The sequence below is a fragment of the Xyrauchen texanus genome, chromosome 16 (assembly GCF_025860055.1).
Source record: "Xyrauchen texanus isolate HMW12.3.18 chromosome 16, RBS_HiC_50CHRs, whole genome shotgun sequence".
Lineage (NCBI taxonomy): Eukaryota > Metazoa > Chordata > Actinopteri > Cypriniformes > Catostomidae > Xyrauchen > Xyrauchen texanus.
Genome location: NC_068291.1, coordinates 36349862 through 36470556, shown reverse-complemented (window position 1 = coordinate 36470556; position 120695 = coordinate 36349862). Strand labels below are relative to the sequence as shown.

Below are 120695 nucleotides of genomic sequence, written 5' to 3'. Positions count from 1 at the left end.
ATTGTTGTCCTCTGCGCGCACACACAAACACACACACACACACACACACACACACACACACACACACACACACACACACACACACACACACACACATAAACACACACACACACACTCACTCAACATACAAAGAAAGATACAAATATTCTATTCTTCAGCATAATACTGAGATATGTGGCAACTTGATGAACTCTACTACTTCAGCTGGCACAGACATATTCTGAACAACTGTCAGTCCTATTCTTTTGAGAAATAGGATAAGACTGTGCCACCTTAGTGGGTTCAGGAGGATAAGTCCAAATGTCAGAGTATCACCATAGAGAAGTCACAACAACAGCGGGGGATTTGATGCCAGCACACTGAAATGTCCCTTTGGAGTCATCATTCAACTTACAGTGGATTTGGAGGGCTATTTTTACCAGCTTTAGTTATGTTGCTGAAAAAGCGTGTTGCTGTTTTACTAATATGGGTGGCAAAATTCAGTAGGCTATTTTTAAATAAAGTATATAAATAAACACTAAGTATATCGGCTGAGATTGTCTTTGGGAGAAACGGCAACAAAAATACATCTTGTAAGAAACCTTTTTTACATTAAAACCTGTTTAAGTCAAAAGTCTCTAGTTTTATCTGATTTTCCATTTTTTAAATGCCAACGATCGCAAAACGGCATGCTGTTAAACAAAGTGACCATGTACGTGGACTATAGGCTCATTTTCCTTAAAATATCCTATATTCACTGTGCATTATCACATTGAGAATCAATGGATGCATCCAAAAGCTGAAAAATGTTACTTTCAGAGACTGTAGACAGAGTTAGGATGAAAATAAGGTGCATTTCAAAATGTTCTGAGACCAGTGTTCTCCAGACAGCACACTGGAGGTTAAGTCATTCACTAATTAGGGAGCAAGGGAGCATCCAATGGTTTTCCTGTGCAGCTAAGTGCATTCACTCTTAAAATTGGGTAAGAAGTTTAGTTCAGGCTGCAGATGGTGTTTGGACCACTCAAAATGTTTTGCAGACATGGGAAAATGGTAATCAGTACATTGATTCAGAATTTATAATGTATAATGTTATTTTATCATAGTTGGCAGTGATCAGATGCTGGCCTTTACTAATGCTATTTATGCTACTTTATGCTATTTCTGTCTCAACATGAATAAACAATTTGATTTAAAAAAAAAATCACAACTTAGCCCCACTGTCCACATATGTGAACATCAATTTTTAGGAAAACTATTTGGTTTAAAATGTTTTTGTTTTTGTTTTTTTGGTTTTTTGTTTATTAGGTGTCACTAGTTACAAATCAAAAAGATGAAAATGAATCTTAAACATGATTGTATATATATATATATATATATAAAATGAATATATGTGTGTGTGTAAAATTGTTATATATTTAAATGATAAATTGTAATATAAATATATAATATATATATATATATATATATATATATATATATATATATATTATACAGTTAATATATTACAAATATATAATATGGAAATATGAAATATATATTTAAAAGAAAGCTTAAGAATTTAAAACTTATAACAAAGGTATGTAAAATTAAGAAAGATTTATGATTCTGTGCTACTTCTAAGTCACTATACTGAAATGGACTCAAATTTGACACTGACTGTGTTAATTCCTTTGTACAAAATGATCAGATTTTCTTGTTTACACTGAAGCACACAAGATGATCTTTAGAACCTTCTTAAATCATGCTGGATAACATGGATCATCAGGGTTTGGACAAAAGGGTTTGTATTCCAAATAAAAAGACATTTTTAAATTCATGTTTTTTTCTCAAATTGTTATGATGATGATGATGACAATAATGTGTAATAAAAATGTTTTCATTTAATGAGAAAATATGCAAAACAGAAGCATTTTCACTGGTGTCAAACTTATTTTTCTCAGAATGAAGAAGGTAACTGTAAGGTAATGTTCTGCAAATGTCATTTTATTTGATCTCTTTTAGTTTTACTAACAGACATCTAAAGTAAATCATTTGGCAAATAACAATCTTTTGGCAATTTACATTGCAATGAACCCTTACAATGCTATTCACCCTCACATTCCTTTGCACAATAATGGCTCATTTTGCATTCGAGTACATAATGCATAGAGGAGACATTATACTCCATGCCGGCGTCTGTACGACCAGCCTACATGTATGAGTCAGCAGGGGCTCTGAGTCAGACACCACTAACACACTCATAATGCAATGGCTGTTTTAAATGGAACCAAGAGCTCACAGCAAACAATTGTGCACATGAAATAAAGAGAGAGAGGCAGCAAAACAATACAAGTCAGTAATTATGGTCCATAAGGAAATAAGCAATCTCTGATTCACTTTTTACATCATGAAATCATAAACATGTCTTTCTTATTTCACAGTTCAAATTTTTTTTAATTAGACAACATCTTAAATGAAAATGACATCCTCATTAACTTACCCTCATGTCATTCCAAACCGTAAGGAGATGTTAGGAACTGAATGCTAGGGACTGACAGCCTCAGTCGCCATTCACTTTCATTGACTGTGAAAAAAGAAGTGAGGTAATGGAAGTGAATCACGATTGAGTCTGTCGGTATCTAACAGTCTGCCAAACATCTCCTATTGTGTTCCACGGAAGAAATAAAGTCATACACGTTTGGAACAACATGGAGATGAGTAAATGATGACAGAATTTTCATTTTTGGGTGAGATATTCCTTTACATGTGTTTCCAACTCAGTCTGAAACTGTCACCAGCTCAGAAATTCACACGCTTGTGCATGAGCGAAACTTTCAGCTGAAGTTCTCCTTGACAACAGTCCAACAGTATCAAAAGGATTAACACTAATCCTAAAAATTATATTAATAAGAAATTAATTTTCATTGTGGAAAATGCCTAAAGGACGGAAAACGGCATCTGCATAACAATGTCATATTTGTCTTCAGTAGCAGACGCCTCCTCTTTTCTTTTTTTGTGCAAAGGCTTATTTTATTCATGTAATTTCAGTGCATTCATCCTCATGTAAGAGATCATCAAACATTACAGCTATTTACAATACATAAAGAGCATTCAAGGCAAACTGATTATCTTCAAACAAACATTAATCTGAGATGTGTAATGCAGCTTGTATGACCACACATCTTCTTTCTTAATTCATATAAAGAGTCCGGCTCATCAAACAGTGTTTGAACATTTGAGTAATATACAGACAATATGGATAAACAACATTGTTATATAGCATTTTATATAACTGATGGTCCCTGATGGCAGATAAATACAAAAGTTAAAAACTGTCAATGATGATCACCGGTGGATTTTAAGACCACGTGAAATCGCTTGACAAGTGCAGTTTTCTTTCCCATGTTGATGTATTTCCTATTAAAAAGGAAGTTTGGCCAGGACATATCGAAAAGCTCCTCCCCGATTTTGTTTAAATAGCCAATTGAACAATTATTACTGCTTGCTATAGAGCTGTTCAGTCATGCTTACTCTAATTGCTAATTGGCCATGCAGTTCCCTTGGGAATTTCCCAATATTTTTTTATTTTTAAAATAGTCATTGTTTTAATCCTTTATTATCAACTTCAAAATTTACTTATGATGTATTACTGGGTGTAATTTATGTTGTAGAACAAAATCTTGTTTTACTCATAAGTTAAAAAAAAAGAAGAAAAAGAAAAAAAGAAAGTTGATTGTGGCAACATTTTTGCTAAATTACATTACGTGGTTAATTACACGTAACGCAGCAGTTCTGAGGTGAAATGTAAAAGCAAGTTAGAATTTCTCCCAAACAAATGAGGTTTCTAAGGTTAATGCTCTATCGAGTTTTAAATCAAAACCTACATTCCTACCCTCAACCACAAACTTAAATAATGGTGTCAGAAAAAGAAAATGTGATATAAAAACACAATTGCCGAAGCAACCACGTCATTTTGTGGTGCTTTTAAGACTCTTTTGGCTCATGTGTTGACCTTGAATCTCATCAGGACTCATCCAGTACAATTTGTGCTTGAATAAACTTGTAAATGTGCTTTGTTCTGTAATGCAAATGATAAATGTATCACCTTACAGGTCATGCACCATAGTAAGTGTTTAAATGTCATTAGATTGCATTGTATTGAGAAACAGGCAAAACAGTGTTTATGTACTGATAATCTTCCCTTTCACTTATGATTTTTGTCATTTTTGTTGTAGCACCTCTAGTGTTAATTTCACCAGAAAATTGCTGCGATACGTACAAGGAGCCATGTAAAAATAATTTTGCAAAAATTAAGGTATAGTGATGTGTTTCTATTAGGCTAGGATGAGAAAAAATATATATTATTTGGGGAACCCATGGCTCAAAAATGGTCTTAAGACTTGAGACTAGAAAGATTGTACATTTAAAATGTATAGCCTATTCATACTATAAGATAATATTGCCAACTGTTGGAGTAGACAAGCATATAAATAGCCTCAAAGCAAAATGATATTGACTAAAAGCAACAAAACTCCAATTCTGAATTCAAATTTCAACTGTTCAAATGTACAGTAGGACAGACACCACAACATCAACCCACAATTGTATGTGTAATTCACGCATCAAACCAGCAGGAATTGGGTCTGAAACCTTTACATACAAAAAGCTATCTCCATATATCATCAGTTAATGTATATATGTCAAAACAAAGAGTATCAGCATTGGGAAGCAAACATTGCAAAGACTGCCATCAAAAAACTAAACATGCTCTATCCCTTAGTGATCAATTAAGGAGTTCTCCACTAAAACCTCATCTAATATCAGATTGATTAGGTTTATGTTAGCACATCAAAAACAGTCTTGCACCGTGAAAGGAAGGCTAATCTGAGAAATGCATTGGTGTGAATCCCAGAGCAAAAGATCAGAGAGAAGCATCTCTTTTGAGAAAGAAACCTTTGGCAGCAAACATCTAAACTGGAGCATTCATTTCTAACTGAGACAAGATGGCAAGTTTTCCTTCCAACACCAGATTGTGTCTAAACTGAAAAAGTCAGTCATTATGCCTCTCACATTATGATTTCATTTTTCTCAAACTGTACATCTGAGCGTGATTTTCTGTACACCTTCAAAATATGGTACCACCCACTCAAGTCTGTATGTACAGTACATCAGCCTCTTACTCTCAAATCAACATTTCACTGTTAAACAAAGGAAATGTAACATTTAAATATTTCAAAAACAGCTTCACAGTACTTTGACACATATCCAAGCCATGTAAGTTAATTAACAGTGATATTATCAGCAGTTATACAGTACAGTAAAACATTATTATCAGCAATGACACTCCTTACATGTTTGTTTTCCAGTAACAGTGTTGCACTACATTGATCACTGTGGTCAAATATAACACGGTAAAATATGAGTGCATCAATGGTCGCGCATAACAACATCCATACAAAACCATAGAAATGGAAGGCAGGTTTCCTCAAAATACGTACTTAAACACATTACATTTACAGCACATGGACATTTTGCACAACATAAGTTCTGTAAACACTGCATAGATGACTCTATCACTAACATGTACACAACATTGATATAAATAAAGCATAAATATCTCAGTTTCAGAAAAGTGTTCTGTTCTCACTAAATAAACATACTTCCTGGATGTGTACTTACAGTAGGTGGATGAGAAAGCTTTGAACCTTGGAATTGAGTTTTAAATTCATTTTGGTCAAAACTAGCTTTTCAAATAAATGCATAAAATAAAAAGCCGAAATAATAAACTATAAAATACATGATTTGCATCCAGATTAATAAAATGGATGAACAAAACCGAACTCCAAATTAACCTAAATTAACAGCATTTTTTGGGATGTTGTACAAAAATCTGTAATGCCAACAGCAGACCCTTATTTGAACTAAGTTACATAAAGTTCTTATTGTCAAGCAACTTTTTTTTAGCTGGTCCAGATGTTTGTGTGTGGATTAACCCCAATACCACTTGTCAAGCTTGTTAATTGACTTGTACTCATTGTGCCTTCTCACGTAATCACAAGCAAGACATGTATGCTCAGCCCAGAAGTAAGCCTTTTTCACCTTGAAGTGTTTATGCCAGTCAAAGTACTTCAGGTAAAGCTCCTCATTTTTGTCAAGGAACAGCAGGTAATCAGCCAGTTCCTTTGGAGAGGGGAAATCATCAACATGAACGAAAGCATTTCCCTGCACGAAGTTCTGATAGTTCTCCCTTGGTGGGCCGAGCACCACTGGTACCGTACCAACAGAGAGCGGATTGTACAATTTCTCTGTAATATAGTCCTTGTGGATAGAGTTCTCAAATGCCAGGTAGAACTTACAGCTTGCGATTGTCGGGAAATAGTCTTGGTCAGAAATGTACTCGCCAAACGCTTGCCCATATGCATGAACCTCAATGTGTTTGTACAGTTCGTTGTAGTATTTCACTCGTACGTGATCCGGGTTCCAATTGCTGACAATCCAACAAATTAGCTTATTCTTGCTTGGCGGCACAAAGTCCTCCTCTCTTTGGGCAGCGACAATCAATCCATAAGGCACCTCTATATCAGCATCCTGCCGATAGTTAAGAGTTAAATTAAACAGGTTTTCAATACCAGCTAACTGAGATGAATGTGACGGTGACTCAAAGTTCATCCAGATCCATCTCTGCAGCATAGGACGATACACAGGTGGCATGTTGGACAGGTCACTAGTGATGTCCCTGTGATGTATGACGACGGCATCAGATTTGTTGTAAAGGTTTCGATCAGCGGTGATGAAGCAGCCATCGATGCTGAACAAAGAGCTGCAGACATTCAGGTCGTAGGTCTCCCCAAAAGGCCAAAGCCAGACTAGAATTGTGGTCTGGTTTTGGTCACTTCTGTTGGTAAGGAGGCTTTTCACTCGCACTGTGGATGTTTCGGACTCAATGGGGCTGGACAACCAGCTTGAAGATGGCTTGATGTACATTAAAAACAGAGTCACAAAGCATCCTAGTAAAAAGGTACCGAGCAGGAGGGGTCGCAGGATTCTATGAGTTGGTGAAGATGGCATACTCTGGCCTTGACAGAGAAAATTGAAAGCAGAAAATTCAAATCTATTTTATGCACTTTAAATATATGTTAAAATCACGTTTGAAAAGACACTTTTCAAAATTAGCAAACGGTAAACATAAAATGAGACTCATGAAGTCGCAAACTTATTTCTTCTGCAGAACACAAACTAAGATATTTTGTCAATGGGGTCCAAACATTCAAACTCCAAAATGACATAAAAGCAGCATAAAGGTAATCCATATGACATGATTGGTATAATCCATGTCTTCTGAAGCTATTCATTATTTACTATATACTATTTATTATTTTTTTTTTGGGTACATCATTTAGATTTTCTAGAGTTAATCCTCAACCTTTTGGCGACCGCAGTACATTTTAAAAGCATCCCAAAAAACTAATCTCACAACTTGCATCTGCCTTTTTTAAAATACCACGACAGGGCATTTTAAAATCGTAAACCTGGCAACACTGTGACTGGTTTTTGTACAGCACCCTACTTGTATGCCAAGCGGTCATTGGCGGATTTTGGCATAGCCTTAGGCAGCCTCCCAGGGCGGCATCTTGCCGGGGCCAGCATGGGGCGTTTGCCGGGGGAGGCATGGACCCCCAAAATGTTGTTGGTGGTGACCCCTGGGGGGGGGTTTGCCCAGGGTGCCACACAATGAATGACGTTTCTCACCCAAAGTGATCGTATTACTTTAGAAAACATGGATTAAACCAGCCTTTATGTCCTTTTTGGACCCCATTGACTTATATTGTATGGATAAAAACACTTAATACTTTCATTACAATATCTTTAAAATAGCTATCCCTTTAATTGGTAATGCAGTGAATAATATTAATCATTCACCTGATAGATTTGCTGAAATCCAGAGGGTAAAATGCTTGTATGTAGCAGGTTCTTCTTTTAATTACCAGAAGAACTTCAGCCTTAAAATCATAGGTCTTCTCATTAAGGTCCCAGGGAGAAAAGAGATTGGATAGATCACTTAAAAGGTGAAATCAAATATCAGTTTCATATCAAGCATTGTAAATGTTGAATGGGACTGTATCCTCAAAAATAATAGTTTAACTCCTAACAATCTGGATCATTACATAGAACACTCAGACTCTCACTTTTATACAATACCACAAGCTATGCATGAGGACACTGCCATCTTCAGGATATCAGGAAATGATAGACTCTTAAGTCACATGGTAAGATGTTAATATTATGCAATTTGTTTGGTTCAAGAAACTTTTGATTCCCTGTATTTGTACCCAGAATAGATCTTTTAGGGTCCATTTTAACCCTACACTCTTAAAGAAGAATAATAATAATAATAACAATTTGCACTCTAATCTCTTTTGTCTCATACTTTATTAATACAACTGAAAATGTGTAATGCAGCACTTTTCATGTTTCTGTCTCCTTAAGATTAATTGCTTACATTGTATCCTTCCTCATTTTGAAATTTTGGATAAAAGTGTCTGATAAAGGAATAAATGTTTAAATGTTAAAATTTTTGGTTGCCTAAAGCTTTTTCTATGGAAACAGAATGTTTGTTCCCTAACCATTTTCCTAACCTCTAAATTGTGGTAACATATCTGCAACCCTGCTGCAACCTTAGAGCAAAGTAGCTCAGTAAGTACAGTAAATTGAATATAATACAGCAAACAGCATTGAAAACTTCTACTTATTTCAATTAACCCTACCTGACAACTGTCCAGACTTCCAGTATATACAGCGTATAATTGGCCAATCGTGCATCTATATGTTTTTTTATTAATGCTGCAGTTATCAGTTTTTAATAAAAAATAACTATGCATGGGGGATCTGGTTTTCAGAGCATCAAGCGCCCCTAGAGGAATTAAACCTTCTGTCTTGACACAGTCAGCGGCTGACAACATGTGCAATTTCGGTCTGTAGGTCTGTTAACCACAAAACATTTGTATGAATTTAGAAAACATGAAATATATCATATGAGTCATATGTGGAGTCAGTGAAGATGGGCCCCCGTGGTCCCATCCCAGCACTGCATATTTTGTATATCTTCTGTATTTAAAACACCTGTTTCAACTTCTTCGTCTGATGATTAGAGTGCATTTTGACTGCAACTGTATAAACACATACATTTTTGGTGGGGTTGGGGGAATACTGAATGGTCAAGTTCTATACATTAGGCTACGTTTGGGTCTCGCTTTGCTGTATTAAGCATGCCATTAATGCATTTTGTATAAAGGATTTACATTTTCAGTGCTGGTATGCATGAGATATGACCTCTATGTCAACTCTGCAGTTTCCATTTGCCATTAATCCATGTGTATAACGTAAGTGCTGTTTTAAAGGTTTATCAGTGCATGCCTCAGTCATCATATGTGAGAAATAGATTATAAACCTATGTTTATGTCTCAAAATTGAGTTGTTATTCAATTAAACACTAGGCATAACCAAAACAAACCGTAATATGTTATATTTATTGCAGATGTATGCAACATTTTCTTGAGATTTAGGCTATAATTTAGTAGTTTAAAAGGTCCTGATGGTTGTGTAAAGGTCCTGTAATTAGCAACTACAAATTGTTTAACATTCCATGTCCTCTGTCCGCTAGACTTGAATGAAATGTATTCACTGGAAACAAACAGATATATCTACACATACATTTTTGGATAACAATAAACATTTTGCATGTGATGCATGATCCTATGAATGTAAACAGATAACAGAGGAACACAGTTGCATGTTTGTGCCTCACTCAGAGTCTTTTATTAAGACATTTTGTTTTAAATGTATTGTGATGTATTTGGGACACTCAGGGTTGTGTGCTTGTTGGCTACAGTGTTCAGGTCTAATAAATCAATGAGGCAAACTATGACTGCAAATCTTTTTCCTATAGTCTATTTGGATAAATTTGTGTAGTTTAATGTATACAATTGAATGTCTATCCCAATGGTTATATGGTGTCAATAGCCTTTATTTATAATTATACTATAATATAATTATTTTATTATAAAAAATTATAACAATTAATTGGATCTAAGTAATTTCATGCAAGGTAAGATTCGCTTTCAACAGTGATGCTGAGCCTGAAGGTCATCTTAAAATGCACTGTTACGTCTTACATGTTATTCCTTGAGATTTGCGGTGAAATATGAAATGGTCCCTCTGATATATCTAGACTGCTTTTTCTATATTAAGCAGAACCGCATTATAGCTACCCAAAAAGGACACACGAAGCATCCCGCTGAGAATTCATGTCCCCGCGCTCATGCCATGTTTAATTATTATAACTCAAAAAAATACCCATGAGATGAATGAAAAAATGACGGTGCGTGCAGCTCGCGTATGACATTTCCATGCATGCCTTGAAAAATTTAAATACAAAATACAGGTAACCTTTCTTCGGTTTCAGTAAATAATTTCGCTCACCTCTCCATAAGCAATCATTCTCGAGGGAAAGCCACATGTTCTTCATTTATTTACCCGCAGACATCCCACACACCTCACGTATATCTGCATGTTGCCGAAACATGTCCGATGGTGATAATATTTGATAAACAATTCGCCAGGAATAGGATGCACCTGAACCCATCGCCTTCGCCTATGCATTAATGCATGTTGCAAGTGTCTGCAAAAATGACCGACATAAATATGCGCGTGAAAGTCTAAACATGAAAGCGTCTATGGGTGAGAAATAGCGAGTATGAGCAAGAGCATCGCTGGAAAGACGCCATGTAACGCACACACGCGCGCGCTACGTTACCTTTCCAGTGTCACTGCGGGTAACGCATGGACACACACACACACACAGAGAGAAGAAGAGAACGAGAGAGATTGTGTGTGTGTGTGTGTGTGTGTGTGTGTGTGTGTGTGTGTGTGTGTGTGTGTGTGTGTGTGTGTGTGTGTGTGAGCGTGTATTTATCACTTTGTGGGGACCAAATGTCCCAATAAGGATAGTTAAACCCGAATTTTTTGACCTTGTGGGGACATTTTGTCGGTCCCCATGAGGAAAACAGCTTATAAATCATACTAAATTATGTTTTTTGAAAATGTAAAAATGCAGAAAGTTTTCTGTGAGGGTTAGGTTTAGGGGTAGAGTTAGGTTTAGGGGATATAATATAAAGTTTGTACAGCATAAAAACCATTATGTCTATGGAAAGTCCCCATAAAACATGGAAACACTACGTGTGTGTGTGTGTGTGTGTGTGTGTGTGTGTGTGTGTGTGTGTGTGTGTGTGTGTGTGTGTTTGGGTCGTCTACGAAGGCATTTTTTTAGGTCAAGGGTTATTATGCTATTAATGTGGTTTATGAGGACATTTCTAGTGTCCCCATAATTCTTAAAAAAAAAAAAAAAAAAAACATAGTTTATGGGATAGAAACTATAGTTCATACAGTATTAAAATCATTATGTCTATGGCGAGTCCTCATAAGCAAAGCCTTAAGCACCAAGCATTTTCATCAAGACCGGGGCTATAGTTGTCACAATGGAACTGGGCGTGACAAATTCGGCGGCAAACGCTTCATCCCCGCCAGTGAGACGCACCTATAGCCGACAGCTTGGGGATGGCGGCAAAACGAAGCCGTGCGGACATTTTTTGCTATCTGGGTTGGAATTAAATTCATATTCCAGGTTCAATACAAGTTATGCGCCTGTAAACCAGCTAAAATCTGGGTTCCAGTGAAGCACTTACAATGGAAGTAAATTATAGTGGAAGTTATAGCCAATTTTACAACTTCGTTAAAATGACGATGTAGGCCTAATGTCAGACTCTTAAAACGACTGTAAAAATAACGATTTAAACACCTTTAGGGCCTACAGCTCAAATAATACACGAGTTTTAACAGAAGAATTAATGCAAGTGCTTCACATTTCTGCCTTTAAAACCTTCAAAAAATTGGCACCATTCACTTCCATTGTAAGTGGATCACTGGAACATCTATTGTTTTCTTCTTTTTTTTTTTTTTTTTTGAGGGACGAGTCGAAATAATTCGTAATAATCAACATTATCCCACAATTGCTGTTGAGTGTGCTTAACTCGTACCTGGAATATCCATTTATATAGCATATTATAGGCTTTAAAAGGTCAAATTTAAACACTAAAACATGAAATGTTAAATCTAACTTAGGCCTATAAAATAATTATAATAATTGGCCATCAATGTTGGAATTGATTGTATACTTTTACAATTATATACCCTATATTAAAAAAAACGTGACAACTTACCACAACCTGAAATGTTTAAAAAAATAAATAATATATATATATAAATCAGTTTAACATTTTTGGTTCAAACCTACAGATTTAACAGATGAATCTTGCCTGAATGTACATCAGTGTTGTTGTATTGTTTCCCAGTTTAACCAATAGCTATAGCCAAAATTGTATTATACTGACACTTAATTTGGAAAATATAATTCACAAAATGTTTCTACATTAGGACAGTTTTGAGATAGGTGCATAAAACTGTAACACCCCTTATGTCTTCCCTGTGTGTGACAACTTACCCAGGTCTCACCTAGGTGTATGAGATGTATAGAAACAAACCACATATTTATAAAAAAAACAACAACAACAACAAATATTTCAGCTTAATCATTTAATGTTAAAAAAAGAATTGAATAATTCCCATTAATTAATAAATAACAAAATAAATTAATTCTTTCATTGTGGTGCAAGGTCAGACCACAGGCAATATTTTTAATTTATAGCATCTTGGCAGAATTTCTATGAAAGCAAGTTTGATGAGTCAAATTTACAGACAGTGGTTAGAAGGCATGTAGTTAAATCAAAAGTACAAATTCACTGCTCCTTTAGGAGTAACAATTTACTCCAGCCATTTCTTCTGCTCCTCACTGAATCTTCTAGCCCACTTCTGCGTTATCTCTAAATAAGCAGTAGGCTTATGAGGAAGGTAGTCAAGGTATGTCATTTTACCCCATGTCTTGGGGACAGCCTTTTCAATTTGTGTTCCTTCATGCCATTCGTTAAATGAAGTTATAGAGATGATCTGTGGCCTCGCTTCCACTGCTGCATTAAAGGCAGTCTCGTAATATTTTCCGTTAATGCGATTCCTTGTATTCTTGGAGTTCCAAGGCCTAATGCTAGTGTCGATGTAACCTGGCCCAACACTTGGTATGAAAACCAAATCATTGTAATCGCAGAAGGTTTTAATGGTTCTCCAGTTGTGATGTGAGGAACCATAGGTAAAGCCATTGGTTGCAAAGTACGTGTAAAGTCCATCAAAGCCAGCAGTCAGAATGTCCTTCTTATGCTTATCATCCACGAGAAGTGCAATGAAGATGCCATCATATGATGTGTCCCTGATGGTGTATTTGCCATCCGACTTCAGCAACTGTGCCCAGACTTCAGGGCTTTGTAAGTAGGAGTCATATATATAGTACAATGGAAGAAACTTGCCCGTGTTTGTTTTGTATCTGTAAAAAGCAGGATGGTTTCCATACCTGTGAAGTACAATGTATTCATTTAAATTTAAAACATACTAAAACACAATCAAGTGTCATATTTGTGCATTTGTTGATGACGTGAGCAGACATACAGTTGAAGTCAGAAGTTTACCTTAACCAAATACATTTAAACTCAGTTTCTCACAATTCCTGACATTTAATCGTAGAAAACCTTCCCAGTTATTAAGTCAGTTACTTTATTTTAAGAATGTAAAATGTCAGAATAATAGAGAAAATTATTTATTTCAGCTTTTATTTCTTTCATCACATTCCCAGTGAGTCAGAAGTTGACATACACTTTGTTAGTATTTGGTAGCATTGCCTTTAAATGGTTTAACTTGGGTCAAACATCCAGTCCCACCTGCAGCAAAGGACCCCCACAACATGATGCTGCCACCCTATGCTTCACAGTTGGGATGGTGTTCTTCGGCTTGCAAGCCTCACCCTTTTTCCTCCAAACATAACGATGGTCATTATGGCCAAACAGTTCATCAGACTAGAGGACATTTCTCTTTGTTCCCATGTGCACCTGCAAACTGTAGTCTGGCTTTTTATGGCAGTTTTGGAGTAGTGGCTTCTTCCTTGCTGAGCAGCCTTTCAGGTTATGTCGATATAGGACTTGTTTTACTGTAAAAAAAATTGAGTTAAAAGTCACAGGGAACTCCTGAAAAGAGGCTGAGAAAATACGTGCTTGTGACAGGGTGGAGGGCGTTTCCGGATCGGGATTTTACACACCGGTCCCTTATCAGGCTAATCAAACCTCCGAGAGGGATAAAGGCCGACTGCGAATGGTGGTGCGACAAAGAGAGAGAGACAACGTTTGCGGGCAGATGCCCGGCTGCCTGGAAGCAGAGGAACGGCAGCCGACCGCGAGGGGACAAGGGACTCCTAACCAACCACCTGGAGTGGTCAGGGCCGCCAACCGCCTGGAGCGGGAGAACTGCTGCCAGGGGCGGGGGAGACCCCTTCTGTTCCCTGAGAAAGCAGGCGGGGCGTTCCGTCCGCCAGGGGGCTGGAGGACTGCCTCCGATCCGCTCGGGGAGGCGTGGCTGTCATCCGTTAGAGGAGTGGCCAAGGACCAAGCTACGGTGTATCGCAGAACCAGCTAATATGTTTTTTTCTCTCTCTCTCTCTCCCACTGCCATTCCATGTTGGCCTTTTCCCTCTCTTTTAAATTTTACAGTTTTTTTTTTGTTGGGGGGTACTGCACTGTTACAGGGTGTACCCCCCTTTTCCATTATTGTTTCCCTTACCTTGTCCACTCCCAGATTCAGGAAGGCGGGGATGACCTGCCGGCAGACAGGGCTTAAGGCACACCCTCCCCCAGGGAAGGGGGGGGGGGTGTACATCATGCTGGGGGCTACCCGGCCTGAGAGAACGAGGGAGGAATGTGACAGTGCGGAGGGCGGGGCCGGGTCATGATTTTACACACCCGGTCCCTTATCAGGCTAATCAAGCCTCCGAGAGGGATAAAGGCCGACTGCAGATGGTGGTGTGTGAGAGAGAGAAAACATTTACATGCAGCCGTTCATCCTGTGTGTGTGTTTGTGTCTTTTGGTTTTAGTTTTTCATTAAACTATTATTTATTTTGTCAAGCCGGTTCTCGCCTCCTCCTTTCCATTGAACTGCTTTACAGGTAGAAATACGAGTGCTCGCAGGATGCTGGATTTGCTCAAGTTTTATGAGGTTTGTTTATTACATATGTTTAAATGAGGTATCCGCATATTTGCAGACAGTATATGATATTAGTTTTTTGACAATTGCCTTTTTATCATTAGACAAGCAGTTCAAAGTTAAAGGGAGCTGTTGAGGAGGAGAGGAGAGTGAAACATGCGAGCACTTTAACATTATGAACTCAGATGCGTCTGTCACAGCTTTGATATGCGGACCGTGTAAATGAAACTGTGTTGCACACTGTAGTAGCAACATGACACACAAAAAAAAATAGGACTGCTCATTTTTATGTTACAGGTGCTTCACATGGAAGCAGGCGATTCTCTGTACCCTCGTTTCCTTAATAAACAAATCGACCAAACAGGAAAATGTATCATCCGATGCAGATAATTGAAAAATTCAAATATCGCCTGATTTAGTGGCCTCTGCGATATCTCAGTTGACCACTATAAATAAACCATTGATTTTTCATATCGCCATTTTAATGCTAATTACCGATATGCCGATGGATTTCATTTGTTCAAAAATTGGCAATTAAATATTGGCAGCATAGGTGCATCCCTACTTTACAACTAACTTTTCATATGATTAAAATGCTATTATTGATATTAGTGGACAATGATGTTTAGCATTTTAAACAAGTAAAAATTGTCACAAAAAAAAAAAAACATGTAGCTTCATAGTGCTGATAATTTAGACTACAGAGTCGCAAAGAATGTAATATAAGTCTCAGGTGTCCCCAGAATGTGTCTGAAGTTCAGCTCAAAATACCCCACGGATCATTTATTATACCATCTTTTTGGGTGGAATCAAAAACATGCTGTTTTCATGTGTGTCACTTTAAATGCAAATGAGCTGCTGCTCCCCGCCCCCGACATAGCTGTGGTCTCCTTAAATACAATCAGAGACAATGGAAAATTTAGCTGCATTAGCCATGGAATCAGCTAACAAGCACATTAGGAAAGGCAATTTGCAAACATTCACAAAATATAAAGTGCGATACTTAAATATTCAGGATATAAAGCTGGAACACGAACAGTTGGTACTGATCCATGAAAAAATAAATGAATCCTGCTTTATATTGACACTGATTCACAAAGCAGTCCGGTGTAAAATGATCTGCACAAACATACACAATTTTTTTTGTAAGTTTTGGAGCACATTTCCTTCAAAAACAAACCTTGTACATGAAGACTCTGCTTTTACAGCCAACAGAGCACTTATGATGCTTACGAAGCTGAGACATTATTCTTCTCACTGTATCTGCTCCAGAGCGGGAAGAAATGGCGGACTTTGTGTAGATCATTCAGGGGAGAATCTATGTTAATAGGGTGGAGTCTATTGTGGGCGAGGCCTGCTCTAACATGACATCAACGAAAACCATTCATTTTGACACATTGTTTTTGATTAATAGAAATATAAGAAAGAGGATTGGGTGGACTTTTAACATTGTAGGGTGGTTGTGTACACACTGCTGACTCACATTTATGTACAAACACTATGTAAAAGTTAATTTTTTATTTTCCATCTGAAATGCTCATATTAGTAGTTTCTCTTTGAGACCGAAACCAGAAAAACAGTCCAGCTGCAAATAGAATTATCAACGCGCTGCCCAGTTGATAGTCAGGAAAACTGTGAATAGCAAGAGCAGGATGATATACATCATACTTACCGCTCCACAATATATTTAATATTTTCATGCATATTTGCATCATCTCGTCCTTTGTATGGCTCAATGTGAAAAACAACCTGTGAGGGACACAAAATGGATTAGATTATCTGAGACAAAAGCCAAAGGCTATGAATTTCAAACCTCCATCTGTAACTACAACACCTTCAATTTATATTTGTCAGCAGCATCCAAAATCAAAGGCACCAAGGCATCAATCACTTCACCATTGTCATCCTTCATACTAGGTGGATACCAAGAAATTGCAAGCACACCTGAAATGACCAAGAATAAGCATAGCATGTATTCAGTAGACAGTTTCTACCTACAAGTTATCATGCATCTTCATATGACAATGCACCTATAGACTTGATACTGCTCACTAAATCTGTATCTTCCGTATATTATATTGATATTAGTGGTGTAGTGAAGCCATTATCTGTATCTGTTACTAGGGGTGTGCAATATACAGGTGAAACTCGAAAAATTAGAATATCGTGCAAAAGTTCATTAATTTCAGTAATTCAACTTAAAAGGTGAAACTAATATATTATATAGACTCATTACAAGCAAAGCAAGATATTTCAAGCCTTGATTTGATATAATTTTGATGATTATGGCTTACAGCTTATGAAAACCCCAAATTCAGAATCTCAGAAAATTAGAATATTACATGAAATCAATAAAAAAAGGATTTTAAATACAGAAATGTCGGCCCTCTGAAAAGTATAATCATGCATATGTACTCAGTACTTGGTTTGGGCCCCTTTTGCATTAATTACTGCCTCAATGCGGCGTGGCATGGATGCTATCAGCCTGTGGCACTGCTGAGGTGTTATGGAAGACCAAGATGCTTCAATAGCGGCCTTCAGCTCTTCTGCACTGTTTGGTCTCATGTCTCTCATCTTTCTCTTAGCAATGCCCCATAGATTCTCTATGGGGTTCAGGTCAGGCGAGTTTGCTGGCCAATCAAGCACAGTAATACCATGGTTATTGAACCAGGTTTTGGTACTTTTGGCAGTGTGGGCAGGTGCCAAGTCCTGCTGGAAAATGAAGTCAGCATCTCCATAAAGCTTGTCTGCTGAAGGAAGCATGAAGTGCTCTAAAATGTCCCGGTAGACGGCTCCGTTGACTCTGGACTTAATAAAGCACAGTGGACCAACACCAGCCGATGACATGGCTCCCCAAACCAACACAGACTGTGGAAACTTCACACTGGACTTCAAGCATCTTGGATTGTGTGCCTCTCCATTCTTCCTCCAGACTCTGGGACCTTGGTTTCCAAATGAGATGCAAAATTTGCTCTCATCAGAAAAGAGGACTTTGGACCACTGAGCAACAGACCAGTTCTTTTTTCTTTAGCCCAGGTAAGACGCTTCTGACGTTGTTTGTTGTTCAGGAGCGGCTTGACAAGAGGAATACGACATTTGAAGCCTCAGTCCACTCCTTGTGAAGCTCCCCACACATTTGAATGGCCTTTTCCTGACAATCCTCTCCAGGCTACGGTCATCCCTGCTGCTTGTGCACCTTTTTCTTCCACACTTTTCCCTTCCACTTAACTTTCTATTAATGTGCTTTGATACAGCACTTTGAGAACATCCAACTTCTTTTGCAATTACCTTTTGAGGCTTTTCCTCCTTGTGGAGGGTGTCAGTGATGGTTTTCTGCACAACTGTCAGGTCAGCAGTCTTCCCCATGATTGTGAATTCAACTGAACCAGACTGAGAGACCATTTAAAGGCTCAGGAACCCTTTGCAGGTGTTTAGCTGATTAGAGTGTGACACTTTGAGCTACAATACTGAACCTTTTCACAATATTCTAATTTTCTGAGATTCTGAATTTGGGGTTTTCATAAGCTGTAAGCCATAATCATCAAAATTATATCAAATAAAGGCTTGAAATATCTTACTTTGCTTGTAATGAGTCTATATAATATATTAGTTTCACCTTTTAAGTTGAATTACTGAAATTAATGAACTTTTGCACGATATTCTAATTTTTCGAGTTTCACCTGTATATAGTCTACGATAATATCGCAATTGTTGTTTTAACAATATGCGAAATCATATTATCAAGTATGTCAGTCATTTTCAAAAATCACAAATTCACTGCGTGTAGTATAGTAATATATACGTAATATATATATGTAATATAAAGGTAGTATATACTACTGCACATACGCATTCTGATCGTGATGTTTCACATTAGATTGTGGTGCGTATGACAGAAGTTAAAAATGAGCGAAGAAACGGTGAGAGGAGAAGGTCAAACATCAACAACCTTGCAACCCACGCTAGATTAAATTGCTAGACATGGTTCGTGATCAATAGCATAGAGGTGGTTTGGTTTCGAAAGGTTAGATGCTAGTCAAAGCACACAAAAAAAAAAATCGGTTACAGTCGAAAGCAGCTCGACGACCAACCTGTTTCACCATCTGTGAACTACCCACTGCACTGAATATGAGAAATATGAAAAGCTTTGCGAGTCAACTGAACACAACACGCCTGCAGCTGACAGGGTAAAAGAAAAAGGAAAAAAAACACACTCAACAACTTTGGCAGAATCTTTTAACAAAAAAGTTCCTTACGACAAAAAAGCGACAGATGGCAATATATAACAAACGCTGTCACCAATTACATCGCAAAAGACATGGTGCCAAGAGGTTGAGAGATGTTTTTTAACAACTTTTGAAGACGTTAGACCCAAGATACACACTGCCTGGCTTATTTTTTTTGTATCTTTGACTTTACACAAGGGTGTAATTTTTTTTTTCTTGTGCTGTGTTGGAAAGAATTTTGCATTTGGTGACTTTTTGCATGTATGCTCAATTCACCTTACAACAGAGCAGTGTTTTGTATTGCTCTTACTTGAATACTTCAGTTTAAAATAATAAAGATCTCTTTTCCTTCAATATATTGTTTCGAATAATAATATAAAAAATCAAAACATATTAATAGCATGTTATGCTATTAATATGTTGTACGAGGGAACTAGTACAATATAAGACTTCTACAAAAAAATGTAAGGATGCAAAATATCGTCTGCTTATCCTTATCGGCAAAATCCCAGAAAATATCGAGATATAATTTGTCAATACCGCACACCCCTACACATCCCTAATTGATATACTGTATCTACACTTTGTGTCTGTGTTGACTTTATGTAATTATTCTGAACGGAGCAATTATAGTAAGTAAACATAATATCTGTTGTTGGGAAACTTCTCACCAACAGCAGCTGATCGCAGTTGTTGCATGTGTTCTTCCAAAACAGAGGGGTCTCTAGAACTGTATGGTCCCAAGGCAGGGTAGAAGTTTGCTCCGATGTCTTCAGGTGGCTGGTGTCTTCCTGTAGGATAATCTGATGCAACTTTAGGGTCCCAGTGTGGCAACAGTGGATGATCCCAGTGTACATACTTTCCATCAAATTGAGGGTTTCCATACCATGCATAGTAAAATGCATGCACATTGTAGATAGGCTCAGGTAAATCTTGCATTTTGTCCTCCAGGCTGCCAGCTTTCTGTGCAGATAGCTTCTTTGTTATCATCTGTGCTGCCATAGTGGATTCAGCAACCTTGTTGCCTTTTTCCATTTCTCTAGGAGGTGGAATAAGTCTTAACGCAAACTGACTGCCAAAACTGTTATCTTCAGGGCTCAGAGACTTTAGAATAATTGTTATAATAAATACAACCAGGGCTAAAGCGAGCAGCGCACAACAAAATTTCCGTCTGAACCGTGCCATTACCCCAAAAGTTGGATAAAGTTCATTCCACTAAAGGGAGCACAGCCAATGATGGGACAAAAGTGTTAATTCAAACCATCAGGTTCAAGCTTCATCTTTGGACTTTTCCTGGAATACACCATTTCTAGCTGTAAAACAAATACAAAACATCATGTTGAAACATAACTCACAATCTGTAGTTAGGTAGAGGATTCTGTCTTAAAAAGGTAGCACAACTAGCTTTTAATATACAAATCATTAACTTTACGACCTATGGTCATTTCTTATCCAATGGGACAAACTGTATAATAAAGGAATATTATGGGTTCAATACAATTTAACGTCCACAAATTGGCTCCATACACTTCCATTTAAGTGCCTCACTGGAATACAGATTTTTGCTTTTTTTTTTTTTTTTTAAGAAGAGAAATAAATTGTGGTAATCAACACTATGCCACAAATGCTGTCAATTGAGTTTAACTTGCATTGAACCTGGAACATTCCCTTAACTGCAAGGACAGTAAACCAAAACAACTAGGTGTACAATGACAATAAGGTAGGAGGCAATTTTTGTTTTAGATCCATTAATTCATAGGTCATTACATTGACATGAACCTACAGCTTTTGTGAAAACCATAACATTGAACATCATACTGTACATCGATTAGCCACAACATTAAAATCACCTGCTTAATATTGTGTAGCTCCCCCTCGTGCCGCCAAAACAGCGCCAACCTGCATCTCAGAATAGCATTCTGAGATGTTATTCTTCTCACCACAATCATACAGAGTGGTTATCTGAGTTACCGTAGACTCTTGTCAGTTTGAACCAGTCTGTCCATTCTCTGTAGACCTCTCTCATCAACAAGGCATTTCCGTACACAAAACTGCCGCTCACTGGATGCTTTTTGTTATTGGCACCATTCAGAGTTAATTCTAGACTGTTGTGCATCTCCCAGGAGATCAGCAGTTACAAAAATACTCAAACCAGCCCATCTGGCACCAACAATAATGCCACGCTCCAAATCAATGAGATCACATTTTCCCCATTCTGATGGTTGATGTGAACATTAATTGATGATCCTGACCCATATCTGCATGATTTTATGCACTAATGCTGCCACGGATTGGCTGATTTAATAAAAGCATGGATGTTTGTTGGTGTCAGACGGTCTGGTTTGAGTATTTCTGTTACTGCTGATCTCCTGGGATTTTCATGCACAACAGTCTAGAATTTACTCAGAATGGTGCCAAAAACAAAAAGCATCCAGTGGGCGGCAGTTCTGTGGACGAAAATGCCTTGTCTATGAGAGAGGTCAACAGAGAATGGACAGATTGGTTCGAAACTGACAAAGTCTACAGTAACTCAGATAACCACTCTGTACAATTGTGGTGAGAAGAATATAATCTCAGAATGTTATCCTGAGATGCGGTTTGGCGCTGTTTTGGCGGCACGAGGGAGACCTACACAATATTAGGCAGGTGGTTTAAATGTTGTGGCTGATTGGTGTATATGGTAAACGTGCAAGGACCTTCCTGAATTTAGATGAGTGGAACCCATGGAAAAAAATTACATGACAAGTTTTCCATAAAAATCCACATATTATGGTCAGAACATAATTGTTAAGTATAAGAACCAAAACCGCAAACACGAAACACCATTGGCCACATAATAGCATTAAAAGAGATACATGAGTTAGCTAATACAAATGCTTCAGTCAAGTGACTTAGTCTTACTGAACTTCTACAATGACAACATCATACCTCTGCTGAGAGACATCATGTAATGGAAGACGCGTTTTCTTTACGTATGAGCAGAGTTGCATTTAACACACATTTAACGTTGGACATAAAATGTCACGCTGCAGGACTAACGCGGAAGTGTCAGCGCACAGCAGTTTCTACTCTGCTGTTTATTTTGCAATTGTAGAATCAGTGAGTTTGGCTGCCATCTATTGGACGGGAGGCGAAATCACAAATCCTCCTACTTCGAATGCTTAGAATCCTAGAATCCTTTATTTTGGTCACACATTATACACACAGTTTTTTGCATATATATATATACAGTGAAATGTATTAGTTTTCACATATCCCAGCTAAGCTGGGGTCAGAGTGCAGGGTCAGCCATGATACGGCGCCCCTGGAGCAGATAGGGTTAAGGGCCTTGCTCAAGGGCCCAACAGTGGTATCTTGGTGGTGCTGGGGCTTGAACCCCCGACCTTCTGGTCAGTAAACCTGAGCCTCAACCACTGAGCCACCACTGCCCATTTCAGCTCAGCCCACTTATTCTGATTTACAGAAAAATATATACACTATCAGTATTTGCACTTAGGTGTATTTTGTATGTAAAATGATTGCAGAATAACAGCGCATGCAAAATAAAAACAGTGTTGGATGGTTGTGATTTATTTATTTATTTATTCATTTTTACAAGAAAAAAGGGTTGGCTTCATATATTTTAGCTTAGGTATTTATTTTATTTAAAATGCTATTCCAAAACGCATTGCATTCTCAATCGCAGCCATAAGAGGGCATTGTTCGCATTGACATTAAGAGGGTTGAGAGAGTAAAATCGACATTAAAAAGTCGACATTAAGCATAGCACAGTCAGTGATGTTCAATTAATGTTGTCAATGACGTTCAATTATTTAAATAAATGCATAAAGTAATATGTATGCTAGAATATTAACCACTTTAGATAAGGCTGCTGCTAGCCTGCCTTACACATGTATGTGCATGAACAAACATTTTATTATAAATAAATAAATAAATAACTCTATAACTCAAAATAACTCTATATTCAATAGGCTACAGTTCTACATATTAAGATGAGCATAGACAATAAATATACATCTATTTGTTCAAAACTCATGAACCTGAAGTCAGAAAATTAACTTTATTAAAATTATTTAAATCAAAATAGGAAAAAGTATTTTTCCTTATTTTGACAAATGACTCTGCTTCATAAATGACAATCAGTCTCTTGTGTTTGATATTACTTAAATGGCTCAACCTAAGCTGGAAAGCTTTCTTTACCAAAGTGAAACATGCATTCTGTGATAGGTTCCAGGGATGCTTTGTGAAGTAGATGCAGAACCAAGGAATTTGTGAGGTTTTCATATACTGCCAAAAAGACGGCTTTGATGTCAATGCCACTCTACGCCTTTGAGAATCAGTCACAGTTATTTTTAAATCTAACAGTGAAATTTTGGCTCGTTTGGATTGAAATCAAAGAAGAAGCAAGAGCTGTCTGCTTCAACCTGATAATTCAAATGATTGCTTGCCAGCTCCTTTGGGGTACAGTCAAATTAAGTGCTGCTTTGCTTACTCTAATATAGGCTGTCCTTGCAAATGTACATACCACAAATTAAAAGCATGATTCTCTGATTTATCCAGATGTTTTCTGATTTAATACATTAATAATTAATTTTGATAGCACTCCAAGAATTACAATTCTCTGTCACAAAATAATGTTACATTTTTAGGATTAAAACTATGAAAAATAAAGAAATACAAAAAATAAAAATAAAAAATACAATAAAATTATAAGAAACTTTAGACAGAAATCACGGTTTCACACTAATCAAAGACAATTTTGGAATTTTCCAGCCACTTTTAAAGAAATATTTCAGGTTCAATAAAGTTAAGCTCAACTGACAGCATTTGTGGCATAATATTAATTATCACAAAACATTATTTTGACTTGCATCTTTTTTCTTTAAAAAATAAAGAAGCAAAAATCTTCTTCCAATTAATAAACATTAAAATACTGTTCCAAAAGTATAGCCTCATGACATAAACAATATGCATGTTAACATTATTTAATTGTGATAAAATCACTTACTAACCTCTCCTGTGTAAAGTTATATCCAATTTTACAACTTTGTTCCCATGACAACAAAACCTAAAACCCTAAAATAACGTAAAAGGGACCATTTAAACAACTTTACAGCTCATATAATACAGTTGTATCCGAAGAATTAATGTAAGTGCTTTTAGAAAATTATAAGCTTCAAATTTCTGCCTTTAAACCTTCCAACAATTGGCCCCATTCACTTCCATTGTAAGTGCCTCACTGTAACATCTATTTTTGCTTTTTTTTTTTTTTTTTTTTTAAAGAAAAGGAGGGACGAGTCTAATTATTATTATTATTTGTAATCCGTATTATGCCACAAATGCAGTCGAGTGAGCATAACTTGTATTGAACCCGAATATTCCTTTAAATTTAGCTTAATTTAGCTATTAGAAAAATTCTGATTAGTTACTATTTATAGATAGCTCCAATGATTAAAAAAAAATACAAATAAATAAAAAAAACATATTGTATTAAAATAATACATAAAGTACATATATAGGCATACACATAATTTTTTTTTATTATTAATCAGTAGGCTATTTAGTGCCATTTGTTTAAAAAATAAAAATGCATGAAAATCATAGCATTACATTACTATCCGTAGTAAGTGACACTTCCGAAGGTGATTAATTTACAGATTGAAGAAACACTGAATGGCTTGGATTTTTTTTTCTTTTTCTTTAATATGGGTGCATCGCATGACATCATCGCCCCAATGTCAACAATGTAGCAATTTAGAGGAGGCGCGTGCTGGAAATGCCACAATCAGCAAAGAGCAATGCAAAAGCACGCGGTCTCGAATGTAACTCAGCATAGTCTGCGCGCGATTCCTCCGGTTAGAAAAAATATAATACAAATGAATAACCGCGCACGCTCCTACAGCTGTTAAAGAGGGTCTAACAAAGCGTGGAGAAATAGACCATGTGAAGGCGTCTTACAAAATATCTTCGTGCAGGAACAAGTGAAAGTTTAGGTGAGTGGCAAAGCCGCCTTTGGCACTTTTAGTACTGTTTATTTATGTTTTTGGCTGAGCGTCTTGTCTGTCAGAGTAAGTTGATTATGGGCTATGCCTTGAATGAAAGAGGCGATGTCTCAGCAGAACTGAGAAAGCTTACGTCACGCTTTTGGATCCACTGTCTGCACTGACATTTTTAGGTCTTGAAGTTCGTGCGCATTCAGTCTCTAGTGCATGGCAGGTACAATTATGTGTTGAACCAGATGCACTCAGACTGAGACAATGGGGAACGATGATTCAGCATACTAACATTTAATGCACTATTGCATAATATCTATCTATCTATCTATCTATCTATCTATCTATCTATCTATCTATCTATCTATCAAAAGTAAACAATTAGTGCTTATAAGGTAAATAAAAAAAATAGGATGATGTTGATCAGCAAGACTATAATTTAAGCATGATTTTATGTTATTTTGTGTATGCTCATCTATCCATCCATCCATCCATCTAATTAATCTGCACTTGTCTAATAGGCTAAATGTAAAAGTAGACTGATGTTGACAGTTCCAAAACCATTCAATTGTCAATTCGCTGTTTCTTTCATTAGAGGTGTGAAGACTTTGGAGATACAAAGCTGTGAAGTTATAAACTAGTCTGAAAGTAAATAAAGAAATTATACACTCTGAACTTTATAATTGTCACCCAAATTTTTTTACATTTGGATTTTAAGTCTTTCACAGTTCTTTTAAACATATAAGGATGGAGGATGTTTAAACATTAATGACTAATAAGAGGAATTGCATGTTGTAATGAAAGAAGTGTGATAGGGCATTGGTTGGTGGCTTTTTGGATCTTTACTGCCAGCCTGCCAAAACAAGGTTTTAGTTAACCTTGTGGTTGTTGTAGGAAGTTGCTTTATCTTATTATTATATTTTGAACTGGACTCATTTAAAAAACGTAGCACCCTTCAGCAGAAATATCTCCTTTATTTGACATAAGACCAATTATTGCATCTTGTTTAATCTATATATTAAGCTTTACTGTTTATCAAACAAATCATCACACCACATAGACCAAGATTTTATGTGTTTTTGATTAGCGGAGAGCATATATAATATGGTTAATATGGGTGAATGAGGTGTTTGTGGTTAACATCCTGTGAGATGTTCACTGGTATTTTGTGGTGCAGCACATAGAGGTGTTGCTCATTTCCTGTTTTCCTTTTACAGGAAATTTTAATCAGATTCTTGAAATATTCCAATTTTTAATGGATAGATTTAGCACATTTACCTTTGAAGTTGATTTGCAGAGCTCTTTTCTTTGACACTTTGCAGTGTCTTATAGATCTTTATTTAGAGCTGTGACATTAGTGTGGTGATATAGTGTGAAATTATGGACTTTATGTGTTAATGAGCTTCAGCTTCACTGCAGACTTTTATTACTTATATACAATCAATTTTCACTTTATTAGAAACACTATGGTTCCAATAAGGTGCCAGAAGTGGTCTTCTGCTGTTTCAGCAGAGGTCTGAGAACCCAGCAGATTTTTTTCAAGTAGGACTTCAGGTTTGGGTTTGTAATGGACGAGTTAGGGCCGTTCACAACAAATGTGTTACATGCATGTCTGTTCTTTTTTCTATTGTTTTAACATATGCTGGACGAGTGTCTTTGACATTTGCACCGTGTCTCACATTTTCTTCAGCATCTTGCGCAGGACCGGCATATTTTAAACGCCATGTCAAGTTCAGCTGGGCAGTTTGAGTGATTATGGCAAGAAGTAGGGCACTTGGTTTTCTTGGAGTGTTGTCTGGGATAAGCAGTGGAGTGGGACAACTGCGTCAGAATTTATGTAATTAATTAATTAATTAATATGTTGAATCTTTTTTTTTTTTTCCGTCGGCAGAGCCATTAACCAGGAAAATTAAAAACGGCACTCTGTGTCAAAAATGTGGCTGACCTCTGCTGTTGTGCATGAAAATAGCAAGAGATCAACAGTTATAGAAATACAATCGTGCCATGGTTGAAATCACAGAGGTCACATGTTTTTCTCCATTCTGATGGTTGATGTGAACATTAACTGAAGCTCCTGACCCATATCTGCTTGATTTTATGCATTGCACTGCTGCCACACGATTGGCTGATTAGATAATCATATGAATAAGTAGGTGTACAGGTGTTCCTAATGAAGACATAAGTGCTCTCATGTTTTTATGGCAATAATGGCTTCAGACTTTTTAGGGATCTTGATCTTATATCCATATTTGTGCTCTTTTTTTCCAGACTGATTTTATCCCCAAAAATCTTTACACTACTGTACAAAGGCAAAATGCAGTAACTAATTTTGGCAAAATTGAGCTATGACCGAAATCAGGTCTATTGGACTATGATCTGTCCTGTAATGGATGGTTATGTTTAGATTTATGTACATATCATATCAGTACATTTAGCTAGACACTCTTGGCGTAGTTACTGTGTTTTGCCGTTGCAGGGCAGATAACAAAGACACATAACAAAGGCCAGTGCCAAATCAATGTAAAGTATTCACTATAGACTGCAGAAATGGCTTCTTAAGTTCTTAGTCATGTAACGGGTTTGTTTTCAGATGAAAGTACCTGTGTTACATCTGTGTGTTTTGTCAGATGTTGTGGTTTTGTTGCTTATCATCAGTTGAGAAACATTAATTCTTTGTCTTCTGCTTGCGTTTGCAACATCAAAATGTTTCTTCATTGGCTAGTAAATAAGGCTTCTGTAATAGTTCGATAGAGCAAGCAAACAGAGTTCTGGTTCTGTGTCATGAAATTATTGAGTCACCATATATTTGACCTTTAGTGTTCAACAGTGGAAGCCAAGCATCGCTATTACTTCAGTATTTCTCATATTTAGGGTTAGATAATTGAACAAACCTCTAAAACTAAGTATTGCAGTTCTGAGCATAATTCGTCCCACAGCATTTATACTAAAGATATGAATGATACCACAAAAAATACAAACTTTTGCGCATAACCAAATCTGTCAACCTCCAAAAACCTCTCACATTTTTATTGTACATAACTGTACATTAACCAAATTTGGCTAACTGTATGTTGTTGTATGGTTAGCAGTGAACCACAATATCATTAACCCTCTGTATAACACATACATTGTATTTAAAGTGGTTCACAGCCATTAATAAAGTATTGAGTCATGTTATGAGAAGACTTATGCCTTTAATGCCCAGAGATAGGCCAAAGAACTAGGGTGAGAGCGGCAGAAATGGACCTGGCCACAGCTGCCATTTATTAACTGTATGGACTCAATGAACCTATTAAGTACTGATTCACTTCCTGCTGAACAGCTAGAGTGCTGTTAGTCTGAAAGATCGGCTCTGAGGGCATAAAGGTACAGCCGTGAGAGAGGAAATGACACAATCCAAGAAAATACAGACACTGCTAATAGGACCATTAAGGGAATAGTTCACCCAAAAATGACAATTCTGTCATTATTTACTCATCCCCATATTGTTCTAAACCAGAATGCTTTGATTTTGTTCAGTGGAATATAACATTTTATGGTGTTGTTGCCTTTTTTGGCAACAACAATATGTGTTAATGTACACATTTTGTTCTTTTTTAAAAGTTGAAAAGTTAAGTGTTTGGTATGACATAAGGCAGAGTAAATAATGACAGTATTTTAACTTAATTTGGGATTTATAATTTTTTATTAGATTATAGATTACCCATATTTCTGGCTTTGTTTTTTGGATAAACCTTTTCGAAAGACATGCATCATGTAGATTAATGCATTATTTGACAGGGCCAAATTTTTCTAAGACAGGTCTATATCTTGCAGTGTATTTTAAGCAGTTTGTGCATATCTCAGCCATTGCAGCTTCAACCACCAAATCCAAATGTGTAGCCTCAAGATATATTCCATCTGAAATAGTACACGAGAATCGCCAGCTACACCCCCATCACGTGTCTATTATTCCTTTGAATATAAGTGTTATGATGCTTACCACTGCGCTTTTTCGATCTCTAATCTTCCGCTTTCAACGGACAGATGAAAGTTAACTCTTTGACCCTTATCTTCTATTTGAAGTAGGTCATCAGCTGACTTAAGTAAAATTGACACAGTCAAATCAGCAGGTGAATATAAATGCAGGAAACCAGCTGTGTAGTAAGCAGTAAACACACTGGGGTTTCGGTATGACATGTGGGTTGCACTTAGTCTGATATTGGCCTTCTATACTGAAAGAGAGAAATTGTTGGGTCATACTTTCTATCACAGAGGTGGCTATCTGTACAGCATCTTTTAGTTGGGTTAAAGGTATGCATCTCTAAGGTATGTGCCTTAAGCTCAGCACTATGTATGACCATGAAGTTTTGATATTTTTGTACAAGCAAGCCTATTAATCTACGTGCAAGCCAAAGTGCTAATGGGCTGGAATAAGAATTTGGTACTGTAAATTGGCTGTCTGTGACTGTATTGTCACCTGCGCTGCTCCGGACCACAATGTATGTTCTCTATCAGCCTCTCTTGAGACTGTTGGCTCTCTTCCTGTTGCCCGTGTCTTACCTGCTTGAAATATGCTTTGGTTTTCTCCCATTTGTCATTGTTTTGTAATGTACATTGTACGTATGTTTTCTGTTTAATTTCTGTACAGCGTCCATGAGCTTTGGAATGGTGCTATACAAAAAAAATGTAGTCAAGATCTACTGAGACAAATCATGGCTAGTATGTAAAGTGAATGATAGCTCTTTGATATTAGGGCTGAGTATTGATACAGATTTCCCAATTCGATTCCGATTCACAAGCTTTTGATTTCAATTGGATATCGATTCATATATGTGCATTTCTGTTATAAATTCTCTCTCAGATATTAGACAAAACCTTTTAGATATAGTTTTACAAATAATATTTTATCATTAGTTTTTCATCAAATTGGTCACAGTTTAGCTTTTGAAAATTGCTCAAATTCAGTCAATTCCATCAGTTAATTTGAAATGACATATATTGTGTTGCATTTATACAGTGTATTCAGAAAGTATTAAGACCCCTTCATTCTTTTTACATTTTGTTATGTTGCAGCCTTGTGAAAAAAATAATTTTAAGCATTTTAGCATATCAGTCTACACTCCATACCCCAAAATGACAAAGCAAAACCAGATTTTTGCAAATGTATTAAAAAGAAAATCTGAAATATCAAATTGACATAAGTATTCATCATTGAGATGTTTCTACACTTTGATTGGAGTCCACCTGAGGCAAATTCAATTGATTGTACATGATTTGGAAAGGCACACACCTGTCTATATAAGGTCTCACAGCTGAAAATACATATCGGAGCAAAAACCAAGCCATGAGATCAAAGAAACTGCCTGCAGAGTTCAGAGACAGGATTGTGTCAAGGCACAGATCTGGGGAAGGCTACACGTTTTTTTGGCTGTATTAAAGGTCCCCAAGAACATATTGGCCTCTATAATTCTTAAACAGAAGAAGTTTGTACAATCAGGACTCTTCCTAGAGCTGGCCACCCAGCCAAACTGAGCAATTGGGGGAGAAAGGCCTAGGTAAGAGAGATGACCAAGAATCCGATGGTCACTCTGTTTGAGCTCCAGAGATCATGTGTGGAGATGGTTGAAATTTGCAGAAGGACAACCACTTCAACACTCCACCGATCTGGGCTTTATGGCAGATTTGCCTCTTGAACTGTTTGACCTCAATTCCATGCGAAATGGAGGAAACCAGGCACCGCTCATCACCTGCGCAATACCATCCCAACGGTGAAGCATGGTGGTGGTAGCATCATGCTGTGGGGTGTTTATCAGTGACAGGTACTGGTGGACTGGTCAGGGTTGAAGGAAAACTGAAAATACAGAGATATCCATAGTGAAAACCTGGTCCAAAGTGCTCAGGACCTCAGACCGGGCCGAAGGTTCACCTTCCAACAGGGCAATGACCCTAAGCACACAGCCAAGACAATGCAAGAGTGACTTAGGGACAACTCTGTGAATGTCCTTGATTGGCCCAGCCAGAGGCCAGACTTGAACCCAATCGAACATCTCTGAAGAGACCTGTAAATGGCTGTCCACTGACAGTCCGTGTCCAACCTGACAGAGCTTGAGAGGATTGTTGGAAACTTCTAAGAGATGACCAGGAGACTTGGGTAAAGCAGGATTCTTTATTGTAGAAGATCACGAGGCATCAGTCTACAGGTCAGAAAGTGCTGTCTTGTGTGGCAGAAATCAAGTCTGATTTAGGGAGGCATACATTGTATTTTATAGGCATTCTGTGGGCAGTCCTTATCCATATTAGCCTTACACACAGGGGTGAAACAATGTACCCCTGAATGTAAACTCAAATAGACCTAATCTAGATAATTATCATCAAATGGTTTCCAGCATGCTTAATCTAGATAAATAGGATCACCAAAGGTCTTGTTGCCAACCTGGTCCCGAGAACTAAAGACAAGTCAACATTCATGCACAGTTTGATTCTTATCAAGAATTAACTATGAAGCAGGCATCATTTATCTTTGCCAATCCTAAATGCTAGATTGTATATTACTGTAGTTTTATTTCATGTGATGTACTGTGAAAGACTGTTGACCACCTGATCTTATAGTCACACCTAAATTTACAATCCCACAGGATCTGCAGAGAAGAGTGGCTGAAAATCCCATAATCCAGGTGTGCAAAGCTTGTCGCATCATACCCAAAAAACTTGAGGCTTTAATTGCTAAGAAAAGGTGCTTCAACTAAGAATTAAGATAAGGGTCTGAATACTTATGTCAATGTGATTTTTTTTCTTAAATGTTTTTTTTAATACATTTCCAACGTAATCAAAAATCTGTTTCTTGCTTTGTCATTATGGAGTGGACGGTATGCAGTGGAGGGTTGGAGTGGAGAGAATGGAGTGTAGATTAATGTGAAAAAATAATAATTTTAAAGCATTTTAGCATAAGGCAGCAACATAACAAACTGTGAAAAAAACTTGGGTCTGAATACTTTCTGAATTTATTGTATATTTGTTACATATTTATTGTTTACATGCATAATTTGTACTATCTTCATGTATTTACATTGATATGTAGAACATGTGCTTAATCGTTACTGTCTCTTTAAGACTAGTGGCATCAGCTAGTAAGTGCATATAAAAAACATGTGTGTGGTTTCTTTAGCACATCCATGTGTGATTAGAATACAATATTTCTTTTGTTGTTGTTTTTAATCATTAAATGACTGTAAAAAAAACAGGAAGGGTATTAAAAGAGACATTATTCAATGACAGATCCGTGGATCTCATCTTTGGACACCTAGAACGTGATAAACCAAACTTTTACTTTTAATTGTGTATTTCAGTGCTGCTGGAGCACTTTGTGACAAATCATCATCCAGGACCGCACTGCAGTTTTCCATTTTATGAATTATAATTTAATCTTAAATGTCCTAGATATCTCTGGATCATATTTGTGTTACCTCCTTCTGGTGCCTCCAGTGAATGTTTGTTTACAGAAATCTCTTTTCATTGTCTGACTAAAAGTGAGTGGTTGAGTTGTACTCAGATAGAAAATGATTACCTCAGAGGAGACGTGATGTCTTTGGCTCTGCTGAAATAAGAGAGGAGCTGGTGATATCATAGAAAATTGAGTGACCGGAAAGAAAGATCATTCCCAGTGGATTACAATACCTTTGCTTATTTGGGGAACGATCAATTTAAATGAAAACACTGAACTTTATCTCAACTTCAGGGTGGTGATCTGTCATTGTAAAATAGTTTTTCTTAGTTTTACCAACATAATCAGGAGTGTTAATGCTTGTGAATCCTTATACTGCTAGCTGACTTGCCACTTAAACTTTGTTTAAACCCTAAGAAAATTGGCCCCGTTCACTTCCATTGTAAGTACCTCACTGTAATCTCGGTTTTTGTTGTTCCAAACCTGTATGACTTTTTTTCCATGAACACAAAAGTAGGCAGATTATTAGCATCCTCACCATTCTCTTTAATTTTATGGAAAAAAAATATGCAATGAAAGTGAATGGTGATTGACACTAGCATATTTCCTAACATTTCCTTTTATGTTTCATGGAAGAAAAAAAAGTAATGCAGTTTTGAACAACATGATGGTGAGTAAATGAGGACAGAATTTTAAGTTTTGGGTGAAATATCCCTATTTCACAATTGCACTAAAACACCAAAGCATTAAAAAAATATGTTATTTTTTTTTTAATTGCATGTTTCTCACTCAAAGCTAACAAATGGCTTCAGAAGACTTGGAATATAGGGCATAAGTCATATGGACTACATTTACAGTACTTAAATAATGTTTTATGTCGTTTTGTGGAGCTGCACAGCTGTAGTCACCATGAATTGTCATTCAGTGCGTCGAAAATACCTACATAAACATTTAAAAAAATTATCCTTTTTTTGTTCCGAATTATCCTTTTTTTGTTCCGAATAACAGCATAGGAGTTTAAGCATGAGTAAATAATGACAGAATTTTTATTTTTGGGTGAACTATTCAAGAACATTGCCAAATAAGGGCAACCCTTTCTGCCTTGTCAGATCATTCGACATTAGTACAGAATAAAGAGATTACATGAGCTCTAATCTCAGAAATAAATCTTTTGTTGCTGGTCAAGCCTGTTTGAGTCTTGTTTTTTGAACATTCTTCAAAAGTTAGCTGTCCCAACATGTTTTTACATGTCCAGGTTGAGTCGTTTAGATTTAAAAGTCATTTTTAATGCATGTTTGTATTCTTAATCAAATAGTCCATAAGTAGAGTATGATGACGTTTTAAAATGTGCTCAAGCGTTTCAACTTTTGCTTTTTTGTTTCACATGTTTCAAAATCAGTTAAGGGGATCTCAGAAAATTGACAAGTTTTTCAGTGATTCCTAGTTCATTATGTTAATAATTTAATCTGAGATGTTTGAACATGCTGTACGTGTGTGATATTTATTTGAAATTCATGGTATGAATTGTGATTTCTTTCACTGTTGTTTGAACCCCAGACTCCCATGCTGGTCTCAATTACCATCTGTATGAGGATGTCCAGACCTTGATCATGCCGACACCACATTTACACTGACAGTGGCCAACGTGAAGTTGCAACACAACAAAACTAGAACATTCCCGTTATAATCAATGTAGTTGAACTTTAATGGTGCTCTTGCTCTGTAGGCAACTTTGCTGATTCTAGTTTTAGTGTGTTTTAGTATGGGTCTTATATTCTTGTAGCTCAATTGGTAAAGCATGGCACTACATTTACATTTATGCATTTGGCAGACGCTTTTATCCAAAGCAACTTACAGAGCACTTATTACAGGGACAATCCCCCCGGAGCAACCTGGAGTTAAGTGCCTTGCTCAAGGACACAATGGTGGTGGCCGTGGGGATCAAACCGGCGACCTTCTGATTAACAGTTTAGTGCTTTAGACCACTACACCACCACCACTCCATGCACTAGTAGCAACGCCAATGTCTTGGGGTTGATTACAGGGGAACGCATGGGAATATTTTAATAAAATGTATGTACTGTAAATCACTTTGGATAAAAGCATGTGCTAAATGTGAAAATCTATATGTACTTTTATTTAATGAAAAAGAAGTGTTTTGGCTATAATACGATATATTTGACTTTTATTCTAATCAATCAACCAACAAATATAATTTTCAAATCAATAAAATACAGGCATCAAATTTTTATTTAAGAAAGGAAATATCTGTGAACAAATTTAGTTACTAATTCCATATTTTTCAAGTGACTGATATATGCCAATTGCCTGTAAAACACTTCTCTTGTCTTGTTCCAAACCCCAATGTTTTCTTTCTTGCATGTTACACAAGTTATTTTCATTTTAAAAATCATGGTTAGATTCATGTTTGGGTACGGGGTTAAAAATCATTGTTTATTGGTTCATTTAAAAGCTGTATAAAAGGGTATAACCGAACTCTTGTTCCGATGTTGGATTCCAGTAGAATGGCCCCTGAAGGTTTCAGCGATGTTCTGTCTTTTCTGAGCGTTGAAGCAAAAACACTTGTTATTAATTTTGCACTTTATCAATTGGCTCTACAATTTAAGCTCTAATTGATTTCTGATCATTCTTTTCATTTTATCTTTTTAAGTTACTGACTTTGAATCCTCCTAACTTTCATTATCCTTTCATTCGGGTCCTGATTGTCATATGCCGGCCGATTAATTACATAGATTTCATGGACACAAAATCGCCAGTTCAGTTCATGGTCAGTGATTGTAGGGTTTACTAATATCATCTGATTTGGCCACCTACTGCTTGCTCATAACCAGATGATATTTTTATTTAGTCACGTTTCATACAACTTGCTAAGACGGTCATAAGCAGTGACTGGTAGACTTACAACTTTCTCCTATTCATAGGCTCCAGTAATGATCATTATCCTGGACATAAGTTTGCGGGAACAAATGGCATTCCTCGAATCTACCGGTGATAAATGATTTCAGAGGAATACAGAATAAATCAAAGCAACAATTTATTTGCCAGATAGGATTTAAAACGTACATTACAAAATCAACCAAAGCCCATTTACATTTATGCATTTGGCAGACGCTTTCATCCAAAGCGACTTACAGTGCAGTTATTACAGGGACAATCCCCCCGGAGCAACCTGGAGTTAAGGGCCTTTCTCAAGTGCCCAACAGTGGCATTTTGGTGGTGCTGGGGCTTGAACCCCCGACCTTCTGGTCAGTAACCCTGAGCCTCAACCACTGAGCCACCACTGTCCCACAATTTCACACATGATCAGAATAAACAAACATTAGAGAAGTCAAAGAAACATTCCTGGCAATTGAAAATGACATGCAGCGATAGGCGTGGGATATCTGATTACAGACTCTCCGAGCTCCTTTGCCATCTCTCCTTGGCATTTTCCCGGTGGCCCGATGCACTATGGGGCCGATCAGAGGCAGATTGGCCTTCGGGAGAACCGAGCGGGTCGGTGAGTCGGCCGCGAAACGTGCTGAATGGGCCGAGATAAACTGAAATGAGCTGCCGAACGGACCACAAAACGGCACAGAGAGAGATCCCTGTGAGAGATGTTCTATCAGGGGCATGCCCCTCCCAAACAGTATTTTACTAAGTTCTTAAATCTTACTTGTGATTTGACTTTGCTGAAAGGGAATAAGACCATTTCACCAGCTGCACTGAGACCTTTTAAATGATACCTAATATGTATGAGGTGAGGTATGTAAGAGGGGGGCAGATGTGAGTGAGATTTGCATTTATGGTCCTTCCTCAGTAGGGTGTGTTGTCTCAGGTGGAGATGCTCTTCTGTGTGAGCGTTTTATGACGTTGTTCAGTTCTTTGACTTTCACCGGAAATGGCGCCTTTTGGGCATAGACATCCTAGAGCCAGTCTTACAAAGCCGTTTGTTTTTGGACAAGCCACATTTCGTACTGTTATTATGAACTGTCATTAGAGCGGTTTAAGACATGAAACAAAGACCAAAAGGTAATGTGTGAAAAAACTTTCTGCTTTGCAAAACTGTTTTAGCTTTTTTTATTTGTATTGCAAATTTTTTTTAGGATCAATTACCAATTTGCTTTAAAATCAATAGTCTAAAATACGAATAATGTTTTTTCTCTTGTTTCGCTCATGAACATCTGCTGATTGTATTATATGCTGTTTGAACTGAAGTATGTTTATCAACCACACTGTGAGCTTCTGTGTGTATTTATAGAGTGTTTCTGTGTCATGGATGCCTTTGCCCATATTATAGGGAGTTATGAGTCACTTCTCACTCCAGTCTTGGAAATCAAGATTCATTCATGCTATGTTTTAGCTGGCATGGATCCTCTGGCATGGATTCGTCCCCTATCTTTGCAATGGAAAGCCTGCTTAGGAGTACCCTGTATGACTGTAAGAGATACTTCAGCTTTTTAGCTAGAACAGAATTAAGCTAACACCTTATTGCCTTTTAGAGAATAAATGTACTTTGCCCAACATTAAAACAAAACATTTGAAATGTGAATTGTGTTTAGGATTTAGTTTTTCCAATTTCTTCTGCAACTTGGAGTGGTGGTGGCGTAGTGGGCTAAAGCACATAACTGGTAATCAAAAGGTTGCTGGTTTGTCCCCGCAGCCACCACCATTGTATCCTTGAGCAAGGCACTTAAATCCAGGTTGCTCCGGGGGAATTGTCCCTGTAATAAATGCACTGTAAGTCGCTTTGGATAAAAGTGTCTGCCAAATGCGTAAATGGAAATGTAGAAAAAAAAAATTTGCAAATGTGAATGTATATAGTGATAAATATCGGTATCAAATTATATGAAAAATATCGTTGGCCATATCCCCCAGCCCTACAATGGCGTGTGATTGGGGCGTGACTTTCTGTTTTTTGGCCAATGGCAGGTTACTTTAGCAAACAATCATTATGTGGGCTTAACATTGTTATTCTACAGACTGAGATTAGATTAGACTGAGATTTAGGGATTCAAAATCCCTAAACCAAGACCAAAATTTGTGAATGAAGCTCGTCCTAGAGCATTCAACATATCTTAAATCTATCTTTCTTTCATTCAAACTTCGGACCAGGCTTTGTAAAGCCAACATCAAACTCTAACAATCTAGTTATTTTTGCGCTTACATTTGGTAATGATTGTGACTCAAAATTACACATTACAGCTTTAATTCAATTAAATAATGTAATGGACTTCTCAACTACAGGTTCCATTGGGAACTTAAGCAGATCAGATGTGAACACGATCATTAATGCATTGTGGAAGATTTCCCACGAAGTACCACAAAAATAGCTTTCATTTTCAAAGAGATCCATTCTCCATTTAAACTTCATTTGTTCACATCATTTACACTAGATTGTGAACATGACAGTGACCCACTGTACTAACCTTACTTTGAACATAATAGTTCATTGTTGAAACTAAAGATGTCATTGTTGAATTTCCTGCTGGAAAATCCCCCCAAGATGAGCTCCTATGTGAGGTGTGTTGCCTATTTCTGTTGGGTTCTGTGTGGTTTTCACTTCTAACCTGCTGGTTTAAAAGCAACAACCAGCAGGCAGCACTGGATTACTGCTCAAGCAACCTACCACATCCTTCAACAAAAAAAGATGAGATCATGGAATTTGCAAATTGCAGCTATAGTTAGCCTATATATTTCATCAGGATATGTTAATTCGATGTCTTTTCATCAAACAAATTCATGTGTAATTCAATGAGGTGCCTCCAAAGGTAAGATTTAGCATTATTTTGGGGTGGCAAAGTGGTTAAAGATCTAGGCTGGTAATTGAAAGGTTAAAACCATTAGCTTTTACATCTCACCTTAGTTGTTTATAAAAGACAATGCTCTCTTTATTATTCACAGAAAGGTTTTTAGTGTTTGGAACTAAAAGAATAGCCACTCTAATCAGGTCAGGATCAAATTAGGCCAGGCTTCTCTTGGTGGTCATAACAGCCATATTACCCCCTGAAGTGAGGATGCCTTGAATTACATGTACCTTCTTTAATTAAATGGGGTCACCATGTTTGTGCCGTGTAATCAATTATTTAATGTTTATCCATGAGGGATTTAATGGACAATAATTATTATTTTTTTAAGTTTAATTGCAAATACAGCAAAGCACATTAATTTCATTTTTAATGAACTGTAGTGCTAATAAACCTCAATTCTTTGTGTATAATAAATTGAGTTTGACAATTATCACACGATAATCTGATTTTGGTTTGTTTGCTATAGTGTAAACGTGCTAATTATTGCATCTCGATATCAAGCCATATTGTTGTTTGCTGTGATCTAGGTCAGGAAATTAGGGGCTTCATAAATTAGAGAGACTGCAGGGCTGGTCAACACAGTGGACATTTAAAAAATGCTCTAATTATAATTCCATTCAGTTCTGGAGGACTAGAAACAAAGTAGGCTAGTTCTGTAATACAGATCACAATGGTCTGTTTCCACTGTAGCTGATTAAACCTAGTTTTATACATACTGTAAATAATTTTTCAATGGATGACTATCCTATCTATCATTTAGTCTTAATCTATTACTCTTTTTCAGCGTTAATCCCAACACAATTAATTATTAAATGTTTGTTGTTGTAGGGTTTTACGATTTGGCCATATCCACAACATTAAAGTGATATTCTGGGTTCAATTTAAATTAAGCTCTAATGATAGCATTTTTAGTATAATGTTGATGACCAAAACAAGAACAATTATTTTGACTCGTCTCTCTATTTTGACTAGGTTACAGTGAGCTACTTACAATTGAAATAATTCAATTTATGTGAACAATTTTTGGAGGGTTTAAAGACAGATATATAAAAGCACTTACATTAATTCTTCTGTTAAAACTCATGTATTATTTGAGCTGTAAAGTTGTTTAAATCATAATTTTCACAGTTGTTTTAGTGTTTGTTGACATTATACCGTTATGGCTATAAGTGGGCTATAATTGGCTATAAGTTTACACAGAAAGGTTAGTAATTGTTTTTATTAGACTAAAATTATGTTTGCACACATATGATTTATGTCTTATGGCTATACTTTTGAAACTGTGAGTATTTTAATGTTTACGGATTAGCCCCATTCATTTCCATTGTAAGTGCCTTACTGTAACTGCCATTTTTGCTTTTTTTTTAAGAAAAAGAGGGAAAAGTCATAACAAATTTTTGTGGTAATCAATATTTGCCACAAATACTGTTGATTGAGCTTAACTTGACAACTCCTCAACAATGATGCACTTCTCTACTAGACTAAGTTCTCTACTAGAATGTGTAACTCACTTTGTGAATACTTTGTTGGCAAATCAACATGCTACAATTAAAGCAATATCCTAAACAGTCTCTAAAACACAAATGAATAACCATCTCTTAAGTATGAAGAATTCACAGTACACTAACTTCTGAAAAGTAACTAATATGTTATGCTATTTTTTAGGAGCTCGGGTTATTACAACAAAAACAATGTTTATTTTGTTTGTATTGATGAATGTTTTATATTTTTGGTACATATTTAAATGAATGAATGTTTATACATTTTTAAACAGGTTTTAAATTTAGTTGAAGTTTGGTCTGTTATGTTTTGACATGTCTTTGTTATTTTGCACAAAACTAAAATGTTTTCATCATCTAAAATTAGATGCCATTTCAGTCAGACTGAAATTGATTAAAATACATTAAATATTGACTAAATTCAAAGTCAAAAGACAAAAATCAACTGAAACAAAAAATGAACACTGCTTTTGATGTCTTATTGTACTGTGCCACATTGAAATTACACATAGCTCCATTGTAAAACTGCTCATCTGTATAATAGTCATGGTTATCTGGTATGGTTATGCATCACAGTGTTGTTGTTGATGATGAAATATCATGTAATTCCTTGTGTTTATTTGCATGCTATTTTTTTTCCTTCTCAGAGCAGCATCTCTTAATGAATTGACATGGTGGTGATATCTCATTAGCGTGGGTAGAGCATGCCGATGACGGCTGCTATCAAACATTTCTATGTCAGTGTAAGAGTGTGTGTTAGAGAGTTAATCTTTATTGGGAAATGTGTAAATGATTCACAAGCTGATGCGGAGATTACCAAGGCCAAGATGCTGAAGATGTGTGAAAGAGAGTAATTACAACTCAGTGGCTCATTTTCAGTATGCTTGTTCAAAATAATTGGAATATCCGCTTTGGTAGTTCCTTCTTTCAGCTTATTAATGCCTTTAGAATTGAACAAATGAAAGTATGATATCAGAATTTGTAGAATATATGTCCAGAATCAAGAACAGAATAGTTATGCTCATTAGTTAACAAACCACTTGAAGATTATGCTAGATGTTTACCATTTAAAAAATAAGATGATTATGAATTTGTATAAGTATGATCCTAATGAAGATATTTGACATAACTGTAATTTCTAGAAGACAAAATGATAACTATGTCATAACTGTCCTTATTTTTAAGATAATTGATCTGACATTCTTAAGAAATGCATGTAATTTGTGTCTTTGAAACTCTACTAGTTGCCTCTTGTTGTTTTGGAAATCCTCAAATCAAATTGCTAATTGTCAGCCCACTTTTGTAGCTGACACATGCTACTAATTAGCCATCAACTCAATGTGAGACATCTGTGCAGTTGCATTGACAACTATGATTTAATGCACTTGTGTTGTTCTATTAGTGGTTTCTATAAAGGTGTTAAATTCTAGATATACCAGCAAACTCTATGATATAAAAGGACTTTGGTTAATGAGTAGTTCTGCATTGTTTATGATCAGCTGTGGGTAACTGTACTCACCTTTCTTTATGTGATGTGATCAGGGGATTGAATTGTTAGATTGGTTCATTAAACCCCAGCATGTTTTATGGGCTTCGAACATCAAAGGGGTGAATTCGCCAAACAGCGTCCCCTTTTTTGGTCATGGTATTTCAGTGCAAAAACCTGCATCTTATTCACTATCCACCCGAAATCCAGTTCATCCAGGGGCTAAATGCTCTAAAATAGCTCTGTGCTGTATCTTAAATAACTCCTTTTCATTTTTGTCTGCTTGAAGTTCAATATAATAGGCCTGCTACAGATCGCATGAACAGTGAATTTCTGCGATGGCATTAGTAACTGAAAACGTGCTTGCTTTTTAATGATGCTGTTTCTATACACCTATGTGTCAGTGTCCAAGTCCAATATTACATAAAGTACTTACAAATATGAATAAATGCACCTTTAATGCTGTTTCTCAAGAAAGATAATCATAAATTATGATGAAAGCCAAAATATTAAATGCTATGGGTTAATACCAGATTTCAGGTAAGAGCAATAGTCCATGTCATGGATGCTGACCTACTGCTGCTCCATTTTTAAATGGATCTTGTATGTTTGCTTTGTCTCCAGGCTCTGAGCAAGAAATGTCTACAGAAGAGAAGCCTGAAGCTCCAATGTATGTGTATGAGTCGACGGTGCATTGTGCCAACATCCTTCTGTGCCTGAATGAACAGCGGAAGCAGGACGTCCTGTGTGATGTGACTGTGTTGGTGGAAGGGAGGGAGATCCGTGCTCACAGGGCAGTGCTGGCAGCCTGTAGCCAGTATTTCTCCCTGCTCCTCAGAGGCCAGATAGAACATGAGCCGGTCATCAGCCTGCCACAGAAGGTGAGTGTCCTCATGTGGCGGTGCTACATATTCTTCATACTGTACATTAACTCCCTGGATAGATAAACCTGACCTACAAGGGATAAGTGATTGAGTATTCAGAACAGGGCCACCATCAGGATTTATGGATAGGGGGACAACATTTTCCAAATTGGGGGGGGGTTAACTGTGTGGAGTGCTTTTACGTGCTCATTGCCAACCTGGATTCCAAAAAACTAATATTCTAATAAAGAACGTTGTCTTACTCTTAATGATTTTTGTTTTTTTACTAAATAATTGCTAAAAATATATATATCTTTTTAAATAATAAAAAACAACAATTCTAGAGTAGCAACAATAATGTTCACAACAGCAAAGTCACTATATAAACTCAATATCTCACTGGAAACAAATCTAAAATGTCAATAAAATAATTGTATCCAATGGCTGTGAAGTAAGCAGGGAATGCAAGAGGGTGTGTTTGATGTCAATCAAACTGCGCACACGTGGGTCAAGTGCAGGTGGACCTGTCACTGTCTTTGCTGCCTAATAGGGGTGTAACGGTATGATAACCGTCACAAAACTGTATTACGGTTTCACAGTATTTAGGTGCATTGATAATATTAAAAGCAGTTCAATATTTGGTTATAAAATAGGCTATTTCTGATAAACACATGTAAATATTTCGGTTATAACCAATTCTTGAACTTTATTTAGGATTTCTTCAACTTTAATCCTTTAACGTTTGTTCTTGAACATCAGGACACTCTCTTAATCCGACAAGGTAAAAAAAAGAAAAACATGTACAGTAGTCAGATGATTATAACTAAAAATATTTTGTTATTGTTATTTTATTATTTATTAAACTGAATTGTAATCATTTGTAATGATTATTGCCCAAGTTATCACTTCAAATATGCATTTGCATGCATTTAGTAATTTGTTGCATTTGTGATTTAGTTTAATTCTACAAAACCTACTGAAAATATATTATTCATGTGCAGATTATTTATTGCCATTCTGTCCAATACTGACAATTTCTGCCACAGTTTCACTGAACACCAAAAAGCCATGCATTTTGTAAACCCTATTTAGTACAATGTTTTATAAATAAAACATATTATTAGTATTATAAAAACACATTGGCCTGCTGTTGCACTGCACTTAGGCAAAATAAAAGTTGACACATCGAAAAGTTGAACGAGGGTTTTAATCCGTTTGCTGCATTTGTGAATGTGACAGAAAGCATAAACATTACTTTAGCATAACTAGTCATTAAAAATCCATGTAAAACTACATTGAATCTTGTGTTTTTATGAAACGGGCTATAATTTATTATCCTTTGTACTGTATTTCCACATGCATTCATCTCCTCAAATTCATGGTGCTTAAGGTTTGAAGTGTTTCCCGCCTGAGCCGATCATTTTTGCAGCAAACTTTACAGACTGGGTAGCCATCAACACTGATGGTGCTTAGATAGCCAAGTAATCCCAGACAGCAGAAATAAAGGTTCGCACGGATGTCTGTCTGTATACAGGTGAAACTCGAAAAATTAGAATATCGTGCAAAAGTTCATTAATTTCAGTAATTCAACTTAAAAGGTGAAACTAATATTATATAGACTCATTACAAGCAAAGTAAGATATTTCAAGCCTTTATTTGATATAATTTTGATGATTATGGCTTACAGCTTATGAAAACCCCAAATTCAGAATCTCAGAAAATTAGAATATTGTGAAAAGGTTCAGTATTGTAGGCTCAAAGTGTCACACTCTAATCAGCTAAACACCTGCAAAGGGTTCCTGAGCCTTTAAATGGTCTCTCAGTCTGGTTCAGTTGAATTCACAATCATGGGGAAGACTGCTGACCTGACAGTTGTGCAGAAAACCATCACTGACACCCTCCACAAGGAGGGAAAGCCTCAAAAGGTAATTGCAAAAGAAGTTGGATGTTCTCAAAGTGCTGTATCAAAGCACATTAATAGAAAGTTAAGTGGAAGGGAAAAGTGTGGAAGAAAAAGGTGCACAAGCAGCAGGGATGACCGTAGCCTGGAGAGGATTGTCAGGAAAAGGCCATTCAAATGTGTGGGGAGCTTCACAAGGAGTGGACTGAGGCTGGAGTTACTGCATCATGAGCCACCACACACAGACGGGTCCTGGACATGGGCTTCAAATGTCAAACGTCTTACCTGGGCTAAAGAAAAAAGAACTGGTCTGTTGCTCAGTGGTCCAAAGTCCTCTTTTCTGATGAGAGCAAATTTTGCATCTCATTTGGAAACCAAGGTCCCAGAGTCTGGAGGAAGAATGGAGAGGCACACAATCCAAGATGCTTGAAGTCCAGTGTGAAGTTTCCACAGTCTGTGTTGGTTTGGGGAGCCATGTCATCTGCTGGTGTTGGTCCACTGTGCTTTATTAAGTCCAGAGTCAACGCAGCCGTCTACCGGGATATTTTAGAGCACTTCATGCTTCCTTCAGCAGACAAGCTTTATGGAGATGCTGACTTCATTTTCCAGCAGGACTTGGCACCTGCCCACACTGCCAAAAGTACCAAAACCTGGTTCAATAACCATGGTATTACTGTGCTTGATTGGCCAGCAAACTCGCCTGACCTGAACCCCATAGAGAATCTATGGGGCATTGCCAAGAGAAAGATGAGAGACATGAGACCAAACAATGCAGAAGAGCTGAAGGCTGCTATTGAAGCATCTCGGTCTTCCATAACACCTCAGCAGTGCCACAGGCTGATAGCATCCATGCCACGCCGCATTGAGGCAGTAATTAATGCAAAGGGGGCCCAAACCAAGTACTGAGTACATATGCATGATTATACTTTTCAGAGGGCCGACATTTCTGTATTTAAAATCCTTTTTTTTATTGATTTCATGTAATATTCTAATTTTCTGAGATTCTGAATTTGGGGTTTTCATAATCTGTAAGCCATAATCATCAAAATTATATCAAATAAAGGCTTGAAATATCTTACTTTGCTTGTAATGAGTCTATATAATATATTAGTTTCACCTTTTAAGTTGAATTACTGAAATTAATGAACTTTTGCACGATATTCAAATTTTTCGAGTTTCACCTGTATGTTGCGCTCGTGCTGGACTTTTGATGTGCTCGAGATGTGCTCGTGACACCTTTAAAATTGAGTGACAGTCAAATGCAACACGAGGAAGGCGCAATTTAAAGATTTATTTTATCTAGCCAAGTTTATATGATGATGTGTAAATGTCGCATATTCTGTCTTAATTAAACTGGTTAAGATTTTACAAAAGTTCGTGCAATAACTTAATGCAATACCGTCAATGAGAATATTTCAACGGTATAATAATAAAACCAAGGTATTATTGTGAAACCTTGAAGTAGTTAAATACCTACTGCCTACATGGCAGGAAAATTGAGATGTAAATTTTTTTTAATTTGATAGTTGGTGAGGCATTTTGAATCTGTAGTCAGTCATCGCTTTACATTAGCTGCACAATGGACCTCGTGTGTGTGTTCCGCACATTTGATTGGCCAGGTGTTTCGACCGAACCATTTTCACAATAACAGTGGGGGGATGGGGATCAGAATCCGATGACAATGTCAAATGAGTTTTAATGATAACAATTAATGTATTTATCATGTAAATACATATACATTCTATTTTCGGTGATATATGTCAGTAAGAAAATGATAGTTACAAAACTTTTGCTTGATTGATTAAAAAGGCATTTTGTGCAGTACTTTGCAGTCCGATGAACCCTTTTCACATTTCCCAGTTTGGTACATGGAAGTAAACAACAGTGTGCTAAACCTCTATTGAGGTACATGACAGACCACTGCAAATGTTATGTATGAGTTCCCAATTGCTCCAACAGCAAAATAAAAAATCCACTATTACATTTCCACGAATTTCCAAGCGGTGGATTATGGTATTCAGAAGAGCGAAATGTGCCAAATTTACTCGCTCAACAGCTGGATATGAAACCCTGTCAGTGTTATCTTATATCAGTTACTAATGCCACAGTAATACAAAGTATATTGTTTTGAATTTACACTAAATACTAATACAAATACATTTAAATATGAATATGCTCAGTAAATATAATGTAAAAATGTTGCTAGATATTCGCTGCTAAATAAAGCAGAAGTCATCATCACAAGCTGTGAAAGGGTCCATTGATTATAGTCACTCATGGTGAAGAATACTGAAAAAACATGGAGACGCCCATCTGACGTTGGCATATGTACATTGACCAACCATTCATAAATATCGCATTTGGAACTCTCTTCATCTCCCCACAACCCTCCAACCATCTTAAACCCTGCTCACTACTGTAGATGTTGGCATTGGCCATTGAAAACCCATATTTGTCTTCCACTACTGCTGTATTACACCAGCAACCAGGAGCTGACTAGAGTAGACACAATTAATTTGATGGCTACAAAAATGAGGCTGTATGTTTCATTAGCTAAACGATTGGCACACAAGTACACAACAGTATAATATATTAAATGGCTGTTACATCTTAGACCTAGTCCACAATAATACGTTTTCATTTGAAAACGCATCTTTTTCTCTCTGTTTTGGCCTTCCGTCCACACTGAGATGGCGTTTTTGTCTGCGAAAAATGAGCTTTTTGAATACGCACTCCAAAGTGGATAAATTTGAAAATGCCGTTTTCACGTTGTAGTGTGGATTGTGAAAACGGATACTTTGGAAAATTATGATGCATTTTTAGTCATTTGATCTATCCAACCAAAACAATCAAGATGGCAGCCTGTGTTATAGTGACGCTGTTATACCTGATACTCACTTTGATTAAAAAAAAAAAAATTCACTTTGTACAACCTTCACATTGCATTCCTTCAAAGGCAAACGGAAGCTTGGAATTGGTGCCCGGTGACGGAACACAAGGACAATTACGTTTCAGACCGTACATGCAGCGGGATTTTCAGCATGCGCAGTAACACGATTTAAGCATTTTCATACGTTTCAGTGGGGACGAGCAACTTTTGGAAAACGATTGAAAACGTTAGTGTGGACGGAGAGTGTTTTGAAATAGAAATGCCATTTTCAAATGGATCCGGATTAATGTAGATGTAGCCTTAACCCACACTGCCTCATTTTTGTTTACATCAAATAAATATGGCCTCCTCTTTGGCTATACCATGTTTATGGTCTGTAACAACCCTGAGTTATGTTAATAGAAAATGAAAATCCCTTGTAATATTGAAAATTACTTTGTAAAACTAAACACTTAAAACTAAATATCTAAATACAGTATGTATGTTTTAGAACTATTGCATACCACTAACAAGCTGGAGCTGAGTAGCTATATCATACAGTATACTTCATTGTACTGGACCTTTCTTTCATTGATCCCTGAATGGAATTTTATAAGAAATGGATAGATTGATAGAGAAGCCATAGAGAGAAAGTATTGTTGGTGAAACATGTTCATCTTCTGCTGCTTAGAGCTGGTATAATGGCTTGTATTGTCTTTGCCAGGAGTCTTTTATGAGTTCCCTTTTAGAACTTCACTATGAAAGCTGCAGGAAGTATCATTTATTCATGGTTGATTTTATATGTTGCGGTAACTCTATAGGTGCTTTGTGATCTCAAAGCACAAACCTATCATAGAATATCCCAGATACATCTAAAGGACCACATTTGTCTTTGCTTGTATTTCAATTACCGTTCATCTTCTAAACGCATCATGTCGAATTGTAGTCTGTAATGACCGAGAAATGGGGTTCATATCTCATTCTCTCCTCAGAGGCATGCTGAGTTGATTCCCTATTGCTTTAAAGTGTTGTGTGTGTGTGTGTGTGTGTGTGTGTGTGTGTGTGTGTGTGTGTGTGTGTGTGTGTGTGTGTGTGTGTGTGTGTGTGTGTGTGTGTGTGTGCACGTGCGTGTGTGCGCGTGTGTGTGTGTGTGTGCTCATACATCCCTGCCTGCTGCCCTCAATAGGATCACTGGTTATAATAATAAAGGTGACACATATGGCGCTTGACTTCCATAAAGACATGCTTCTGCAGGCGGCAGCTGCTGATGGCAGCCGAAAATAGATCCACAGAATGCTCAGCATTTCCCCCCCTAGCTTTTCTATTTATTAGCAGCTCTGGGAGGACTGGCTGACTGGGGGGGCAGTATGACTTTCTATTTTTAAGATGATGTTCTTGATTTGGCTGCGCTGCCTCAAGCATTCATGGATACCTGTGAGAGTGATTGACTGATTGAAAGTGATGAGATGGACGGTTTATTTTAGTTCCATACACACTGTGTTCCTCTTCTTATAATTTCCCCAACACAGAGCTTATAAGCCCCTGAGCTCAATCACTTTTTTTTTTTGTTGCAAAGATGTAGCAATTATTTCTTACTTTTATCAGCTGATTTGCAGATACGAAGATTGTACAACAGTCATTTGTGATCTCGAAACTGCCACTTTGCACCAAATTTCTGCATTTAAAGGTGACCTATCACGGAAAAAAATATTTTCTTATGCTTTTGAAATAAGAGTTTCATCTACTACAGTTGTCGATGGTCATTTATGTCAACTACACTTCAAAACTGAGTCCTTCAGAGAATGTCATGATGTTGATGTTACTACTAAGATCGTGTTAACATATGACTGCTCATGTTTTCTCAGTGACTATTTACTATTCAGCAACTTTAGTCTAACCGTATGAACAATGTGAATTACACCAATAGTTTTCACTTGCAAAGAGTTATCTGATCATAACAGAGGTCATTTATATTAAGCTGTCTGTACAGTAGCAAAACACCCTTTTAATTCTGAGGATCATAGAGAGTGTAGGAAATGTAAAACTGTTTCAGTGCAATAAACTTTGACTAAAAATATAAGTGGACTTCATGTGAAAAATTATACTATAGAGAGCATGGCCCCTTTAATTTGATTAAAAAAACAAGTCATATTTATTATATTTTTGCCTTTGTTTTGTTTTCTTTCTATAGATCACAGAGAGCGGCTTTGCCCCACTGTTGCAGTTTGCCTACACAGCCAAACTGTTACTCAACAGGGACAACATCCAGGAAGTCATGCACTGTGCAGAATTCCTAGGCGTGTATAACCTGGAAGACTCCTGCTTCCGCTTTCTACAGGCCCAGATGAAAAGTGAGGTTGACGGCATGCACAACAGCCAGAACCCCTCATCACCACATGCACTGGGCCAGAACCATCACAGAACAAAGACGGCAAACAGGCGACCAAATTATTCCAAACCACCACTGTTTGAATCAGGGCTGCACTCTCGCAAACTCAGCTCTTCCAAGGACAGAGAGCAATTCCATGTCCCCAACAATTTGCATGAATCAGACCAAGCTCCTTCCTTTGACTTCCCTCATTATCCCAAATATAGAAATTGCCATCAGGTTTATGCCAAGCACAATGTAACCTCCTCGCCAAATAGCAGTATCTTAAGCTTACACGGCTCGATGCAAGTCACCAGTGGTGATGCCCAGGGCCTGCATCTCTCCAAGGTGAAAACAGAACCAGTCGGTGGGGAGGAATGTTTACCACTGGACCTGTCTGAGGTGGAAATGGATGGTCTGGTCAGGGGTCAAGGGGCTGACATGGAAATGGACATGGAAATGGAGTTAGATGGCCGGCAGCTAAGTTCAACACCCACTGAACTGCCTCCAATTAAATGTTTACCTGTGTGCCTGCGCTCCCTTGTTAAAAAGGAAGTAACAACTTTAAATCAGTGTCTTACCTCTGATGTGCAACTTGCCAACAGAACCTCTCATATTCAAAACATTCAAGTTGCTCAGGGTGACTTTCAAAATAACTATCAGGATTTTGTAGGGGGACTTGATGTGACTTCCTCAAAGAAGGTTCAGAAATTAACAGATGGAGTGTCCTTCAAGTCCATGTACTTTGAAAGGATCTTTTCAACACAAGTTGAGCAGGAGAGTGACCGAAGGAGTGTAATCTTTTCCTCTCGGGCCTCCAACCATCTGACATCACCAGTTCATTCCTACCCTGGTGAGATCTCTCTGGGGCAGGAGATCCCGGAAGACCTATGGACAGGTTCCAGTCAGTCATTCACCTGTTCCCAAACACGATCCCCTACTTCTGTCTCTCAAGAGCCTCCATTGTCCTACCGCTGTCGCCCAAAGAGCAGCTGTCCAGTGCCCATTAAAATGTGCCCCCAGTCCGCTCACACTGAGAGTCACATCAGAAATTCTAGTTCTTGCTCTTCCTACTCTTATGCTGAGGATGGCAGCGGTGGTTCTCCATCCAGCCTTCCCCAGTTTGAACTCTCTACCTCTCCTTGTTCAACTATGGCGCGATGTCTTGCTCTCGAACACCAGGAGCACAGCTTGTCGGGGCCACCAAAGATTAAGTACGAGAAGTCGTATGACACTAATTACAGTGATGAGTCTGGATCCTTCTCAGATGGAGATAGTGAATCATGTGCTACCAAAGAGCGCAGGCAAGAGGTTGGTTTACAGTTTATTCCACGCTTGAAAACAATTCCAGCTATACATTGATAGAAAAACAAGAATATGCTCTTTATCCCAAATAAATTAGAGTTGAAATTAAAACTTTTGTCGAAGCCGTGGTGCAGTGGTTAGTGCACATGTTTGTGAGATCTCGAATCATGGTGCTGTCATTAGGGTGCACATTTAAATCCTATTCCTGATCTCAATCTACCTCAACTTTATTGTTGCTAACCACCAGGGCTTTAAATTCAAGGGCCCTGGGACAAAAACAATTTGTGACTAATGTCTAGGCTATAAAATAAGTGCCTTTTCCACCATTGGGCTAAAGATTCTCCTTGCAAAATCATGCATTTCCATACTGATCCGGGCTCGTCGACACTGTTTCAGTTTCATTTTCCACTGTTGTGCTGCAAAATCATGATTGGAATGGACTAAGCAAGTGACCAATCATGAGGCTGCACATACTATAGGTTTTCCACCAGAGTCAATTAGCTAAAGATTCTGAGAAATCTCAGCAGGGAGCAATTTGTAATCATACTTTACCAAACCTTGCTCAAGTGGAAATGCTATTGGAACCATTACTCACCGTGCACAGAACCATTCAGCCCAAAGGTGGAAAAAAAGCACTTACAGAGGACCTTTGTGCCCCTCCATAAATCACTGGGCATGGGACAATTTTACCAGTCCAAATGTGCTATCTCATTAAGCAGAGGGTGACCAGATTCCTGCTTATGGAAAACGGGACAGCCCCTTCCCAGCAAAATGAAATTGATGTATCCTTACCTTGGCACAGATCAATGCAAATTAGAGGATGCATCCACATCTGTATCTGTTTTCACCTTGTACCTTTCGCTGGCAGCAATTTTTTACAGTTTGCACTTGTCTTTCAAGAGTTTATCATAAAATCTCTCAGACACGGCCGTCTTTTTCACATTCCACTCAGTAATGCGACAAGTGACAAAGTTTTTCACGCAAGCCGCCTCATCAAAGAGCGTGGTTTCATCAATCAAACTTAGAGCAGGGATTCTGGAGTAGAAGTAGGATGCTCTGAATGTCTTTCCACTCTGGGATGTCTCTCAGTAGGGCCCACTCAAGTTTTTCTGTGTTCTCCAATGAGCGGCTCCAATTTTGGAGGTAATCCACAGATTCTGAATAGGGCTGAGAGATATGTCTTAAAATTATACCTTGTTACACGAAACAGGACCAACTAGGCAGAGAGAGTGAGGTAAGTTACTTCACACCAAACAACAATCTAGCAAAGATACTGACAACACGAAGGGATTAAGTAGGGAGTGAATCAGCGGAGAACCAGGTGCTGCAAGCACACTAATCAGTGGCATGATCAGCGTTCCCCTGGGAACAATCAGTTTTCCCATGGAACCACTGATCATGCATGACGGCAGTGCCTGCGAAATATGAGGAAGAGAAATAACTCACTGGAGCCGTGGCAATTACATTATATTAAATTATTACCGTGGGACACGGCATGTTGATTATTATAATATAATGCTGAATTATTATTCTTATTCTGATTATTAGATTTGCTTTATGCAAAAATAATATATTTCTGTCCTGTTTACTTTACACTGAAATTGCTGTCATATTTACTTCAACTTCACAAGGAGCTTTTATTGTGACAAAAGGCGATGTGTATTTGACAGTTTACAATGTGCTGTATTTCCTGAAACGCAGTAATATCCTCCTTATCTGTTATTCTGTGCCACGTTTGTAGATTTGTCTAATAACTTGTAACTGTTACTATTGTTTGGAATTGCGCGAATGCTTGAACTTGCATTACTGTGATTTCACAATGCACGTGAACTGATCTGAGAGCGTCGTCATGCACGTGCACACAGATCAACGTGTCACTGGTATGTTCTGACCATGTTTATCTGTCTTTAAATTACAGCATTTTGTGGATTAATAATACAATTTGACCAACTTGCCATTTTTATGTTATTTTGTTTAATTGTGCAGCCCTGAAGGATAGTGAAACTAGTCTACTGATGCGCTCTTTATGAAACATAATAGCGAAATGAAAGCACATTAAAGTCATCGCAATATTCACAATATTGGTAAATTTTACATCGTCAGCAAAATTATCTTGATTATATAGTTAATATTCGATATATCGCCCAGCCCTAATGCTGAATAAACATTTCTGACTGCACAAAATAAATCATCCGCTCGCATGTCACCAGTTTCAAGCAGGGCATCCAACTGATTTTTAATATCAGATGGTATGAATGATTCCTCCAGCCTGGCCTGCAAGACGTTTCTCAGGTCATGAATGTGTAAAGCTATGGCCATGCACAACAGAATGACAAGCAAAAAGTCCTTCAATGGCATGCACCTTGTCAGATTCTGAAATTTGCTTCACCAAAAGAAAATCGATAACCATTGGTTGTGGCACACTTGCTTTTAGTAGCATCCACATGCTCTGGCTGTGAAATGTAAACTCTTTTTGAAGATCCTCATTAAATGTACATACACGCTTCCTTGACATTTTTCCAGCCGCAATTTCATCTGTGTGCTCTTTCAAACTGACTCTTCAATCAGTTCACTACCTGGATGTCTATTGTTAGGTGATTGTGATTGAAAGTTTAATCCAATCATGTACTTCAAATAACTTCAAATTGGGATTTATTGGTTTTACAAGCCTACCTTTGATTAGAACACTTACGTTACTGAGAAAGCTGCATAGGCAATAGAGAAATTTTAGAAGAGGGGAAAAAAGGGACAAAACACGATAAGTCTGGACACTATAAATAGCGATTGAATACGGGACTGTCCTGGGTAAACCAGGACGCCTGGCCACCCTAATTAAACAGCAAAATGCCCATGAATACGTTTTGTTGGCCATGAATTTGTATTTAATCCTGTTCATCTTTAATAAAAACATTCTTACATTATTTGATACCCGAGCTTCATATATTGAAAATCAAGCTGCAAGAACTTGGCAAACACTGTAGGGTTACCATGGCAATAAGCATTGAGCTGTTCTTTTTCCTTAGGTCTTATTGACATTATTGTACCTCCTCCTGGCAAGACTGTACACATTGCCATTTTAAAAATCTGTGTTTGATAATTTGCTGTCTCATTTAGTCCTTTGATTTTCTGATGACCCAGTTGAGAGGTATTATTATTCTTGTTGTTGTGTCAGTACATGAAATAAACAGTAATATAATTTTCTGGGGAGTTTCAGAAAGAGTTTTGAAGTGCATAAAAAGCCAAGTATTTTCAAAGCAGCATTATGAAACCGATAACTTCAAGTTCTACAATATGATTGTATGAACATTCCAAGACATTGTAAAATAGCCGATGCACACTTGGGACTGCACATCATTGAATTCACTAATAATGCGGCAAAGTGCTCCTTTTCTTGGAAACCATGAAAAGCACACATTTAGGCTAACTACACCAATCAGCCACTGCGTTAAAACCACCTGCCTAATATTTTGTAGGTCCCCCACATGCCGCCAAAACAGTGCCAACCTGCATCTCAAAATAGCATTCTTAGAAGCTATTCTTCTAACCACAATTGTACAGTGTGGTTATCTGAGTTACCATAGACTTTGTCAGTTTGAACCAATCTGGCCATTCTCTGTAGACCTCTCTCATCAACAAGGCATTTCCATCCACAGAACTGCTGTGTGTGAAAATCCCAGGAGATCAGCAGTTACAGAAATACTCAAATCAGACCGTCTGGCACCAACAATTGTGCCACGGTCCAAATCGCTGAGATCACATTTTTCCCCATTCTGATGGTTGATATGAACATTAACTGAAGCACCCGATCCATTTCTGCATGATTTTATGCACTGCACTGCTGCCACACGATTGGCTGATTAGATAATCGCATGGATGATTGTTGGTGCCAGGTGGGCTGGTTTAAGTATTTCTGTTGATCTCCTGGGATTTTCATGCACAACAGTCTCAAGAATTAACAAAGAATGGTGCCAAAAACCAAAAAACATTCTGTGAGCAGTAGTTCTATGGATGAAAATGCCTTGTTGATGAGAGAGGTCAACAAAGAATGGACAGACTGGTTCGAACTGACAAAGTCTATGGTAACAACTCAGATCAAGTTTACAGAACGTGATGAAACAAGTTTAAGTTTAGTCAAAAGTAGTCAAACGAGAATCACCTATGTCATCTCAGATAATTTATCTCAGATACCCGCACTGTACAATTGTGGTGAGAAGAATAGCATCTCAGAATAGCATTCTGAGATGTGGGTTGGTGCTGTTTTGGTGGCACGAGGGGGATTTACACAATATTTGGTGGGTAGTTTTAATGTTGTGGCTTATCAATGTATGTCTTACTGTAAGAATTGTTTATTCTGATTATTATAAAAAATTAACAAAATTTTTATTGAACATCGTTGATTTTTTTTTCTCATGTTACATTTGCAGCTGTTTTATACTCTACTTTTATATGTGCACTCCTTAACCATGGTAAAATCACAGTAACACTGTACAGTTGAAGTCAGAAGTTTACATACACCTTAGCCAAATACATTTAAACTCAGTTTTTCACAATTCCTGACATTTAATCGTAGAAAACATTCCCTGTCTTGGGTCAGTTAGGATCACTACTTTATTTTAAGAGAGTGAAATGTCAGAATAATAGTAGAGAGAATTATTTATTTCAGCTTTTATTACTTTAATCACATTCCTAGTGGGTCAGAAGTTTACATACACTTTGTTAGTATTTGGTAGCATTGCTTTTAAATTGTTTAACTTGGATCAAACATTTTGGGTAGCCTTCCACAAGCTTCTCACAATAAGTTAGGATCACTACTACAGGACTCAAGATAGCGCCAAGCATGGCTGCTGCGTTGCGAGCTCCAACACAACACTGCAGTTTATTGTTTGTTTTGTTTACAGTTTTTAGTTTTTTGTCTTGGATGTTGTCTGCCTTATTGTATACGACAGACAAATGCTTTTGGACATTGGTTCTGCAATTACACACCGAAAACTGGACTTCAAATTCCTCAATGCCGACCTGCTGTTTACAAACACGCCAGCGGAGCCCTTTGTCTGGGCTGCCCGGCCGCGGAAATGCAGATGGAAAAGGGGAAAATGAGCCGCCGTACTCATCAGAGTAAGACGTCGTACAAATCGACCCCCGCTACCCAGTATACTACTGGCAAATGTTCAGTCTCTGGACAACAAGCTCTGCAAGCTAAGAGCACGGATCTCTTTCCAACGAGAGACGAGGAATTGCTGCACTATCTGCCTTACAGAAACCTGGATGTCTGCGGAGATTCCAGACTCGGCCTTCGAACCCACGGGGTTCTCCATGCACCGAGCAGACAGAGCAAAAGACCTCTCTGGTAAAAGCAGAGGTGGTGGTGTATGTTTTATGATCAACAAATAATGGTGTGATCAGAGGAACGTACATTTTATCAAGTCTTTCTGCTCTTCTAATCTGGAATATCTCATGCTTCTTTGTCAACCATTCTGGCTACTGAGGGAATTCACAGCGGTCATTATCACAGCTGTGTACATCCCCCCCCACAAGCCGACACAGACCGGGCACTCTAGGAACTGTATGGGAGCATAAGTGAGCATGAAACCTGTGTCAGTTCACTCTTCCGTTCTGCTTCTGCCCGCTTTCAGGCAGAAACTGAAACAGGAAGCACCCACCCTCAGAACGATCCAGTGCTGGTCGGACCAATCAGACCGTTTTGATCACGAGGACCGGGAGATGTTCCGGTCCGCCTCTGATGACGACATCGAGGTTTAGGCTGATAGCATAACGTGTTTGATCAGTAAGTGCATAGAGGATGTTGTTCCGACCAAAACAATACGGATCTACCCCAACCAGAAACCATGGGTTAATGGCGATGTTCGCGTGGCATTTAAATGCGCGGACCTCCGCTTTTAATTCCGGGAACAAGCCAGTTATGCCCTCCGTAACTCTATCAGAGCAGCCAAACGCCAGTACAGGCACAAAATTGAAGGACAGTTCAACACCGCCGACTCTAGAAGTATGTGGCAGGGAATTAACATCATCACGGACTACAAAAGGAATAAAAACACCACCGTGAACACCGCTGCCTCTCTCCCGGATGAGCTTAATACATTTTATGCTCGTTTTGAGGACAATAACACCACCCTCGCAGAGAGAGCACTTGCAGGCCGATGCTACAGAGGATGGTCCACTCTCCGTCTCTGTTGTGGATGTAAACCGATCCTTCCAACGGGTGAACATCCGTAAAGCCACGGGTCCAGATGGCATTCCGGGCCGCGTCATCAGAGCGTGTGCGAACCAACTGGCTGGTGTTTTTACGGACATTTTCAGCCTGTCCCTCTCCCTGTCTGTAGTCCCCTCATGCTTCAAAATGTCCACCATTGTGCCTGTACAAAAGCAATCAAAAATCGCTTGTTTAAATGACTGGCATCCTGTTGCTCTGACCCCCATCATCAGCAAATGCTTTGAGAGGTTGATCAGAGATCACATCTGCTCTGTGCTGCCCACCTCTCTGGACCCATTGCAGTTTGCCTACTGCAACAACAGCTCCACTGATGATGCCATTGCATCTACACAACACACTGCTCTCTCCCACCTGGAAAAAAGGAACACATATGTGAGAATGCTGTTTGTAGACTACAGATTAGCATTCAACCCCATAGTACCCTCCAAGCTTGATGTGAAACTCCGGGCTCTGGGCTTAAACAGCTCACTGTGCAGCTGGATCCTGGACTTCCTGTCAGGCAGACGTCAGGTGGTTAGAATGGGCAGCAACATCTCCTCGACGGTGGTTGGTCTGATCACTAACAATGATGAAACAGCCTACAGAGAGGAGGTCCACACTCTGACACGCTGGTGTCAGGAGCACAACCTCTCTCTTAACGTCAGTAAAACCAAGGAGCTTGTAGTGGACTTCAGGAGAAAAGACGGAGAACACAGCCCCATCACCATTAATGGAGCACCGGTGGAGAGAGTCAGCAGCTTCAAGTTCCTCTGTGTCCACATTATTGAGGAACTCACATGGTCCGTCCACACTGAGGCCGTTGTGAAGAAGGCTCACCAGCGCCTCTTCTTCCTGAGACGGCTGAGGAAGTTTGGAATGAACCACCACATCCTCACACGGTTCTACACCAGTAATGTAGAGAGCATCCTGACTGGCTGCATCACCGCCTGGTACAGTGATGCCACCACATCCTCACACGGTTCTACACCAGTAATGTAGAGAGCATCCTGACTGGCTGCATCACCGCCTGGCACTGCCCACAACCGCAAAGCCCTGCAAAGTGTGTTGCGAACTGCCAGACACATTATTGGAGGTGAGCTTCCATCCCTCCAGGACATATACAGTATCTCACAAAAGTAAGTGCACCCCTCACATTTTTGTAAATATTTGATTAAATCTTTTCATGTGACAACACTGAAGAAATGACACTTTGCTACAGTGTAAACTTCATGCCCAAGAGGGTTAAAGCAGTGCTGGAAAATAATGGTGGCCACACAAAATATTGACACTTTGGGCCCAATTTGGACATTATCACTTAGGGGTGTACTAACTTTTGTTGCCAGCAGTTTAGACATTAATGTCTGTGTGTTGAGTTATTTTGAGGGACAGCAAATTTACACTGTTATACAAGCTGTACACTCACTACTTTACATTGTAGCAAAGTGTCATTTCTTCAGTGTTGCCACATGAAAAGATATAATCAAATATTTACAAAAATGTGAAGGGTTTACTCACTTTTGTGAGATACTGTATAACAGGCAGTGTGTGAAAACAACTTGGAGGATCATCAGAGACTCCAGCCACCCAAGTCATGTGCTGCTCTCACTGCTACCATCAGGCAGGCGGTATCGCTGCATCAGGACCCGCACCAGCCGACTACATGACAGCTTCTTCCCCCAAGAAGAACACTTGATCTCTCACTATCAATAATCAGCACTGCACTTTATTAAGCTTATATCTCACGCTGGACTGTCATAATTATATTCTCCACAATACAACTACTGTATATATATATTTTTTTTTTATATACTCTTTATTTTATTTTATTTTATTTTTATTATATGTGTATTATATATTGTGTGTATTGTTTACTGTACATTGTATATTATTATTGTGTTGTGTAAGTATGTGTATATTTTATATGTAAATTGTGTTGTGTAAATATGTTGTTTATTGTAATTGTTATATGTCTCGTCACTGTCATGACTGCTATGTTGCTCGGAACTGCACACAAGAATTTCACCTACTGTTGCACTTGTGTACATGGTAGTGTGACAATAAAGTGATTTGATTTGATTTTGATTTGAAGTTGCTGGAATTTTGGGCCATTCCTTCAGACTGAACTGGTGTAACTGAGCCAGGTTTGAAGACTTCCTTGCTCGCACAAGCTTTTTCAGTTCTACCCACACAATTTCTATTGGATTGAGGTCAGGGACTTTGTGATGGCCACTCCAATACCTTGACTTTGTTGTCCTTAAGCCATTTTTCCACAACTTTGGAGGTATGTTTGGGGTCATTGTCCATTTGAAAGACCCATTTCTGGCCAAGCTTTAACTTCATGGCTGATGTCTTGAGATGTTGCTTCAATATATACACATCATTTTCTTTCCTCATGATGCCATGTATTTTATGAAGTGCACCAGTCCCTCCTGCAGCAAAGAATGGTGATCTTCAGCTTGCAAGCCACACAGTTTTTCCTCCAAACATAAGGATTTTTTTGTGGATAAGCCAAACAGTTAAATTTTTGTTTCATCAGACCAGAGGAAATTTCTCCAAAAAACAAGATATTTTTCCCAATGTGCACAATGCACATGTAAACTGTATTCTGGCTAATTTTATGGCGGTTTTGGAGCAATTGCTTCTTCCTTGCTGAGCAGCCTTTCAGGTTATTTCGACATAGGACTCGTTTTACTGTGGATATAGATACTTGTCTACATGTTTCCTCCAGAATCTTCACAAGGTCCTTTGCTGTTGTTCTGGGATTGATTTGCACTAAACTCACACTCATCTCTAGACTGAATGCATCTCATTCCCGAGCAGTTTGATGGCTTCGTGGTCTCATGGTGTTTATACTTGCATATTATTGTTTGTACAGATGAACGTGGTACCTTCAGGCATTTGGAAATTGCTCCCATGGATGAACCAGACTTGTGGAGGTCCACAATGTTTTTTCTGAGATCTTTGCTCATTTCTTTTGATTTTCCTATGATATCAAGCATAAAGAGTTTGAAAGTAGGCCTTATAATACATCAAGAGTTACACCTCCAATTCAGTACACCTCTAATCAGAAGCTAATTGTCATCATTTTCTGGAATGCTGCTTAAAGCTGCTTAAAGGCACAGTTAACTTAGTGTATGTAAACTTCTTACCCACTGGAATTGTGATATAGTCATTAAAAGTGAAACAATCTGTCTGTAAACTATTTTTGGAAAAATGACTTGTGTCATGCACAAAGTATATGTCCAAAACGACTTGCCAAAACTATAGTTTGTTAAAGGTGCAGTATGTAAGATTCAGAAACCCTTGTTATTAATGATACCTGTGGCCATTAAGTGAACTGCAGCCAGCTACCTGTTGCTTGTACTTGCATTTGTGCACACACTCCATATGGACGCAAGCGAGCATCGACCAAAACAATGACGTAGCATTCACTGGAATCATGCTGATAGATGAGGTAGCATAATTAAAATTACACAGTTATGATTGTTTTACTACAAACTTTGAGACTCTCCAGTGCTGGAACAGGGCTAAAACAAAGTGTGGATATAGGTCTGACTATGCGAGACTGTAGTTTGAAGTAATCCCTTTTCTTTGCACGATACATTGACTGCATTTATACGATAGCCTATGTTGGCGTTAGCTAGCTTTATCAATAGCTGTTAGCTAAATGTGGTTGATGATGACAGTAGCGGTTTATAAAATAGACTGTACATTTATAAATATGTTGACACAGTTCAATATTGAGCCTTCACAACTGTCATTTTGATATATCGATGCACTATTGTTTTATAATAATAGAATGTATATATTTTCTGTATAACCAAGTTACGTTTTACTAATGAATGGAGCTCTTTGCAATATCTTATAAATTGTCTAGCATTCATTTCACGTGTTATTGTAGTTTATCTAGCTGAATAATTACAGATTAACATTGTATATGACAGTTCCTGTGCAGGCAAGATCAAGTTAGTTACATTTACACCGATCAGTCCTTATGGCACTATATTTCACATGCTTTGCAGTTATGTAAGCTTACCTGTCCAATAAGAAGAACGGCAATTCAGGGTTGGTTTTGATCCCCAAAACCGAATGAAGGTCCCTCCAGGAATCAAATGCCCTGCCTATGTTCACTCTAGTTTTAGCTCAACCTCGATCACATTCCCACCTAGCAAGACAGGATTCAGAAGATAAAATCATTTGTTTGTTTTTTTTGTTGTTTTTTTGGCTTACTCCGAGTTTGTTTAAGAGTCAGTGTTGTACTGGGAGCCGGATGTTTGCTGGATTCCATCTCTAAGATAACGTTACCTAGTGTTGCAGTTTGTTGTCACGGTTGAATAGCAGAAGAGAAGTGCTGAGGCAAGACTCTCAAGAGAGTACATAAAGGTTAAATTCTTTGGATTTTCCCGACAAAAGCGGCCCGCTCCCTTTGCATGAAAATCAGTCTACAGGCTTTAATAGGCAACCTAGAAAGTCCAGGAATGACTAATTATTTAAGTTGAGTTACAAGCCATTCACACATTGGCAAAAAAAGGTGAATGATACATGAAAATTGTTAATATGAAATCGGTGCAGTGGTTAAAAAATGAGTTTTAATGACTTCAACCTTAGAGTATGTAAACTTCTGACTTGAACTATATATACATTCTAGAGTACAAAAAAAAAATATATATATGATGCCTCAAAAAGGCAATGCCTTATACTGTCTCTGTTACCATACTCATGTATTTAAGGTTCTTCATAAAATTCCATGGTATTAACATGGTACCATGTCCAAATAAAACATGATAATACCATAGTAATTTGTGGTGCTTTTGGTTTTGGTTCAAACTAAATATAAAATTCAGAATTCCAATGTAGTGTAGCATTCTCCACTGAAACACTTTCAGCAGTTGTCTTTATTCAGTCCTTCACTGTGAGTTAAAAGCTCCCAGCTGCAGTTTCCCAGACAGAGAAATGGGGCAGCGGCCCCCAGGCTCCCATCTGATGATGAGCTGCTTCACCTCACTGGCTAACAGATGAGCCCTACTTCACATTATGAGCGCCTTCTCCCAGAAACGACCTGACTGCAGAGAGGAGAAAACGTGTATGTGCCGCTGGAAGCCAGCCTAATCTGTCATTCTAGCCTTATTACAGAGCTCGCTGTTGTAGAGTGGTTAAGAATAGACATCCATTTTACACAGATTGAGCCGTGACACAAGGTCACAGCAGAGAGAGGGAGTATTCATCACCGTGATCACTATATGATGGAGTGAAAAAAGCCATGGACTAAATCGGCATGGCTTTAAGTCAAGTTTCATTGCTGTCATTGCACTGACTACAGTAATTATTTGCTAAATGTAATTTGTCTTGTGCACATTTTGTGTAATTAATTTGCATTTATTCTTTCTAAGATGTGCTGTGATTTGCTGAAAAATCTTTTCACAATATAATCTGAAACTTTTTGCAAAAGCTAATTATAAGTGTAAATCACCAAAATCCTGACAATATAGCATTTCTAATAATGTGTAAGTGCAGAAACTGTTGTGAGAGCATGGTTACCTGACGACTGTTTTCGATTCCATGGCTTAGAGTAACCTGAATGCATCTGAATGAAATTTTTAATGAATGATGTCGTAACATGTGTGTCTGATTTTAATATCATATACAGTGCCTTTCATATGAAATCTGAAAATATGCAAATATACACAACAAAGAAAAGGCAGATATACACTTTTTCATAATATCTGAACAATTATAATTCAATAAGCAATGTTGTTTTATTCATTTGTTCATTCATTCATAAAAAAAAACGTCTTGTTGATCATTTAACTCATGTGTACCTAAAGATATTCTGATCATATTTTTAGTCTTAAAATATTTTTATATAAAATTTTATATTTTATAAAAGTGGAGAGACAAGAAATTAGTGTGGAGGGTGGGATTCAAGCCCATGTCCACAGATCACTGCAGTTGCAACATGTATAAAACACATATACTAACCACTCTGCCACAGCTCAGACTTGTTATATCAGTTTATTATCATAACTGATTCATCAGTTCAGAGTTTTATCATTAGGATTGACATTAGCTTTTTATTGTAAGCACTATGAACAGGGCAGTGTCATCTAGTGGTAAACCATTGCATTATTTTCAGTGATTTGCCAAATAGATTTTTTTTCACTTTGCTTGATCATTTTTCCAAATATGTTGAATGTGCCTTCCTTATTTATTTATTAATTTATATTATTATTATTATTATTTGCATATATTGCAATGGATTGTATGTAACTCGTAAACATGTAATGTATGTTAAAATGTGCTGTATATTTGCAGGTGAAGCTGCCTTTCTCAGTGGATCAGATCATAAAGCTTCCACGGAACGACTTTCAGCTGATGATAAAGATGCATAAACTAACCTCTGATCAGCTAGACTTCATCCACGACATGCGACGGCGCACTAAAAACCGCATCGCAGCTCAGCGCTGCCGAAAAAGAAAGCTGGACTGCATTCAAAGCCTTGAGTGTGAGATTCACAAACTGGTAGGCTGTGTTTGACTGCATATTCTGTCAGATGTAAAAAGTGCCATTACTTAGGTGATTCTTCATCTAGGGTCTCTTTAGACTACATTTGAATAAAATTAAACTTCTTGAAAGTGCGTTTCCTAATGTTCTGGAATCTTGATCTGATTTTGGCCTTGATCAACCTTCAAGTGAAGTTTATTAAAATGTGTTTTTATTCGTTAAGCTGTTAACAAAATGTTTTAAATAGAATTATAGCACTTGCGTTCTGTTCTATTTGTTGCACTGCTTCTAGCTTTCTTTCATTTTTTGGGTTTGAAAGGCCCGTTCTAGAACTTAGAAAAAGTTATTACTCAATAATACATTATAGAGCTCTTACATTCTACCCTTTAAAACTAGAATAAAAAAAGGCTTTTTTTTATCATCCCAGATGACAGAATTATTATTATTTTATGTATATATATGGTTTTGTTTTTGTCTCATTCACTATTTTTTTTTTTTTTTTTATGTGTGTGTTTTCTGTTGAAATAGGTCTGTGAACGACAGAAGCTCCTAACTGAACGAAATCAGTTGAAGGCCTGTATGGGAGAGCTCTGGGAAAACTTCTCGATTCTGTCTCAGGAGGTCTGTAGGGAGGAACAACGGAGTCCAGGCCAGACTCAATCTCAGTATCATCTACATCCAGACCCTGTTTCGTTCAGTTCAACCAGTACAGACCTTAGAATCTCTCCCAGTCCCACCAGTACAGACGTCACTCTCACCTCGCATGGCAGCATGGTGTCATCCCAATACTTCTCTGACTGCCAGGCCATGGCTGAGTTGCCAAGCCCACACCTAAGAGTGACCAGAGAAGCTGTGCTGCCCCAGGACAGTCTCACCTCGTTGAGGTCAGATCCCTTGCTCCAGACAGCCAACTCGAGTGTGACTATTGATTTCTGCCAGGAAATGACTGAGAAATGCACGACAGAAGAGCAACCCAAGAGGAACTGAATACATCAACCTGGATTTGTATATTTAATGAGATTGTTCACCCGTAATGAATATTTTGTCATCATTTACTTATCTTCATGTTGTTCTAAACATATAATTTTCTTTCCTAACCTCAGTCACCATTCACTTTTTTGTAAAGAAAAAAGAGGACTGAGGCTGGCATTCTGCATATCCTTTTGTGATGCACGGAAGACTGAAAGTCATGTTTGGATGAACATTAGCGTGAGAAGTTAAATTTTGGGTGAAATATCTCTTTAATAAACAGCAATATTGGTTAAAATTTTGTTTTTAAATGTAAAAACTTTTTCATCTAAGTTTTGTTCGTTTCTATAGGGGGCTGCCTGTTGTCAGGTTTATGATGTATTATACATGTCTGATGTATGGATGTGTTCTAAAACATACTGTATAGAATGCAAATGTTGTAGTCTATTTCTAAAATCATGTACCTTCCATCCATATGTATGGTACCTGGTTTTCAGATCTCAGGAATTGCACTTTTTTAATTGTTTATTGGCAACTTCAAATCAAGCAATGTACTCAAATGTGATTTTTGTGTGTTTCTGTACCTGTGCTGCACTATTTTATATTTTGCATACAAGCATTTGTTATGTAGGCCTACACCAAGAGAAAGAATTTTGATTGAGACATTTGCATATGATAGCAAATAGATGTTCTTCTGAATTAAGTTTTTTTTTTTAAAGGTGCAATATGTAAAATTTGTCATGTAATTTTTTTATAATTATTATTTTTTTTTGCCAATGTGTGAACTTCTTGTAACGAAACTTTAAAAGTTAGCCCTTTGCAGACTTCCTAGGTTGCCTCTAAAGCCTGTAGACTGATTTTCATGCGAACTGAGTGGGTTGTTTTTGCCGGGAAAATCCAAAGGATGTGACGTTTATGCGCGCTCCCGAGAGCCTTGCCTCAGACAGTATCTTCTCTTCCACTATTCAACAGTGACAACAAACTGCAACATTAGGTAACGTTATCTTAGAGATGGAATTCAGGAAACGACTCTCAGCACAACACCAACACAAACTCAGAGTAAGAAAAAAAATGTAATAATTATATACTAAATACCATCTGGCTAAGCGGGAACGTGGTCGAGTGTAAACTAGTGTGATATTCGGCAGGGCATTTGATTCCCGGAGGGACCCTCGTTTGGTTTTGGAGATCAAAACCGGCCCTGAATTGCTGTTCTTCTTATTGGGCAGGTAAGCTTACATAACTGCAAAGCATGTGCAATATAGTCCCATAAGGATTGATCTGTGTAATTTTAGCTAACTTGATCTTGCCTGCTAACGCTGGCAAGCTACCTTGATTCATAACTTCAAAATAATGTCAATGATCTTCTCTTTATACTAAACTGTAATTATTCAGCAAGGTAAACTACAATATCACGTGAAATGAATGCTAGACAATGTACAAGATATTGCAAAAAGCTCCATTCATTAGTATAACGTAACTTGGTTATACAGAAAATATATACATTCTATTATTATAAAACAATAGTGCATCGATATATCAAAATGACAGTTGTGAAGGCTCAATATTGAATTGTGTCAACATATTTATAAATGTACAGTCTATTTTATAAACCGCTACTGTCATAATCAACCACATTTATCTAACAGCTATTGATAAAGCTAGCTAACGCCAACATAGGCTATCGTATAAATGCAGTCAATGTATCATGCAAAGAAAAGGGATTACTTCAAACTACTGTCTCGCATAGTCAGACCTATATCCACACTTTGTTTTAGCCCTGTTCCAGCACTGGAGAGTCAAATATATTATACAGTCTCAAAGTTTGTAGTAACACAATCATAACTGTAATTTTAATTGTACTACCTCATCTGTCAGCATGATGTCAGTGAATCGCATCTCTGCATGTTACCTCATTGTTTTGGTCCATGCTCGCTTGCGTCCATATGGAGTGTGTGCACAAGCGCGAGTTGCAGTTCAATTAATGGCCACAGGTATCATTAATAACAAGGGTTTCTGAATCTTACATACTGCACCTTTAATTGCATTCTTTTTAATTTTTTTCTAATAACAATTTGAAATTCCCAATGTGCACTTAGTCCTCGTGATGGTGTAGTGATACGCCATCCAAGTACAACTCGACTCACGCTACACTGAAAATGAACCATATTATAGTGATCACGAGGACGTTGCCCCATGTGACTCTACCCTCCCTAGCAACCGGGCCAATTTGATTGCTTAGGAGACCTGGCTGGAGTCACTCAGCACGCTTTAAATTGCAATCTAAATAATAATACTTACAGGGAAAGTACACCCAAAAATGAAAATTCTCTCATTGTTTACTCACCCTCATGCCATCCCAGATTTTGACTAGGAGGAGTGTGTGGCCTTACCATGATGATGCACGCCCAGTGCTGAATTGTCATAATCAGCTTGGAGGGAGATAAAGACGAGCAGGGAGTGTAAGTTTGAGAGAGCGAGAGACACACGCGGCCGCTCTGTGTTTGTGTGTTTAATGTTGTTAAAATTTATGTTGACTGCTCAGGCAGTTCCCACCTCCTCCTTGCCCATCCTTTACAGGTTACATTGGTGCTGAAACCCAGGAAGGAGGAGGGATGCGCTGTCATCCGACTGCCATCTGCCAGGAAGCGGAGGAGCTGCGGCCAAGGGACAGAGGAGTCACTGCCAGGATTTGGAGGAACCCCTGCCGTCCGCCTGGCTGGGGACCAGCGGCTCCAGAGATACGGGGAAGACCTACCGGCAGAAGGACAGCCAGAAGGAAAACACTTGCCCTCCAGGAAGGGAGGGGAGGGGAGTACTTCATGCCGGTAGTTTACCCAGCCTGAAACGGGCGGTGGAGGAGAGTGACGAGGAGGGACACATGGTCTGGCTTTGGAGGAAGACCACACTGTCCTGGAGGAGACGTTCCATCCTCTAGGAGTCAGAGGACTCGCTGCCATCTGCTAGGGGAGGAGCGGCTGTTGTCCGCCAGAGGGCGGAGGAGTGGCTGAGGACCAGGCGATGGCGTCTCCAGGGACCGGCGAGTGAGTTTTTCTCTCTCTTGCTGTCTCTCCCCTCGCTCTTTCCCTCTCCAAGGGACCCAGAGAGGTGGGGAAGACCTGCCAGCAGAAGTACGGCCGGAAGAGCAGCACGTGATGCCGGAAGTCTCCCCGGCCTAAATCGGGCGGCGGAGGTGTGTGACGAGGAGGGTGTGGTTGGGCCGTTACGACGTAATGAATTGTCGTAATCAGCTGGGACCCCCTCCCAGCTGATTATAAATAAAAATAAAGACAAACCGGGAGCGCCAGTTCAAGAGGGAGAGAAAGACACATGCGGCCACTCTCTGTGTGTGTGTGTGTGTGTGTGTGTGTGTGTGTGTGTGTGTGTGTGTGTGTGTGCGCATGCGTCTGTCGGTTTTATGTTGTTTTATTTTATTTATGTCATTAAAGTTTACATTAATTGCTCAGGTGGTTCCCACCTCCTCCTTGCCCATCCTTTAGCCATTACACTGATGTTTATTACTTTTTTCTACTGAACACTAAAGATTTTTAGATGAATATTTTAGCTCTGTGGGTACAATGCAAGTGAATGGGTCCAACATTTTGAAGCTCCAAAATGCACATAAAGCCAGCATAAAAGTAATCCATATCTTCAGAAGCGATATTATAGGTGTGGGTTAGAAACAGATCAATATTTAAGTCCTTTTTTCAATAAATTCTCCTCCCTGCCCAGTAGGTGGTGATATGCATGAAGAATGTAAATTGCCAAAAACAAAAGGAGAAGAATGTGAAAGTTGAGATTTATAGTAAAAATAGGACTCATATTTATCAGTTTCTCACCCCAACCTATCATATTGCTTCTAAAGACATGGATGAAACCACGGAAGTCTGATGAATTACTTTTATGCTGTCTTTATGTCCTTTCGGAGATTAAACATTTTGGTACCTAATCACTTGCATTGTGAGGACCCACAGAGCTGAAATATTCTTCTAAAAATCTTTGTTCAGCAGAAGAAATGAATATATATCTTGGATGGCATTAGGGCATGGCATGAGTAAATGATGAGAGAATTTTCATTTTGAGTGAAATATTTCTTTAATAATTTGTAATCTTTATATTCTGGCAGAAACTGCCTGTCAGAAAAGTGAAAAAATATAGCCTGTCTGAACATCTGATCTCCTGGGAATTTGTAATGATTGTATTAGATCATCAATCATAAAACACTATTATTGTCCTCTCAAATATTTTGTGATGAAGCACCATTAGATGCTATAGCAATTTTTTTTTTTTTTTTTTTAAGCTTAGATTCCAGACAGTTCAAATGGATCATCAGGGATTTATGTTTATATAAAACTCTCCAAAAGCACTTGTTAAATTTAAACTGTTAAATTAAAATTTTGGCAGCTCACATTTTGAACTTTTAGAAGAGCCACTACTGATGAACCTCATGTCATCGTGTGCCCTTCTGTAATTACTACAGTGATTAACAATTCATTATAATGTGAAAAGCAGATTTTTACCATTTCAGATGGTTAAAGACAAGTGTTAAGTGTATCATTTTAAACTGTAAAATGTACAGGTTGTTCTGTAAAGTTGTTTACATTTTTACTGTATTTATTACATAATTATTCTGACAACCACAGCAACCAGATTTTTTTACAGTGTAGAAAATGTAAGAATTTGTTCATTTGTTTTAGTTTTGTTTGTTTTTTCTTTCATGATTTCTGTCATGCCTTTGTTAAATGATGCACCACAATTGTGATATGAAGTAAGGGTGAATATGATAATTTACCATTATTGAGTTTACATACTGAAGGGAGAGTTTGGAAATTCACAGATCTACCTGTAAATTCGATATACCTCTCGCCTCGGACAAGGTCTGCAGAACTGGTTTACAACCTTTTTAAAATACATTTTATAATAATTTATTTTATGTAGATTTTGTATGTATTGAACATATAATGTTTCTGTTTATAGTTATTTGTGGATTCTTTGAAAATTATTGTTTATTCTTTCTTATTTGTTATCAAATCTTTAAAAGTTGTGAACCTTAATGTTCATTATCTTATCAAATTGTATTTGTAAAGTTCTTGAGTACACATTGAATTTGTCTACTAGGGTATTGAATAAATTGCCAAGCATGTTTTATGCATATTTAATGTGTTTTGCATCATGTGCTCTGTGGATTATAAAGTGTATTGTCCAGAATTAAAGCACAAACACACTTGGAAAAAAGACAAATTTATTTTCTTCAGCTTGCATCATATTTTATGGATGTAAGCTAAATTATTTTAAAAGTTTTATTTTTTTTGCCAGCTGGCTGTAGGTCTGAAGCTCTTAGAAATATATGTCCTGTGGTTTCCATAATTAATAATGGAAAAGCTGTACATCATACTTTACTGGTAAATTAAGGTGCTTATAATAAAAAACAAACAGTGTAAAACAGCACTAATAATTCCATAATAAAGCTGCATTAAAACCAGTGCTTTCCAAACAGAGCAGATCAGAGTTATACTCTTTGTCGCTGATATCTCCATTCATTTCTGCTCATGAACGGCCTGTTACATTCCTGTTGTCCTTCCTGTCCTTATCCCTTTCACTTTTTCATGATGGAAGAGATATCCAAGAACACACTCTGTAAAAAGGCAAATGTTTCCATTCAAAAAACAAATTTGTACTCCCATAATACATTTATTCCCAATATTGCTGTAGAATTTATGCATATATATATATATATATATATATATATATATATATATATATATATATATATATATATATATATATGTATATATATAAATGTCATATATGCTATTATATAATTTAAATAAATTATATATAATACATTTATTTAACATTTTCTATTTACATATTCATCAGTGCGCCATTAACAATAACACACCTGATTCCATTTATAAAGAGGGAGTATTTACTGTATTTGTCCTAATAGAATTTACTTTTGGACATACAAATGTTTGCTAAATGTTATAGACATATATTGCCTCTTTATATGGTATACTCACATATATTACTAAAGTAACAAAGACAAGTTATCAAGAATCTACAAGTATATGTCAGGAGATCGAAAGGACACAAATTACTATAAAAATGACATGTACAAAAATGACCTATTGTATTATTATATCACAAATTTATACCAATAATATTTATTATTCAAAGAAGAATTGTTGTATACATATCAGTAAGGAATTATGTTTTGTGTCATATATTCTTCAAATTACACTTACATTATATATATATGTATATATATATATATATATATATATATATATATATATATATATATATATATATATATATATATACATATCTTGTTATACTTCGAGAAAGGTCAATATGTCAATCAATACAAATGCTGATCATGCATAATTCAAAAACATGGGCATAGTTCAACAATCACCCGATATTTAAAAATGTCTACACATATTTGTAAAAATTTTTAATATTCCACGATTCAAATCATAAGCATGTACAAATAGAGATGCGCCATAATAATCCTATAGAAAACAGCTGAGGGACACATCTTCATTCATTCCCAAGGGATGTAAAGATTTTAAGTGAAATCCATCGTGATTCTTTCTGTAGGAGTATCCGTTCTATATTCAAACATGGGGAGGAAAAAAAAAATGGATTCATCCAATTGCACATCACTCTTATTATATGACGTGAAAGTGTACGCTTTAACTAAAACATCTCTAATATTTTTAGATCTATAATGTGCAGAGTGGAGGATCCTGAAAAAATTGGAACAAATAGGATTGCGCTTTAAAACATACCAATGTGTTTTGATTATTTCTTTCATTTCTTGGTTGTTTCTCGAGAACGTATGCAGAACGTATATAGAACGTATATAAAACGGATACTCCTACTGAAAGAATCCCGATGGATATTTCACTTAAAATCTTTACATCCCTTGGGAATGAATGAGGATGTGTCCCTCAGCTGTTTTCTATAGGATTATTATGGCGCATCTCTATTTGCACATGCTTATGTTTTAAATCATGGTATATTTGCAAATATAATATGTACAAATTACGTTTAGAAATACATGTAGAAATGTTTGAATATCGGGTGATTGTTGTACTATGCCCATGTTTTGGAATTATGCATGATCAGCATTTGTATTGACATAATTTACATTTCTTGAAGTATAATGTATGTATGACACAAAATACAGAGGTGGGTAGAAACACTACATTTACTTGAATGACTTTTGAAAAAAAAATTTTTTAGAGTAGGTACATTTACTCTCACTCAAGTAAATTTCTAATTTTTTTTTTTTTACTTTTACTTCTTTACAATGGGTGGTGTTCCTGTCGTTACAATACTGGGTTTAATTTTAATTAATGTGTAAATTATTGAGAGATTATTGAATGAGACTTTAAGGAGAGCGGAAGTTCACACAGAGGCATGCGCTGTTGCTGAGCTGCTGTCTCATTTACATTTTTTTATTTTTTTATGCATTTGGCAGACGCTTTTATGCAAAGCAACTTACAGTGCACTTAATACAGGGACAATCCCCCCAGAGCTACCTGGAGTTAAGTGCCTTGCTCAAGGACACAATGGTGGTGGCCATGGGGATCGAACCAGCGACCTTCTGATTAACAGTTATGTGCTTTAGTCCACTACACCACCATCGCTCCTCACAATCACAGCTGCCGCATCAAGCTCTTCAAAGTGAAACTTTCTTCGCTCCTCACAGTGAAAAAAAAAAGTATAGTTTTGTCATGTACTGCCTTCATTTAACACCAAGACAAGCTGATATTTCAAGATTAAAAGCACAGCTCCAATTTAAGGCAGCACGCTGAGGTAAATTTTGGCTCTAATCCTAACACAGGTTTTTCTATGTAATGAGATGGTCATTTTCAGGGTGATAATGTAACTGGGCTCTTATGACATAATTTTTTAAGAGGACATTTTTAAATCAGTGCTGCAATATATCAGTGCCCTTTGTCCTGCATATTTACTCATTTATCCCGTGCCCTCGAGGGGGTACTAGAAACTATTGCAGCTACTTCAAAGGCCGATTAATGTATAAATCTATATAAACATCCAAGTGTAAATCACTGCCATTCGTGTGATCGATGACTGGAGCGCGAACAGACAGTATTTGGACTCTTATGGATTACTTTTATGCTGCCTTTATGTGCTTTTTGGAGTATCAAAAGTTTGGCCTACGGAGCTAAATTATTCTTTTAAAAATCTTAATTTGTGTTCTGCATAGTTATACAGAAGTCATACACATCTGGGATGGAATGAGGGTGAGGAAATGATGAGAGGATTTTCATTTCAATGAGAGGATTTTCATTTTTGGGTAAACTGTCTCTTTAAAGTGATAGCTCAGCCATAATTTAATATTATGTCATAACTTCCCTACCCTCATGCTGTTCCAAAGCAGTGTGATGCTTTGTATTATGTGGAACACAAAATATGTTAGACAGAATGTTAGGGAATGACAGTCTCAGTCACCATTAATTTTCAAAATATGGAGAGAAAAAAAAACACATTCACTGAAACTAAATAGTGACTCAGGCAAACACTCTGTCTAAAATCTCCTTATTGTGTTGCATGGAAGAGAGAAAGTCCTGCGGGTTTGGAACAGCATGATGGTGAATGATGACAGAATTTCCATTAATAATAATAACAGTTCTGTAGTACATGTTCAATGTGTATTGCGTAATGGAATATAGGAAGGTTAATGTCTATAATGTTATTTGTGAAAGTAATGAGTTACTCACTACTTGAGTACTCTTTTAATTGGATACTTTCTTACTCTTACTCAAGTCATTATTTATGTTAGAACTTTTACTTCTACTTGAGTAATTTTTCCTAATTGAAGTAATTTAACTTTTACTTGTGGACAGTTTTTGGCTACTGTACCCACCTCTGACAAAATATAATTCCTTACTTATTTGTATGCATACAACAATTCTTTTTTTGAAAAATGAATATTATTGGTATATTTTTGTGAAATAATAATATTATAGATAATTTTTGTATATGTCATTTTTATAGTAATTTGTGTCCTCCAATATATGTCTATAACATTTAGCAAACATTTGTATATTCAAAAGTAAATTCTATTAGGACAAATACGGTAAATACTCCCTCTTTATAAATGGAATCAGGTGTGTTATTGTTAACGGGACACATGACGATTTAAATAAAAAAAGATTTGTCACTTTTTGGCCTCTCAATAAACAAAAAAATGTATGTATGAAAATGACTTTTCCTACACATTGTGTGCGAGCTTCCCCTATCTTTTGGACTTTATTATGATTTTTTGAGCGTACGCACCAAAGCTACTTGGAAATATAAGCCCTTTCAGTATTTGGCGCGGACGTCTACAGCTTTTGTTCTGCTGTTGGTTTACTTTTATATTTCAGCAAAAAAAAAAAAAAATTTAAGTATTATATGGGGAGAATGTCCAGAATATAAAAAAATAAAAAGATAAAAAATAATAGCTTTAGAGTATAGTAAATGTTTTGCTTATAATTGACAAATAACCCATTTTGCTTTCCCAAAATTAAAAAAACTGGCATAAGCATGGTGAAGCGAGCGGGCTTGCTACTCCCAGGGCAGTTATTACCAGAATAAAAATAATAATAAGAATATTATTTCAGAATATAGCTATGCAATACTTAATAATAATAATACAAAATAAATGTATAATTCTATTAATAATCTATAAATGTATAAATATTATTTAAATAAATTATATAAATATGTATAATACTGAACAAATATATAAGTATATACATTATACATTATTCTATACAAATATGGAATAAAATAAATTTCCTTTTGTAGCTAGAAAAATATATGTTGTAATGTGTAAAGGTGCTGTGAGCAATTTCAGCCTACTTCCATGAGACTGAGCCATTGAATTAGCTACACCCCCTCTTTCCAAAACCGCACTCCAAAGAAAACGAATATAACGAAACAAAATAACGCCTTCAACAGACAACTGTTATGAACAACATGGCTTAAAATGGGAGGGCTACTTTTTAAATGGATTCCACTACAGATTACAGAATACATGCTATAAAATTTAATTTGTAACATATTCTATTTGATTACTCAAGTATTCTAAATACTTTGGATTACTTCTTCAAAACTGGTAGATTTTTTCAATTGTTTTGACTATGAAAAAATGTGATTGTGCCTGGTAACATGTGCATGTAAAATGGCTAGAAATAGCATTTTAGCTTAGCATAAAGCTGACAATTTACACAAGGTTTATTTCTATTTCTTCTGCTTCAAACTTACTTCAAACTTTCTTCTCTGTCTGCTTGTATGAATGTAACACATCATAAGAAAGTGTTTCACTGCTGTTCAAATGCACTTTGGATCACATCATTTATATGTATAAATGTTTTCCATCTGAAAGGATTAAATATTCAATGAAACAAATGACAATAAAATGCTAATTAATCTCTTCAGTAATCAAAATACTTTTGAATGTAACCGTATTCCAAATACCAATTATTTGAATTGTAACTGTAGTGGAATGCAGTTAATTATATTTAGTATTTTAAATACATAATCCCGTTACATGTATTCCTTTACTCCCTAACTCTGACTATGAGAATGAGCAAAATGATTGACAAGTGAAAAGCGTCAATGTCCAGTCTAGAGCTGTCACAGAGACCTTTGAGATGACACTTATTTCATTAATATCTTTTAAGGAGTAGGAAATATTTTTTGCATAACTTTCCATGAAAAAAATCACTTACAGCACATTTAAACTTTAAGGTTTATGGAATGCCCAGAATTTCAAAAAAATAATAATAATTATAATAATAAAAATAGTATAATAATAATAATAATTTAGAAAGTGTTTTGCTGATAATTGCAAAATCAATCAATTTTTCTTTTCCAAAAAATACAAAAAGCAGGTTGGACTCATTTCAAATTGTTTGTTTGATTTGTTCTTTAAAAAATGTATATTAAGAGACCAGGACTCTAAATAACCAAATCAGTAGCCGTGTGTCTTTTTTCTCTACTTGCCATAGACATCCGTCGTCCTCCTGGAGGTAAGTTCATGGGCAGGCTGTTGAGGGAGCCCAGCTCGGACTCTGAACTCCTTGTGGATGGGCAGGACGGACTACCGGACATGCTATCCGAGGGCATACGGGCCATGAAACTGGCCTTCCTGTTTTGCGGATGGTAGTCACTCTCGGAGGAATCCATAGCATCATCCCCCATGACCAGCATGTGGCTGGACCTGTGCAAAGCATTGCGAAGGCAGGCTGGTATTTCAGGATGGCAGGGCCCTTGGGCGTATTGACCCTCTTGAGTCGAGTTTAAAAGCCTAATGTCCCTTTCCGATCCATTACTGCTTCCTAGATGGTCTCGGTTGTCCCTATCCTTGAGCTGGTCCATGGAAGCCTGGGAGTGCAGTTCATGGATCATGCCTTGGCTGGGTTGTCGCATTTGGCGAGGCTGTTGGGTTATGCAGGTCACTGGGAGGGTGGCCGCCACAATACTGTTGTGCCTTGGCACGTCATTACTCGAACCTGCACAAGCACTGGTTAGAAACATTGGTGGAGGGTCCATTTGTCCCTGTTGGATGAAAGTTTTCAACTGTGGGTTTTTGTTGGGCGACAAATCTGTCACCACGTACAGTTGCTGAATAGCTGAAGGACGTTTTGCTTTGCAAAGACCATCGTCCTCAAGTTGTAGACCCATTAGAGTCTGTTTAATTTTCCTCACTCCTAAGTGAGATATTTCCAAGAGGTTGAGGAACAAAGAAAACCCTGCGATGACAATCATGAAAACCATGAAGACGGTCTTCTCTGTCGGTCTAGACACGTAACAGTCCACACTGTTTGGGCAAGGCACCCTCTCGCACTTGTACAAAGGATCCAGTTCTATCCCATATAAGATATACTGCCCCACAGTGAACGCCACTTCCACCACTGATCTGGTGAGGATATGAATTATATATGTGCGCAGTAAGGAGCCCCTCAAAGGAGCCTTCTTTATTTTCTTCTGCTCTTCTAATCTTCTCAGTTCCTTCTCCAACTTCTTGTACTCCACCAAAAGGGGCTCAGTCTCTTCCAGCTCTGCTCTCAGCTGGATTTTTCTCTTGTGCCGCTCTTTTTCCAAAGACTTCAGCCGGTACAGAGCATGTCCCATGTACACCAAAGAGGGCGAGGACACGAAAATGATCTGCAGTACCCAAAGGCGAATAAGCGATATTGGGAATGCCTGGTCATAGCAGACGTTCGTGCATCCTGGCTGGTCCGTGTTGCAGATGAACTCACTCTGCTCGTCAACCCAAACATCCTCAGCTGCCACACCAAGAACCAACATCCGAAATATGAACAGGATGGTAAGCCAGATTTTCCCCACAATGGTGGAGTGAATGTGAACCTCCTCTAAAATACTCCCCAACAAGTTCCAGTCCCCCATCTTCACCGCCACATGTCCGTGCTTGGTTTAAGAAAAACAATGTGAGTTTATCTTACTGTTCGGCCTAGGTGATTGTCTTTTTCTTCATTGTTTTTCCCTTTATGCATTGGTGCATGGTTTTGTGCATGAATTCAATAAACAAAAAAGCATGTTTGAAGTAATTTGCAAATTCAAAAGACATGAAGTCATGCACATGCTGCTACTAACTTTGGAAACAAACTACTTTTACTACATTTTTCACAAAATTACAGTACTTAGGCAGCAACAAAATGACAACCAAATGAATGTTTGGTAAAGCACAGATGATTAAATGGAATGAAAGTAAACTTACATTTTAGTGGGATGTTCTGTCTATTTTCTTTATTATACAAGCATGTTTCCCCAACTAGGAAAATCCTTCCCTCGTTTTACAGCCATGGAGTTCGCCCAATTGAACCACAGCCTGTCTCTCCGCATAATGTCGGCAACAGTGAATGTTCCCCACATTTGTTGCATGCAGCGAGTTCACAGGATGTAGAAATTGATCAGAAACTGACGGGACAATGCCCTATGGCAGATCTTATCAAGAAATTCCTGAAAACAACACCCCCACACATAAAAAGTTGCCCGTGATGCCAACCAACTGAATGTCCCTCATGCAGTCAATACAATATTCTACCCAACAAAATAGACCGTTTACTTGCAGTCCCACTCATTTGAGCTGAACTACTATTAACTCATCATCAAAAAGGGCCTCAAACTTATGTTAGCATTCATATCCATCATATTTGATTAATCTGTTGTATAATATATAGTTAGATGAGCTAGTCAATGAGCCACGTTTCATTGCTAAATGCTTTCTCTGTCAAAATGGGGAAAAAGGTTATGTTTTTATCCAACCCATAACACGGCATGAAACAAAGACAAGAATGTGAAATACATCAAATCTATTTCATCCTTTTCCTTTCTGTTCTTGTTTGAGTTGGTGTCGAAGCTTGCCATGTTGTTTACATTTGCCAGTATTCAATGTCAAATGAAAGACCTTGCGCTCGATTGCATCAGCTATCCACCACACCCCCACCAAATCCATCAATACTGCAGTGATTTGTTTAGCTCATTCTTTTTTTATGTTTTATGCAACACAAATCGTGTTAAAAGGATATTTTCACAATATTGTGCAATATTGGGGGTGTTCGGGGTGAGAGAGGCAAACAGGGATCCACCAATCAGCAAGTGCACGTGAGTTGGTTATCCTGATTCGTCCCTGCCCTAGCCTTTTAGGCACAGCACAACTGGATCATGACGCTGATCGCACTACATACTTCATAAAATGACCAGCCGCCCCTCAGGGCCTTTAATTAGCTTTCCATCACATGTTGACAGAGTCAATACAGGATTGATTTGATTTTCCCTTACTGAAGCTTGAACTGCAAATGCCAAAAATCACATCAGGGACATTGTATGGCATAATGAGTTCATACGGTATCAAGGGAAATGTAGAAAAACGTTCATTGGTCTTTGTTCTGTGGTGGTTCATTTGATCTAATTGCCTTGGTCGGGAGGCATAAATGGGCTCTAGAGGGGCTCATAAATGAGTTCCAGAGGTGTTTTGAGGAACATTTTGTATGGTACTTTGAAATTGGGGCAAATGCTACTCAGTCATTGTGCAAAAAAGTGTATTTTGTATTTTACAGAAATCTTCCTTTCAGATATTTTACAGTTTGCAAGACTAAAAGTACGAAATAGTAAAAAAGAAGAGAAGCCATGCTTTTTGACATTCAAATATGAAAATATCTGTAATGTAATTACTGTAATGTAATGTATTTATTTATTAATTATATAAATATCTGTAATGTAATTACTGTAATGTAATGTATTTATTTATATATATATTTATTTGTGGTATAAAGAGGGGGTGGGGAGTTGGGGAGTGGATGTATGAGGCAGTGGGAGGGACGTACACCATGCTGGTAGATTATTTCACTGAGATCCATTTCAATCAATACATGCTCGTGCAGCCACGATCTGCCTGTTTGGAGATAATGAGATTCCAGTAAGCCCACAAATATTTACAGAGAAGAGGTTTAGTGGGTGAACGGGGTAAAGAACAACACTCCTAATGTTAGATCATCATAGAGAATCTTATTGATGCTGGACAGTCAGATTTTTTGAGCTTCATCATATATATTTTCTTGCACTTGAGAATTTGATTGGTACAAAACAAAATGACCATCTACTCATTCACTTCATCATATGTTACATATATAACCACAAATATTACATATCTGATACAGTTAGACTATTGTAAATAGTATCGTGCACTACATAGGTGTTATGATGTGGACGAAGACAGAGGCAGACGAGGAGGTGGGATCCACATGCAGTTCTTTATTTAAATCAAAGTGAAGACAAAATACACAGGAACAAAATAAAACATCCACGGGGGGACAAAACTGAAACTAAAACAAGAAAACATCGAGGGTACACAGAACTTGATGAGCAAGGTGGGATAACAACGGCGAAACATGAAGAGCAACCATAACATAAACATTAAACAATATTCACAAACACCTGAACCTTAATTTAAATACCATATTCACTAGACATGGTTACCTAGTTGCAGCAACGTCTGTAATGCAAATGCTGGTTAATTAACTGAACGTAGCCTTAGAACTGCCTGTAACGAGAATGAGGCAGCGAAGGCAGACGAGGAGGTGCGGATCCAAATGCAGTTACTTTATTCAATGATCAAATAAACAAATAAACACAAAGGAAAAACCCACAATGGGGAAACAGGAAACTTAAACACAGAGAACTCGGGAAATAAACAAATAAACACAAAGGAAAAACCCACAATGGGGAAACAGGAAACTTAAACACAGAGAACTCGGGAAATAAACAAATAAACACAAAGGAAAAACCCACAATGGGGAAACAGGAAACTTAAACACAGAGAACTCGGGCAGGGAAAACATACCAGGCTAATAACTCTCAACGATTGACAGAGGGGAGTGAAAACAACCGGGTTAAAATACATGGACAAGGGAAAACGGGAGCCAAAGAACAAACAGAACTCAAACAAGATGATAAGGTGATAAACAGAAACCAAAGGGAAACTTAACGAGGGCAGGTGAAAACAATGAACAGTGAACACGAGGGCTGACAGGAAGACTATGGAGGTACAAGGGTGACAAAAGTGAAAACTAAGGAATAACAAAAGTGACAAAAATGACAAACAAAGGGCAACAGTGAGACAAGACAAGGTATACATAACAATAGGTCATCGTAGGTCATGAACAGTGTATTATGCAATATTTGACTGGTCATACGTTTAATTGCTTTTACATGTAATCATTATGTTTTTATGTTTTGAATATATACATGTTTTACATAAAGTGATATTCTTCTAAAAATCATTGTTTGTGTTCTGCAGAAGAAAGTCAAACACCACTACGATGGCATGAGGGTAAATGATGAGAGAAATTTTATTTTTTGGTGAACTATCCCTTTATTTATTTTATATATACAGGTAAACAGGCTTATCAACTAAACAATACATCAACAAAAAAAGTCTAAAGTATAACATTTCTAAAATTATTCTACAAACATGTCTTTTCTGATTCTGAGCAGTCTACTGTATTCATCAGGCCATTACTAATGTAAATTGCTTGACTGACAGCACACGTCTATACAACATATTTATTTAATTCACAATATTTAAATCTACACAAGCTATACAACTTCATATTGTTGGAGTGAAGATACATTAAGTCACATTAAAGAAATTTAACATGGATGAATTGTGGTTAATGGAAATTAATTTTGAGAAGCTGCCATGGAAATTTAGTAACTGAGTTTAGATGTACCATCCCTGTGTTAATAGTTGTTTTAAAAGACCCCATGTTAGGAATTTTGTGGCTATTAGTTAATGTCTTTTAGCTTCGAGGTTATCTACACACTAGCGTACTCTTAAAACATATATATATATATATATATATATATATATATATATATATATATATATATATATATATATATGTCATATATACACACACACACACATTTAAAATTCAGTCTTTGTCTGCCAAAAATGACAGATGAAAAGTATGATGAATCATCTTGTTTGCAAAGACCTTCAAAGTTCTGACCACCATTCACTTGCAGTGTATGAGTGAAAATATTCTTCTAAAAATCTCAATTTGTGTTCAGCAGAAGAAAGTCATAAAGATCTGGGATGGTATAAGGGTGAGTAAATTATGAGAGAATTTAAATTTTTCGGTGAACTATTCCTTTAAGTACTATACCTTTGTGTTCTTATCCATTTTTAAATTCTTATTTGTTTCAAAGTAAAGTTCGTAATGTTGTGATTCACCTTAGAGCTGGTTGTTTTGGTTTATGGCTTAGAACTACTTTATGAAGTAATTTATGAGGTCCCAGTGGAAAAATTAATGGGAAATATTCTTGAAAAAGTAGACAGGCAGTGTTGCGCTCTATAGCATGCAGCAAATCATGGTTCATGTCTGTGATATAAACTAAAGCCTTTTGGCTATTTCATAAACCAATACATGGGGACTTTAATACTGGAAAACTATAGTTTACAATGCTCCAAAGTAGTTCATATTGCCACCAATTTCCTATAAGATGGAAACCAACACTCTGATACTAATAAATAAGTGTCAAGAGTTAGTTTTCGTTTTAGTGTTAGTATGAAGCCTCTGTAGCTCTTCCTCCAGCATGTTGATCTTCTCCAGCAGACTAGCTCTGTCCTGCAGAGCTTTCTGTTCCGCCACATTCTGGACCTCCAGAATCTTCCTTTCATACCAGCATTCTAACTGCATGGAAATCATTTCAAAGAAACGGTGCGTCACTTCTGTTGCATGCAAGTTTGCCCACTCCTGGATGAAGGTTGCCTCTATGGGCTCCATGGTCTTCATGGTGCCACCCTGTTGGGATTGTGTGCGGTGTGCTTTAATCCTGTCCTTCAGGTGCCTGGCATGTTTCCAGGCGGGATTGGGCACTTGATCTTTTTCACTGTCATTGAATCGCTTGCTGAATGTGGATGGGCTGCTGCTGACACTGCTGTCACACAGTTCATTCCTCTTTTCTGGCCTTGGATTTATAAAATCTACCTCTTGCTGTTCTGTTCTTCGCCACTTGGGGCCAGCAGAGGCCAACTTCCGTGATAATGGTTTGCGTTTGACCATGGATAGATCTGACACATTTTGGTAATCATCTGTGTGAATATGGAAAGAGATTTTAACAAAACAAATTGCTATCTATTTGGAGGATTGGTTCAGAGTCATATGTTAAAATACTTCAAATGTTTTTGAACTTGTACAGAATAAAACCACAGATTGGGTTTAGAAAATAAAAAAATATATATTATTCAATATTATATTTAGTGAAATGTAATGCTTAAAACAAGTGAAAATAAAGTGACCACATAATTATTTTACACTTAAGCCACACTTAAAAATATATCTTTGCATCTGATAACAAAATACCAAAACAAATGACAGCTAACTAAAAATGTTTGTTCTCAAAATTAAGACCAAATTGTTTAGACACTTACTAGGTGTTAAAGGTTAGTAGAGCATGTCCATAGATAATGTGATGAACTACACCTGTGGTTACTGTGGGAACAGGTGTGATCTTGAGGAGTACTGACTTATGCTTCCAAAACACTACACCACTTTCAAAGACGTCGGATTGTGGCACCGCTCATATTACACAACTGTCTCTCTTATCAATGAAGTCGTAGAGTTTTCAAATTACACAAGGATTCGGCGACAGGGGTGTACACATTACAAGACATTTCACTACTGACGAATCCCTGAAGACTCTGCCTGTACTCCAAATTACGTTTCACAATGCGAGAAGTGATACGAGATACGAAAACAAATGCATGATCATATGTTATGCATTTCGAAATATGAATCACCTAAAGGCATTATATATTTTATTGGTTACAATATGAAAAAGTACCTCCTACTGAAAAATCTACCTATTTGCTTACCTGACTGTCCAAAAGATTTGGCAATTTCTCTCCAACTCTTCTCTTTCTCCACCCGGTTGTAGTACTGTTCAGATGAAACATCAGATAGGCACTGGTGCTCCTGCAAATGTTCCACAAATTTTTCCTCCATTTCTTCGGTCCAATGAGACTTTCTTGATACCGCAGACTTGGTAGTTGATGTTCTGTTGCAGGTACATCAGGACTCCTCCCACTGAAACTACCCGTGCCCCGTTTCTTGCTCTCTCATTGGCTGTAGGTCAACGCTGCAGTTGTATTCTGTCAAAACATATTTCACAATGCGCGATTTGGAATCGCAGACAGGTCCAGATATTTAACATGCTAGATATCTCCCTGACATCTGTGACTCGTCGGCGCTTCTCTCAAATCGTGTCTATGATAATTCATACATTGCGATCTTCACTCATGAGAGCGAGCTCCGATTTGCCTATGATTTCGGGTTTTTGTCGGTGATCTCCACAAAACTGTCGGCGAGTGAAAATCGGGCCTAAAATCGTGTAGTGTAAAATCGGCATTGCAGAGCATCCACTATAATTCACCAACTGGATCCAACTTGTTAAAAGTCATTGCTCAGAAAAGTTAGTTCTTAGAAATGGTCTAGCATAATTTATTGGCAGATAGCACTTGGTTTGATATTTTGTTATCAAATGCAATCACATTCATAGATTTTAAATGTCCCAATACATTTTGCAGCCACTGTATTTTCAAGATTCATACTCTGAAAACAACTAAGTATAAAAAAATCATTTCAGTTAAAATTTCTATTCTAATGGATGATTAGATATTTTTCAAACCTGAAGAACCATCCAGCTTCATCTCAAAGTATCTCTTCCCCAGGGTGTCCTCAAATTCAAAACTTTTCATACCCGAGCATGGCCCTGCTCCTGGGCTGGGTAACACATTGACGTAGTTGGCCAGCGAGCTAGAGCTCTCATCAGAGATGAGTGATAGCAGTGGAAGACCCTCTGTGTCTGCGTCCACCAGAGAGTGATCGACCGATGGAGACTGCAGGAGTTTGTAGTATTGTATTTCTGCAGGCATTTGCACTTCAAGATCATGAATCTTAGACATGCACCAGCTTTTCACCTCTTTGGTAGCAGCTACCTGCTTGAAAGACCAAAAAAAGAAAGAAAAAAGAAGAAGCATCATCAGTTTATTCAAGTCTAGATCACATAAAGGAATTTTTCACCCAAAAATGAAATTTTGTGATTGTTTTCTCATCCCCATCATTCCAAATCTGTTTGCTGTTAATTTTTCAGTGGAACAAGTAGAATTTTGAAATAATTGTTACAGGATTATCAGTGAATAATGATTTAAATTTGTTTCTGTTCCTCACACAAAGCTATTGTATATATCCAGAAGACTTGACTCATGTTATGGTGATTTTGTTTGTGTGTGTGTGTGTGTGGGGGTGTTACTACTAACTGTTGTATGCAAAGAGCCACATACATTTTCTTCAAATATTTTGGTTACACTTTATTTTACAATGCCCTTATTACAGTGTAATTACACACAAGTACTGAGTAATAAATAATTAAGAACATGTAATTACTATACAGGCCTGTGGCCAGCCTAGTGGAAGGAGGGGTAATTTTGTTTTTCAAAAAGTGGACCTTTTTGCAGTTTTTCCACTCATTTAGTATTTAATTATGAGGTTCAAATACTTCATTTTGGTGACTTTTTATGCACTAATTTGTGCTGGATTATTTTATCTGCTGGTATCTTAACGAGCACGCTTATTGATGCACTGAAAATATTTACTACAATGTTGTCAAATTGCTTACCAAGTATAACAACCGTACTCTGGCTGTCTTTTTGAATATGTGTTCAATATTTTACGACAATGACGCTGCTGCCTGCTTTCTCTTCCGTTTCTCCTGCTCTTTTCTCCCCATACTCACTATCCAGCTGGATGTTGTTGGCCTCACTGATTTAGCGCAGTAAAGTTTGACTTTCGACATTCGGTTTCGCAGATATTAGGGACCGTCTGAAAACTCCACTCACTACACTAAAACATAGGAGATGGCCACTCGTTCATTCAATTTACATGCAAGTTCTACATTTAAAAAAAAATGTATTACTGTACTTATATAATTGATGATACGGTAATAATTTTACCTGTAATAAGTTTGTCTATCCTCTGGGAAGTTACCACCGCCTTTAAAATGAAACCACATAATTTTACAGAATTTTTGTGAATATTTTTCTAAAATAATTGATTACTGTACTTATATAATTGATCATACTGTAATAATATTACCTGTAGTATGTCTGTCAGCCCTCTGGGAAGTTATAAGAACATTCTAAATGTGAAAATGTATTCTACAGTTTTTGGTTTTTTTTCATGTATAACTTGCAAGTGAATTGAATGAATGAGTGGACATCTACTATGTTTTCGCGTAGTGAGTGGAGTTTTCAGACAGTCCCTTACATCTGCGAAACCGAATGTCCAAAGAAGGTTTTGCTATGAGTGCATAACGTCAGTTGCTGCTCATGTAACTCCTGTAAAGGATGATATTATTGAATAAAAAAATAAATAAAAAAAAAGTACTTTTCTAATTCTATTCGAACAATCTGATACAAATATTACTCCAGACAGCTAAAAAAATTGGTCATACCTGTATATAAGTAATATACTGTATGCATTAAAACAATTATATTTCGATCTTTGCTCTTATATGAGATACAGTGGGTAAATATAATTTTTTTATGTGCTAAAATTGCCCCCATACACTGATAAAAATACACTGTAAAAAAGCTGCAACATTTGCTACTGTTACTGAAACCTAATGTAGTCAACAATACTTTTAATTTTAACAGTACAAATGGTGTTATGGGCAAATATAAATGTTTTTATACCAAAAGATGGCAGGTAGATTTGTAGTAGTCTTTGGTTTCTGAAGGAAAATGTAAACTGAATTCAACGTTACCAACAAACCTGTTGCTTGCTTTTATGCTCAATTCTGCCCACTCTGCAGTTGATCTCCTCTTGAACAGTGTGAATTTGTGATCTCATCTCCATCTTTGTAGCTTTCAGCTTATTCTCTAGAGTTTTGATGAGGGGCTTACAGTGAAAGACATTTGCAGGAGCCTGTACAGAAAGTTACTGGTTAAGAGGTTTAAAACAGACAAATGCGTCGCACAAGCTCTAATACACACTTTACCTGCTTTATCTGCCCGTCTTTGTCTCTGTACAGAGTATAAAGCTGAAAGGCTTTTTCATGTGGAGTTTTCTCTTCTTCCTGAGAGCTAGGGGAGCTGTGTTTTACTGTCCACAATTCTTTCCCATGAAGGTGATTGTCTCTCCTGGAAACATGTTCTGACTGTTTAAATAGTGTTATTTTTGGAAAACCCCAAATTTACAATAACGTTAACGTAAACTAGCAAGGCAACTTTGAACAATACTTTTATAGCTTATTAATCCTGATTAATGTTAATTTCTACATGTGCTATTTATACATTTTTAACATTAAAAGGTAAATACAGTAAGTTAGCATCATATGTTTAACACAAATCGTCCCTCTTTTTCTTTAAAAAAGCAAAAATCGAGGTTACATTGAGGCACTTACAATGGAAGTGAATGTGGCCAATTTTTAAAGGGTTTAAAGGCAGAAATGTGAAGTTTATTATTTTATGAAAAGCACATCCATTGATTGTGCACTCAGTAATTCTAATCCAATACAATTTTTGTCAAATTCTGCAAATATCTCCTCACAGTCTGCTAGCTGTCTGTTCTGTGGGTGGGCTGAAAAAACAAAATCTAGTATTTGTACACAGCCCTGGCTCTGTAAATGGGACAAAAAACAAATTGGATCGGACTGATCCACAGAACACTACTCCAGCAACAGGTGGTGTTTCTTGCACGTGCACAGTATGGGGGTGGGGGCAGAGTGAGAGGGAAATTCATTAGAAGACCCATGGCAAATCTGGCTGATGCGAACTTTCTAAAAATCCAAGGAGGACAAAGGGCTGAGAAACAGACCAAGAGAAAAAGGTCAGACGAATATAAACTATAAAGAAGGATTACGATAAGTCGAGAGCTAGGAGCCGCGTCAACATTGGTGAGGCTTTTCAGCGGTGGAGAGACCTCCGAGAGGTAAAAGGCTTGAAGACGGATGCAGAAGTTGCTTTTTTTTTCTTCTCGATAGGAGGCTAACATAAATTATGTTAAATTGATATGCTATGTTTCACAGAACCCATATAAGCTGTTGTTGTGATGTTAAATTAAAGTGTCTGGAGCTGGTGTGCGTAAAAACGTCTCGTCTTCTCTGCAAGTTATCTTAGCAGAAACAACTTACTGATTTTGGGGGGCGGAGCTTCCAAAGGAACACTGAAGAGGTGTGTTTGTTTTGGCAGTTCAGTTGGAATATCAACAGCGTTTCTCAGGAATCACTGAGTGCAACTTTAATTGTTCTGTTAAACAAAAAATTGGCTATAACTTTACACATAAAAAGTAAGCGATTATAACACACTAAAATCATGTTAACATGCTTATTGTACATTTCTTGTAGCTATACTTTTGAATTGGTGAGTATTTTAACATTTACAGATTAGCCCTATTCACTTCCATTGTCAGTGCCTCATTGTAACCCAGATTTTTCTCTGTCCAAAGAAAAGGAGAGGCAAGTAAAAATATTTTTTTGTGGTAATCAATATTAAACCAATTGAGCTCAACTTGTATTTAACCCAGCACATTCCTTTAAAGTAAAATAATGAGTTCTTAATAGATATTAGGATTGTATGAAAGTTTATTTAATGGCTTTCTGGAATATTGATAATAAAATAATTTAATCTCAAATCAATATATCATGTAATCCCTGTACATTATCCCTTACAGAGGACTGTATATATAATTATAGTATAGTACCTTCCTTCTTGGTCTTTTGATCTTTCGCCTCGTGAAGGGGCTCGTAGCGACTTTGTTCCTTTCAGGTTGTATCCTGTGAAGTTCTTGATCACTGCTGTTTGTATCTTCAGCCACCACAGCACAGTCATGCAATGATTGAAGTACTCAACGAGAGAGATTTTTAGTCGAAAACATCACATGACCTCTGATCTCTTAGGGTTATAAAAGCTTAGTTGTCACGTGACATTTTCTTCTCCCTTCCCTCTAGACCCCAATCATATTATAACTGATGAATCTCAGTGAGACAGATGTGACACTAGATGGCTAATCCTTATATGAATTTCCCACCTTCTCTCTTGGGGCTTCTGGATCTCTGGGGAGAGACTGAGCTCTCCTCTGAACCCTCAATATATCTCTTCTTTTTCTCACCATCTTGCCACGTGCAAACCACAGGAACTGGTAAGAGAAATACAGCTTGAGAGTTGGGTATTGATACAAATCAATCTAGTATTCCTGCTCTCATTCATCCTAAATGTTGCATGAATGAGGATAGTACAATGAATTGGTTTTATGTAGTAGGTCAAACTTTTTGAATGGATTATCCATACGTACCTGATTGGATTTTGCAAGAAGAATGGCCAAATCTCTGTTGTTATTGTCACTGGCTTTATTAAGAGCAGTGTGGCCTGCCTGTTGATAGATTTAGCATATATGTACATTATATAAGAAAATACCTTTCTCTTTAGTGACCTTAACACCTAAGGTTAAAGGGATAATTCAGAACCCAGATCAAGTGGACATCTAGTGGCAACCCAACACATTACCATATATAACCAATATTCAATATAGTTGGGGTGATGTTTCCTTTTACCTTGCATAGTTTTGTTTATGGCTTTCGAGGATGAGTGAATGTCATTCAACCTGTCCATATTGCCATGTGTGTAATTTGGCTTGCTTCTACCAAGGGACATATTGAACCAAGTAGTGAAGAGTTTGTTTGGATACATGGCCTTTGACATCAATGACAAAAGATATGAAAAGTGTTTTCCATCCCATTTTTGGGATGCAACTCACCAGTTAAAAACCACTATATTAGAGTTTAACAACAGCACGTCTTCTAACCAACAAGTTTTGAAAAAGAAATATAAAGTTGCTTCTTGCATCCACATATTTCATCAATACTGTATTCGTGATCTAAGAAGCATTTTAGGTTTCAAATGAACAAACCTTGTCTATTAGATCAAGTGCACAGCCTCCATGGATGAGGGCAGTGATGGCATTATGGTTTCCCACCATGGCTGCCTGGGCTGTCTGGAGACCCTGTATGGGAAAAGAAAGACACATTTGTTTACAGGTAACATAAAACTAGGCAATACTATTGTGCACCTATTCTGTACATTCTCCATACAGTAAATTCCACATATATCTCAGCTAAAGGCAACCAGAGGTCATATTTCTCATATTTGCCAGTGGAGAGAAATTGTGAAAATTGCTTATCTATAGTTAAGAATATGGACTTATCTAATATTATAAGCATTTGTATTATTGTCTCATGGGAATAATAGCTTAAACACAGACACAGAAAGAGAAACAAAAGAGATAGACCATGAGTTTACATGTTCCAGACTGCTCTGATAGTTGCCGACTGCTCTTTGTGGAGCAAGCAATGTCTCCGTGTGACAGATATATGAGAGGAGCCGTCCAGTGTAAAACAGATCACACATGCTCACATAAAAGAAATCGCACACTGATGTTGCACAATCCACCACGTGGGGATTTATGGACTGTGTGTATGGCCAGCTGGCTTTATAGACATTTAAAACATCATGTGGGTAATCCCTAGCAGAGATTCATTGTAGTCGACTCTTGCCTCAAGGTCAAGCAAATGGGGAGAGAGAACATTTCTGGCTAAGAATTCTAAGAATAAGATCTCTACAAATTAATTTCAGGTCTGTCTTAAATCCAATGCACCAAAATGGACTATGGACCAATAACTACTGGCACAAAAATCTCTTGGAAAGGGGCATGTGATTGTCTCATCCTGAGAGAAGATTCATACATTTATACATTGAAGTATTAGAGAGATTAAATAAATGACACATTAAAAGCCTGGACGAAATGTGCAGTAAAAACAAACTACAGTAAGATTTCAGAGTTTGATCTTGTGAAAAGGTTTAGCAAGATGTCCCAGATGTTTGTCCTAATAGCTGCAGCTGTGGACAGATTGAGAAAAGCTCAGATGACTAGTTGTATAGAAGAAAAATATGTGGAGGTGTGTGGAGGATGAGCATGCGCGAGTGATGACGCAACAGGAGGCTGTGGCGATGCCGATTCATTTCTCGGGAATTATTCTCTTTTTTAAGCCATGTGCCTTTTAAGTATAGAACTTATTGATCCTATAATTTAAGTAACTTTTAAGATCTAGTTTAATACTTTAACTAGATAAATTGCCCATACTGATTGATATCAAGCATTGGTCTCAGCCTAAACATATTGGCTTCCACGGTGGGTGAAACAACTGAAAACCTTGAGTGGTATATTGATGGATATATTGATGGAATGTCTACAGTAAAAATGTCTGGAAATAGCTCACCAACTTAAATGGATTTGCCCTCCAGAAAAAAAGATTAAGAAAATCCTGTATCCCTCCTGGGCGATGATTTGAGACTGCAAATGTGAGTCATGACATTCTTCTGGCTATCCACGAAAAACTTACAAAACTTGATATCCTTGACACGTTAAAAAATGACATTGAAGAATTAAAAACAAATGTAGAATTCAGTCACAATTTAACTGAGGAAATTAGACAAAAATGATGAACTAAAAGGAACAGTATCAACATTGAAAAGCACTGTCAGCAATCTAATGAATGCGAGCAAATATTTGAAAGAATCAGTTCTGGATTTGCAATGTTGTATTATGAGAGACAGTCTTGTTTTTACCAGCATACCAGAGTGTACTCCAACTGATAACACCGAAGCAGTTCTCCGTGACTTCTTCATTAACGCATTAAAAGTACCACTCACACAGACTGAAACTGTGACTTTTCATCGAGTACACAGGATGGGGAAACTCACTAAGAATGCAGTCGCTCCAAGACCAATAGCAGCTAGATTTTAAAATTTTAAGCAAAAACAATGGGGAGTCCAAGTCCAAGGGGAAGGAATTGAAAGGAACCTCATTTGGTATGAATGATCAGTTTCTGAAGGAGATCGCAGAAAGGTGCAAGAAATTGTATCCAGTGCAGAAGAAGATGAAATTAAAAAATAGAAAGAATTAATTGCTTTGCAATTAAGACAACAGAACTATGAGTATGGAGAGCAAAGTGGTAAATATCTTACAGCTCAACTGAAATATAACACAGGAAAATCTTTAATTAAGGGTGTTCAGACTGCAGATGTCAAAGTTATGCATACAGCTCACGGTATCAATATTTTTTTTAAAGATTTTTATTAGCTAATAATTAACTGTTTCATCAGCAGTATTACATTTTTTAGACAGCATTAAACTCCCTCAGTTGGATGAGCAACAGTTAGATTATTTGATGCACCCCCATCAACTGCAGAGCTGAAACAGTCTTTGGATGGTATGGGAAGAGGTATGTCACCTGGTTTGCATGGTTATCCAACTGAATTTTATAGGAAATTCTGGAATATACTTACTCCATTATTTTTTAGAATGGTTAATGAAGTATATGAGCAAGGATACTTCCCACTTGGTATGAGCACTGCCCTTATACCTTTACTCTAAAAACTGAATAAAAATCCCCTGTTCTGCTCGAGTTACAAGGCAATATCCTTCATTAATTGTGATGAAAAGATTAAGGCCCTTGCTCTCAGATTGGAGGCAGTTATCAGCACCCTGATTCACCCTGACCAAACAGGATTTATTAAGAAGAGGCATTCACCAGATAACACAAAGCGACTGTACAATCTGATCGCACTGGCAAATCCAAATGTAAAACCCTGTGTAGTTGTTACCATAGATACAGAGAAAGCATTTGATAAAGTGTGCTGGAATTTCCTGTTCTTGACTTTAGAACGTTTTGTGTTTGGAAACAACTATCAAATGGATTACTAATGGTGTTATTTCTAAACCTTTTTATCTTGGAAGGGGAACTAGACAGGGTTGTCCCAAATCGCCATTATCTTTTGCCATTTTTATTGAACCTTTAGCAATGATGATACGACAATCATCTAGGGTCATCTTTTTTTTTTTAAAGAACACTGTCAATTAGTTTATATATAACTGATGTAAATATTGTTTTTATTTATTTATTTTATTATTATTATGGTTGTGGTTGCTTGTCTCTTTGTATTCTTTTTATTATGTATTGTGTTTGCATGTATAGGTTTGATGTGTTGTTTTGTGTGCTTTGTTTGTTGTTTGTAAATCTTCCTTTTATATCTGTTCTGTATCAAAATTCAAGTAATAAAGTTAAGCGGGAAAAAAAATAAACAATACAAATATCCATTCTGTTAATACGTTGCCAAGACAACAAACAAGCACACATCCATTAGTACTGTATGTTGCTAAGACAACACACAGACACACAGACAGACAGACAAACAAACAATAAAACAATAAATAGCTGTTAGTGTGCTGCCAAACAGTTTATGGTTTTTAGGAATTACAATATTGTTTTAAAGTGAAGTCTGAAAATAATTATAACTGCATGCAGATCTTCAATTACAAGATATTTGAGACAGTACTGTACTTAAACACAACCTAATTTTAGAATCCTGGTCTTACAAAACCATCTAAACCCGCTAATTTGTTGGTCTACACCCACTCTTCACTCATACTGACAGAAGTCTGTGCTTGATAACACTGAACATAGTCGATCCCCTGCAAACATTACATTTACGTGCATGTTCATTCTCACAGTCATTAATGTTTTTCATGCACTCATAAAACAAGGCTTGTCAAAGATATGAAGATTTTACTCTGATCAAAAGAACTGGTCTGTCCTGAGAAATACAGGTAAAATTATACAGTATACCTGAACATAACACATTGGAATGTACTATATGTATAACCAGTCTACTTAACTATTTGTGAAATAAAAGCCCTTAAGCAAATAAAATCAAATACATAAAAAGCACTGTATTGCATTCACATGTTAAAGTAGAACACATAAAAGGATTGCATAGGAATACCAATGTTCACATGATAAAGAAAAAAAACAGATTATGCCTGGATATCAAGGAGAGCCCCTAATCTTTTAGATCATTGCAGGCAGAATGTTAGTTACTTAGGTTTGAGGTCAAATACATGCCTATGAATTTATTATGAATATGGGCATTATAATGCTATATAATATATAGCATTAATATAATGCTTAAATGCTTGGTTTATGCTTAAAGGCATATGAGGTATCATTTGAAAGTTTAGAATCTAAACTTTCAGCGATAACCTTCTCTTCTGCATTTATGTTTATTAAAATAACAAAATAAGTCCTCAAATAATTTGCGCCCCTAGAGGTAATGGGGTAGAAATATTTAAATTAAAATAGAAGTCCTTCACATAGAGCCTAAATGGGCAAGTCATATAATGAACGATCTCACTCTCAGGAATGTGTCTACACAGTTTATTTTGTCGCACTTATAACACAGTTTCAAAGATTTAAAAAAGAATCACAAAGTGAAAAATGATTTCTGTAAGTCATCAAATACAAAAGTATTGGAAAACTGCAGGCGGCAGACCAAAAATCACTAGAGTTTACGGGGTTTATACAAGTTAAGCTCAATAGACTGCATTTGTGGCATAATGTTAATTGTGTGGCAAAAAAAACACAAAAGTACGGATTTGCCCCATTTACTTCCATTGTAAATACCTCACTGCAACCCAGATTTTTGCTTTGTTTAAAGAATGGGGGGTCATTTTGTGGTAATCAGTATTATCAGTATTATGCCACAAATGCTGTCAATTGAGCATAACTTGTATTGAACCCATACTATTTAAACTGGTTTACATATTGCATACAATCACAATAATACAGCAGTTATGGATCTATATGTTTTTGCTATTGTAGTTTTTGTTGTTTTCAAGACCAGATTTATGAAGTGGTTTAAAATCATGGGAATATTGTATCTCTCCACCTTCAGGAGATAACATGAAAATTAAATGTTCTAGATATGTATTTGCATGGCAGATGGTGGATTGGAGGTATGAGCAACATGAAATAATTAACAAGAATATACTTGGTCACGGCACTTTAGCAACTACCTTCAAACATCTGAACAACCTCTGTCTATTCTGGAAGCGCCCCCCATACCATGTGCCCTGACCCACTTTTTTCTCTTTAAGCCAGATAATAATATAATCTTTAATTTATACAGTTATTTAGAAATTGCTATTGAAATACGGTTTCAATTTAATACGAAACTACAGGCCTCTAAATCAATAGTTGTATTTTGTCAACATACTGTGCATTGTGATGTTTAAATATTTATAGGTCAGTGACAGGTCTTCATAACTGGACTACCTGAACGATCATCTAAATAAGTTATTATTAATAACAATTTTAACATGTAAATTACCTCTTTAGCAGCTCCTTGTATTCTCCGTTGGGTCAGTGCAGGAGTGGTTCCAGCATCATTGTCTGTGACTTAAAATGCAGCAGAGGGCAGAGATCACACAGTAAACATCTGTACTAGTTCATCTAACCTCCAGTGCAAGAGGAAATTACCCACATCAGCAGCCAGTCAGCAGGCTTTGGGCAGCACAGTACAAGGGCCACTGCAGTGGGTCAAACCCTGAAAGACCTCAGACAACACAACATGATGGCTTTCTAGAAAGGGGGAGTTCTTGTGGGGTGGAGTTAAACAATCTGGATATTGAATTTCACTGCTGTATATGAACTATTTCCTATGGTACCTTGATTAAATGTTCATGACAAGGCCAGTTAAATTATTATTTATTTATTTATATATTTTTGCTTGCTTGTTTATTTTAACTTTAGAAACTTTGTTTTTCAGTAGTTACTTCAATGTTATTGACTTATGATTGAATTGCTTGTGTTGTACTATTCCTCACAAGTTGCTTTGGATAAAAGCATTTGCTAAATGAATAAATATAAGTGATGTTTCAAACAAAAAATGTTAAGGATGTTGGCTGAAAGAAGTAGCCGAATATGTATTTAAAGCTCAGCAAACAGTTTATGATCGTGAGGATTCAGAAAGAGTCTAAAGCTCTCTGATGCAACTGTTCTTAGGTCCTTATTAGGCAACGTACTGATGACTTCCCTTATATGGGTGCAAAGCTCGAACGTAGGAACATCGCAACAAAATATTTGAGTTGTTGCCTAGCTACAATGTAGGCTGATAACAACATATTTGGGGAAGTAGATTTGCTCCCAACATAAAGAGTGTAAAACTAGAGAAATAGCCTGATCTAAATCCTGAATTATAAGCTATAGAGATATAGCTACTGGTATTCACTTGTGAACATGAAGAGCGCACCTCGGCTCTCTCGAAACGTGCTAAAATGTTCTATGAATAGACATTTGCTAAATCACAATAGTTACAGCGCCACCCGGCGGATCGAGAATTAAACCTCGTGATCTGTCCTTGGTTCTGAAATCAGCTCACTATAATGTGATCTCTGAAATAATCAAGAAAGTTGATTAATTGGAGGAAACCGAAGATAATAATAATAATAGGCAATTCAAAGTGTTTTACATAAAAATGATAAAGAAAATACAAGATACATCAAATTAATTTAAAAAACAATTTAGAACATTAAATAAGAATAAAAAAAAATAAACAGACTTAAAAAAAGTTAAAATGATTAAAATTTATTAAAAAAAATTAAATAAAAAGAATACTAAATTTTATTTTATGTTTTTGTTAACCTTCCTTGCCACAGCAGAGGATAACTAAATTGTTAACACAATCCGTAACGTTTGTTAATCTTCTCTGACAACACAGAGGTTAACCTACTTGTTAGGAAGAAAACGTTCTAAAATAATAATAATAAAATATTTTTATATATATATATATATATATATATATATATATATATATATATATATATATATATATATATATATATATATATATATAATTATTAAAATGAATGAAAGACAAAAGCAAAATGATTCAGTGCAAACAATAAATGCAGCACAATGCTGAGTCAGAAAATACACAGCTAAACAGATGTGTAATAATAATAATGATAATTATTATATTATTAGTGGTGCTTGCAAAGCATCACTATTGTAATCTCACATACTTATTATTTTTATTATTTTTATTATTATTATATCTCTTAACAAAACTTCGGCACCTAACTCGTCCCGCACCGTTTGGCGTAGACCCACGAATGAGGTGTCAAATCGAACGGCCTATTGATGACACGTGTGCTATGACTTTTATAAGCGATCGGGGGTACGGTATAGACTTAACATTGCGACAAAGCTCCGAGCGAGGATTTCGCAGAAACGTGTGATTTGCTACATTTGAAGAGGCTGGCAGGCTATGAAGTTTTATAAATGTAGAATTTCAATAGCTCATTGTCATGTGACCTTCTGACGTCAAAATATCGTAACTTCTATTTGTAACTTATTTCATATTTTTCATCCAACCATCCCTACATCAATCCATCCATTTTCAATAGTCCTGGGGTCAAGGAGGATCTCTAACTATATATATATATAAAGAATTAAGTGAAAATTCTGTCTCAGGAGGTAGGAAGGGATCAAAGCACGTCCAAATCCAATGTACGTGTGACATCATGTCTACTGAGATACCTTTATCTGATTGATTTTTGAAGGCAGCATAGATGTAAGCTATCCTTCGTTGCCTATGAAATCCCACAATATGCACGTGGATTCACAACGGTTGAGCTGAAGAAAACAAATGGCGGCCGAAGAGGCCAGTCTGTGAATAAATTTATATTTTCCCCCACATTTTCCTACTTTTGATTCCATTTAGAGCAAGACATTAGTATTGTAGTTATGAAATATACACTTGGTTTTCGAGAAAACTCTCTTGATTTTGTTCTTGATTATTAAACCGTTGTGGTTCGGTTGGACTGAATGAAGCAGACACGTTACCTTTAGTGGACACTAGGTGGCGATAATCAGTTGCTGGTATCCTAGCAACAATGTGACGTCACAGTGTCTCAGTAGCCTGTCCAAAACCAGTTTCTAGATGTACGCAAACACTGTCTGTTGAGTCATTGACTGATGGGGAAGCGAGGCAACAAGAAAGCTACATTTGGTTTCGGACGCAGCCATAGACTCGCAGTGTGATGTGATTTCTCACGCTGGTATGTGTCTCTCAGTATGGAGGAGAAAGGGGGGGGTGAAAGTTCACCATGGCTTGGGCATATCAGGTGACAATGTGGAAAGTTTGGGTGCTCTGCAGATGAAATCTCTCAAACTAAGAGAATGACAAGCGAAGGGAAATGCAATGAAGCGGACGGAGAAAACGAAGCGCTGCCGTTCGATTATTATGACGATGATGACGATTTCGACACGTTCACGGACGGGGGAGACTGCGGATGTGATGAAGGAGGTTAGAAACTTTTAATTTATTTTGCATACCTTATAAACGCCTCTTAACGGGTACACGGATTAAAACTTAAAAACCCTTGCAACAATTCATTATGGTAACCACAGTATCCCAGTGTTGATACTACAATGAAACTGGACTAACATGATACATTAGCTACAACAGTAATTACAAGATACATTTGAAAGCTTCTTACACTGTTTGACTACATATTATATATATATATGTGGGTCAATGACGTGACGGGTCATTTTTTTGTCCAAAGGCCTTAATAATAATAAAAAACAAAGATATGACATCCAAAGTATGTAAGGTAGTACAACTTGATCTTTTTTATTGAATCCAAAAGATTTTAGTTATATTTTACTACATATAAAGGTATTTTAAAGATTTTGAAGTGTCAAAATGTCATTCGGTTTAACCGTCCGAAGGCCAATACAGCCATTTCATTTGTGATTAAAATATCTTAAAATGTAATAAATTTATATAATTTTTATTCTGGCATGATTTTATAACATCATATATCAACATTTTGCAAAATGGTATTCAAATTATGTGTAGAAGTCGTTGCTTTGTTATGAGAAAGAATGTCCGGAAAAATGATTTTCATTGATGTCATTCGGAGAAACCCCATTTTGGATCAAGTCATGTGTTCAATATCATGTGACAGGATGTGACATCATTCAGACACCTGCAAATGACCACACGGTTGTGAAGCAAAGTAAGTAACTCTCTCTTAACTATTATAAAAATTCATGTTTTCACTTGCTCATACGCATGTCCCGAAATATCAGGTCATTCGGTACAACCGCTATAAAACATGGATAATGTTTTAAGATTTTAAAAACTTGTACTAAATATAAAATGTTTGATTGTCCTTTTGCTAGATAGCTAGCTAACTAACTAGCTAGATAGCTATATATCAGCCTGTTAGCACTGAGTGAAGATTTTCTCATTTGGTTTAACCAAAATTGTCATTCGGTTAAACCGAAATTTTGGTTATACCGAATGACCTACTGGTTGTACTGAATGACAGCACTGTATGTTGGTCATATTTGTACATATTTTCAATTAATAAATACAACATTCTATTAATAAGAAATGTGCATAGTGTATTATTACATAATTTTGACTGAATTTTACCTTTGCAGATGCCTTTATCAAATAAAGAAAAAGCAGCTCACTACTGGGTAAGGATCAATGCTGATCCTGTTAAAAAAGAACAGTTGCTCGCCAAAAGAAGAGAAAGGTATCATTTGTTTTTATTATTTATAGACACGACATGACGAGAGAGCAGTATGGGCCCACTTGGAGCCAGTTTTAAAAGATGTAAGAAAGTTAAACACTACCATTGCAAAACTACATGTTATAAGTGATGGTCGGGTCACACAATACCGGAACAAGAAAAACGTCTACCTCACCAGCACAATCCCGTTCCTTAAGGGGTTCACTCAAGTGACATGGAACTTTTCTGAAAAGGCTCATGGCAAGGGGGCCCCAGATGGTGTTGGTGGGGCTGTGAAGCGATGTGCCGATGCTTATGTTCACCGTGGGCAAGAAATCCAGACACCAAAAGAGCTCTTCAGTGTGCTCAATGCCAGTGACTCAAAGGTAAACTTCTTCTGGATTGAAGACAGTGGCAAGTATGATGAGGCATTACCCTTATATCTCCCCGCCGTTAAAGGTACAATGAAATTGCACCAAATAACCTCCTGAGAAGCTGGGAAAATACATCATCGTGAAGTTTCCTGCTTTTGCAGCAGACCCCTCCTGTGCATGTGTTATAGCCCTCAGGAAGTTGATTTCAAAAATATCCCAGGAAAGGAAAGTCAGGCCTTAGCCGAAGACCAGCAAAAGGACTGCCTTGGTGAACTGAGAGGAAATTTTGTCATTGTTTCTTATGATGACCATCCCTTTGTAGGCCAGGTCCTTAAGGTGATTGAAGATGAGCTTGAGGTCAACTGCATGCAGCAGTCAGGGGAGAGAAATGTCTTCATCTGGCCAGCCAAACCTGACAAAATCTTCTACTTCAAAGAAGACTTGCATGCAACAATTAGTGAGCCAGAACCTCTAAATTCACGGTCCTCTAGATTATGCTCCAGAGACTGGATGGCTTTCATGAATGCATAGTAGCTCATCGTTGTAGCACTTGTTCCAAGAACCATTAAATGATTAAATGTTTTAATGACTTTAATATAATTAATAATACGAGTTGTATGTAATGTTTGTTCCAATAACAATGAAATGTCTTAATGTTTGACATTCTTTTTCATGAATATATAGCCTAGCAGCTCATCGTTTAACAATTTAAACACAATTAAATACTTCAATGTTTTAATTAATATAATTTGCAATACGAGTGTAAATATGTTCATTCCAATATCAATAAAATGTTTTAATGTTTGAAGTACTTTTTACATTAATAGCCTATTATATTAACAATAAAATGTGTTTTTGAAGCTATTTGTGTCTGTCAAGGGCAGCAGACATAGTCATTGGGTATAACTGGCCTTGGTCATTCGGTAAAACCAATATAGTAAATATTTAAATTGAATAATATTGTTTTTAATAACTAAAGGAACTACAATAATACAAATATAAAGCAGATAAGGCTTTTTTTTCTATATTTCCCCTTTTCTCCTTTCCCTGTGCAATGTTTCACTTGAATATGTTGGAGGGTTTAGAGTAGTCCAATAAAATTACTTCCTTTTCAAGATCAGTGAAATTTTTATTTGATATTTCTTCCATGTTACACACTATATACTATCTCAACATCAGTGTCTAATCAGGTTTGTTCATGAATAATTATCTGCAAATTAATAATTTTAAATATATTCATGGTTAAACCGAATGACTTTTTTTGGTTACAAATTCTGTCAGTCCTGTAAAAAATGACAAAAGCAGTGTTGTACAAACCACATAATCTTATTGTTAACACCTAGGTAAACTAAAAAATGGTTTCAAAATTAGTTATATCTCCATTATATTTTTTTACACTTTTAAAAACCTTATTCGTCAATGACCCATATATATATATATATATATATATATATATATCATAATGTATATATTATGAATGCATTGTAGTAACAATAACCAGTATATTACAGTGGTATTAACTATTTATGTTTTTAGTTATATTTAATTATATTTTTGTGTATTTAAAAAAAGGGTGCAGACACCTTTTTGTGTCTCATTTGGATTGTTTTGAAGACTAAAACGATAGTTTGTGATATCACATGGGTTTTCTGATCAGTTTTACTATTTGACCTTGGGTTAAATTTCCAACTTCACCTTTTGGCAAGATTTGTCAGAAAGCAGATGCTCTTTTTAAAAGCCAACCTTTTCTTAAACCTCATCTCAAAATTTCCACACTCAGGTTTACAGTAGGTGCAGATCAGTTAGAGTTTTCCTTCATGTATCAAAGTTTTCCTTGACTGTGTTACATTACTTTTCCAGGTCTTTTTCAGGTTTAACAAACACAACCACTTTTTGACACTCCCTTACTATCTGGCGCACAAGTTAGACAATTGTATGAACACTTCAGGATTCCAGAGGCTGTATTTTGAGACTAGAAGTGTCCGTCTGTCTCACCAAATGCAGTTCACATTCCTCAGGTTAGAGCTAGTAAGGTCACAGTCATTAAAATGAGCTGCAGCATGTGATATGGAGGCAGTGGAATGCCAGTGTAGGCTGTGCCCACAAATCTACACACATCGTCTTCACCAATCATTATGGCAATATGATTCAAACATGGGATTTGTAGTATGTCAATTTCTCTTTTCAATTATAACTTTGCATTCTGCATGTGTAATTGTGGGTCTGAGCTTGACCTCATCAGATCTTATTAACACTAATTATTGCATGCTGAAGTATGAGCAGCATGAAGTGAATTGATTCAGAAATGAAACAAATTTGAATTTGATAGAAGATTAAATGGAGTTTAAAACTTTTTCATGTCAGAAGTTCTGTGGAGTACAATTGACCTAAAGAAAAAAAAAAATGATTCTAGATCAAACTTTATTTTTTTGTCTATAAATGAACTGTAAGTTTGTTTAAACATCAGATTAAGACCAATAATTAGCCATTATTTTCAATAAACATTAGAGCTAGTTGTTTTTAGCCCACTTGACAGTCTTCTAATAAAATCTAGATGACACAGACCTATCCACAGTTTTTCAGACTAACCACTGATTGCACTGATTACATGATGATTCTGATTGCATAAGACTTCTTTCTGGTTCCGTTCTCCAATATAAAAACTACCGAAATGAGCAATCCAGATGAAGAACAGCAGCTGTTTTAAAGGAATATTCTGGGTTTAGTGCAAATTAAACTCAATCAAAAGCAATTGTGGCATCATATTGATAACCAAAATTTTTTTTTCAATTCATCCCTCCTTTTCTGTAAAAGCAATAATCAAGGTTACATTGAGGCACTAACAATGGAAGTGAATGGGGCCCATTTTTGAAGGTTTTAAAAGCAGAAATGTGAAGCTTATAATTTAATAAAAGCACTTAAATGAATTCTTCTGTTAAAACCTATGTATCATTTTAACTGTAAAGTTGTTTAAATCATATTTCTTATAGTCATTTCAGTGTTTTAGGGTTTGTTGACATTACATCATGGCAACGAAGTTGTAGAATTGGCTATAATTTAACACAGAAGAGGTCAGTAAGTGATTTTATCACACTAAAATCATGTTAACATGCATATTGTTAATGTCTTGTGGCTATACTTGAAACAGTGGGTATTTTTATTTTACAAATTGGCCCCATTCACTTCCATTGTGTCTCACTGTAACCCAGATTATAGTTTTTTATTTTTAAAGAAAAGGAGGGACAAGTAAAAATAATTTTCTGTGGTAATAATATTATGGCACAAATTCTGTCGAGTGAGCGTAACTTGTATTGAATGTGGAATATTCCTTTAATCTGCTATAAGTTTAAACCTCTGCTTTAAAATAGTATTGTCACTGATTGCATGCTGCTAAAATAGTATTTTTCAAAAATAAATCATGTAGGCCTATTTACATTTTCTGATGAGATCAGACATTACATTCGGCATGAACAGGACATACAGATATTCCCCCATATCATTATTACACACTATAGTAGTAAGCGTTATATAGATGAATATAGGACTATCACTAAATCTCTGTACCAACCACATTTAAAGCATTCTAGAGAATGACAAATATTCTCAAATTACAGTTTATATAGTTTGTAAATACACTTTATATATTTGCACTTTTCAAGCAAAAACAAAAAATAGATGTATTGTTCAACATTAAGGTGAAAGATTTGGAAGTGTTTTGGTTGTCACACATGTTCATAGTTAATGTGGTGAAGTGGCTACCTGTGGTGACTGTTATGACACATGTGCACCCCAATATTCATAATAGTGGTCTACTGATATGCTTTTTTTTCATTGTTGATAATAAAATGGGGGCCACCGACTATATACTAGTATGTACTCTTTTCAAATACTATACTATAGTTAGTACAGTAAGTGACTTAGTTAATATATACTGTAAGTAACTAAGTGTAAAATACTATTTCTTGTAACTTCAGTAGCAGTTCTTTTTGTCTCATTTGAGCTGTTCAGAATCCAATGTTTGGTTTAACATTAGCCAAAAGTGGCCTACTGATTTATTATGGAGATACTTAAGCAGTTTCTTTGTTTGTTTGCTTTCCAGTACTTGGGTTCAGTGATCCGTTCACCAGTGAGGTGAAACCTCGTATCCTGCTCATGGGCCTGAGGCGAAGTGGCAAGTCTTCCATTCAGAAAGTTGTATTCCACAAGATGTCGCCCAATGAGACTCTCTTTCTGGAGAGCACAAATAAGATTTGTCGAGAGGATGTGTCCAACAGTTCCTTTGTCAGCTTTCAAATCTGGGACTTTCCTGGTCAGATAGATTTCTTCGACCCGACATTCGACTATGAGATGATATTTCGTGGAACAGGGGCTCTGATCTTTGTCATAGACTCACAGGTAAAATATTAGTATCTACCTGTCTGTCTGTCCATCTGTACTATATAGTATTTTACACATCCATACATTCATCATAATTCCATTTTCCAGTCCCTTTGTTTTTCATTATCTATCTATCTATCTATCTATCTATCTATCTATCTATCTATCTATCTATCTATCTATCTATCTATCTATCTCTCTCACTGTATGTCTCATATGTTGTTCATGTTCATATGTCACATTAATCTGCTTTGTGTGGCGTCTCTGTTCATCTGTTCTCTTCATAAATAAATAAATGCATAATCTGCTGTATGCTCATCCTGTAAGTTCATGATTAAAAATGAAAATGTGAATGAAAATTAAAGCTATTAAATATCTTATCATTAAAATATGAATATTAAAACAATGGGTAATAAAGATTATGACAGACTATCTGTCTATATTGTACTTTACACATCTATCCATCATTATTATGTTTTCCAGTCCCTTTGTTTTTCATTATCTATCTGTCTGTCTGTCCATCTGTCTTCCAGTCCCTTTGTCTTTCATCTTTTTTATCTCATTATGAATGTCTTAACTGTGTAGGATGATTATGTGGAGGCACTGAGTAGACTTCACCTCACTGTTACAAGGGCATACAAGGTCAATCCAGACATCAACTTTGAGGTGTTCATCCACAAGGTGGATGGACTGTCAGATGACCACAAGATTGAGAAACAGAGGGACATCCACAAACGAGCCAATGATGATCTAGCCGATGCTGGTTTAGAAAGGATACACTTAAGGTTTGTTTCATTTATTGTATACTCATAGTATGAGGTAATAATCATAAAATAATATAATTACTCTGATTTGTTTTGGTTGGATTGGTGATGTGAGACTAATTCATTTCAGCTTCTACCTGACAAGCATCTATGATCATTCTATTTTTGAAGCCTTCAGTAAAGTTGTGCAGAAACTCATCCCTCAGCTTCCAACCCTTGAGAATCTGCTCAACATTTTCATATCTGTGAGTAGTTGAACATATCATGGGTTCCAAAGGTATGTGGCAGTGGGTCTTGCTTTCTGTCTGTCTCTAAAAGAGAACAGAGCATATATCCACAATGAATCTAACTCAGTCCGTCTCCTAAGTGTTGGATTAATTACGTTATTCCTTCTGAATTGTTATATTTCCTTTTCTTTGCACCTCATGAAGTTAGGCATTTTGGGCAGGACATATCAAACATCTTAATTAGTGTTTTAGTTGTTTTTAATATAATAAAAACATGTTTGTTACATTGTTATTATAATTACCTATTATTATACTTGAAACTAGGTTTCACCATGGAAGCTGGCATGGCAATACAAACAAACAAAACATAGCGTAGATATGCTGCTTGCTTGCCAGGTGCTTGGTGTTTTGGGGGGAGGGGTATTCTCATTCTAAAGAGCATTTGATTGGACAAAAATCTTTGTAGTGCAAGATGAGTAATCAATATTTTTTCTGTTTTCCCGGAAGAGAAAAGCCATACATTTTAAAAACGCTTATTGGCTAAATGTTAATTTTGTGGTTAGTGTTCATTCCAAAGCTAACCAACATGGACTTTAAATAATTTTTATTTAATCAGTTTAAAGGCATAAATTAGTTTTTTTTGCAGAGGCATAGATATTTTGGTCATGGTTTGCAAAAACTGATACATGGAAAAATTTTATTCAGAAATATTGTCATTTAAAGACACTGAACATTTAACAAGTGGTACTCTTAACAATTTGCAAAGAGCTTTCACTGTCATGCAAGGACATTTTCAAGAAATATTTTAATTTTACTATTCATTTTCAACCATGTGTACAGCCAGAAAGCATAATTTCCCATCCATTCAGCATGTTAATTTGGCAGTGTTCAGCCATTAGAGCGGGGACATTAGCACTGGCCTGTGACTTCCTCTTGCAAATATGACTATCACAAAACCCAGCATAATTTATTGAGCTTTTTCCAACATAATATAATTTCATAGTGCTCTTGTTTTATAAGAATGTTAATCAGGACAGCAATTTCATTTAGCAAATATGAAATGCTTGAGCACTTTTTTACAATAGCCAGCTGGTGGCAGCAGAGGCTAAACTGATAAGCTAATATGCAATATCACTTCCTATGTTTATATATTTGTTTATATTATATTATATATATGTTTATATCTAAAAACAAATAGTGTACAAATAAAAGATTTTACCTTTATTTAAAAGGTATATAAATGCATATGTATCTATGTTTATATATGTGTGTTTATATATTTGAATATTTTTTGTAAAAAATATTTTAATCTATTTCAATAGATTTTTTTATTTTAACATTCATTAAATTATATTTAATAAAATATATTAAATATATATAATATCATAGTTAACAGCCTTTTTATAGGATTAGATGTTCTTAGATATGATGTCCTGTTCTTCTGTATTTCTTCTTAAGAAAACAGCTGACCGCTAACCCAATCCTGTGCACTTTCGTTGCAGAATTCAGGGATTGAAAAGGCTTTTCTCTTTGATGTGGTCAGCAAGATTTACATAGCGACAGACAGCAGCCCGGTGGACATGCAGACCTATGAGTTGTGTTGTGACATGATAGATGTAGTTATTGACATCTCATGCATCTATGGGTGAGTGGAACTCAGATTTCCCACCAGCACAATCCGCTATATCAGTGGTTCTCAACTGATTTTGCTTCAGGGACCCATTTTTGTTTGGGCAGCAAGTGGCAACCCAACACAGTACAAAAATGGTTCATCATAAAAAAAAAATCAACCCTAAATGTCTTTAAAGGAATATTTCTGTCATTATTTACTCACCCAAGCTCATTAATGTCACTCCAAACCTGTATGAATTTCTTTCCTCTGTGAAACACCAAAGGAGAACTTTTAAAAAGAATTTACTAGGTTTCTTTGCTATATAATGCAAGTCAATTGTGACTGATCTGTCAAGCTTGAAAAAAGACAAAGAACGCAGTAAAAGTATTATTGATAAAAGTATAGTAAAAGTATAATTTATATGACTAATGCACTGTATTCCAAGTCTTCTGAAGGCAGTGGTCACTTTGTGTGGTGAGCAGAATGCAATTAAGGTTGGTATTTACTCTCAATTGAAATCATTGATAAAGCGCTGAAATCAAATATGTCAACTACGTTGATAACTTCAAAATCAAATGTGCTTGGAGCAACATTAAAATGACTGAATAATAACAGAATTGTAATGTTTGCATGAACTATTCCTTTAAGAACAAACATTTTGATTAATTAATATTACAATGAACTGCATAGGCCCGAAAATATGTTAAATTGTTACCATGAAATTGGTTGAATTGAAAAATTGACATATTTGTCAGTCTCTTTCTAACTGTATAAATCACATTATACTGCAGGGCTGTTGAATGCTTGATTCTGATTGGTTGAGAACGTTCTAAGGTGTGCAATTATTTTCAGGGAAACGCACGGCTAAAGTAGTTCCAGGCAGGTCGTGACCGCATTACAGTTCCATATCACTTCGCGTAGTCAACTGTAATAACGGAAAATAGGATACAATTCATAACAAGAAGTGACAGCGACAAATCCACTTCAACTTCAAGAGGAAAAAAAATGACAGACTATTTTGATTTTCCGGAAATAAATTTTAATATTTATGGTGAACATAAACATTTTAACAACTGGGCTGACCGCAGTATTGGATAGCTCAGATGAAAAAACAAATAAACGGAAGAGGACATCAAAGGCAGCCGGCAACAACAAAAGACATAAAACAATCAGCGAAGAACAGCTAGACCGACTCGAGGGCGAAAAACATGAAGAAAACACCAAAAAAACAACAGCTTGGGCTGTCAGTGTGTTTAACGTGCAGTTTAATTTTAATAAAAAAATTCGTTAGAATTAACGAATGAATTATAACGTATGAATTAATAAATAAATTAAATAATGTGACGCACATGATTTTCTGTCTCATTATTGCAACCTCTGTCTCTCTAATAACTACACTAATAACTGCACTAGTCTGCTGTCAGTGGCTCAAACCTCCGTTACTAACTCTAAAATGACGTTTTGGAATTAGCAACGGAGGCATGGGATTAGATGCGTAAGAAATTAGTCCTACATACAAGAGCGTTTTAATGACAAAAACTTGACAAACGTCTAGAACCACATCATCTGAACAATGTTTCATTGTAGAATTTTGAATGTTTTTGCTCGCTAACAAAAATAATTCTAAAGGAAGATCAACCGTTGCATGTTGCCGAGCAACACACATACTGACAGCATGTCTGGAACACCATGAGCACAGACAAGTGTGGTTATACAAACAGTGAAGCATTCTAAATATCAGCACACTTGGAACACCGCTTTTCCAATCAGATTAGAGGACCGGAACTAACTGCTGTATAATTACAAATAGACAAAGTCCAACGTTCCACATGCAGTAACAATGTTTCCCTGCAGTCTTTGCAGGCTGTGTTTTAATCTTTTATGGATTAGCAGCATATACTGTAACTGGGGGATATGTTATGTCTACACAAGGTGTAGACATTGGAAGGGCAGAGAGTGGTACCTCCAGCGCCATTGACCCAGTTGGTCCTATGATTCGGCTGAACACTAGGGTCTGGGTAGGTACAGGAATGCAGGTCTGACCCGGGGCCATCCATGTGTCTGTTCACAGTGGCCCGCAAGAGCAGATGAGCCACCTCAGCACTATGAGATGAATAGGGCAGCAGGCAGGACTGTTAATTCTGTGAAATGTAGCCTTAGTCAGTAACTGAAAGCCATGAAATTTAAGCCCAAATGTTGTCATGTTCAATTTTATCTATTTTGACATGGCTGCTTGCTCATGTTCTATCATGGATATTGGACTAATTTGTAGTTTTGTAGTGGAATACGTTTACGGAATCCGTAAACGTTAAAATACTCAAAAGTATAGCCACAAGACGTAAATAATATGAGTGTTAACATGATTTTTAGTGTGAGAAAATGGATTGCTAAACTTTTCTTTGTAAAATTATATCTAATAAAAGAAAATTTCCATGACAACGTTACACTGTAAACCCTAAAATAACCATAAAACTGACATTTAAAAAAAATTACAAATCAACACAAGTTTTAACAAAAGAGTTTAATGTAAGTGCATTTATAAAATTATAAGCTTCACATTTCTGTCTTTAAACCCTCAAAATAATTTGGCCTATTAACGTTTTGTAAGAGGCATCCTAAATTCTTTTTGTGGTAATCAACATTGTGCCACAAATGTTGAGTGATCTTAACTTGTATTGAACCCAGAATATTACTTTACTTGTTTTAGGACCGAAAACTTCCTCCTGAATAGGAAAAAGAACAATTATTTAAACCAATCCGCAAAAACGTCTAGTTTGGAATTCGTGGAACTCTATTTTTCCGTCATTGCACCCTTGGCCCCGCCCACTGGTGCTCAGTCAGTCACACAGTTGAAGAGGAGAGAGGAGGCCTGTCATGGGAGATTCATCCAAAGTGGACTTACATAGGAAACCTAAATGTGCCTGTTGGGATTTAAATGTATGCACAGACAGACATCTTTGACCGCTTGATACACATCTCTGGCTGATTTTAAAACATGCGTTGTCAAGTTACAACTCTGAAGAGGAAAAGATCTCTGTCATGGATGCGTTCTTTCGGCCATCTGCGCTATTTTTAGTTGTCGGTGTATGAAAACATGATGGAATGATACTGGAAACTGGATGTGGGCCTGTGTTCAGTGGTTCATATGATTCAAGCTTTGCAGAGGAACAGTTTTTGAAGAATAGGGCAGTTAAAAACACTTGGACACGATCGTAAAAACCGTGAGTAAGCGGGACATCAGTTCACTGTTGGCTTGACGCCCGCAAAAGACGCTGCCATGGGAGACAGCATCATTGATTATAATGGGTATACATTTTGTGAGACTACGGGGGGTGGACCTCCGACCCTCTAGGGGGGTCCGGGGGCATGCTCCCCCATAAGAAAATTGTGTACATTTTAAAGTTAAATACTTCCATCTGGTGCACTTTGAGAGAAAAATTAAGAGGCTAGTGTTGAGCTCTTGTAAACATTTTTGTGCTCTTAAAGCTGCAGTAGGCAACTTTGAAATAAATGTAATTGTGAGAAACAGCACCCCAATTCTTCCCCATATACATGATGCTCTTCACCCCCAGCCAGGGTAACTTGACAGCTGTTCACAAACAGAGCCAAGGCCTGCCTTTCCCTGAATCTGTGGTGCTAACTAATTTCTCACAGGGCCTCATTTAACTTAGACACCATGTTTATATATATATATATATATATATATATATATATATATATATATATATATATATATTCAATTTCAACCTACTGTAGCTTTAACAATTTCGTGCTCTAACCATTCTAAAAAGCAGGGTACAAACTAGTGATGTCAGTTTCTGCTTTTAATCTTTTAACGTTACCTCAGGCTGCTAACAATAGCTAGCTAGTGAAGCTGTAAGCAGTGTAACATTATGCTAATTAACTTAGTAATGCTAACTTTAATTTACGTTAATCATCGTGATTGTAACTTTTTTTTTGTTTTCTTTTTCTTCTTTTGTAACCCAGCCACCCTGTATAGCTATTGTATTACCGGTACATGATATTGTATTACATTAAATTACATTATATTGTATTACAGTAATTATATTATGCAATAGTAAAATATTTCTGCCTTAAATTATTCACTGTCACACATTATTTTAAGGCTCTCTGATTAACTCACAAGCCCTTATTTCTCTTGAAGGAAGACTTTGAGATTCTGTTTATTGGATGTTATTATCTCCACAGAAATAGAGCTGGGCATCTCCTCTGTCTCACTGCCTGTTATTAACACTGAATAAACCAAACATGAACATGGATATTTGACATTACATGGCTGTTAAGTGAAATTGGAGTGCTTTGCGTTCACAAAATTAATAAGTTTATACCTTGTTTATATTTTCGCGGGAGTTTGGCGCAAGTCTCTGTTGATGCTGTGCACACATCAGAGCGCTTGAGAAGTGGTTCATCTTCACATGACGTCCGCAGTGCGGTTCCCTGAGACACTCTGAGTTCAAATGAATGAGACACAAGTGTTTTTTGCTGCGCATATGAGACATCATGCAGGGAAAGACGAGGATGAATCCAGCTTCTTAATCAACTGCTTTTTTTTAGTAAAAGGGACTCTGTGCTTTGAAACTAAATAACTCTATCACTGGTAGGTGAAATGTTAATATTTACTTGTTGCCAGTGGCTAATAACAAAAATGTTTTGGTCACATAATGGGAAATTTACTTGCATATGCAAGTGATTTACTCGCAATGTAGAGGGCTGGTTAACGTTACTTACCTCAAAAATGTGTCTCAACCAAATAACGTTAGATGGATCCAGGAATACTTCAGTGCATATATCTGCGAGTGTGTGTGAGCGTGTGAGTTTACAGCAGCGGGGGAGGAGCTGACTGAACTGACTGGCGCACGAGAGAGAGCGCAAAACACAGCCTTTTATTTTATGTTATTATGAGACTGAAAAGTGCAAAAATATTTTAGATGAGAAGTGTAAAAATGTATTGTTATAATAATTTATCATTTATAATTATTGTTTATAAATAAAATGTAATTATTGGCTGCACAATGTTAGCCAATAATAGCAGTAGACTTTTACATTGAATTTTGGTTTACGCTTAAGCCAAAACTGAGCATTTTATATAGAGGGCAAAATTATCATATATTAATAGATGATGACTTGTTTTAATGCAAAAAAAACTTTACTAACATTATTAGTGGACCTCAGGGAAGATAATAAAAGTATAATGTGTACTAGACAACAACACAAAAAAAATATTATTAATTGCAGTGTGGCCCTTATTTTAAAGACATTTGGCAAACTGCTGTGCAATGAATTTTAGCAAGCCTTAACTTTTTTTTCACTCATTTAGATTTGTTCTCATTTAAGTTAATGAGTCACTGATTTGGCTTCCAGTTCATCATGTTCACATCAATGTTCAAAATATCAGGATGCTTCAAATTAGACACTTTATTGTGTGAGCTCAATTTGTTCATCATCTCTCTCGTAACATAATAACATAAATATATTTGGCTATAAAAGCTGAGGATTGTGACAGGGCATCTGTTCATTTTGATAATTATGATATGAATCAACATCTGTTCTGTGCTGCTAAATTTAAAGATTATTTTGTTTAGCTATATACTGTCTGTTCTTAAGCTGAATTTGAGAAGTGGCTTCCTGATGGAACAGTAATGCGTACTACTCAGTGTCCTGAGAGGACGCCGTCAGGGACGTGTTAAATCATGCATTTATGATACAAATTGAAAGACAAGTGCGAAAACAGCATGTCAAGATGAAATGAGCAAGGAGCATTCAAAATTAAAGCTGTTAAAGGGATAGTTCATCCAAAAATTGGAACAGAATGACATCTCAGTCACCTTTCAATTTATTACGTGGAAAACAGAGGAGATTCAATGGTGACTGAGGCAGTTTTGGGTGATCCCTTTAACATCAGTTTTTCAAGTTTTTTTGTTGTGATACAGTATGAATGTATTATTGTGTTTTTTAAAAGGTTGACTGGAGATGAGGCTGGAACTCCCTATGATGAAGAGTCCATGGCCATAATCCACCTGAACAACACCACAGTGATGTATCTAAAGGAGGTCACCAAATTCCTTGCCCTGGTGTGCTTCCTTAGGGAAGAGAATTTTGAGAGGAAAGGTGAGGTCACTTTCTGGACAACCAACAAACACGTTTGATCTTATTGGATGAAACTGTCTCATTCATATCAGGACTATTAAAGTTCCAAGATGTTCAGTCTCTAAATGTTCTTCCTAGCAAAAATCTATGAAATTAAATATGCATATATATGGTATTCATTGATTATATGGAATATTCATTACAATAGTGATTTCAGCCTTGCAACCCCATTTCAGTCAAGGAAACGCATCGTTCTTGAAGATTTAAAATTAGTATTTATATTATATACTGAATCCTTTATATATATATATATATATATATATATATATATATATATATATATATATATATATATATATAAAGGATTCAGTATATAATATAAAGGATGTTTTTATATTTCTAAAGTATAACCCTTAAAAAATGTACGTATTTGTAAAGGTTAAGTTTGAATAATTATTAGATCAGGCTGGTATATTAGAAACAGATACATTAGGTTGCATTTTAACTGGAACAGAGAGTGGATCGCAGATTTTTAGGTGTGCTGAAATGACAGACAGGGACATACACCCCCATAAATTGTCTAGACTTGCCTATGATTCATAAAGGCCTTTGTTGGCTTTGTCTATAACCTGTTTGTAGCATTTACAGCAAATCGTTCAAAAAAAGAACCTGCTTGTATGAGCCGCATTGACATTAGAAAATGAGATAATTAGTGAAATCTATGGGAGGCTAATGAAGATTAAAATATTCTTGCTAGGAATCAGCAAGGAGACTGTAGGGGGCTACATATGTCAGTTAAAAGGGAAAAGAAGACAACAATTAGCTTCTTGCATTAAATTAACTTACATTTTTAATGCGACTAGCAGTAATCATGGTATTATAATGGGTTTAATTACAGTATTTTAAACAACCAATGTCTCAACTTCAAGTTTTTAACTGAACTTATAACTCTGAGAACTTTAACTCAGTTGTCAGAAGATAAGTTGCTATGGGAGCTCCTACTTACCGGTCTGTTAGCAGTTTAATCTTTAATACATCATTATTTCTGTGCTGATCTAGAGCCTCTGATAGCCTGACAACTGCCAAGCGGTATTTGTTTTACATGTGTGTTTGTGTTAGTAAATGTTTTATGTTGACTTTGTTTTCCCTCTGGTGTTAGGAGGTGTTCTGATGTGGTTAGAATGTTTGGAAGAAGCAAACCTTGTCATGTGTCACCCTCCTCAGCAGCAAGAACTTAATTCAAAGTGCAGTTATGTAGTGGTCCAATTTAGGTATGGGCCAAGCTGCTTTTCCTACTGCCTGCTGATTACACTTGTCTTTGCTCCTGCAGGACTTATCGACTACAATTTTCACTGTTTCAAGAAAGCCATAGAGGAGGTGTTTGATGTGCATTTGAAAGTGCAGAGAAATCGGAAGCTTCTTAACCAGAGATGGAGTAGGCATACCTTGCCAAACAGAACTCAGATGCATCCTCATTAAAGACAATCAGACAGCCGTTCAGCCTGTTATAATGACTGAAGAGTGAAGAATTCACACAGATTTTGCTTTCGCCCTTATTCATGGCCAATTAATGCTCTTTAGCAATCTAAAATGTCAATGCAAACTGCGTTGGTGCTCAAACAAAAACATGCAACCTTTACTCCCATAGAGAAAAATAAACAAACCAACGAGGTTATAGCGATTTTTCCTAAGTTTAACCACTAACCCAAACCTAAACTTAACCATGATGTTGATAGGAAAATTCTGAGATGCTATTCTGTTCATTACAATTGTACAGAGCGGTTATCCGAGTTACCGTAGCCTTTTTGTCAGCTCGAACCAGTCTAGCCATTCTCCGTTGACCTTTCTTATCAACAAGACGTTTCCGTCCGCAGAACTGCCACACACTGGATGTATTTTGTTTTTGTGACCATTCTGAGTAAACTCCTGAGACTGTTGTGCGTGAAAATCCCAGGAGATCAGCAATTACAGAAATACTCAAACCAGCCCGTCTGGCAACAACATCATCATGCCACGGTCAAAAACACTGAGATCACATTTTTCCCCGTTCTGCACTGCACTACTGCCACATGATTGGCTGATTAGATAATTGCATGAATAAGGTGTACAGGTCTTCCTAATAAAGTTCTCAGTGAGTGTAAATATGCAATAACTAACCAAATTTGTTCGTCGACGCTTCCTTCCTTAAAATAAAGTGTTGGAAAATTTGATGGCTTCATTTGAAATTCTGTTTGGTGGATGATTCATCTTCGTACCTTTTTCGTACGAGCCAAGTCGTATAATATCATAAGATTTTGCCATCACTTACAAATTGTTATGAGTTGTCATGAGACTATGTTGAATTGTTTTGCACATACAGTTTGTTTATTCCCTGCATTATTACCATTAAAATGTATACTAATTTACAGTATATTTATTTATTTATTTTGTTAAAAAATAAAAGTGGTTTTGTTTAAATGCAGTCTCTAAACTACGGACAAATATATTTCTTTTTCTTTTACTTGCTAAATTAGTATGTAACAATTGAAAGATTTTTTGAATTTACTTCAAAATGATTCTCTTTCTCTCATTTCAATAAATTCTGCAAGTACCATTATTCCTTCTTAAAGCCAGCACCCTTTCCGCTTTACTGCAAAAGTAGCTTTTGCTCCCAAGAAACAATCAATTCTTTGCCGTCACAGGAAGTTGCATGGGCATGCCTCCGCCCCTTGCACCTAATATCATGTAACTTATTTCAGTGGTTGGTGTGTTGTCAGGGTTTTAATGCCTGTGCTGTGGGATTAAGTGGAAAGTGTCTCGCTGCGGGGTTAGAGCACCAGTGCTAATCCCAGGGGATACCTTTGCTTCGCAATGAGGGCTGCTGGGTAAATCTCATGAGGTCAGAGCCGCTTACGCAAGAGCTGCTCCTCTCTGGATGGACACTAAATCATCTGTAGTGAAACTACAATGTGTTATGTAAGACAATTTCATGTTTAGTATTATAATCTCTATCAGAGGGCCAAGTGCTATTTACTCAGCAAGAGTAGGGATCCATCTGTGAGCAAGGGTTTTTCCCCAATCTCCTATGTTGCTATTGGTAAAGGGTTAGTTCATCCAAAAATATATACATTATTTCAATTCTGTTGTCATTTACTCACCCTCATGTTATTCCAAATACATATGACTTCCGTGGAACCCAAATGAAGATTTTAGGTGAAATGTTACTCTCAGTCACCATTCACTTTCATTGCATGGGAAAATATGCTATGAAAATAAATGGTGACTGAGAGCCCAACATCTCCTTTTGTGTTCCACTGAAGAAGGTAAGTAACATGGGTTTAAAACAACATGATGATGAGTAAATGAGGACAGAATGTACAGTTTTGAATGAACTAACCCTTTAAAGCAATAGTTAAGCTTACGCTATCTCACTATCATTAATGTATCCCAGTTTCAGGGATATCTCAACTGAATAGCAGCATTTAGAATTTCTTTGCTATGTGAAATCTAGTGAAATTTAAATCTATCACCAGTATTTTCAGTCACAACTAGTAGCAGCAAGTTAAAATACCAATCAGAGACTCAAGGGTTGATTGAGGCTGTCATAGAGGATTAGATTGCTTCAAGACTTAAGCTGTCTCTACACATTAAGAAAAGGCTTTATGGTCTCTTCATAAGGTCTTCATTGATTGGGTGAAAAGAGAGCAGTCTTCATGTAATAGCCTCTGTCAGACATGATGTACATGTCAAGTGCATGTCAAATTATCCAGATACTTCAGATGATGTTATTCCTAAGACACATGGCTGGTTTATGCATAACATGTACATGGAATTTTTTTTTATCCATCACAATTTTAAGTAAAAATGTAAGGGAAAGTGTATAGTGTATGTTCTGTGGCTATTCTCCATTAAGTTTATATTAATTCTTAAGCAGATTTTTGCCTTGACCACTTAATTAAAAAAAACATTTGACCAATTAATTTTGTCAACACCAAAATAGCAGTTGCACTGACAAATTAACTATTAAAACGGCAACTATGCAATGTATTCTCTATTAATCTGAAGGCATATTAATTAGAAAATAATTAGAAAAATGCTGCTTAAAATATTTTTAGATGGAGTACAGCAGGTCACACCGCAGGATGTCAACTTTCTGAAAGTATTCTATGTCAACTACCCACATGCCTTAATAGAAAAATTGTTCAGTTTAATTGAAAGGTTTCTGGAGGGCAGTTTTCAGAGCTTTTTTTAATCCTCTTAATTGTATTTGTGTATTGAAATTTATGGAAAGAACATTAACTTTATCTTGAAAGTAAAGGGAATCATTGATAACACATTATAATTGTTTTCTTTAAAAAAGGCATTATAAAAATACATAATGCTTAACATATCAGTAGCTCATGTATTAATTAATAAAAAATATTTAATTACATGTATAATCCTGACAAATGATGTCATATATTTAACCTGCATAATGTAATAATGTTTATGGAGTGTTCCCAAATCAATTTGAACAATATAATTTACAATTATTAACAGTGGATGATTTCAAATCAAAGTCAGCAAGAGCAGTTAAGGCTCAAGAGATAATATAAATCCAGATGAACTCTCTTCAACGTCTCTTAAAAGTAATATTTTTCGTTGCATAACTATTGGCCCTGATCAACAGCCATAGATTCTGTGATGAATGAGAACAGCCCAGCATGTGTTGCTTTGACCTCACTATTTTCCCAACGGAATGAAAAGTTGGAGGAAAAACATTGGATCTGACTTGTGAGTTTACCTCCTGCTGACACATGAATATGCAGCCTGAATATTGTTATTAACAATTCAGAAGGACCTCATTAAAGATAACTTATAATTTAGACTCTCAGCATCCAGCAAATCTAAGAACCATTTCAATTTTACAGGAACTGAAGCAAACATTCAATTTAAGAGTAAATTACCATTTTAACAATTTTGTCATATTTTTCTGACCCATTTTCAAACTTTATGCCACAGTTTGTTTACAAGCCCTCATATGGAAATGATGGTAGGACAACCATGTTAAATAAGGCTAAATAAATAAATACATTAATTTTCAATGAAAAGAATGGAGAAAAAGTCAAATGAATGTTGCACTTTTTATTTACATTATAATTTTACTGCACAAAAAAACCTGTTAATTGATTATTTGTGTGTTAATTGTACGTATTACCATATACAATACAAAGTTATATTATTGTATTAAAAAGACAATCCATGTGATTTTACTATAAAATAGCGTAAGAAAAACTGTAATTTTTTGAAGCAATTATGAATTACCTCAATTTATTGTAAGAACTTACATTAAATGTAATGAAACAAAACATGTATTTTACTGTAAAATGTTAAAATGATTAAAGCTTTTAAAATTATGCTTATTTTTGTAGTTAGAATAGGCTGGTATAATGAACCTTAATGATATGCAATTCACATTATGCACAAATGGTTGTATATTTCTCCCACTTGATTTTCTGACATAAAATAACTCTAATAATAATAATAAAAAAATTGAAAAAGCAAAAACAAATGAATGGGAATGGCAACTGTATACCACAATGGAAAATGGACTGAAAACTATCATAATAATTATATACGATTAAAATGTGTCAAATATACTTATGCGAACATGCCATCCCGTAATGCCTGAAAACTGTATTTTTTATAGTAAAGTTCAGCCAAACATAGTTGCCAGGTTTTTACTGTGAATTTAAAATAAAAAAATTTACAATTTTTTCTTTGTTGTTGTTTGCTTGTTTTCAGTCTAGTAATGGCAATAAAAACACAGGCTTTGTTTTAGCATGGATTGAAAGAGATCTCAAAATGTTTCATGCCATAATGGTAAAGGTTAATGACAACAGATGTTTTTGTTCTCTTAAGTTAGGCTGCGTGTCACATGTTACAAGGGTTTAGATTACACATGTAATCATACATGTGGCACAAAACATGTCACATGTATATGAGCTTTACTTTAGTCATTAACATCTTAACACCATTCTGTAATTTGAATGGTCTCCTGAAACTCTGCTTGTCTATTTTTAACCTTCGGTAATTGTTCTGATATATATCACCTTGGAAACAGCTTTCTTTTGATTCGCTTTTATAAACCATTGTGAAAGATTATCCATGTGTCTCTTTTTGTCTTTCATTTTTGTGTAAATAGAGCGTTTGAGGATAGACTGCATTGTTGTCATATATTTTCAGCATTTGTTTATTCATAGTTGCACATATTTGTTATTTGGTGTGTCCTGGTAAACTTCATTTTGTATATAGAACATTCTTTAGAAACCCCTCCTATCCAGACTTTTAACATTTTAATTGCTTAACATTTTTTATTTAAGGAATAATACACCCAAAATATGGAAAATTATCTTATTTTCTTTACTCACCCTCAAGTTTTTCCAAACCATATGACTTTTAATCTACCATGGAACAAAGATTTTTATATTACGCAGAATGTTAGGGGCTGACCGCCTTAATCACCACCTTCCACTTTCATTGTATCCTTTTTCCAAACAATAAAAGTGCACTGTGATTGTGTCTGTCAGTTCCTAACATTCAGTCTAACATCTCTTTTTGCTTTTCATGAAAGAAAGAAAGAAAGTCACACACGGATGGGGGACAGCATGATAGTGAGTCAACAATTACAACATTTTAATTTTTGGGTGAATTATTCCTTTAATGTTGGGCATTAACACAATTACACATTAACACACACACACACATGTACACCATCCAACTTTTGCACATGTCCAGAGTTGCACTTTAATTCATTGTCACTTTACCTGGCTGCTACCTCAATAACTGTTATGTCCATAGAACACTATTTCACAGTATGTTATGTTTACATTTGGCATTTTCAGAAAGTGGCATCTTTTTGCACTACTCAGATTACAAATGTGTACTGGTCGGCACTGCACTGTCTCTCACTGTGCCTATTGTCCTGTTCCTTTTAGTAATTTATTGTACTGTCCCGTACTTGTTTGCGCACGTTTGCACGTGCACTTTATTTTAAAATGTTATTTAGTCTGTGTAGTCTCATGTGGTTCTGTGTTTGTCCTATGTTGATTTATGTAGCACCATGGTCCTGGAGGAACTTTGTGTCGTTTTGCTGTGTACTGTACTAACTGTATGTGGTTGAACGACAATAAAACCACTTGACTTGATTTGAATTTGAATTTTTTTTTAAATGATACTATGCATTGGGAAAATATTTACTCATGAAACTTTGAAGTAGCTAGTCCAAGATTACTTAGATTAAGTCCTACTGAGCTTCCTGGTTTCATTATGCTTTATAAGTGTGAATCATGTTTAAATGTTTAATCATGAATAAACAGATCATTTGTAAAATTCTCTGTTTTGGCTTCCTGGTGCTTTTTAACAGTCTGTTTGCTTCAATGGAATTTGAAATGCTCATGAATTAGTAATTAACCCAAAGTATTCATTAACTGTTATACCAGTTTATCTTTCTTTTTAGCTGGAATATGCTAAGCATGCAGTAATTTCCCATTTTGCAACCTCTGTTATCACTCAAATATCTGATTTGTAATTTAAAATATCTGAAGACTAATTGGAACCCTTTATGTTGTGATAAGAATATGAGAATTTCAATTATAAGAAAGCATGGCAAAATTAATACAGGTCCTTCTCAAAAAATTAGCATATTGTGATAAAGGTCATTATTTTCCATAATGTAATGATAAAAATTAAACTTTCATATATTTTAGATTCATTGCACACCAACTGAAATATTTCAGGTCTTTTATTGTTTTAATACTGATGATTTTGGCATACAGCTCATGAAAACCCAAAATTCCTATCTCAAAAAATTAGCATATTTCATCCGACCAATAAAAGAAGTGTTTTTAATACCAAAAAAAGTCAACCTTCAAATAATTATGTTCAGTTATGCACTCAATACTTGGTCGGGAATCCTTTTGCAGAAATGACTGCTTCAATGCGGCGTGGCATGGAGGCAATCAGCCTGTGGCACTGCTGAGGTGTTATGGAGGCCCAGGATGCTTCGATAGCGGCCTTAAGCTCATCCAGAGTGTTGGGTCTTGCGTCTCTCAACTTTCTCTTCACAACATCCCACAGATTCTCTATGGGGTTCAGGTCAGGAGAGTTGGCAGGCCAATTGAGCACAGTAATACCATGGTCAGTAAACCATTTACCAGTGGTATTGGCACTGTGAGCAGGTGCCAGGTCGTGCTGAAAAATGAAATCTTCATCTCCATAAAGCTTTTCAGCAGATGGAAGCATGAAGTGCTCCAAAATCTCCTGATAGCTAGCTGCATTGACCCTGCCCTTGATAAAACACAGTGGACCAACACCAGCAGCTGACATGGCACCCCAGACCATCACTGACTGTGGGTACTTGACACTGGACTTCAGGCATTTTGGCATTTCCTTCTCCCCAGTCTTCCTCCAGACTCTGGCACCTTGATTTCGAATGACATGCAAAATTTGCTTTCATCCGAAGAAAGTACTTTGGACCACTGAGCAACAGTCCAGTGCTGCTTCTCTGTAGCCCAGGTCAGGCGCTTCTGCCGCTGTTTCTGGTTCAAAAGTGGCTTGACCTGGGGAATGCGGGGATGTTTCTACTCCAGACTCAGTCCA

General features: G+C 36.7%; 6 protein-coding genes and 1 long non-coding RNA gene across 10 annotated transcripts; 3 read left to right on the top strand and 4 right to left on the bottom strand.

Moving 5' to 3' along the window:
- Positions 1-1958: 1958 nt before the first annotated feature.
- On the bottom strand, positions 1959-10737 carry LOC127656600 (4-galactosyl-N-acetylglucosaminide 3-alpha-L-fucosyltransferase 9-like). Of its 2 annotated transcripts, XM_052144992.1 has the most exons (3): positions 10441-10737; positions 7882-7976; positions 1959-7037 (listed from the first exon to the last, which is right to left on the bottom strand). In XM_052144992.1, exon 3 carries the CDS (start codon positions 7027-7029, stop codon positions 5950-5952), a length of 1080 nt encoding a protein of 359 aa, XP_052000952.1. In that variant the 5' UTR covers positions 7030-7037; positions 7882-7976; positions 10441-10737; the 3' UTR covers positions 1959-5949. The 2 variants fall into 2 exon arrangements, with proteins under 2 accessions (XP_052000952.1, XP_052000951.1); XM_052144991.1 differs by lacking the exon at positions 7882-7976.
- Positions 10738-12601: 1864 nt separating this feature from the next.
- On the bottom strand, positions 12602-22444 carry LOC127657428 (glycoprotein endo-alpha-1,2-mannosidase-like). Its single transcript, XM_052146201.1, has 5 exons — positions 22306-22444; positions 20049-20690; positions 16986-17095; positions 16824-16900; positions 12602-13474 (listed from the first exon to the last, which is right to left on the bottom strand). Exons 2-5 carry the CDS (start codon positions 20560-20562, stop codon positions 12838-12840), a joined length of 1338 nt encoding a protein of 445 aa, XP_052002161.1. The 5' UTR covers positions 20563-20690; positions 22306-22444; the 3' UTR covers positions 12602-12837.
- Positions 22445-25223: 2779 nt separating this feature from the next.
- On the top strand, positions 25224-64809 carry LOC127657118 (transcription regulator protein BACH2-like). Its single transcript, XM_052145772.1, has 5 exons — positions 25224-25370; positions 42213-42469; positions 49412-50899; positions 63417-63623; positions 64134-64809. The coding sequence occupies exons 2-5, from the start codon at positions 42227-42229 to the stop codon at positions 64590-64592; spliced, it is 2397 nt and encodes a 798-aa protein (XP_052001732.1). The 5' UTR covers positions 25224-25370; positions 42213-42226; the 3' UTR covers positions 64593-64809.
- A 692-nt stretch (positions 64810-65501) lies between these two features.
- Positions 65502-69682, top strand: LOC127657119 (uncharacterized). Its single transcript, XR_007972251.1, has 3 exons — positions 65502-65633; positions 65723-65803; positions 67155-69682. It is a non-coding gene; the product is annotated as an uncharacterized LOC127657119 (long non-coding RNA).
- A 127-nt stretch (positions 69683-69809) lies between these two features.
- Positions 69810-94628, bottom strand: LOC127656536 (gap junction alpha-10 protein-like). Of its 3 annotated transcripts, XM_052144906.1 has the most exons (7): positions 94567-94628; positions 94414-94481; positions 89099-89191; positions 88484-88561; positions 88220-88327; positions 75606-77033; positions 69810-70209 (listed from the first exon to the last, which is right to left on the bottom strand). In XM_052144906.1, exons 3-7 carry the CDS (start codon positions 89165-89167, stop codon positions 70171-70173), a joined length of 1722 nt encoding a protein of 573 aa, XP_052000866.1. In that variant the 5' UTR covers positions 89168-89191; positions 94414-94481; positions 94567-94628; the 3' UTR covers positions 69810-70170. The 3 variants fall into 3 exon arrangements, with proteins under 3 accessions (XP_052000866.1, XP_052000865.1, XP_052000867.1); XM_052144905.1 differs by having other exon boundaries at positions 94414-94615; XM_052144907.1 differs by lacking the exons at positions 88220-88327; positions 88484-88561; positions 89099-89191; positions 94414-94481; positions 94567-94628 and adding an exon at positions 77344-78112.
- Positions 80946-83223, bottom strand: LOC127656537 (uncharacterized). Its single transcript, XM_052144909.1, has 2 exons — positions 83008-83223; positions 80946-82224 (listed from the first exon to the last, which is right to left on the bottom strand). Exons 1-2 carry the CDS (start codon positions 83135-83137, stop codon positions 81668-81670), a joined length of 687 nt encoding a protein of 228 aa, XP_052000869.1. The 5' UTR covers positions 83138-83223; the 3' UTR covers positions 80946-81667.
- Positions 94629-97023: 2395 nt separating the features above from the next.
- Positions 97024-114446, top strand: LOC127657201 (ras-related GTP-binding protein D-like). The gene is made up of 7 exons (XM_052145890.1): positions 97024-97392; positions 103088-103383; positions 103951-104150; positions 104260-104374; positions 105859-106001; positions 111949-112097; positions 113407-114446. The coding sequence occupies exons 1-7, from the start codon at positions 97266-97268 to the stop codon at positions 113553-113555; spliced, it is 1179 nt and encodes a 392-aa protein (XP_052001850.1). The 5' UTR covers positions 97024-97265; the 3' UTR covers positions 113556-114446.
- The last annotated feature ends 6249 nt before the right edge of the window (positions 114447-120695 follow it).

Coding starts and splice junctions, on each gene's coding strand:
- LOC127656600 (XM_052144991.1), bottom strand. CDS start 10,486: ATGAAGAACATGTGGCTTTCCCTCGAGAATGATTGCTTATGGAGAG. Junction 7,038..10,440: donor GAATGATTGCTTATGGAGAG/GTGAGCGAAATT, acceptor TTCTCTGTCAAG/GCCAGAGTATGCCATCTTCA.
- LOC127657428 (XM_052146201.1), bottom strand. CDS start 20,562: ATGGCACGGTTCAGACGGAAATTTTGTTGTGCGCTGCTCGCTTTAGCC. Junction 16,901..16,985: donor CTGACAAATATAAATTGAAG/GTGTTGTAGTTA, acceptor TGTCCCTCACAG/GTTGTTTTTCACATTGAGCC. Junction 13,475..16,823: donor ATTAAATATATTGTGGAGCG/GTAAGTATGATG, acceptor TGTACTTCACAG/GTATGGAAACCATCCTGCTT.
- LOC127657118 (XM_052145772.1), top strand. CDS start 42,227: ATGTCTACAGAAGAGAAGCCTGAAGCTCCAATGTATGTGTATGAGTCG. Junction 50,900..63,416: donor CCAAAGAGCGCAGGCAAGAG/GTTGGTTTACAG, acceptor GTATATTTGCAG/GTGAAGCTGCCTTTCTCAGT. Junction 63,624..64,133: donor AGTGTGAGATTCACAAACTG/GTAGGCTGTGTT, acceptor CTGTTGAAATAG/GTCTGTGAACGACAGAAGCT.
- LOC127656537 (XM_052144909.1), bottom strand. CDS start 83,137: ATGGAGGAAAAATTTGTGGAACATTTGCAGGAGCACCAGTGCCTATCT. Junction 82,225..83,007: donor CAAATCTTTTGGACAGTCAG/GTAAGCAAATAG, acceptor ATATTCACACAG/ATGATTACCAAAATGTGTCA.
- LOC127656536 (XM_052144906.1), bottom strand. CDS start 89,167: ATGGTGGGAAACCATAATGCCATCACTGCCCTCATCCATGGAGGCTGT. Junction 88,562..89,098: donor CACTTGATCTAATAGACAAG/GTTTGTTCATTT, acceptor ATCTATCAACAG/GCAGGCCACACTGCTCTTAA. Junction 70,210..75,605: donor GAGGACGACGGATGTCTATG/GCAAGTAGAGAA, acceptor GCCTTTTTACAG/AGTGTGTTCTTGGATATCTC.
- LOC127657201 (XM_052145890.1), top strand. CDS start 97,266: ATGACAAGCGAAGGGAAATGCAATGAAGCGGACGGAGAAAACGAAGCG. Junction 104,151..104,259: donor TTAGAAAGGATACACTTAAG/GTTTGTTTCATT, acceptor AATTCATTTCAG/CTTCTACCTGACAAGCATCT. Junction 106,002..111,948: donor GACATCTCATGCATCTATGG/GTGAGTGGAACT, acceptor GTTTTTTAAAAG/GTTGACTGGAGATGAGGCTG.